The sequence below is a fragment of the Phalacrocorax carbo genome, chromosome 9 (assembly GCF_963921805.1).
Source record: "Phalacrocorax carbo chromosome 9, bPhaCar2.1, whole genome shotgun sequence".
In the NCBI taxonomy this organism is placed as follows: domain Eukaryota; kingdom Metazoa; phylum Chordata; class Aves; order Suliformes; family Phalacrocoracidae; genus Phalacrocorax; species Phalacrocorax carbo.
Window position 1 is genome coordinate 20565274 of NC_087521.1, and position 144179 is coordinate 20709452.

A 144179-nucleotide genomic window follows, 5' to 3' on the forward strand; every position below is an offset into this window, starting at 1 on the left:
GGATCTAGCAGGTACATACTGAATCCCAAACAGCTTAAACCTATGCCCACTGAACTGCATCTGCTGTAAGACAAAACTGCCCCAGGTATAGCTCCTTTAGCGAGATCAAGTTTGATGTTCATGATTGCCTGTTTAGCTGTAGTGTTTACTAGGAAGGTCTAGGAAGGCTGCCGGAGGCAAAAAAGAGTAATATTCTTGGAAGAATGCTTCAGTATGGTTCAGGATTTTTTTCCCCCAATGAAAGTAAGGTAAGCAAACAAACTAAAAGCTTTTTATAACTTTCCTAGGAAAGACAAAGAGTCTTTCACATCATTTTTGGTGCGTGTGACAACTCTCAGCAGGTCTCTTCATATTGGTATTCATTTGCAACAGTATACAACATTCTTCTTGATTTTTCAATCTTTAAATGACTGGCATTTATGCTTTTAAAACTGTTTTCCTGTAGAAATTGTATAGAACATCATCCTGTAACTAAAGACAAAATATCTCTTTGAGAACTCACAGCTCCCCCTTGAGTTGTTGTGAATATCCGAGAACATGGTGCCCCAGCCACTGTTAATACTTTTTTTTCTGTTGAATCTCTTCCTTGAGAACAGCCTGGTAACTGCAGTTCACATTTTTCCTGAAACTAAACAGACATTTTATTTTGTTTTTGTTTATTTATGAGACTAACATGTACATATGCTAGGCTGTGGTCTTTTCTCCTCTGCATTTTTGTCAAATGGTCTAGACAGCATGGTTGAAAACGATGTTCTTTTATCTTGCGACAAGATGCTTACCAGCCCTCTTTACTAATAAGCGTAAATCCTTTATGGCCAGTTTCAGCTGAGAATGACCTTCCATAATTAAAGACCTAAAACTCTTAATACTTCTGGACCAAGACTACAGTCTGTTTCACTATTTGAGCAAGCCAACATACAGTCTTTGCAAGTGCCTGTGATACATAAACCATTGGTCTCCAATTATGACCAGACAGTTAGAAGTATGTATAAAACCTCCCTTAGAAATATTCAGGACTGATTTATTTTATGCTTAAATGACTTAAGACAGCAGTGTCTTTTGTAGTTTCTCAAGTTCTTTACTAACTTATGCTCCACACTGCACACATCTGGCACAACAGCATCAGGCAGCATGTTACAGCAGCTGACTGGAGACCGTAGTTCACCCTTCCAAGTTAACCTGGCCGTGCTCCCTGTCTGCTGAGGCATGTGTGCTAGTAAGACATCAGCTTCACCTGTGCTTCCTCCTCTCCCACATCTCCCAGGTACTTTATTTCCATCGTATGGAATTTACATTTGTGTGAGTTTTTTTCAGATTTAGTTGAGGATCCTTTCTCTTTTTTCTTTTTCTTGTTTTTTAGATTTCTTTTAGTCTGCTTAGGCAATTCACTTTGTTTTTATCCAGAGCAAAAGACTACCCTCAGTAGCATCGAAAATGTTCTACAGTTTCCATTAAAACACTTCAGGTTCTGCGCAAACCCAAACAAGTCTGTGGAAATGCCATCTCTCAAGGGGGATGTTTGACTATTCACAAGTATGTGCACTATTTTTGTAACGGCACCTGCCAGAGCCCTGCTGATGAATCCAGAGTAGAAAAATATTTGACGTCAGCCCTCTCTTCCAGAGCTTCTCTCTTTCCAAGTGGTGAAAAACATTCCCTTTCTAAACATGTTTCACTCTTACAGGTGCACATATAAGCAAGGACTTCTGGTTTCTTTTCCCAATAAAGCAATCAGCAAAGATGCCCACATTTTTTGATCTTTTCTGTATCTTATGATTGTATGGTTGTATGTGAGACAAATATAGGAGTGGCAGAAAGTTTCCAGATGAGGAGAGGGATAATTTTGACTGATTTGTATGTATGCAACTGCTTTCCTAACCCCAGAAGACATTTATAAACTTTTCTTCAATTTAAAAACTGCTACACTTAATTTACTTATTCCTGGAGGAGGGATTACACCATTTCACAATTTACCTGTTTACTTTTGGGGTGCTGTAAGTTAACTATGTTGTTTGGAAAAAGATTGGCTATGAAACTGAGTGATAAAAATTATGTGTGTTGTCTCTTTGTTTTCAGACTCATTATTCACTGCTCTGCAGCAATGAGGGCTGCTATAAGGAAGTGATTAAGAATGCCATAGACAGCAATTCCACTGGGCAGGGGATGTACTCCTGTTTGCTAGTCTACTGTACGCACACTGCAGTGCTTATGAAGTCTTGCAAAAGGATGCAGTTTACAGCACAGATTATTTCTTTCTTTTTTTTAATCTGACGGTCTTTGCTTTGACTTGTGCTGGTTGTCACAGCACAAGGAGCTCAGCGGTACCAAGAGTTCCCCCTGCACAAAGTAGCCTGGCTGTTCCCAGGGGCTCCAGTCCGTTCAGGTGCTGTGGGTACCAGAACCTCAAGCAGCCATGTCAAAAGTCAGTGGAACTGGACCCTTCTCCCACCAGAGGCACTTGTACTGCTAACTGAGCTCATAGCTGGAGTCTGATCAAACAATCAGGCCCCATTTTGTCCACTGTTTCAGAGCAAAATTCAAGAAGCTGAAGTTGTGCCTGATGTAGAAAATAGAAAGGAACAAAAACTCTGACAGGTTAAATCTAAAAACAGAATAGCAGGCCAAGAAAGTTGGAGAAACAAACCATAAGAGGCATAAAAGCTAATAATAAATTCTTTTTCAGACACACCAAGAGCAGGAAAGCTGCCAAACAGTCTGCAAAGCCAACAGATGAACAAGGTACAAAAACAGTGCTTAGAAAAGATAAAATCACAGTAGAAAGTTAAGTGATTCTTCTTCATCTGCATTTGCTAGAGAAGCTTCAAGATGTTCCCATAGTGAAATTTTTTAGAAAAAAAGAAAGTAAACCCAAAAAAAGGTCATACTTGGGAGTATCTGCCTAAAATTGAAGTGCCAGCAGAGGAGGCTGTAGAACAAATCAAGAAAATGAAGAGCAACAATTCATCAGAACTCACGTGACATTTAGAAATCAAGTGTTGTTACTGAATTAAATATGAAGGTATGTAACAGCTGTATTATTTATCATAAGGGTAACCTCTCACAAAATTGCCTTAATGCTAGAAGAACAGAAGGTACCAAATAAATACTTTGTTTCCATAGAATGCTTAATAAAATACAGAACAGTAAATCCAATATATCAGGCAAATCAGTAGCACAGCACAGGAAACTTAGTGTTGATCTTTTAAGCATAGATTTTCTTGGAGATTAGCCTTAACAACTATGTATCTCAGAAAACGGACCCATGGTATATGGATTTATTTTTACATTTACTCTGTTACTGCATACAGCAGAAACTGGCTCCAGCCAACTCCTAACTGGCACCTGTAAATAGCAAACATGAACTTTTCCCAGCAAAACTTGGGAATTTGGGTATAATAGTTGCTGGTTCTTTCCAAGTCTAGGATTTCATCTACAGCCTTTGTAGCCACCCTTGGTAGCCCATGAAAGGGACCAGGGAGTGGGCACTGAAGCTGCGTTAGATGTGGCTATGACTCCCAGTGGTCTCAGCACTGGAACCTGCCATTAGGAGGTCTGCTGAGATACCTTTAGAAGACAGGGAGGAGGGAAAGAGGGAAGGACCCAAGAAAGTACGTCCAACTGTTTTTTGAAGCGGAACTTCTCAGCACTAAGCCCATCTCCTCTCCTCTACACTCTATTTTTTGGTAGCAGTCATAGATTCACCAGTACCCTGGGCAACTGGGGGATTTAGTGCCAAGCACTAAGTCAAGACCATGTCACTGTGACAGAGTACATACAACATTCTTCCTGTGAGTTACAGGCTCAATTCAGTCTCAGTTTGGCCTCTCAGAGTTTCATTTATACCTCCAGAACTGGAAGGTTGGCCCTTCAGGTTTTGATAAATTGCAATGATTTCTGATGTTCCCTATTCCAGTTTAGTTTCTAACGAAAATCCTTTCCTTCATGAATTAGATTTACTAGTCACATTTGACCAGGGCAGTGCAGGCTTCAGGCTGCCTGCAAAGCATCTGACTATTAAAAGTACCAGTACAAGAAAGTTTGAGCCTCTGGTTGAGTTCAGAAGAACATCGCGGCCAGAGTGCTGAGAGCTCCCTGAATAGGCAGGTTGTGGGCAGCACACCACAGTCATCGTTCTGTCGAGTCCAGTAAAGACAGAGGTACCACCTACAAGGGCTTTGCCTGCAGGTGGCACTCTGTAGGTCCTTGAGCCTGAGTACTCTGCAGACAGCGCGCTATTCAGTCTAGGTTTGGGTCTAGACAGATCTGGCAAGCCTAGTTATGACTCATTCGTTTTCTTTAGAATCCTGTGCTCCTCAAATTTTTGTAGTTTCATAATAAGCCTCCTCTAAGTTAGCTGAAAATTGTTAAACACATCTGTTCCTGCTCCTATTGTCAAAAATAAGGCAGTCTTCTGTTTGCCTTAATTTTTATTGGCACCCACTTCTTGATCATACAGGGCAAAAAGCAGCGTAAATATTTTCCAATTATAGTTCCAGAAAAAGTTTCCTGTTTTCAGTGCTCCAGTCTACCATTCAAGCCACTTTCTTTACTATATTTTTACCCCAGTACAATTTAGTATTGGATCCATAGTATGGCATGTAAATCAAAACATATGGATGAACCAGAATCAACTCAATGATTTTCTTGTAATTCTGAAAGCAATCTTTTATTACAAACAAAAGCATCACTCAAGTACTTTAATACCTTATAACAATAGAGAAAACTGCTGCAGGAGATGGGGAAACATTTTTTTACATAAAGGTTAATTTTGCAACCAACATTTCATGTGGCTGGCTCTCCCCATGACTAGCTGAACGCTGAATCCTTTCCCTTCCTGTATGCAGTTTCTCAGACACCTGCACCTGAAAGCGTTCAGGATCACTCTCATGGTCACTACTAACTCTCCCGAGAAGTAAAGTTTGCAGCTTTCATCTTTTATGCATGTTCCCATTTAGGAACTAACATTTTTATCCAGCTCCCCTTATTTCCTCAGAACTGCTACTACCTCTTACTGTTGCACTATTTACATCCAGTCGCTGCTCTCTTGCTTAGGCTAAATATATTTTTAGTGATAATACTATACTTGCTGTTCAGGAACCACATGGATTCAGGGTACCTTTATTTAGTTGTAAAAATCCACTTGCCTCTGCCAAACTTTTCATGGGCTTCTGTCTCTCTGGGCAGCATCGAAAGGCCAAATTCTCAAAACCTTAGCATGCCCTTAGCTCCCTAGTCCCTAATTTATAGAAGTTTAAATTTGAAGCTTTATAACTTTTGGCTTCCTGTTCTCAGAGGGCTGTGTTGAGCAGCGCTTCCCATTCCAGGGAGTCAGGAGATAGCACTGGTCTACTTCTACTAGGTCAAGATCAATCACCCGACTTTGCTCGCCTGATAGAATAGCCTTCGCAGAAAGCTACCAAATTATAAAATACACACCATTTTGAGTCTTATGTGCTTTTTTTTTGCCGACCCCTTGGACTATTAATTATTCTATCAGCAAACATTAGATAAAGTGGCTGTACTACAATGATGGCTAAGTTACTATTTCATAATGACATAAAAGAAATAGTTCCTAGCTGCCTCAAAGCTGTAAAACCTCTGTGGTCTGTGCCCCAAACCTGGTCATGTTGCAATTCAACCCATCTTGCAAGACCATCTTGAAATTCATTGGGGGGGGAAACACATGCAGCACCTGATGTCGCAAATGAAAACCACACAGCAGTACTGCCGGATTCTCCTTACCTTGATGATACTGGTTGATATTCAAACTGTATCCAGACAGCTCTCCAAAGTTAGGTTTCCTTTACACTAAGGGAGACAGAACAACATTCTAGGTTGTTGGTACAGCAAGGCTGCTCACTTTGTTAGCAAACACAAAAAATAGGCACAAGGAGTTTGTTTCCCTGATACCATTGATCTGTAGTCTGTCAGTGCTTGTTGAAATGCCACATGCAATCGCTTCTAAATTCTGTTCTGTCAAATCACTGACAAAAACCTCTAATAATAGTTGAACATAACTCAAATAAATTAATCTTTTTCCACTTTTCCCACAGACTAATACTTTCTAAATGGTTCTCTCATTAAAACAAATTGTTATTTGCAAGCATTTAAAACTCGATTGAGCTGTGGGCAAATATGATTTCTGGTCTATTCCCTGTCAAACACTGCATACAATTTCTTTCAGTCATTCATACAGTTCCTACCTGGTACACATGCAAAACTCTTTCCTGCTGGCAAGTTCAGCAGCCACGTGAAGGACCGAGACTAAACTGCACCACTGCTTTCTTGGTAACAAGAATGGTCTTTTCAAAGCCTGAGGCATATTGTCAGGGCTGTTAAAAAGCAAGTATTGAGTCTCCAGCTGTATTCCTCCGGGGACAAGCAGAAGACCACAGCCTGTCTCTCACACTTCAGCAGGAGCAAATGTACTGACAAAAGTGAAGCCAAGAAGGTTTTCATGCGAGACACACAAGAAATCCACTTTTATTACTATTACTACCGTTGTGGGAAGCTGTAGGAAGACAACTCTCATTGCACACACCGAATGATATTAGTTATTTTTGGTTTTGTCAGGATACTCACAAATAGCAAAGTACAATCAGAAAGACATTTTCTAGTCCTGGTGGCGAAGAACACCTCCTCTTTGGAAAAAAAAATTTACCTTCAAATTTTCTGCTGTCAGATGTACGTTTTAGTTAGACTTCAGTAAAAGAGTGTGGATGCTAGCAAACGTATTTCATCTTCTCATCCATTTGCAGGAAGTGCACACAATCTCCTTTTTTCAGCAGACTAGGTTAAAGTTCAACTCACACAATAAGCATACAAATTCTAAAAGACATATGTGATTGATCTGCTCAGACGTATGCCCTGTACAAACATTACAGCTGGGATTCGCTATTGTGTCTTCAATCAGGAAATCTGTTGTTCCACTCCTTCGCCAATTTGACTTGTTTTCACACCTTCATGAAATGTGTTAACTCCTTGTCCCTGACTCTGCATGTACTTGCCAGTTAAACCATAAAAATACCCAAGAGAATGTGGTGTTGATGTTCCTTCAGAGCAGGGGGTGTAAGTCCCAAGACAGGCTGAGTCTTGCCAAAGCAAAACTGAACTTCATTAAAATACACTATGCTGAAAGTAGATGACTGAGGACTCCTGTGTACACACAAGCTTCCTTCCTGGGTCTCTTCAGCTCACTGAAGATTAGAACCACAATCTGAGATTGTAAAGGTTTACACTCTTTCCTACACAATTCAAATGGTAAGATGTTTACTCCCAATATTTGACAGCAGATTGATGGTTTGATAAAGACTAGCTATGTGCAGTATGATCCAAAGTCTGACAGTCACTTAAGAAAATGGCAAGTTGTCTCTACCAGTATAAATCAAAACACAAGGATCCAAAGAATCCTCTCTCTGTGATCTCAGATAAGGAAACAAGCTCAGGCCATGCCTTCTGTTGTTGAAGAAGATGCAGCCAACTTTTCCTTTCCTTATCCATTTAGGGCAAAATTCCAGCAAAATGGAACACTGCTACAGAGCTTTGTGCAGCTACTACTGTTGGTGACTAGAAACTGCCCACTGAAAATGCGATTATCTGGGCTGCTGTTTCTGGGGCTCAGCTCAGTCCACATGTGGTTGAACAGTCCTGAAGGCATAACCTTAGCTGTGAAGTCTCCTCATTTGCGTATTCAGCAAGGTTCCTTCAAGCTTGAGATGATGTTGAGTCTGACCTTTTTTTAAATGTGGCAAAGCTCCAATCCCTACCAACAGACACTCTATCTTTAAAATAAGAATTATTTTTTCATCTTACAAGCATAATTAATGGATTTGACTTTGTCAGGGTAATCAATGTTAAATTTGATCGACATGTAAGTATACTAAGTTTATCAGATCAATTTATTCTTACTTCACTCAAAAACAAGTCTTCTAGGACCATGCTATTACATTCATGTGTTTTCCTTAACTGCCATGTTTTTCCAGTCCACCTAATAAATGACAACAGAAATACTGCAAGAGTGTGTCATCTATGATGTCCCATCCCCCTTTTTTTACCTTGAACTTTTGAGTTGGTCTGAAATATGCCTCTCCCTCCTAGCCATTTGAGATGTCACTCAATTTCTACATGCAAACATTCAGAAGACTTTCTTATCTCTAGTTAGGTGATCTAGTAGCATACACACGCAGCTTCTGCAACCGCAACAGCCATCCCAGCTGTGGTACTACAACAGGAGGAAATCTAAATAGCATATATTCACACTGGAAGAAAATATTGCTGTCATAACAGGAATAAACAAAATTGGCAGAAACAGACTTAAAAAAAAAAAGCAGCACTTTCTTTCTGGGTGTAACATTTCCTGAACAATCCAAAAAAGCCCCCCAAAACCTAACAACTCAAGGTGTAGAAGAACTCAAATCAAACTGACTACAAATAGAGAAAAAAAGGGGTGTTTTCAGTCTGCTTAAGATGTCTGGGAAATGTTTTTGGTGTTACTGTAGATATTTACAGTAATATTTATTAGATGACCATCACAGACCAAAAAAAGTTAACCATTCCAAAGGCAGTTTGGCACAGACTGCCAGACACTTGAGTGCAAGCAATACTGATTTTAAAATCTAATCTGTGAGAAGCTGTTTAATGGCTATCTTAACACAAGAGTAGAGGAAGATTAATTCACCATCAGTGCTCAAGGATGATGTACATCTGTGAACATTTTAAAAGAAATTAGACTTAACCAGCAATGCCACAAGCTCAATAAGAAGGCACAGAACAACTCCAGATTACTTAATATCACAGAATCACAGGTTGGAAGGGACCTCAGGGGTCATCTAGTCCAACCTTTCTAGGAAGAGCACAGTCTAGACAAGATGGCCCAGCACCCTGTCCAGGCGACTCTTGAAGGTGTCCAACGTGGCAGAGTCAACCCCTTCCCTGGGGAGATTATTCCAATGGTTGACTGTCCTCAGTGTGAAAAATTTCCCTCTCATGTCCAATCGGAATCTCCCCAAGAGCACCTTGTGCCCGTTCCCCCTTGTCCTCTCCATGGGACTCCGTGTAAAAAGGGAGTCTCCATCTTCTTTGTAGCTGCCCCTTAAGTACTGGTACATGGTGATGAGATCCCCTCTGAGCCTCCTTTTCTCAAGGCTGAACAAACCCAGCTCTCCCAGCCTATCCTCGTATGCCAGGCTTCCCACTCCTTGGATCATCTTGGTGGCCCTTCTCTGGGCCCCTTCCAGCCTGTCCACATCCCTTTTGTATAGCGGGGACCAGAACTGTACACAGTCCTCCAGGTGTGGCCTGACAAGCACTGAGTAAAGCAGGATGATGACTGCTTTATCTCTGCTGGGGATGCCCTTTTTGATGCAACCCAGCACCCTGTTGGCCTTCTTGGCTGCAGCAGCACACTGTTCGCTCATGTCGAGCTTTCTGTCCACCGGGACCCCCAGGTCCCTTTCCACAGAGCTGCTCTCCAGCCAGGTGGATCCCAGTCTGTGCTGCACTCCTGGATTATGTTTTCCCAGGTACATGACCTTACACTTCTGCTTGTTGAACTTCATAAGGTTCTTGCTGGCCCACTCTTCCAGCCTATCCAGATCAACCTGCAGAGCAGCTCTCCCTTCTTGGGTGCCTACTTCCCCATTCAACTTGGTGTCATCAGCAAACTTCATCAGGCTACACTTGATGCCGTTATCCAGATCACTTATAAAGATATTGAATAACATTGGGCCCAATATCGATCCCTGAGGGACTCCACTAGTGACAGGCTGCCAGTTTGAGAAAGAGCTATTTACCACCACCCTTTGGGTGCGGCCTGTCAGCCAGTTCCCCACCCACTGCACAGACCACTTGTCTAGGCCATAACACATTAATTTCTCCAGCAGGAGACTGTGGGGGACTGTATCAAAGGCCTTGGAGAAGTCTAGGTAGACAATGTCCACCACCTGCCCCACGTCAACCAGGCAAGTCACTTCGTCATAGAAGGCCACCAGGCTTGTCAAGCACGATCTGCCTTTAGTGAAGCCATGTTGGCTTTTCCCAATCACGTGCTTCATTTGAGTTGTGATGGCCCCCAGGAGGATTCGTTCCATAACTTTCCCAGGGACTGAAGTAAGGCTGATGGGCCTGTAGTTACCCAGATCCTCCCTCGGGCCCTTCTTGTAGATAGGGGTAACATTTGCCTTCCTCCAGTCCTCTGGGGCATCCCCCGTTCTCCATGACTTCTTGAAGATTATGGAGAGTGGCCTTGCAATGATGTCAGCCAGCTCTCTCAACACCCTCAGGTGGATGTCGTCAGCGCCCATTGATTTGTAGGGGTCAAGCTCCTATATACTCATATACTAACTCTTCCTTCACTGATGGTGGGTCAGTGTTTGGATCAATTGGCAATTTTGTTCCCAAAGCCTGGGACCCAACAGTGTTGGTAAAGACAGAGGTGAAGAAGGTGTTGAGGACCTCTGCCTTTTCGGCATCATTGGTGACTGACTCTCTCCTTTTCCATTTAGCAGCGGGCCTGTGTTTTCCTTCTTTCTCTGCTTATGGTTGACATACTTGAAGAAACCTTTCCTGTTATTTTTCACGTCTACAGCCAGTTTCAATTCAAATTGGGCTTTTGCTTTTCTGACTGCGTCTCTGCACACTCTGGCAATGTCCTTGTAGCTCTTGACGGATAATCCTCCACTTCTCCATCTCTGGTATGCCTCCCTTTTGGATTTGAGTAGACCCAGGAGGTCATGGCTGAGCCATGGGGGCCTCTTGCTCCACTTACTTCCCTTTCCTTTATAGGGGATAAATTGGCTTTGTGCTTCCAATAGAGTCTCCTTTAATAACTCCCAGCACTCACTAGCTCCTTTGTCTTCCATGGAAGCTTCCCATCAAATCCCTCCCAACTGAGCCCTGAGTGAACTGAAGTTTGCTCTTCTAAAATCCAAAACCCCTGTCTTAGAGGTGACCTTCAGCACACTCAGCAGGATCCCGAACTCCACAATATTGTGGTCACTGCAGCCAAGGCTATCACTAACTGAGATGTTACAAAGCAGGTTTTCTCAGTTTGTGAATAGCAGGTTCAGCTGTGCCTCATTCCTGGTTGGCACATCTAACATTTGTATCAGGAAACAGTCCTCTAAACATTCCAGGAACTTGGTGGATGACACACGAGCTGCTGTATTGTTCTTCCAGGATATGTCTGGGTAGTTGAAGTCACCCATCAGGACCAGGTTCTGTTGGCCAGAAGCTTGCTGTAGTGCCCCAAATATCACTTCGTTGTCATCGGCATCGTGGTTAGGAGGTCGATAGCAGATGCCCACTGTGAGGTCCTGCTTGGAGATGACCCCTTTGACTTTAACCCAGAGGCATTCGACAGAGCAGTCACAATCACCATAGTTGACTTCGATACATTCAAGGTTTTCCTTAATGTAGAGTGCAACTCCTCCACCTCTTCTACCCTGCCTGTCCTTACGAAAGAGCCTGTAACCGCCCATTGCGATCCCCCGGTCATCTGCATTGTCCCACCATGTTTCAGTTACTGCTATGATGTCATAACCTTCTGAGTGGGCACGGAGCTCCAGTTCCTCCTGTTTGTTACCTAGACTGTGTGCGTTTGTGTACATACACTTGAGGTGATTACTCTTTTGTTTCACCTCTTGGGAGACAGCTAATGAACCTTTACCACCACAATGCTTGGCCTGACTTACCCCCGTTGGATGTGCTGGTGTGAGAGTTTTCGCAACAGATCCCACCCCCCAGGTCCTTCAGTTTAAAGCCCGCCTCACCAAGTTAGCCAGCCTACTGCTAAAGATTCCTTTACCCCTTTTAGACAGATGGATTCCATCCCTCCCTAGGATGTCATAGTCATTGAAGAACACCCCATTGTCATAAAAACCAAACCCCTCATGGTGGCACCAGCCACATAGCCAGGAGTTGATATACATTATTCGCCTGTTTCTGGCTGCTCCCTTCCCTCGAACTGGCAAAATGGAAAAGAAGATCACCTGGGCGCCAATGTTTTTCACTTGCTCCGCCAGGGCTCGAAAGTCTTCCTTGATTTTACCCAGGTTACGGCTCTCAGTGTCGTTCATGCCTACATGAAATAGTGTTTTCCTGATGAGTTGTGGCAGCCTCTCAGCAACGTCTTGGACCTTTACTGAATGATAAATGTCCATTTTTAGGTATGAAAATTTAAGAGTTATCTTCCAACTGTTACTTCCTACAAGGAAAACAAGTCTTTACCCACTTGATACAATATATTTCTGCTTGGCGAAATGTTTGAGAGTTTTAGCAGCATGGCTGAACTCTTAGTTTGGAATAAAGTTGTCCGAATTAGCTTTTCAACACATCTAACAAAACCAGCAAACAACAGGCACGTTCCTGGCACACTTATGCTGATGATATACTTTAACGACTGCAAAATGTATTTCAGAGTTAGATACGTGATGCTTTCAGATACTGAAACTTAAAATATCATACTCTTCTGTAAGCTTGAGAAAAAACAGAATAGTCCAAGACTGTGTTGCTACCACTGTAAACAACATGCCATGTACAGATTATTTTTTCCTTAAAAAAAAAATGCCAGCAGCTGGCTATTCCTTCATTTTTTATTGAAGACTGGTTTCCATATTTAAGCTTTGCGGGGCTGCAAATAAATTAAGCAGTATATAATGGCACAACACAATAGAACAAAAATTATAGGCTGGTTATTTATATATATATTGTTTTCTAAGAAAGCTAATTAGAAGCCTTTCACATGAAAGACGACTACTCAAGGCAACAAAATACTAACTTTACTGGAAGGGGGAAAAAACCCCAAAATATAACTAATGTATACAATGTTTTTAATTCCTCAAGCCTTACTTCTACCACTGCCATATGTGTATATATACATATATGTATTTTATGTGGGGCTTTTTTTTTTTTTTAACATCATCAAAAGTATATTGACACAAAGACTACTTTGGTTTGAATGTCTAGATAAATCAAAAACTCATCTGTTTGAAAGAATGTATGAAGCTTTTAGCCCTGCTATTTCCATAGTATAAGAATGCCTCTCTATATTAAACAAATATTTGTATTTTTTCTTCAAGTAGCTGACAAAAAAAGAATTTAATTTTATGCTAGTTAACTCTACTCCCAAACTGGGGCTGCCTGGGAGGATGTGACATCAAGTTCACAAGTATGTCTACTTAAACAAGTTGAGAAAATTATTCTTGAACTTTTATAGGATAATGTGGCAACAAAGTAATCAAAACTGACAGTAAGAAGACAACAAGGCTTAAAATTGCAAAGTTTTCACAAGGTATGCAATAATGTGAAATACTTACAAGGCAAGCATCTTCCATTTGGCTTCTTCCCCTTTATTAATCATTCACTGCTATGTATATTCCTCCAGGTAGCCTGCCTTATTAGTAACTATTTATGCAAGATGGGTCAAGAACATGAATAAGAATCAATAATAAAATGCAGGCTGGGAACTGACATTTGGTAAAACAACTTCTTTCTGCACTGATCACTATAATGTGACAAATTATATGGCTGTGACTAAACGGCTTAATGCAGGAGTTTAACTAAAAAAAATTACCTTTGCATTCTTTTACAGTAACAATTAGGATGATCAACCAGTTACTTCCTTCTCTTTGCATTGAATGCAAGATGAGCAAAGAACAGCAAAAAATGAAATAGTCTAAAGAGGAGAACAGAAAATCCTAACCCTTATTTTGCCCCCTTATATCAACTTCGCAAAATAAATTCCTTACTAGAGTTCTGTTACCTTAATGATAACTGACAGCTTGTTAGACCAAAACTAGGACGACCGTACTCTTTTTTTCATTACAAAAGCAAGGTGAAAGAGAACAATTAAGTTAAATGAAGAATAAAAATTCTTAACTACTGCACCTGCCCATAAATTCCAGAGATATTTTTTCTCTCCCCTGCTGCTGTGTGAAAGACCCATATAATTAACAGGATAGACTACATGGGCCTCGTAAATACATGTGGGAAACTGGTATGGTAAATATATATGAAACAGTTATCAAGCACAAAGTAAACACAGACGAAAACTTAAAGAAAAAATAAAACCACTAATCTTTCCATGAAAACAAATCTTGAAGGTTTATCACAGTCTGAGAAATAGTCTAAGACAGACAAGAGAAAGAAGGCAATGAAGTTGTTCTACACTTTTCAGTGGGAAAGTACCGGCCAGAACACAGAGCACATTTGATTTCTAACAAGGCAACAAAACCCACCAATATAGTTGTGAATAAGCCCCAGAACAGAAACCTCTAAGCCATGAGGCTTTTCTCCACAGTTCAGCAGATCTGCTAGATTTAAGGACTGAAGCCTCTTATATCTCTCCAGTAGAGGATTTTCTTCTCTCCAAATTAGCTTAACAAGGAACTCAAGTTCTTCAATACCTTTGCTTGGTTTTAGATTTCCCTCCTCAAACTCATAGCTTACTGTGTAAATCAGCTCTATTTACAGCATGCAGAAATAAATGGTCTTTCATGTTTTATTTATTGGCATTTATAAAGCTTCCTGGAAAAGAAACAAGTACATATTAATTTCTGTGCAATTAAAGAAAAAATTTGCCCCCAAAATATCTGCTCAGTCAGTATATTCAGAGGATAGTCAGCAGCACGAGTCAATCTGTAATTTATAATATGTAAGTCATAATTTTTAAAAACTAAACTTTTCCTTGATTTGGCTCACCAAAAGGCAATTTTATTCTGAAGCAACTATATATCTTTAAAGACACATGACTACGAGAACAAGAGAGACTGCACAGAAGCCATCTGATTTCAGTTTTCTTTATATTTGTTACAGCCTAGTTTAAATGAATATGTACATTTGAAGTACCAAACTGAAATGTTCTCAGCCGAGGTAATTTCAAATTCTCAATACATTTATTATGTAATGCAGAATTTACTTTGGTATACTATGTGTGGCTGCTATCCTTTCAGAAATCAAACTGCCAAATTAATTATCTTGTGTATAATAGAGTAAAAAAATTGAAAATAAAAACTCAATATGGTCAATCCACTTCTAAATTTGCTTAAGTCTCCCATGAAACATTAACATACTGGAGAAAAGGGACTCAAGCAGTTCTGCAAGTAAATACAGTAATTAAAAAAAAAAACTTTGCTAGATTTCAAGGCAACAAAAGAAATCGACTATTTGACCCCTATATAAATAAATGCAAAGATTTCTTGCATTATTTTGGTTGATACTGTACAAGTTTCAGTAATTAATTTTATTTAAATATAACTCTTACAACAATTTCATCCAGGATCTTAATGAAAATGGGAAGTAAAGGTTGACAGTTCTAATATAGAACTTGCACAACAGTTCTTAACACTGACTAAACAAGGAATGGCATATAAAAAGATTTAGAAATTACACATTTTAAACTGAAGATGTTTTATCTCAGGTTCACTATGAAGATGACTTTTGCAAGAGGACTTTTATCCTTTAGTATGCAACTTCATTCTTTACCTGCCAAACAAAATGTACAAGTTATCACAGCAAAATTTACACCACAATTGACTTTGGCCTTGGTCTTACAAAGACCTATTTACACATTTGAGATAAGTAAGCATCTTCTTCCCTTTAAAGTCTATACATGTGTTCAAGCTTTAAGTCTGTATTTGGATCTACAAAATCCTGCAAGATAAAAGAGTCTCTCAAATGTACATCTTAGACCACTAGAGTACAGTGTCTTTATATAAGTGAACCTATCTTTCTTTTGCTATATTACCCACTCTTCATCACATGGACACCTCTAGCAAATGAAGCACTCCCAGTTAACTCCTTGGTGCCGATGGACTTGACTGCTGAAAGCAGCTATTAGTCTGTCGGTGGGGGGAATCAATTATGCAAAGAAGATATTAACATGTCTCAAATTGCCCCCAAATGTGACCAGTCCAGTAAATGAGAGATACATGTCCTAGTGTAGATGAAGTAAATGTCATAAATCATGTGGGAAGACTGCAAGTGCTCAATAATCACACTCCCATGTGCTGCCTTATTCTTTGGAGTTTGTGTCATTAATTGATCACTTCAACTAAGATCAATTTTGGCTGGAGATTCTTCCTGAGGTTTTTTGGGGCTTCTTCTTCCCCCCACCATGCTGGTTCTTGAAGATCTGCTATTGGCAGTGGGCCATTTTAATGGAAAAACAGATCGATACCGAAGAGTTAACACTGTCCATGCATAACCAAAACAACTCAGAGTATAACTGAAGTTTAAAAATCCTTCTGTTTGTCTTGTGACAATCTAGCAACAAGACAGATTTTTCTTTTTCCCTCAGTTTAAGATTCAACCCACACCCAAAATGAATGCTTACTATAACTGGTGGCAGCTATTCATGCCACCATTAGAATTTCCAAAGCACTGCTTAGTTCATAATTAGAAGAAAAGCAAAGTACAACTGCAAAAAAGTACACAACTTTTTACAGAAGGCCTCAGTGTGGTAAGTTATATACAGCATAGTGTCTTCGTTTTCCATAAAGTGCTACTATCATCATGTTGATACAAGATCATCTATTGTTTTAGGAGGTCTTTTAGTACAGCACCAGCACTGGCATCAGGGGACACTGGCAGCGGTGTAAAAGTAGGCAATGCATCAGAAATAGGTTTCATAAGCAGATGGCCAGAACTACCAGCAGGTGTTATGAGAGGCACTGCGGCAGATCGAGGTGCTAAAAATGGGTTTGTATCTGGTCTTCTGCTCATTCCCAAGACTGCAGAATCTGAAATGTAAAATAAATTAAAAAAAGGAAAAAAAAAACCAAACAACCCCAAACCAAAACCCCAAACCCCCCCAAAACAAAAACACACACCACAAAAAACCCAAACCAAAAACAAGAAAAAAACCCCAAACCCAACAAAAAAACCACTTTGTTAGAAAGCATTCATAAGCCCACCCAATTTTACAGCAATTGTTCACAAACACGTTCTACAATTGCCTGTTACTTCTGCAACATGAAAATCCTATCTTCTTGCTTCTTTGACTGTAGACTGTTAAAGACTTTCATTATCTTCTCTCATCTTGGATCTGATCTGACACTGCTTCTTTTGCTGAACAATTCTTATGTCTACACTTCAGGCCACCAGTTACAAGACTTGTGCTTGTTGGCAGCTCAAATTCAGTAACAGCTCAGGCTACCCCCCAAAAATCTATACATTTCTGTGACAGACAACATGAACACCCTTTGCCAAGGATCACTTCATGCCTGCAATGTCAGACATTAAATATTTGTCACGTTGACTCCAGCACTATGCAAAGGCATAGAGGTCTTGTGCATGCACTACAATGCAGCACATAGGTAGGTTTCCCACCCCATGGTGTATTGGCACAGCTTCCCCAGGGCCAGCCCCTAGAAAACCCCTGTAAACACTGCAGACAGTGGGTCACAATTTACTCCTGAGACAAAACTTAACATTTGCTTATTAGTCAAATTCTAACAGAATTTTAGTTCTGATAATGAAAAGTATTAATAAGCTTTTTTTTTAAAATCTAACAATCAACTTGCCCCTCCTCACCTTCTCCCATCAAATCCACGCTCAGCTCCAGATGTAACCTGTTCTCAAGGTTCCTACACTGGATGTAGAGCAGAAACTAAACTGACATTCCCATACCATACTAGTTATTTGGACAGCTGATTTTACTCAGATTTTTTTCATTTTAAAAAAGGTCTTTCATCCTGTAAACATCCTAATTCTCATAAATGCATTTCTGTAGATGATATACTGACACTCATGTCCAGCACTTAAAAAGTGCTGGAAGCACAGAATCATTGAAATCCCCTTGAAAATTCTACCTTTAGTTATGTTCTGTGTCAAGATTCAAATTTTCCTTCAAATGTTACCTTGTATTTGACTGTTGAATGGAGTACTGCTAGTGTTACCCGTTCCTGCTGCTCCTAAAGGTTTCATATCATGAACAGAGAGCTTGGGTGGAGGAAGGCTTGGGCAAGACTCTGTTTCGAGGAATTTCACAAACAATTCTGAAAAAGACTACAAGAGGCTACTAGTTATTTTAGTTTACTGATGCTCGGTTGAAAAGTAAGTTAAAAATACAGATATATAAAAAAAAAAAAAAGCTGTCAACAGCCTCCAAAGAATTTTGTACTGGTACTTGCTACTAAGTACTTAATACTTGCTACTAAGTACTTAATACTTGCTACTAAGTAGTCCTTAGTGAGTGACAATGAAATTTTCAAAACACATTTTTTCTTCTTGTGTCAGTAAGTGGTATTTATGTGAAACTGATAAACTCTAAAGATAACACACATAATTCCACCACAGTTCCATTATCGATTTAAGCCAATTGTTTCAAGAATCCCATGCTGCTACTGACATCGCAGTGTTTCCTGTGTGCTCAAGCAAATCACTCCTCCAGAAACACATAAAACTTAAATATTTCTCTTAAAACCTATTGCTTTCTTTATTTGACAAAAAGTCTTGAGTAAAGGAAGCATGGAATGATTAACATGTCAGTAGCATCACATGATAAAATTTTGCTTAGTAAAGCCTGTACTATACATACAAAAGCCTTAATTTTCCTCTTTTATGTCTGTAGTTAATCAGACCACAATCCTCTGGTGGCCTAAGTGTCTGCACTATTTTAGTGGGCAAAAAACAATCCCTACACTTCAAGGTAATTTACAGGAATCAATTCTCAACATATTTTTTTAGCTCAATGAGCAAAAACTCAAAGCTAATCCAAAAAGCCCAGTCCCTCACTGCTCTATCCTTGAATGCATTATTTTACTGGTCTGCAAAATTGAAAGTTCCATAGTTTAACTGCTCCCATGGACCATGCTATGAGAACTGTTGCTTTACAGTATTTGAAACTTAAATATCAACTTTATATGTTGTACATAAGAGGCACGAGCTACAGCAGCTAAGAAAGCTTTTAAAATGAAATTTAAAGGACATACGGGAACACAGTCATTAAAATACACTGTCATCATCTTTTACACTGCTGAATATTGTAGGATTCCAGACTCCCACATTTATTTAACTTCCAACACTACCAGTTTGCAAGAATAAAGTCCATACTGTAAGAAGTCAGTGATCCCACGAACCAGTGGAACAGTAATTGACTTTCTGTATTAGCCCAACACTTATTATTGTATAATTTTCATCAATGCATACATATTTATTTAGTGCAGAAAAGAACCTTATGCCAAAGCAGTTGCACATAAACAAATAATGCAAGATACGGTAGCATCGGTAAATGAAGCTCAATATACTGGTGAGCCAAACATGGCATTAATATGCAACTGCCCCACTTTTTCCACTCAAACGTAGAGAATGCACAATTAACTCTTACACTATTAAAAATATTCTGATGAGTTGGCCTCAAAGGTGTACTAGGGACACTCTTTGACCCAGCTCCTCCACCAAGCCAGCCAGTCACCCATCTTGTGACTCCTCTTTGGTCTTCAGACAATAACTAGAAAGCATTAAAAAAAAAAAGTTAGGAAACCAAAAATAAAGCAGCAGATAAAAGAAACTGCAACATTGTGCCAATTACAATTATTCGCCATAACTATGTGGGAATCCTACATAAACAAAAACTTTATTCACTGTCAAAACCTTATTCTCTGCCTCCCAAAGACTGGCAGGCTAAAAACCTGGCTCTTTATTTGACAATATAAGCCCCACATTCTTCACAATTCCTAGTGGCCTCTATAAAACTGGCTTACTTTTCTGTAACTCACATATTACAGCTATTATACACAACAGCACAAAGTTAAATCCCTTCCTTTCTGCATTAACATTCCTCAGCAAAATGAGATCCATTCTATTAAAATAACGTTATCAGAAGATTCCATTAAGATCAGCATGTCCCGCATAAACAATGAATTCAAAGGACAGAACAAAAAACCCATACTTTCTCCACAAGAAGTGCAGGGACAGTCACATTTAGTTTAGCAGCAAGTCATTCTATTTTCAAGTAGGGATATTGCAAATAAAAAAGGAATTCTGGTTTTCTGCAAAGTATTACCTGATCAAGTTCTTCCTTTTTTATTCCTAAAATACTTCCCATTAACCTTAACACCTCAGGACGTTTATTTTTTGGAGTATGAAAATGCCCAACAAAGAGATTTCTCATCAGGAGCCTGCAGAACAAAGGAAGCTTGTTATACAATCCACTCTTACAGTGATATTGATGCATTTATTCCTCAGAATCTTGTCTAATTTCCAATAATCCAAATAAATAAATAATCCAAATAAATCCAAATAATCTAATCTAAAAGGATACCTCACCAACTTCCTTCCCCTACAAGTTATAACACTTCTTATACAGTGTCGATTTGGACAGTATTAGAAATATTGTATGCAGTAAGGTGAAACTGAATTGTACATAAGCAAGTTTTGATGCAAGTACTACAATCAGGGAGAATGCTTATTTTAAGATCTTGACTCAAGACAGTGTTTAAACAGATACCTATGAACAGTCTCAAATCAAGATGTAAGGAAGGGGAACCCATTTGCCTATCCCTGCTTCAGTTCTAACAGGTAAAGAGAGGGGGGGAAAAAAACCACCACCACCAAAAACCAAGGAAGAGAGATATACACAACATCCAGGCGATACATGAAAGGGCTTGCTGTTCACACATTAGACATTGTAACAGATGTTCATTGAGAACTTTTATCTCCATTTGCAGAGCTCATACTACTGAGGTGCACTTTTACTTAAGAAACATATCACTAATCCAAATTTACATACATGTTAGTTTTACTAATCAAAATTACTATTTACAACAACTAAGCAATTAAAAAATGTCAAAATAATCAAAGTATAATTCCAAGATCATACACAGAAGCCCACTTCTGCACTACTCTTGCAACCGTGTCAGTAACATACCTGTACGCTGTGAGGAATGAAAACCAAAAACACACCCCAAGTCCTTCATTAAAGACTTACTTGTCCACTTTTCCTTCTGTGCTGTTCATAAGATTCATTAGTTTATTTTGTACATCTTCTAGCATTTCTCTTCTGATCTCACCTAGAAAATGTTATGTCACAGCAAATAAACAAAACTTGAAACTTTGTTGCAAAACTTATTAAAAATACAAACTTTAAAATAAAAATATGCTAATATTGTTATGGTGCTTTTTTAAAAAACAAACAAAATTGGCTGGATTTTTTATTAAAAAGTGTCAAGTTATTATTATTTGAAATCATAAGCTAAAATTTCTGGCATGATACTCAATGTTAAAGTACAGGAACACAGAAAATAAATCAATTGCAGAAGGTCTGATGAACTGCTCTGCTCCCCCTAGGTAATACAGAACTGGAAAGACACTCTTGATCAAAGTCTATAGTCCTGTGGTGGCAATCTTTTTCACATTCTAACCAAACTGCATGTTGGCATCAGGTTTTTTGACCTCAGTACTTAACCTCAAATATTTCCTAAACACAGCTATTCTGCATACTCTACTATCAGGTTGCTAAAGCCTTGAAGTACTAAGTAGTTCTCCAGTTTCCCAAGAGAATTACCAGCTAGCAAAGCAACATCAGTAATTTTTTGTGGGTCTCTTCTGTTAGGACCTTTCCCGCTCCTGTTAACAGATGCAAGCTCTTGAAACAGCATGCTGGGACACACTAATGCATCCTAGAACCAGCGCTGTGCTTCACGATTCAGTACACTGGCAAGAAAGGTTCTGCAGATATTTATGCAAGATTCCCTCTGGAAAACTTCTGGGCATACAAATATTCAGATAAAAATCGCAGAGATGAAATGCCACAGCTACCATGAACCAAAAGACAAAACTGAGAGGAAAATAGCAAACACTTTCAGTCAGGTATCATGTCCTGCAAATTAAGTGAATAGGCCAATATTGTAACTTTATTAATATGAGGTTGTCTAGGAGTGTGCTACAAGTCACTACACAGATTTTCTGCCTTTTTCTCCACGCCGACTCCAAGATCTGATATGGTCCTGTAGTGGCTGCAATGGAATCGATTCACCTAGGATATCACAACACTGACAATGACATTCTTGGCCTACACAAAGGACCCTATTTCTCCTCTTCACAAAGCTGAAACAGGAACTATTAGAAGAGTAAGAGAGTTTAGATTCTGCATTCACTAGTGCTATAAAACTTTTCAGCTTTCTGAAATTCCTGACCTTAACCAACGATTTGTCTACTACCTATGCACTCAAGCCTCACACCATCAGAGTGTCTAACAAAGGAGATACAAATTTCATTAAAAAGGAGTCATGGCATGATATTGCTATATTCACTCTTGTCCCAAAATTTCACAGCACCAACTTCTCTACAATTCCAAAATTCCACTAACATGAATTACTTGTTAGCTCAAATACAGAATATACCCAATTACCCCAATCATTCTTTGTCAGTAACTCAGGCTTTCTCTGACCTCCCACAAAATTCATAAAAATAAAGCTCATAATAAAAAAGTTCTCCTAAAAGTTTTATTTGCCGTAAATATTTTACAACAATCTGATTGTAAAGAAACATGGCACAAAGCTTTTTATAAAGAGAAACTCAGATATACTAGAAAACTGATAAAAGTATCTGATGTTCAGGTCTACACAAGTTTGTACAAACAAAACACAGCGTAAAAAGTGCTAGAAAAACTCATCTCACTTAAATCCCCAAACACAGGATTTAAGAACACTGGCAGTAAAAAGTTCTCAGACAAGAAAACAAATAAATACAAAGTACAAAGAATTCTTAGAAGTTAAACTACAAACAGCTCCACCTCAAGACAGCAAAAATACAATTTTTCACCAAATTGGTGTTCTGCTAGATACCACACCTTTGAAGTTACATTTTTTCCTAATGAAAGTACAAGTAAGTCTTAATTGCACACAAAGGCTTGAAAAATAGATTATAACATGGACTGTCCATGTGAAGACCAACTCTACCCTACAGTTATGTAGCAAAAATGATGAGCTTTTTCTCCTCTCCCTCTATACGGTTGAATGCTTATCCTCAAATCCTATGGAAAAACTGCTGATCACCTTAACTTCCCTACCATTTTAACACTTCTTGGGCTTATACTAATTAGAAGTGCTTCATAAAAAAAAAAAAAACCACAAACCAAAACCCACAAAAGATACAAGATAGATACAAGTGCAGTGTAATTAATTTCTAAAAAGCCTTAACATCTTTGGAAGAAAAGGGACTTTTATGAATTTTTTATACCCTTCAAATCATCTGGTATGCATGAAAAACATTCCACTCTAGTTTCCACATGACTTTCAATCTTCAATAAATGCATGCCATAACTACGTTGACACAACGTGGTTCTCAATTAACATGAATAACACCATGAGAACCAGCACAGAGTTTTCATATATACACACATCAAAGTTAGGCTGTGAAACAGATACAGCCTAATATGCTGTGTTCTCTTTTTTCCTGGCAGAAAGATTTTGTATCAAAGAGTATCAACTTATAAGGACAGCTACACAGCCATATTGTGTCCACAGTGACTATGCAACTCTATCATTAAACATATTTTTTAAATGGAATACTTCCTTCTAAAACAGAATCTTATAGTTGAAAAGGACTTGAACATGTACTTCATGTGCATGAAAAGACTGAATAACAAAAAAGACCTGAGCCAAAATTCAGCATGGACTGCTGTAAACCAGACATTTACAACAGTCTCCAATAATCTGTTAACCATTTATGGCAATCCAGAAAACTGCATCTGGTACATCTTACACTTTTCCCTTAAAATCACTTCTCCTGCCAAAAAAAATCCATAAAGAAATCCTTCAAAAGATTTGGCCAGCAAAGCTGTGTCTGGGAATGTATCTGGCCAATTTTCAATAAGACATTATAAGCTTTCTTGTGTAAATAGAAAAAAAGGAGTGGGTTTGTTGTTTTTTTTTCCAATAAAAGTTATGATTTATTCTACAACATTAAAATGCTGCTTCCTTTATGCAACAATCCCTTTTCAATTTTGTTAACAAGTAAACTACTTGCCAAAACAACATAGCCTGATAACACACTGGGATTCAGTTTCCTCTCAAAGTTCAAACTCTTCCTGCTTTCGTATGCAAAGGTTTGCATTCAAAATTAACCAGTAATGAAAAGCTCTCCATCTGAGAGTGCCATATTGGCCTATGCCAAAGTTAATTTCAATCCAGGGTGTTTGAAAACTTTTGCTGTGAATGTCTGTAGTGAGACAGAGATATACAGATCAGTCAATTCAAAAACAAATCAGTATTTACCTGTACTTTCATGAAGCAGCTTGAAATTGTATTTAGCTTGTAAAATTCATATGTGAACTCAGGGAGCACTCCTACGACACCCACCTGGATGCCAAATTGCACTTACACACAACCAAATTTAAATAAGTACACATTAAATTATGTAAGCGAAAAGTAATAACTTTTTTTGTAGAGTTCTTGCTGAAATTGTGAAGACTTTCAAATGACCTTTCATACCATCTGATCATAAGCAAGTATGCTTTAAGAAAGTATTGTTTCAAGAGTAAAACAGACTACAGTTTAAAAATTAATAGCAGTAATTAGTTGTGTATGTCCAGAGCAAGAGTTACCACTGCATCCAGCGGAGATGATGTTCAAGGTCTTCCACCAGCAAGCCTTAAAGACATTCATGCAAAAATTTCCCACCAACATAGGGGGAAAAAATTCAGAAAGTAAGAGCTGTTAAGTAACCACAGACACTGAGCAAACCTCTGCTCTTCAAGCTCTCTTTAGAGCTGCTTCTGGGACCAATCACAAATTTTCCTCTGATTTTAGATTTATCCCATGTGCTCAGTGAAAGCCTGGCCGTAACAGAGCATGCTGCAGTAACAGCAAAATATAGTGACCCACAGAAATAAAGAGGGAAAGAGAAAATAGGACTCAGCTGGGAAAACAGAGGAGGAAAAGACAGATGAAGACAATAAAAAAAAAAGCCTAATATTCCCTCAGCAGTCAGTACTGTTAGTAAGTTCACCCATATCAGAACTGTCATGCAACTAGACACAGAGAAGTAACTTTCCCTCTTGGCTCAACGAAACATTGCACACAAAATTACAAGTTAGGCCTGAGTTGTAAGTACAGAAATCCAGCAAGTCCTGCTTTAGCTAATGCTATGACCCCTTTCTCATGAAAACTAAAATTAATGAAGTAATGAAAAAAAAATCAACCTAAACCTTATGTTACTCATGTAGCTATTTTGTCACCCCCAAGTGAGTCTCCGAGCTTAAAAATCTTACTGATGTTTGCTATCCAAATACACTGTATAAAAGTTACCCTTTTTTTCCATTTGATTAGACTAAATAGTGTAAGGCCATAAAACAGACATACACTGAAATTATATCAGTTTTTGTAAAAGGTTATTCTACCTTTTTAGGCTTTTTTAGACTTTTAATGCTAAACGTGTTTACGAAAGAGACGGCTATGGACCTCTTACACAATTCATTTTTCAGTGATGTCAGGAAGGGGGGAAAAAAAACCCAACAACAAAACCAAACCAAACCACCCACCAAACAAAACCAAAACATGACAGAATCACAAAATCAAAGAAACATTTATGTTGGAAGGGACCTCTAGATCATCTAAGTCCAATGCCTCTGGGCAAGCAGGGTCATCTGCAGCAGGCTGTCCTAGAGAATGACCAGTTGGGTTTTGAGTATCTCCATGGATGGACAGTCCATGTCTCTGGGCAACCTATTCCAGTATTTGATCACCCTCACCGTAAATATTCTTCCTTTTCAAAACTGTTTCTTCTGGCAAATTCGTCTACCATCTGGACAAGTTTTGCCTTCAAATCCAAAGTAATGACATTCATCAAATATTAGAGTACTTAGTCTGAGAAGAATATGAAAGGCATCTCTCTAAATATGAACAATCAGGAAACTTATTTGAAATGAGATCTAAAAACGCAATCTGAAGACGTGTCCAAGACCTTCCACGTAATTTCTTCAGTCTCGCATCCGAGCAAGAGCTGCTCCTTCTCTTACCAACAGCACACCCTTTCTCTCGACCTCGCTGTATTCCTGTGTCTATGTCAAATACAGTAAGTAGTTACTTTGGAAAATCTGACAGTATTTGGTGTTTCACAAACCTTTTACTCAAGGGCTTTGGTATTTACAGGGGGGAAAACAACCCCGACTACTACAAGGCGTTCTTTTGGAAAAGATCCCTAACAGAGGTAAACTTACTTTTTCAAATTTGCTTTATAAACAAGAAAGTCCTCAAAAGGTGGCACAGAATTACTCTTCTCCTCAAAGGAGATGAATTTTGGTGAGTTTCTAGGAATACTACATTGTCTCCTTAGCTGCATGGAATGTTTTAAGCAGAGATTAAAAAAAAATTACTTACCTTCTTTCTTAAGCTCTTCGATCTGCTCCTCTTTGATGTCAAGCTGCTCGGTAAGCCTCGAGGCTGCATCCAGTGCAGCATTTGCTTCTCCTAAACTTTCCTGAGTAGAGGGCAGGAAAGGGACAAAAAGAGAAGCAAGGGAGTTCGCTATCACATATACATTAACACCATACAGATAAAACATAACAGATGCAGAGACTTCAATCACTTCTTTAGAATAACTGTAGACATCCTCAGAATATGGATGGTCAGCAGAGGAATGCTACTTTGCTGACCACCTTTTAGTGCTCCCCTCTCTTCTAGGGAAGAGAGAATAATTACATAACTTAATGTTTTCTTAGACAGTAACACTTAACACAGCAGTTAAAACCAAAAAATTCAGTCAAGAATTAGCATTCAGTTTCATTGGGTTCAACTTCATTATTCAGCCCACCTGCAGTGATACAACTTTTTCTTCTAAGCTTTCCGCTTTTTTCCTCCATTCTGCAGTCTGTTTTTGGTGTTTCTCCAGCTCTGCTGAATACATAGCTTTTTCTTCTGAAGGGTTGAATATACAAAAACAAAAAATCTTGATTCACAACACATAGCTCTCTTTGGGATTCGCAATTGCAAAACCTCAGCATTATCTAGTCTTCATGAGGTAGAGGTGGAATTCAAATTTCATAAATGGGATACTGACCATCAGTTTTCATGGGGCCAGAATTGTTTTTATGTCTTTTTTTTAAAGACAACAGGTTCCGAAATTCAAGCTATCAAAAACGAAACCAAGTAACTAATATTTAGAAAGTACCAAAATACCGTAACGCTGCCAGTTGATAAAGGCTTGTTGCAATCTTTGCTATTTTTTGACAAACTTACCCTGTTGGAATTGCTCTAGTACCATCTGCAGGTTGGCCAGTGACAATGCATACTGTTTCACTTGGTCCTGGGAGATGGTGAGCTGTAGCACAGTTTCATCTCGCTGCTTGGAAACCAGGTTTAGTTGCTCTTGCAAAGATTCAACCTGCAGACTGGCTTGGTGACTTCATGAAAATAAAATACATTATTGTCTTCATAAATAACAGAAGTCATCACAAAGAAAAATGAATCCCAGCAAAAAATAGCCTACCTTTAATTTTTCAGATCAATTTATAAAAATTAAGGCAATTTTTTTTCCTGATCCCTCTTTAAAAACAAATTAACAAACAACAAACAACCTAACAACAGATTTTAAATAAGTCTGTTAATAAAATTTTGGCAATAAAAAAAACCCCAAACAACAAAACAACCTACTTTTGTTTGAAGTGCATTAGAAAAAGAAAAACCTAATCTTTGTTGTTCATTATTGTAACAGTATCTTTACCAGAAAAAAAGAATTCACACTTTGCTAATTGTCTGCTTCAATAACTACATGAATCTATAGGTCTTTCTACTAATTTTTACTTTTAAAGCCAGTCTCCAGAAGCTCAGTATACCTTGCTCCATACTGACCACTGAACACCCCACTTAACTTCCCATTATGCAGAAATATTATGAACTGGATTTACTCCTATGCCAGTCTTTTCAAAGACTGCATATCAGGTGAGAAACTGGCAGCGCTTCTTGAAAGGTATTTGACAAGTTTGATGAAGAATTAAGAAACATCCTGATGAACAGTTTTTACAAAAATTTCTCTCAACTCTTCCATGTTCTCTGAAGATTTTCAGAACTAGTTCTGCTCAACTCAGAAATATCTGCTGAGGAAGAGCAGAAGCTATTTTTGGCACTTAAAGAAAAGACTGCACCTGCATACTTATTTTTTGATTCAAATACTTGTTCACATGACGAACTGTAATAAGATAAAAAAAGAATTCTTTTCCCAAAGTAACCAACTTTCCTTGAGTAACCAACAATATTAAAGCAGTCAAGATAGGCACTGAGTGATTTTAATACTTGGGTTTTCGTTGTTCTGGCTGAAAAATATGATTATGGCAGATAAATTTAAAAAATCACAACTGGCTCTAGCCTCCCAGATTCTGCTATCCATAAGAACTTCAGTGCATCTTGCTGTATATGTGTGTGTGTATATATATATTTTATATATATACACACACTAAAAAGAAAAAAGCTTACAGCAGTTTATGCTTTCCACAGTATCAGGTATGAAGTAAGGATGCATACTTGTCATGCTTTGTGAATTGCTTTTGAGACAAGTATGCACTGAAGCGTATAAAATAATACTCTTTCTAACTGAACGAAGCCTTCACTTAGAAGTAAGTTAAGTCCACCTTTTCTCATTTGACAGACAAGTAAATTGATGGGTTGAGGGATTTTTGTTGTTTCTAGTTCTAAGCACTGTCAAAGATGCGAGATTTCAATAACTGCTACTAAAAGTACAAATACTTTAAGTTCTCAACAGTAGCCAAGCGTATTTCAAATCACCTTCCTGACTTAGAGTAACAAAAGTTCCTATCTTTTTGTTTTCTCAAGTGCTTAGCATGTTATAGAATGGTAATTCAGTAAAATAAAGCCATCAGTACCAGTCTGTGATTTTTACAGCCAATACCATTGCTGTATAAATTAAAAGACTACCTGGCATTCTCCACTGCAGTAGATGAGGAGACAAGTTTTTCTTCCAAAATCAAAACTTTCTTTCTTAGCTTGACCTCTCTGTCTTCTGCAGCTAAAGCTTCTCGTGTGTAGGAGTCTTCCATTTCTAACAGGTGATTACGTAACCTCTCCAGTTCCTGATTTAGGCGCTGCTCTTTCTCACGCAAATGCTGTACCTGCATAGAACACACCTTAAGTTGCTCATACTACCATTTTTCATAAAAATAATTTAAGCAAACATAAAACATGTCAATTGAAGCACATTCGACGTGGATCCATTCTAAATGCTTTTTTACAAGTGATGGCTACCAAAAATGCAGAAAATACCACAGGTGCAATTTCTTATTCTCTTTAATTTATTGCCACTGTAAATTATTTGGTGGTGTACCTCACTCTGCAGGGCACTGCTCTCCATTTGCTTCTGTTTAAGTGCTACCATGACTTGGTCTCTCTCTTGCTGAAAAGTAACGGCCTTTTCCTGCATTGATTTAACTTCATTTAACAGTTGATTCAATTCTCCTGTCTTGCCCTGTTAAAGATGCAAACAAGCATTTCAAATGCGGCAAATAGTTTTACCAATGGAGACACAGTCCTTGCCCAGATGAGCATAAAGACAATGCTGGTCTAACAAGGAAAAGGGCAGGACACCCATGGCCCTACAGCACAGAAAAACATTCAGGGAAAATATTATTTTAAAGTTATTTCACTTACAAGTTACAAGACAAAGTAAAAGTTATTGCTAAAAGACGCTATATATATGCACAGTCTTAACTGGCTGCTATGAACAAAGAGAGAGTTGCCTATCTTTAGATGAGAGATAGGTATTAGGGACATAATGCCTCAGACACTTGTATTTTTGACAATTTAACTTCCCCCCCAGTGTTTGGAATCTATTCTCTGTGATATCCGTTTATTAGGCCATGCACATGTAAATCATCAGCCTAGGTAGGTCAACTTGTCTGAACTTAAAAACTAAACACATGAATACATCTTTCAAAACAAACCATACGGTGACCTCAGTGCCAAAGATTAGCCTTCAGTGAATCGCAGCAATGTCCATCACATTTTCAGAGGTCAAATTTCAATGCATAATGTTCCCACTTACATGCAATTTACTACAACTTTACACTAGCATATCAAGGAGAAGTGTATGTCAGTTACATGGAATTCACATGTACATGTGAATGCATTTTCAGTTATTTGAATCTCCTCAGTATGCTCTTCACCTTTTATCTCCTATGTTGTTGGAAAGCAGTTACTTTTATTGAATACGTTGGATAAAAGTAAATCAATCTTTGTTTTTATCACTAATACTTATTGTAGCTGTACGCTTCTGCGGGAGAACTTATCTTGGGCCGCATACCTCCGGGACACAGGGCTCTACCCGCCCTGGGGACAGTGATGCACAGACATCAATATGATGGATACAAAATGTCCGTTTATTTGGCTGCGTCACACGCTTATATAGCTCTTGCGGTTCCTGTTCCTGCCACTCCTATGGGGAGGAGTCTATCTTTCCGTCACATCCCGTAATCTTCCGGTCGCCGATCCCTGTCTATTCCCCTACAACTTATGACCTCCATTTATTTGTTTTTATTAATCAAATCAAATATAGTCTAATTCTTTTTGCAGTAGAACCATAAGCCTGCAGGCAAACCTTCTCTTTTTATGCCACGTTATCATCTGACACACACACAAAATACAACACTGTGTGAATACTATTTTTCCTAGTTCTCCATGGTGAACACAAAGTGTGTAACAAGAACTTCACAGAATCACAGAACGGTAGGGGTTGGAAGGGACCCCTGGAGATCATCTTGTCCAACCCCCCTACTTTAGCAGGCACACCTAGAGCAGGGGGCACAGGACCACATCCAGGTGGGTTTTGAGTATCTCCAGAGAAGGAGACTCCACAACCTCCCTGGGCAGCCTGTGCCACTGCCCTGGAACTTCCACTGCCCTGGAACTTCCACTGCCCTGGAACTTCCACTGCCCTGGAACTTCCACTGCCCTGGAACTTCCACTGCCCTGGAACTTCCACTGCCCTGGAACTTCCACTGCCCTGGAACTTCCACTGCCCTGGAACTTCCACTGCCCTGGAACTTCCACTGCCCTGGAACTTCCACTGCCCTGGAACTTCCACTGCCCTGGAACTTCCACTGCCCTGGAACTTCCACTGCCCTGGAACTTCCACTGCCCTGGAACTTCCACTGCCCTGGAACTTCCACTGCCCTGGAACTTCCACTGCCCTGGAACTTCCACTGCCCTGGAACTTCCACTGCCCTGGAACTTCCACTGCCCTGGAACTTCCACTGCCCTGGAACTTCCACTGCCCTGGAACTTCCACTGCCCTGGAACTTCCACTGCCCTGGAACTTCCGATTTTTGCAAGAAAAACGTCCAGACAAATGTTCCATGCTTGTGAAACTGAAAACCTAAGCCACCAGCAGTGAGTGGAAGTCTGCAGGCCAACGACATACAACATGGAGAACCTAGCCAGCCAATACAGATTTCCACAAGTTAGAATAAAAAAGAAAATAGTTGGAGGGTGAATTTGTGAAGTATTACCATATTTTATATGGGCCAGACTGATGAACGTAAGTCTCAGTAGTAATTCAAAGCTATTTTTCACAACATAACTGTACTTTGAGAAAATAAAACTTCTCATTGCAATTCTATAGTATTTCTTTAGAACAGGATAGGGAAACCTCTCTTATGAGCAAACAGAGCTAAACATCTGTCCTAAGTCAAGCGTCTCAAAAAAACCCAAACCCTAGTTTTTCTACATACATTATGTCCAAGTTGACATTCCCAAATAATAAATATGACACATATTGTTAAATGTAGTTCATATTTTGCTTTTCCAAATATATTACATTGCAGATTTAGTTGGCAGTTTGAAAATGCTTCAAATAGATGTGAGGGTGGTGAGAGACTGGAACAGGTTGCCTAGAGAAGTTGTGGATGCCCCATCACTGGAAGTGTTAAAGGTCAAGTTGGATGGGCCTTTGAACAGCCTGGTCTAGTGGAAGGTGTCCCTGCCCCTGGCAGGGGGGTTGGAACTAGAACCCAAACCATTCTATGATTCTAAGAATTTTTTTATTATTCTTATAGCAGGGGAAAAAATTAATGTGAAATTACTTAGCAATGGTTTGCATAAATACCACACTCTGATAACGGGCAATGCTCATAACTTTGGAAGATGAAAAGGGATGCTAAAGGCAAGAATAAGAACAGTACGCATGGAGGGGGACAACTACAAGAGAAGACTGAAGAATGGCAACCAGAACCACCAAGACGAAGAGAATGGGCTCATGGACAGTACAAGAAAAGGAAAGAAAATTATCTGTTTGGAATTAATTAACAGAAACGACTGCCCACTAGGATATATTCACTTTCAGAGCCTACAAAGCAAACCAAAAATATCTACAACCTGGAGTTCTGCTGTCAAGCGTTTGTCAAAACTACAGGCAATTCATACATTACTTTGGTAACTCCAGCAGCAGCAGTTCATACAACATGCTGTTGAGCTGCATATGAATGATGCCACATAATTCTTTGCTTTTTTAAAAGATTCTTCCTCTAATTAAATGGGCAATTATTAATAAGCCGCTGCAACTTTTACCTGAACATGCACTTTGAAAAAAGTATATATTTCTCCATATGTCAAATTGTAGAGAAGAAACTACTAATTTAGCTTGTCCTAGTGGTTTGTCCAGCCATAAAAGCAAGGTACTTAAACCCATTCATCTCACAGGGATGTTGTGAAGCAATCACATTGCAATGACAAACACTAGAGGAAAGCACACTGGAAATTTAGTCCTGCTGGCCAACTCCACAGAAGTTTGAGTACCATACAATAAAAATAATATAGGACACTTAATGAACAACAGGGCCAAAGCAAAATATTAAGCACCTTTTCAGTAAATGAGCAACTTCCAAACAAATGAAAAATGTAGTTTATGGCTGCATAATTAACAGGTCACATTGTAAACCACTCACGTGCTGACTTTTAATTTCTTAACTTTGCAGGGGGAGGATTTTTGCTGTAGGTAATGCAGTACGGAGTCACAAACAGATTTCAGACAAACACTTGATGGCTACATATATACATAAATGCATTACCATGTGACTAATTTTAAAAGATATTAATAAATACAAATACACATACCTGTTCCTTTTCTTTCAACAGCTTCTCAAAAGCAAAAGCTTTTTCCTTCATTGAGTGAGACTCAAATTCTTTCTCTTTCAGCATCATTGAAAATTGCATATTGGTCTCCTGAAGCGCTCGGAATTCTGTTTCTTTTTCCCTACAAGTTGCAACTATTTTTTCATTTTCTTCTTTCAGTTTTCGAATATCCATTTCTAAAATTAAATTTCTTTCTTTAAGATTAGTCACAGCTTGCTTCAAAAGTTCATTTTCATTTTCTTTGTTACTAAGATTTTCACTCACAGAAAGTAACTGATCACTTTTAGATTTAATTAATATGTCTTTTTCCCTAAGTGATTTCTGTAAGACATCATGTTTTTCTTTGATCTGCCTCATCTCTGATTCAGTCCCTTCTTGACTCTTCCTTTCTACCTCTGATGCTGTAGCCACAGAATCAGATAATCGTTGGTTGTTTTCCTGAAGAGTCCTAATAGTTGTATCTTTTTCTTGCAGTTTTTTTTTCAGTTGTTCCAACTCCTTCTGAAGGAGTTTAGATTCATCACTGAGTACTTCAGGAGCACTGCACTGAATGCCTGAAAACTGTGAAATGGTGGAAGCCGCTGCCACAGAGGGTGTTACCAAATCAAGTTTACTCAGGAGAAGATCCTTGGTGTTATGAAGCTGCCCTATGCTGTGTTGAACTTGTGCTAATTCCTGACTAAAACTTTTCAGCTTTTTCTCATTCTGTTCGTAACTCTGAATCAAGCCATTATAATCTACCTGCAACTTTGAATTACTATCACTTTCAACTGAAATTTGTGCTTGAAGCTTGTGTAACTCTTCTTGGAGGTGAACTGACTCATGCTGCATGTTCTGAACCGTGGTTATTACTTGTTGCTTCCACTCTTCCATCTTTTTTACTTGCTGTTTTAGTTTATCCCGTTCTTGTAGAAGTTCCTCAAACTGATTACTGTTAACACCTCCTGACCCGTTATCAGTACCTGTACTGGATGTCTGCAAGACAGTCAATAATGTTTGGCATTTTTGACTTAGAGCATCTATTTCAATATCTTTTTCTCGAATGATACGGGATAGATTCTGAATAGTTTCTCTAGACATGTCTTGACTGCTGTTTTCAGATCTGTTACATAGCTTTTGATTCTCCTCTTGCAACCTTACCAAAGCTGCTTCTTTAGCAGCGACCATATCCATGATATTACGATACTCTGTTTTTAACTGACTGTTTTCTCTTGTCTTTTCACTTAGAACTGCTAGTACTTGTTCTCTTTCCATAACATAAGCTTGCAGCTGCTGCTGAAGAGAAAGAACATCCTGCCTATAGGCAGCTGAGGAAACTCTAGCATTGAGAGCTTGTATTTCCAAATCCTTCTCTTGAATGATGCGAGTAAGCTTGCCAACTTCATCCTTGGACAACTGATCGATTTGCTGACTTAGTGAAACATTCTTTTCATTTAGAAGCTTAATCTCCATCTCCCTTTCTTTGATACCTTTTACCAGTCTCTCAATTTCAGCTTTAGATAGGTCATGTTTTTCATTTCCGTTTTCTCCATTAAGAGTCTGAACTTTGGTTTCCTGAAAAAGATCAGAGGAATCAGTCTGAATAATCTGTCTCTCTTTGTGCAACTGAGTTTTAATTTGTTCAATTGTCTTCTGCAAATTTTTTATTTCCTCATCTTTCTCTAAAGAAAGTCTTTCATGTGTGACATTCATTTGCTCACACTGAAATTTAGACTCATCTATTTCTTTTCTCTGCTCCTGCAAAGACTGCTGAAGTTGCGCTGTTGTTTGATTCTGATCTTCTATTGTTTTTTTGTGAACTTCTATTTCTTCTTCAAGATTATTCTTTATCACTTTTAACTGCGTTACCTCACTTTCAAGTTCAATAATAATATCTAAAGTTTTAGGCTCAACCATAGGCGTAGATCTACTTTGCTGATCCTTAAGGCGTTCAATTTCTTCTTTCAAATGATTATTTTCTTCCTTCATGACTGCAAGACTTCTGTCTTTTTCCTCCAAGTTCTGTTTTAAGACAGCCTGCTTTTTTGAAACTTCTATATATTCCTCAAGTTTCTGCTTCACCTGTAAGGCTTGATTTTTAAATTTTTCAATAAATAGCTCTTTTTCTTTTACGAGTTCTGTCAACTGCTTTTGTCCTCCTAAGCTAGTAGTCAACATCTCTTTTGTTTCTTGATGGTCAATTTCCATCTGCTCAATGCTCCTTTTAAGTTCAGCAATCTTAAAGTCTTTCTCTTGATTGAGTTTAACTAGGCGCTCATGTTCAAGCTGCAATGCAGTGGTATCCATACTACGAGCATTTGATAATTCCTCAATAGTTTGCTTGTACTTATGTGCTTGTTCCAAAAGCCTCTTTTCCATCTGGTTTAATTCACTCTCTAACTGTCTTTTTTCCATTTTCAAAGCCTCCAAAACAGTGTCTTTTTCCAAATAAACTTTACTTTTCTCAGAAATGGCATCACTTAACTCCTGCTTTAGTTTTTCAGTTGCTGCTATCAGCTTTCCATTTTCTGTTCTGAGATTAGACAGAGATTTCTCTAAGTCTTCATTTAGTTGTTTATTTTCTGAAATGTCATTCTGTAGTTTTGCAATTTCTACTTCTCTTTCTTTCAGAACTTGATCTTGACAAGTGTAGTTAGATTCCCGATTACTTTTTTCTGTTAACTTGCTCAAGGATACAGAAAGCTCCTCCTCTCTTTCTTTTAGCTTCTGCTGCAGTTCTCCAATTTCTTTTTTATTATGCAAATTACAGTCCCAGGCTTTCCTTAATTGTTCCTGAAGATCTTTAATATTATCTTGAAGCTGCTGCTTACTTATATGCAAATCATTAAGTGCATATGAACATTGGCTTAGTTTTTCGGTCTGACTATTTAATTCCTTAACAGTTTCCATCATCTCAGATTCCAATACTGACACTTTCTTTCTTTCAAAATCTATGTCACATTTCAGCTGTTTGATGATACTATCAGTTTCTGTGTTTTGTTTTGACAGCTGCTCTTTCAGTGTAATCATGTGCTGAAATGAACACAAACAATAATTCATTAGGAGAGGAGACCCAGACGAAAAATGCATTTCATTAATTTTTATCCTCTGGGCAATTAAAAAAAAATTAAGAGGAAACAAAAATGTTTCCTAGTTGCCAACGCAACTTGGCAAGTATATCACCTAGTCAATGCTGAATTAATTAAAACCAAGTGTCAAATAGGGATAGGTTTCTTTTCACTAAAAACAAGAATACCATCTTTCCCAAAAGAACCCTAACTACCTCAATCACGGAACAAGAAGAGAACTACCTCAGAACAATAACAACAACCACCATCCGTCAGAATTTGTCAGGGCAGTTGGAATGGGTATGCAGCAAACACCATTACTTAAAAAACAGGGAGGCACTAAATTTAAAATAACACATTACAGAAGTAAATGCATATCTGTATATTCTATTTTCAATTTTTTGTTTGAGCTTATTTTTTAAACACACTTGCTGGGACACATTTCATAGGAACACACTTTAAATGTTCAATTCCATAAAGTAAACTAATACTGCAAACACATGGCTGGCAACCATATGTTTACAGGTCAAATATATCAGAACAGTGACAAAAAGGTATCATTCCATTTTGATTACATATAATTGTTGACCTTTTTTGCTCCACACATGCTCCTATTGTGTAGAACTTGTAATAAAAGTAACTTAATTATTTAACATAATTAAAAATAATGAAAGGAGAAGAAATTATTAAAAAAAAATCATTCATGACAGCATGCATAACATAAGACAGAGGTCAAGATATTAGCGGGATAAAAATTGTCAAAAGTCTTGCAAGGAAAACTCAAGTAGTATTTAACAGGACTTCGGAAAATAACATCCTGTGTGGACAGCTGACATGCAATATTATTTCTTTGTTCACAACAAGTGGGTTTCCAGCACTTCAGAATTTCACGTTGAGATGGTAGATCTGGAGAAACACAGGTCCCAATATTGTTTTTAAGCCTCAGAGGATAACTTGTATTTCCCTGATATCTATGTTCAAAGATCAACTTAAAAGATAAAAAACACACACACAAATCTAAATGTTTTAGCAGTTCAATAATTAGTTGCAATATTTATTACCTGAGTAGCTTCTTGATTCTGCTTGTCTAGTTCTTCCAACTCTGCTATTAACGTTTCTCTTTCAGCAATACTTTCATTTAATTCATGTTCTTTCCTTTCCAAATCTTGCCTTAACTGACTTAATTCAGAATTCTGATCCTCAGTATATGCAGAAAGAATAGTCTCATTTTTATGTTGTGCACTTGTCATTTCCTTCTCAAGTCCCTCAAGTTAAAAAAAAATAATAATCTAAATATTAGACTTTATGTTGCTGAAATTTATGAACTCTTGATTTGAAATGGTTTTTCCCCATAACAATTAAAAGGAAAGCATGCATTTTTACATTAGAATCTCTAATTCTACATGAATATTAACACAGTTAAAAATTCATTGTTCTTTACAAGGACTAACTCAACCTTGCCAAAAATTAAAGGTGAAAGGTGTGTTCCAAAGAAACTGTACGTTATACTGCTTAACTTCATCTATAAGATGGAATGCAGTATTATTAGAGTACTATGAGGAAGAATAGAGATTATTTTACAACTGGTAAGTGTCAAAACTGAAATGTGACAAAGTAAAATTTGTCATTTTTAATTTATTCTAAAGTATCAGTAGTACATTCTTCAAATACGTACGTTACAGCAGCCTAAGTAGGAATGGGGTAGGTGGAACTCCAGTAGTTTTCTTTAACAGAGTATGCTCTTATGGGTCTTTTCCAACCTTACTGATTCTATGATTCTATGCTGTGGAGTTTCACAAATCAAAATATATTGTTTATATCAATTCCACACGTAATCACAGAATTAACCTTGTAATCAAGGAAATAACTATAGATTATCTATGTAGAAGTGTGGATGCTCAAAAAACCCATATAGTGCCAGAACATACATTTTCCATCAGTTACTATTGTTATTAACATTTTTGTTGGCTTAATTAAGAAATTGCTTTACCTGATTTAAACTTGAAAGTCTTGCTATTTCATTTCCTGCTTCTATAAAGGAAACAAACAAAAGAAACACCCCATGATTTTACTAGCTTCCAAACAACAATAAAACATTCTCTCACATTGTCCCAACAGAACTCTGCTGCTCAGAACAGAATAGTTTCACAGTATTGTATGATGATAAGCATCAGTGCTGTGAAAGATTCAAATGCACCACCACAAAGTAGAGTGCTACTTTTACAACTGAGTCCACATTAGGAGGACTTTGGTACTACAGTATATCAGTTATGCTATATTAAAAGATTTTCCTTAAAACAAATTCTGAGCATTAAAACTGAAAGCCTATAAAGATGTATTAAAAATAAAAGAAAAAAAAAAAAAAGAAAAATAATCTTTGTACCTAAGAGTGCTTGCTGTAGTCTGACGACGTCATCTGGTAGGGATGTTTTTGATTGGAGCTTCTCCTCCTGTTCTTTCAGGAAAGCACCTTGTTCTGCAACAGAACTCTGAAGCATACTGAAGTCAGATTTAAGACTTTCATATTCTTGCATTATTTGGATTTTTTCTAACTTTGCCAACTCTTGCTCTTTCAGGAGATTTTTGTTTTCTTCTTTGGCAGAAGACAATTTGTGATTTAATTTTCTTATTTCATCCTCTAGGTCATTTACAACCTGCAACTCTTCTACTTTTCCTCCTAGACTCTGGGCATTGTTTTTCTGTTCACTAATTTTAGAGTCATCCACGGCATCGGCACTCACACCATCTGAAAAGCAAAAAAGATTGTTTGCAATATTAACCAAAGCCAGCACTGCAGAACTTTTGCTTAAAAGTCTCTTCTTCCACCCCTTCTGACAGAGGGCGATAGTCTAAACCAAAGACATGATCGTCATCACAGAGAGCTTACTTAAATAGAATTAACATTTGATAACCAGCTTTTCAAATCCTTACACATCCCTGGCTCGAAATACTTTCAAAAGGTAAGCGTTTCAAGACATACATTGTTCACAATTTAATTAAAATATACTTGACGTCCATCTCTCTTGGTGAGGAGATGACAGAATCTAATTTGTCAGGATTTGGAATCCCTCAATTTTCTAAGAATAATTTATCAAACCCCATCTAATTCAGCCTGATACAAAATCCCTGTTTGTGATTTAATTAAAGTTTCAAAAGTTTGCTGAATGGTTGTTATAGAGAACAATTTACTACAAATTAGTAGATCATTGGCTAAATGATGTGCAGTTTTTCACCTAAAGATCTCATTTCCCAGTACTGATGTTTTTACAGATCCACCATACTATTATGACATTCATAGATCTGTACAATCCTCATAATGTAGTTTCCAGGTAAGTTACAGAGTATAAAAAGGCATGATCAAAAATGTACAGAAAAAATAATTAAATGAAAGCACACTGCTTGTGTGTCATCTCAGTGTAAGCTCAAACACTTCCCCCACCCCAGTCTGTATTGTTGTCAAACAAAACCAACAAAATAAAAATACAAAATACTGTAATTTTTCAAAAGCTGTGAGCAGTATTCATTTTACAGAAAACTTGTAATGCAAAAGATATGGGATTCCTGCCTCTGACTTCATTAAATTGGTCCTGCTGGCGTACATACGTGCAGTATATACAGTACCTGCAGTAAAAGACAGGCTACATCCTAATGAGCATCTGATTTCAAGAAATAAATTCCCTATCAGTACTACCTAGAAATTAAGAGTCTGTGAAAATATTTCCCTTCTTTCCAAGAAGAAGGTGGGTGTCTCTTTCCAAAAGGAGAGTATACACCCTTAAAGGTCGAGTTTTAACACATAATAAAATAGAGATTTACAGGCAAATTTTATATATTTGTGCAAAGAAGCCCCTAAAGGAAACCTAACTGACATGACAATTTTTATGGAATATGAAATACCTACAAGACAACTAAAAGCTCCTTCTGAGAACTACTGAGCTTCTCCTACAATCCAGTCATGCCACAGATTAAGGTGTGGTCCTTATGGCAATCTTTGAGCTTCTGCAAAGTGACCTAATTGGCACATAGTGCTTCTCACCAAAATTATTTTCGTGCTGAGATTTCCCTAACTTCAACTTTGTATGTCTTATCCACACCCATATTGAGTACAAGTTAAAAACCAGGAAGTGTAGAATTTAGAGCACATTTGATCTGTAAAGAAAATGACCCTCTAGACTGATACACATCAGCAGAGGAACTATCATTCTAGTGCTCAAGCCAACCACAGTGAATATAAGATACTAAGACAAGCATGTGTCTTAAACATGAAGCTGAACTAAAGTTGAAATTCAAATTCCTAAACATCATGTATTTGATATCTATTACACTGTTACATACATATTTGATGCTTTAACCAAAATTCACTGTACATTAACTAAAAAAAGAAAGCATGTGGTAATAAAGACCTTGCTGTAACCGATTCTCAAGTTCTTCAATTCTCTCTTCATATTCACTCAGCTCTTCTCGGTGTCGACGACTTATCTCTATTAGCTTTTGCCTGTGTGCATCTTGCAATACTGAAAGTTCATGTTGATGTTCATCTATTTCTTGACTTAAATTCTGTTTGAGCTCCTAAAAACCACCAACAGAGAAACAGAACGGTAAAATACAGAACAGAAGCTTAAGAAAGAAAAAAGTTTTCCCTAGTAAAATTAAAGGATTTATTGAAGGATTTCTCACAGGAAAGGTCAGGTTTCTTGCCTTTTGTTGGTTGGGGTTTTTTTAAACATGTCCAGAGACATTCCTTTTAAAAATGTTTACACAAACAGTATGCTCCACACAACAGCAAAGATTAAACCAATATAGAGAGACTGCAACTCTTCCATAGGAAGTGGATGCACTAGGACATATTTCTAGTAATTTTCAAGGATGACATGCAAATCTGTATTTTGCATCTTCAATGAAAAAAGGCAAGACATTTCTGAAAAGGGAGAAGTTATTTTGTGTGTCTAAAATTCAGTCTCATCAGTCATCAATGGCTTCTGAAAGTGATCTGCCCTCATAAATACTAATGTCATTCTTTTAAGCTTATGTACAATATTCATCAAATCATAAATACCCTTTCTCAGAATAACTGACTGATTTTCAATACAGCACAGCAACATTTCAGTCAGCAGTACAATTACATGCCCACATGCATTTTTATAAAGAAAATAAGCGCTAGCGTTGTAAATATTTTAACTACATTCACAAGTCATGTGGCTCTGTGCAAAACCACCAAGAATAAAGCATAAGAGAAGACTAGTTTGTCACAGTTGTCATCTTACCTTAACAATATTTTGCAGTTTGCATATTTCACTTTGTTCAGCATCGTTTGTCCCCTGCACTTTGGAAGACTGAGAAAAGAAAAATCACATAACCATGTGAAAATTGTGATAAATACGTGTATTTTTCATGCAAGTGCCTCCCCTATTGACACTCAGAAGTAGATAACAACAAAGCTAACATGAAGTAAAATTCAAATCTACAGTAATTTTGATCAAAGAAAGAAATTTTAATGGAAACACTTTAATTTTCTGTGGGTTTTTTTGTTATTACATGCAAATGTGTAAAAGTTCGGGGTGATGGGTTTTATTGCACCGAGTAAGATAACAGGGTGGCTTAATCTTACTTGAATATTTCCACATGGGAAAAGTATACCTCTGAAATCAGGTATTGAAAATGATGACTCAGATCAACAACAGCTTGGAAGTGTATATCCTTTCTTGTCTCAGCAGACCATGATCAAGGACTGAGAGGAGAGTAAGTAAAAATAGTATGCAAGTATCCAACTATCACTTTGAACAGTATTGTGCTGTCAATAAATAATCAATATCACAGCCAGGAAGGAGAAAAGTATTTTTTTGGCAGGCTGCACAAAAATGAAACCCTGAAGTAGTCTTTTAGGTGAATGTTTAGGAAACCCTTTTCCTAACTTGACAAATCATGCATAAAAGCATCATGAAAAAGCATTTGAAGTTAGTCACTGAATGTGTCTCCTAGTCACGCCACAACAAGAAAAATGACCAAGAGATCACTAGGTTTCAGCTTTTTCTAGAAGCAGCATGATTTGATGAAATTGTACAACATGAACTTTCAAAAGACCCACTCCAGAAACACCAAATGCAATGAAAACAGTAATTTGGAGGAGAAAGGGGAAGGTAAGATAGAGGGGAACCACTCACCAGAGCAATTTGCTTCCAGTGGTCAACCTCAGATTCAAGCCTAGAAACTTCATTGGACAACCTGTTTATTTCTTGTTGTGACCAGATTATATCTCCAAAATCCATGTCATCTCCTTCAAAACCTGAGGAGTGTCTAACCACTGGAACATAGGAAGCTGATGTAGAGGTTGGTGGCAAAACACCAGCTCCCAACTGCGCTGACTGAGCAGCCGCCTGTACTTTCCGCAGTTGCTCCTGTAGTGCATTCTGTCTAGCTTTTAGATGGCTGATTTCCACCTGAACATACAGAATACATTGTTTCAACAAGAAGAATATCAAAATACACTCTACTTTACCCCTTGTGGCCTTATGAAATGTGAACCAACCAAACAACTGCCCCCCATTACAAATTACTGGTCACTTGAACTAAAAAGAAAAGAAAAGAAAAAAAAGCCCAAACACTCTCCTTATGGAGAAATGCAGTATTAGTTGATGTTTTACCAAGTATCTCACACAAGGACACATATTACAAGTTTTAATAGTTTTCAGTTAAGTAAAACTTCATTAAAAGTGTTTATTGATTTTTTCAGCAGCCAAGGTACCTAAGTACTACAGCAAGATTCAGGCTAACAGGTTGTACAAAAAACTTAAATATTTCAGATATGAAAATTAAGCCATATACGATGCTCCCCCAGTTATTTATATTACATTTGATTTCTTTTAGACTTAACTTCTCAATGTATTCAAAATTTACTTTTTTACAGGGAACTGAATTTAGTTGCATGAAATTTTCGCATAACTCTTATTGTATTTAATAAGTAGAATTCTATACATCTCAAAATGCTGCTTCCTCAGTTGCCACATGCATTTACAAACAAAGCAGAAATAAAACTCTTTTTGTGTAATTCTAGGCATACTGGCGACTTTCTTCATTTAAAAGGCCATGAAATCTTACGTTACACAATAGGTTCTAAAGCTGATGTTTCCATCACAAAGAGACACTTCTCAAGTTATGAAAGCTAGTTCTGTTCCCTTTAATTATATACATTAAGATAAATAATTATGACATCTACAGACAATATAACTGCTTCAAATGAGAACTGGCTCCTGTTGCCTTCCTTAAAGATAACTGAATCAGAAATACAGAGCAGTTTAAGTGTCCTTTCTCACAGTGATTCCAGAAACACCAGGAATTCTGATATATGCATGACATGCCCAGAGAGTTTTCTCTTGTCTGAACTATCTCCTGGCAGCTCTGCTTATGTTATGTGATTCAATGAAATCTATGTCTTAGCCTCTCAGTGTCTACATTGATAAACTAAGAAACCATAACTGTGGCTAATACTTCCACTGAAAGAGCACAGACACTATAACAAAGAGATTACACAGCATAATACATAAGTTTTTTGAACATAATTACTCAGATATTTTACTCTGTATCCTACCTCCTTCTGTTGAAGCTGATTTCGGTACTCTATAGATAACTGCTTTATTTGAAGCTCTGCTGCTTCGTGCTTTTCTTCTAAATCACTACAAACTTTTTTCAGCCTCTCGTTCTAGCGAAATTGAGAAATTGACATTGGTAAATTTGGAACAGTTCTTACAGAATTAGAAAAGCTTAAGTCTGCTGAACAGTAAAGAAATAAATTAAATTGTACAGGTTTCTCATGTTATTTCACTCAAAGCACACACTAACAGTAACTTCCAAGTGTGGGCCCAAAATCAAGTTCATGTCCAAGCTTTCTCTTTTTGTATGGCATGAACTGTACCTCGCTTTCAGAAAAAGGTTTGTGGTGACCAGAGCTAAATGCCAAGAAAAATCCAGGGCTGAATTACATCTTAGCATGGTCCACAGGTGGAATTTAACAACAGCCACAGAGTACAAGTCAGAGCTAATATCCATCCAGTATTCTCTCTCTGACATTGGCCAATCGCAGAAACCAAAAGCCTAGAAAAAGGACAAGCAGGAACAGTTACTCCCCCAAAATGCTATCTTAACTTCTCAAAGCTCTTGAGGGCTGAAGACATACACGGAAGCTGTTGGTTTCCAGCTATAAATGAAGTTGCAAGACCAAGAAGTCCTTTGTAAAAGTACACAAAGTCACTTTCCACAAGGGAACACGGGATTTGTAAGCAGTTTTGGAAGAGCACGAGCATCTGCAGCTATGTCAAAATGACCGTACAGTAGGGCAACACAGACAGACGACTGCATCACGGAACACACACGCTCTATACTTTGAAGCTTGCTGCAAAAGGCATGCTGTCCAGCATAACTGGGCATTCTAGATCTGCTTTAATTTGCGGTCATATGCAAAATGCTATAAACCAATTTTAACTCTTTACTAGGTAAAATTTATGAAAACTTTACAGAGCCAAGTCTATTGCTGCAGTCCAAGTCCACATGATAGGTAGGACCAGTCGCAGGATGCAGCAGTTAGCAGAAGATGAAAACCTGTGCCACGTGCATACTCCAGTAAACAAATGTGACCCCCTAACTGCGATGCCGGTTTGTCACCAAAAAACAAGAGCCACATCCTAACACCACTGTCACCCTTGTTTCTAGAGCTACCCAGGACGAGCAACTTCAGTGCAACATTTCACCTTGACAAGAAACAAATGTTATTTATTGCTTTTAAAGTAGTGTTCCAAAATTTCTTACTTCAAGCTTTTGTGTGGCATTAATACTTTCTATTTCTCTGAGTCTTGAATTGGACACATGGAGTTCTGTTGCTGCATCTGAAAGAAAGTGAAAATCTTCATTTTTATTAAACTACTTTTAATCTGTTAAGTAGACATCAGTTAAGACCACAGTTATTAATAAGTATTTTACTTTAGACTGCTTCAATATTCATTCCTAGGTAAATATCAAAAGCTGCTTTTATCAGAACACTGTCAGAATTATTTTTCAGACCAGAGAGTCTTTCTGAACCTAACTTAACTCTCTCCCATCTAGGCTTTAAGTCACATCACAAAACTAACAGAAAAGTATGTATTTAAGCTTTAAAATAAGGGAAATTAGAAGTTTTTACTTGACTATTTCATGTCACTGAATCTGTTTTTCATTTAGGACTTTGCCCCTGACATGACAGTTGTGTGTTTCTCAGTAATCTCATGTGAAGTTTCAAAACAAGAATTAGTTCCATTACACATACAGAGCAGTGGCAATATTTGGCTAAAAAAAAAAAAAACCAACAACAAACCAACCACACAACAAAAAATCCCAAACAAAAAACCACACAAACACACACACACCCCCCCCAACAAAACCCACAAAACACCAACCCTCCCCCCCACATAAAGGCACAAAAACTCCTTAAGTGCCGCTTTAATTTACAAAGGTGACACAATCTACCATACTAGTTTATCTAATACAAAAAGCACATAATCCTGTCCCTGGGTACTCTTTCCTTTAATGATCAACCTTCCTGAAATAGGCTATGTTTACTCCTCCCATGTTCCACTTTTAATGGATAGAAATACTACATTTCCTTTTATTAATGAGAAATCATCCTGAATTCACTATAAAGCAACCTTAACAATTTTTCAAAATAGGAAATAAATGTAATTTTCAAGTAAATACTGTATTTCATCTTTTCATATGCGCCGTTTAAAACTGATGCAGCTCAAGAGCTGCAGAGGCAACCATCTACCCATGAAAACTGCTAAACTGAAGACATTAACATCTATAACCCACAAACACCATCTGCAGATGGCAGTCAACACAGTGAATGTAAGGGATAATATTAAAAATCAGGAAACTAAAGAAAGGAATGTAAGGAACTGCTTGAAAAGCATTCTTTAGGCCACATACTATTTAAACGACTTTATGGAAGAGTACTTAGGTGCCACTACATTTTTACACCTTCAAGGTCCCCATAAAAATGTACTACTCTGAAATCTTTAGGAAACAGAAGCTGTTCACAGCAGGATCTAGCAGTCAGGTACACCTGGAAGTAACTGCTGAACATCGGCACATCTCTCTTGCACAAACGGGTAAATCGGAATCTCAATTTATCTTTTCAAAAAGCAAAACACACTAGATGACCACACAGTTTAGCACTGTAAAAGAAGTCTCCAGACTAAACTAATATGGATTTTGGAATTTGAAACAATTTTAAGCAAGTCTTTCAGAAAAGTGAAAAAAGATAACTTTGCAGTTTGCAGAAACATTTAAGATGAGTATTCAGAAGTCTTAGTTGATCTTTGTGGTTGCTATTCTTAACACTCTTCTCAGAATGCTCATTTTCTTCAAGAAGTTCTAGTTTCAAGATGGTAAACAATGTTAGTAGTATTAACCTATTGATACTTATTACCATATTATACGATTGTTTTACTAGAAATTATTCAAAAACTTGTAACAAAAAGGCATTATTAAAAATGTAAAGACTATAGTCTAGAAAAAAATTACTATTACTTTATTGGAAATCTTACTCTGATGTCTCATCTTTTTTGTTTCAACTGTTTTAAATATAAAACATCCTAACTTCTCATCCCTATAAAACAAGGGCCACGCTCTCCTACGTGGCTGTAGGAGAACAGTAGAACCTGACAGGTTTCTCTGGGCCCAGCTGAAATATAAGTAGCAAAACCAACCGAAACACTGGACCTTTGCCTGTGTGACACGTCACACTTAGATCACACCAGTGCCAAGAAAACTCCATACTTCCACTACTCTGCAGTTTTATGAAACCACTCTAAAAGCAGCTAATCAAACGGGGTTTTAGACAAGCAAAGCAAACAGAATGGAAGAGCGTTGTTTGTGTGCTTTCGTTACTGATCAACACAGCGCTTCACGCCATTCAGAAACTTCCGAATAAACCTAGGACGGGTTTGCCTCCGCTGTTAACAGCCTCCGAATATGACTGTTTATTCTCCAGATCCCGAGGTCACAGGGGCGCGATAAAAACGAAGCCAGAGCCGACGGCTTCCCCGCAGGGCAGCAAGCCGCGGCCCAGCTCGCTGGCCGCCGGCCGGCAGGTGCGGGCAGGGTAGGCCCCGCCGCCGCCGCCCCCCGAGGAAGCCGGCGGCCGGGGGAAGGGCCCCCTCACCAAACCCGGCCTCTCCCAGGTCTGCGCGCCGAGCAGAGGCAGCCCCGGGGGCCCTGGCCCACCTTACCGCCCGGCCCCCCGCGCCGGCCCCCCTTACCGCCCACTTCCTCCGCGCCCTCCAGCAGGATGTCCTTGGTGAAGCTGGAGATCTGGCCGGTGAGCGAGGACAGGCTGCCGCCCACCTGCCCCAGGGACTGGCCTAGCCCCGAGCCCAGCCCGCCCAACCACGACGCCATCGTGGCCGCCCGGAGGGCCCCGGGCCTGGCTCGGCCCCGCGCCGGGCGGCCCCGCCGCTGGCAGCCGCCGCCTCCTCCTCCTCCCCCCCGCTAGGGAGGGCCCAGACTCCCGCCGCGGGCTCAGCAGACCGGTCTCGGCGACCCCTCCGCCAGCGCCGCGCGCATCCCCCGGCCGAGCCCGGCTCAGCCGCTCCTCCCGGCGGCTCCAGCCCCTGCCACCTCGGCGGTCGCCATGACACCCCCTTCCCCAAACACCACCGACAGCACCCGCAGCCGGCTGGCGCGCCCCTGCCGCGGCTGTGACGTGTGGGCGGCAGCGGAGGATGCCGGGATAGTGGTGGAGCGGCGGGGGGGAGTCCGGAGCGGGCGGGCAGGTGATTGACGCCCTGTCATTAACGCGAACTCGAGCCTTATGACATAGGCATACTCGGGCCATGCGTCATTAACAAAACATAGCGTGCAACTGCTGCAAGAAGAGACATTGCGTGTGTGAATGTGTGTTTTTACAAACTAGGCACGTTCCCGAAGCACTAGGCCGCTTCTGCTTTGGCTGCAGATGCGGTGGTGCGTGGCTGGATTTCCAGCCACAACCCCGACGCTGCGCCAGTTCCGAGCTGTTTTTGGTTTTGATCAAACGAGGTATTTAAAATTATTAGGGACTACAAGGGGTACTGCACTATTACAGCAGTATTAAAACATGAACAATACTGACAAATCGCTGATACTGGAAATAAAATAGCAGCTAGCACATTGCTAGTTTCAAATTAACTGCATAAAAAAGATTAAAGCACCAGATCAATGGTAAAATGAAGTTGAGAAGAAAGAGCATTTCACAGGAGAAATCTTAATATTTCTAGAGAGGAGCTGAGAATGCAGCAGGCAGAAGACACACGCTCTGGACTTGGAAGCTGTCAGACATGGCAGCTATGCAGAAATCAGCCTATTGCTTCCCAAACAGAACCATCCAGGGCCTTGCAAAGGGCTCAAGGCTGCCCTGCAGCGCTGCCCGGCCTTCTGGGCTTTGCTGCCCACTGTCACTCAGAGGCAGCTGAGGTTGGGCATAGGATGTAGTCCAGGAGTTCGGAAGTTAAAAGTAACTGAAATAGCTGCCAGGTTCGACTGTTTTCTAATAAAGATTGCTCTGCCTCTTCTTCAGTGAAGAATTTTATGACCAGGTTTATACATTACCAAATTTTATGTGTAATAGTGTATTTACCACCCTTACATTTATCCATAATAAAAACAACCATACACTACTTCAAATCTAGTTCAAGAAAACCACCCATGCACCAGAATTGTAGGAAGTATTAGTACTGTGATTTAGCATGAACCTTAATCAGTTGGGTTTAATGGAGATGAAAAGGTTACAGTGCTCAAAACACCCTATACCATAGTTTAACAAAACCATATGGGTCCTCAGGAGATAGAAGACGTGTCATCTTTTCCACTAGTGTTCAGTTAATTGATTTTTATGGGAAACTTGTCTTAACATTTTTCAAATAAGGTTGGGGTGCCCTCCAGACTTTTAAAAATGTTTAGAGATTTTGAAAATGTCTCCTATTATGGTTCATTTTATATTGCCAAGTAAGTCAAGAAGTCAATAAAGTAGCAGAAATGGCTTTTTTCCCCACTTTTTTTTCATTACTAGTCTTGAAAAACTAGAAACTGACTATTTCACATTGCAACTAATTTTTTAGCTGGCTGGCTTCATCTACAGTTGATAAAGGTACACAGAAACCATCTAGTAAACTCTCTGCATTGACTAAGCTACAAAACCAGTACATTGTTTCAGAAAAAGAATGTGTATTCTGGCAGCAAAACAGGAAACATAAGCTTATTTTAAAATTAGAAAGCATACAATTTTTAAAGATGTACCAGAAGTATAATCAGCACCAACTTTCTTCCTAACAGGGACGCCTTTACGTAAATGTTGAGTGCCAACAGATGAAAAGACATCAGAGATGATGAAATGCCAGTTATGAGCAACAGAAGATTACCCCACTGTTAATGTATATGCACAACATCTGGTGCAAAGCCCACTGATATTAAAGATGAAATTTTAATGTTTGATGACTCTGTTCCCAATCCACACATAAAGGAAAGCACATATGCAAATACTCGGGTCAAGAGAGAAACATTAGAAGCCATAATCATATTTATTTAAAAAAGGGATATCAAATACAACCATATATATTCGTGCTTATTTAGAGAGCATTTTCAAAATATCAAACAGCACTGCCATTTTCCAGTCAAAACAATTACAAAGCATTTCAGCTTTCCTTTTTAAAATCTTTTTAGTTTTATATACGCTTTATATACCCAAAATAGAAACAAAAATCGTACAGGAATCCAGAGCCAAAGACATGATGCTGAAAGCAGAGTCTCAAAGACAAAAAACCCCTATTACTGAAAATACACAATTATTAGGCAAGAGATGAAAATTATTCCCTTACAAAATCTATCTCTACACTGTTTTGTACACATGGGGTTTCATGTAGCAAAAAAAAAGAAAAAAAAATTATCAATGCTTGCATGCTTTAAACACAATATCAAGGTTTTTCTCCTTTTTTTGTGCAGTGGCATTTAAATATTACATCCCTTCTTGTTCAAACCCTTTCATAAGTTTCCCTTCCTGAATTCACAGTGGCTATACTGGAGAGTGGGGGTGAAAAAAAATGTAGGCATAGTAACAATTATTTGCTTTTCTTAACAAAGAAAATAAAGTAAAAACCTTTTGATCGCGTAAAAGCAGTTGGAAAGTCACATATACTCTAGCGTTCTGAAGAACTGTAATTGGGGAAGGAAGTGACTATGGCAGGTTAAATACTAAAGCACTCCCTCCATGTCTGAAATGCAAGGAAGGCAAAACGTGTGTATGCAAGTTAACATTTATTGCAAAACAGCTCATGCTTTTAAGGTGCAAACCTGGATACAACACAAAAAAGCTGCTAATTTGAAACTAAAGAATTGAATATTTGGACTGGGCCCTTTTGAATGTATTAAGTATTGTCCTTACTTGAACTGATTATGTGCATGTGGGGAATGGGTATTGGCTGTTAAACTTTTAATTATTTATGAAGATTTCCCAGGAGTTAAGTTTATTTTATGCAAAACAGTAATGGCTTACCAAGTGAGCAACATAATTTTATATCTAAGCCCTTAAAAACAGTTTTCCACTTCAATTTGTCTTTTCCTTGGGTTCTCTTTTCAATTCCTTCAAAAGTATGTGCTAGTAACATGAATTGTACAATAATACTTCTTTGTAAGTCTGAGTTCTAGAGTTCTACAATCCCCTTCCTGATGATATTTTGCAGTAAAAAGGTCACCATTTGTACATTTTCATCATTATTTGAAGCAATAACTAATTTCTAGAAAATTTCACATTTTAGAACTGTAACATGTTCTTGTTCATTTTTAAAAGCCTAATTGTCAGTTTTGTAATAAAACATCTTGCAAATGACATTTGTCTGAGATACAGAAATAGAATTGTTTACTAGACATGTGCAGAGGCCATTTTAGACTCCCCACCATTTTACTGATTTATAATAGAAGCAATAGTCCAACATTAAAACACATTGGAGATTTAACTTTGTATTGGTAATTTTTAAGTAGTCTGCAAAGTAGTTAAGTATGAAAATATAAGAGTACCTTTGCTGAAAATTACATTTAAACTTGCAGGAGTTGTCTGAAGGGCACAAGGAGCCCAAATGTTGGGAGAGTAAGACAGTATTGTATCAGCCGAGTTTCAAGCCCAGAAAAATGTGAGCATTCAAATAGCTTGTATTTATACCTGATGTGCCTAACAAGAATTGCATTCAAGCATGACTGCATTACACCACTTTCCTCCTGCCCTCATTACAAGACCATGAAAGGAGTTTACAGAATGATATTACAGAATAATATTGGAAGACCTTTAAGGTAAGTATCACTCATTCCCTTACCCCTTTGATTTCCATAGGCAGTAAAACACAAATTATGTCACATGGACAATTCACTGTGAGGAAGAGGGTAAAAATCTGTTGGATGAATGAAGTCTGAAATTCCCTCAAATATGATACTGTAATTAAAAATCAATTTCTGCTCTTTTACAGTGGACTTTGGCCTAAAGGTACAATAACACAGGGAAAAAAAAACTTCAGCCTGACAGAACAGATAACACTAGAAATAGGCTCTAAATTAGTAAACATGTTATGAGCGTAGTTCAGCCACGTTGAGAACTGTTTATCACTGAAAGAACGCACACCAAAAATGAGATCAGATTTTTATTGACAGCTTTTTGGCAGGTCCACACATTTTTAACTTTAGGGATGGGTTATAAAATATGTACTGTCAGCAGTTAGTATTAGTCTTTTCCCCTGGTGCAATTAACATACATATCTTAAATTGCTACCTCTTAACTGCTTGACTAGGCAGATACGCCTCCTTCATTAAACTTGACATTCCTCTGAAAATCAAAGCAGCATTTGTAGAGTGACAGTGTTTCTACACAGAAAGGAATATGGTTAGCCCTGTAATCATTGACAGGGTTGTGCTTTTCAGGCACTGTTACTTTATACTCCTTACATGGTAACACACTTGGGTGATGAAATAACTTACAAAGTGACATGAAAGTTCAAATGTAAACCTCCGTGCTTTAGGGATTATAAAAACATGTCACTGTCATGGGTTACAGTTAATGCAATTCAAGGGGCTTAGATTTTTTTTTAAGCATAGGGCTGCTACACTACATAACTATAGAAATAATACATTTTTATTATATTCTTATAATAGAGGATAAAAGATCCAAGTTCTAAGTACTGATATCAAGTTGCCAGCCAATACCTACTTATAAAAGTGAGTGTCTTATTTCACAATCAATTTATGGCACAACAGAAGAAGGGAAATTAAAGCTGTGGATAATCTACAGACAAGCGAAGAAATAATTCAGTGCTTTAGAGATCCCTCTCCTATTTTCAGTTTCATATAAATTTTAAACTGAAAGCAGAAATTTACATCCTGAAAAATACAGCATGTCAAAATGGCACATGCACACATGGACTTTTGAAGCCATTGTTTAGCTGTATTGAGATATTACAAGTATTAATTATAATGTACATGACAGGATTATTTAAAGACAAAATTAGTTTTTTAAAAGTAGTGCTGTCTCATGTCAAAATTCATATTGTCTTACACATACCAGTGGTTCTGGTAACATGGGTGGAAATTCAGCACACAGGTAACGAAAACAGAAGTTAGCCCAATTATGTAGAATATATCCTAAGCTATCAAGAAACCATTGCTGTAAACAAGTCTTTACTGAGAGGTAAGACTCCTTTCATGTGTAGTACTACCTGATGCTGAATGTGTATTTCCATCTAGCTACCATTCATTTCATACTAATTTTAACTGAATGTTACTATTGTGCAATGGTATCACTTCAGCATATTTTGATAAAGAAATTTGGGGTTATTTGGGACTAGACTCTTTTCATTAGTGCCCAATGACAGGACAAGGGGCAATGGGCACAAGTTGGAACACAGGGAGTTCCAGCTAAACATGAGAAAAAACTTTCCTGTGTGGGTGCCAGAGCAGGGGCACAGGCTGCCCAGGGAGGCTGTGGAGGCTCCTTCCCTGGAGACATTCAAAACCCACCTGGACGCATTCCTGTGCCCCCTGCTCTAGGTGTGCCTGCTCAAGCAGTGGGGTTGGACAAGATGATTTCCAGAGGTCCCTTCCAACCCCCACCATTCTGTGATTCTGTGATTGTTATCTTCAAAAGATTCGTAGAATGCCTGTGCTGTTAAATGCATCAAGTGGACTACAACTTACATAGTCTATGTACAACATATTTCTATATAATTTAAATGTAAACAGAATTTGAATTTCAAGCACCATTTAGGAAAATGAAACAGATCTTAATTGTTTCACTAAAGTTGAAAGTCAGGTTTGGTCACCCTGTTATACATTCATCCTGGATATCAAAGCAAATGTCTAATACCATAACCTATCTCACAAACTTTGCTCCCCAATTTTTCTCAGGATCAGAAACAGCATAATAAAAATATTTTAAGGTGCGTGAATAAAGGCCATTCCTGAAAAAGCTGCAATATTCTGACAGACAATCATAAAAAGCATTTTTGAAAGAACATCCACACAGACATAAATATTCATTCTTAAAAGAACTATTTGTGCAGGGGTCATTTCAGACTGCAGGAATGCACCTTTGTGTGTGGCACTGACTTTATGGCACCTAAATCCCCTCCTCCTTTCTCCTAGACTCAGTTACAGCTCTTTCATACTGAAAGGCCAGAATGAAGGGTTGAGCTTGAAGAGGAAAAAAGACTGCAGAAGAGGTAGAAAAGAAAACCTGTTTAACCCAACCAATTATATGCTACTTTTATAGTAAGGACAGTGGCATAACTACAAAGAGCATAAGAAAACAAACAAAAAACCAAACCAAAGAAGGCAAGTTATCTGCCAAAAGACAATAGGGCAATGCAAAAATCCTACTTAAAACATGGATCTGAAAATTTTACAGGTGGAACTGAAAGTAAAGCCAGAAAGTGTTAGAAGGTCAGAATTCACTGAAAGATTCAGGAGTAACATCACAATCAACAATACACTGAAGATTTTCTCTTGAATTGCAAAGTATGAAATTTATGGATTCATGTTTCTCCTGTAGAATGGGTCACTTCAAAAGTGGACAGCAGGATCAAAAAGGTGACATTAAGTCATTAAGAATAAACAATCACAAAATAAATTATCTAATATAAAGAGATTTTAATTTTTTCCCATTTTAAGTTATTTCTTACAGAGAACTTAATTAATGAGCACAACTTACTACTTGTATCTATTTTTCCGTAAGTACTGAAGGAAATCAGTTGAAAATGGTTTTCAGCACCTTTTGTACTTTCTATAGAATTCTTCAAAACAAACTTGCTTTTTAAGTGCAAGCTACAGCTGCTACACGTTTAACTTTGTTCATCTGAATAGTTTAAGTAATTTTAATACAGCTAATCTTATGAACAGATGTTCTGTAGTAGGAGTGCTACAGTTTTCTAAGTTAGTGCAATTTTTTTGTATTTGCAGATTCCCTCTACACTGACCTCGCACCCCCTTTCATTCCTGCTTCCAGAACTCTGAAATGAACCCTGCTTGTGCAACATCCACACAGTAAAATTATAATGGAGACTTAGTGTTTTGACAATAAAGGGAAAAAAGAGTTATATCATTTCTCCTCTTCTGTATTCAAGTGGTTTCTAACAGATTCCAGAGACATATTCATGGCTGCTTGAAGCATGTCTTCTTCACTCATATCACCTCCTAAAGAAAATAAATGCATGCAAGTAGTAATAAGTGCACAGAGCTAGTTCTCAGCTGTAGTTAAATGCTTTCATTGTTCCTTTTGTCTATACCTACCTGTTTCCACACACACCCCCCCCCCAACTGGTTTTGGTTTTTTGGATGTTTTTTTTGTTGTTGGTTTTTTGTTTTTCTTTTTAACCATTGAATATTTTACACTTAGCTCTCCATCCACAACAGTCAGTCTGTAACAGGTAATACACATTAATTTGGGATCACCAATACCTAATATGGTAAAGCCTACATACTGGAACCAGTTTTCAGCAGAACATAGTAATTTTGTCAGATATTACTCCAAGTTTATTGCATTGTCATAAAAATTTTAAGAGTTATTTAGAAAGCAAATTGTTGGCACAAATGCCATCAAAGATTGTAATTTGTAATGCTCAAGACAAGCAAAACAACAAAAAGCAAACCCAGAACTCAAATGATCTAATAGTTACACTCTTCACTTTGAAACAGGATATTGACATTCAAAGCAGAACAGGCTTTTCAAGACAGTGATCCTTTCCTGCCAAGAAGAGCAATGGCTGTGATACACAGTCTGAATGGCTGCTGGAGTGAGGAAGTAGACAGACAAGGAAAGTTAGGGAACGGTGCACACACAAAGGTGAAAAAGACATAAATACTTCAGTGTTAGAAAGAAGTTTAACAAACAATACCTGGGTCAGCTTCTGGAGTGCTTGAGCTTAGAGTTGGCTTATAATGTAGGCTTGGGGTCTGATCTTGCTGCTGTAGCTGTTGTTGCTGCCTGGAAGTGTTATAAATTTTTAAGAGGATAAGATTAATATCAGTATAAGACCTGTACCAGGTCTACTTCATTGTAAGAAAGGTGAAGAGTGAGAAGTAGAAGCTGTTTGGTACAATAACACCCTAAAATAACACCCTGCACCTAAAATATCTTCAATTTTTGCACCCTGCTAACCTTCAGACACCTATCTTCCCAATATTATAAGCCACATTACTATTTTCCCAGAATTTGTATGTTCTGCATCTTACTCTCTCATGCAAGGTCAAACTCCTCCCATTCATAACATTTCTCCCTGGTCTTTATTTCATCCATCACTAGGAGATGGAAATAAGGAAAAGCTACCACAATACCCCAAACTGGGTATGAAGAAGGTCCTCCAGAACAGCAACATAAAATATCATCTAGGATGCTTTCATGTGATGCACATTAGAAGCATCATTACCAGAAGCAAAGTCTTAGCGAAAGAATACTTTTCAGGAAGATAATTACAGAAATTTACAGGGTTTTATTTAAAATACTTCTAACACATGTATGTTTTCTTTCTTCACAAGACTGATGTTTCATTACTAACAGATCCCCTCTTTTTTACAGGTTTCTTTTCTTCATAGGAACCACCTGGGAATAGCAAAGTTCAGGTACTGTTAAGAAAACATGTAAGGAGAGAGAAGTTAAGCTGGACCTCAGACAGAAACCCATGCACGCCCCAAAAGCACTAAAAAATATGACGTGTACTTCTACATGCAGTTTTCTCTCAACTACTTTACTTTTCAAAATACGCTTGTCTTCTCTTTCGCAGCTCTTCGGAAGAAAGGGAGCCTGTCTGACTGGTGCGAGGCGACTGAGGAACATTCTGTGGTAATGAGACCGAGAACTCGCTTCGACGACTACCTAAAACAGAACATGCCATATCCTTCTAATTACAGTAAAATAAAGTTAGTAAATTAAATATAGTTTAAGAGAATGTCTTCAAAACTTGAGACGAAGAAAGAGACTTGGAGAAAGAATAAGCACATAGGCAAACTTCACTTCATCCTATCTCTCCTCCTCACCTTAGGACTGTTCCCCTTCCCTCCTGCCACCTTTGCTTTTTTGTTCTTGCTTCCTAATGATCAATGTTAAGATGAAAGTTAAAATTTTTCAAAAAGCAGAAAGAAGATAGCTACAGGAAATTCTGGATTGTTCTTTCATGCCTCAAAGCTAGTCTTTTCAGAGATCTTGATACATACTGGAAAAAGTGGCTGACTGAAACTGATTTCAGCAGCTGCCTAAAGCATAAGCAACACAAACACTGTAAGAGAGAAACTTAGATGAGCACTGTACCTTGCATGCTGAGTTGAATGGCTCTGCGAAGATCAGCTTCTTCATCCTCCATATCAATTTCCTGCCTACTTAGAGCCAGGGCTCTCTGAAAATTCTCTTCATCTTCATCTAACATGCCTGTTCCATCAAAAGGATGGTTAACTTCTATTGCTTGGTCCACATCACTTCTGGGTAGCCTGGGAAATTGATACAATTATGGCAGAATTCAGACAGAAATTATATTAACTTTTACTGTGAGATTTAAAGTAAATATTTTCTGCTGATTTAACTCTACTTTTTTTAACTTTGGAAAATACTTTTCTATTATGAAGATCTATTATATAAACAAATATTTTCATTTCTACATGAAAAAGCACTGCAACTCTGAACTCATGCACACACTGACAAGAATCTGTTCGATAGGATAAAATTCAAAAACAATAAGCCTACAAAAAGCAATAAGACATGTTATCTGAACCTATTGCTATCTAAACAGTTACACCAGCAGCAAATACTGCATGTGGTCTCCTCCTCAGGAAGCTCTGATGACCATGCTAGAGCAACAGATCCTCTGTAAACTACACACACTTTCCATGTTACTGCCAAGTAGTTTGTGTTTATTCCATCAATTTACAACACCAGTTTACCTTTACTAAGTGGAAGAAATACTGTATTAATTCATCTGAAAAGCCTTAAGCCTTTCTATCAGTACACAATTTAGTCACTATGAAAAGGTGATAAAATTATTGCAGAAGTAGTACTTTATATGCTTGCAAGGATGTTTTATATTAGCAGCATGCATCACAACAGAGCAGCACCATAACGTTTACAGTGAAGTTATTCCAAAAGGGAATGCTGTATGATTTATATGATGTGGAATTCAGATATGGGTTTCTTGTTCTTTTCTACTTATGACAGAATGCATAAGCCAGTCTTAATTATAGATTACTATTAATGTAAGATTTGCTAACGCATTTTACTATAATTGGAAACATATTGTAATCATGAAGTTAAAAGTCTGCACTATACAACACTTACACATATAGAAAGATTGAGGCCTTATTAAGGTAGTTTTTGCCAACTTAAAAATACACCATTTGCATTCTACCAGCTTGCTTTTACTGTGTGCAACAGTAGTAAGCGTATTGCACTAAAGGTCCTTCTAGTTACTTCTTAATGTCTCCATGTAGGCATTAATCATGGAAGTCGATCATACCGCACATTATTAAAATGAAATCCCTGTTTACCTTACCTCTGATCTCTTGACTGTGCTGTCTCTTCTCCAATGAGTTTTGGTCGCTGCATCTGTTGTACCCGAATCATCTGCAATAGCTGATCAGCCTCACAGTCTGGCAGGTCACCTTTTACTACAAATATGGAATAACCTGAGAAAAATAAATCGTAAGTCTACAGCATTAAGGTGCATGCATAAACTCTCTAAAATACATACTATATCAACACAGTGTGCAATTTATTACAATGTAAGGCTCTACCTTTCATTATAAGGACTTGGGTTATTTCACTATTTCAATCATAAAACTAAGGGTAGTTAACTGAATACATAAGTTCTAATAAATAATGATTATTACCTACTTTTAATTAATGAGATTTAACATCTGCAAGTTACTATTACCTTCCTGTTGTAATTGAGCCAAGAAAAGTGCAAGATATGTATCTGATATTAGTTCTGGACCCATCAAGAGAGAGTTCAAGTTAAACCACTGTAATTAAGAAAAAAAAGGTTTGAGAGAACAAATTAGCATAAAGATTACTTGGTAATCCATTTCTGTACATTGTGGTCATTTTCTATGATGGAATATCCAAATAAATCTAGTAAAATAAAGTATCAAATTAGAAGTCTTTTGATGCACAATACCTATACTGCTAAAGGTTACCCTTCAGAAAGCCTTCAGCTAACAGGAGATCTGAATGGGGAAATACTGCATGCTCTCTCCCATTACTCAACACTGTTACCAGGCAAACAGATTAAAACAGATAAATCGAAATATAATGGCATAAGAATTATTTCAGACATCGTTCTAAAAATCTGCTTAATCCTAGTTTTAAATATGTTCAGAGACTAATGAAGGAACAAACCCTTTCAAACTTAATGCTGTATCTTAAGAAATTAATAGATACAGGAAACAGAAGCTGAATTCTTTCCATGAAATACTTTCATTAGAAATTCTGCCTTTAATAGCTGGTGATGCTGAAAACTAATGTTTACTTCTGAAATAATTTTTAAATGTAAAAATTAAGAAAAACTTGAATTTAATATGCTGATGGTACAGCGTAATATTACAATAGAGGACACTTGAGATAAATATACACAGATCATTTCTAGATCCCTGAAGAAGGCAACTGTCATTCTTCTTTTAGAAAGAAGATATATTCAACACTGCCAACAAAATAGTCTACCTTTAAAACCCCATGTATATTGCAGTCGATCTGAAGAACCTTTTTTATACTATGCTCATTCGATATTATCCAATTTTAACCAGAAAGCACCATTTCAGATAGTAGGAGAATTCTATCTCCATTCTCACAGAAATGCATTCATCTACCCAAACTTCCGTATACGCAGTCATACACTTGCCGTCAGGCCCATACTATAATTCACCTGGAATACAGGTAAGTGACTATCTACCATTCTGACATCCAGTCACTTAATTTGTCAAAAACACCCTCTGCCACCAGGAAAGACTAAAACGACCAACAGTGTAGGAATGGGGAATAAAAAGTTATGTAAACGAATATAATGGACAGATTACAGACAAACTTTTAAAAGGCAATATGGAAGAGGAAGATTTGGTGAATTAATTTTGCTTTAACTGTAACAGAAGGGAAGCAGGTCAAATCCAAGTCGACCTGTTTCGTCTATCTTTTCTCATTAGTCTCTAGATAACAGACACCTAGTGTTGTCTTCGTGGGGTTATAAGCCGCATGTATAAGCAAAAGACATCCCCCCTCCACCTTAAGACTTAAGACATTTTGGGCTAGCATACTATCTCACAAAACTCCACCCAACATGGTTGTACATATCATAAGGAACATTCCTGTACTTTTAAGAGATCGTTCAGCCTTTTTGATATCAAATATATAAAAATACCCTGTAAACATTAGCTATGCTTTTAAACTAAAGCAGAACAACAGAGTTTGTTTACTCACAGGTGAAATTAAAAAAAAAATCCAAACAAAATTTAATTTGGATGACAACATAGGTAGCCACCACTTGCAAAATGAACCAAATGGGTAAAGAGACTCTTGTCCGCTACTGTCGGCTCTAAAAGCTTATTTCATGAACATTCTATGACAAAAAAAAAAACAAACCTGAAAAAAACAAACACCAAACCAGTTTATCTTGTATAAAGCTTATGTAGTATGATCCAGAACAATGATTGGCTACTGAAATAAAACACTGCATTGGTGTTACAAGGGACACAGATATGACTTGAGTTATCATGTATGTACCGTATATTTGTATGGCCATCCCTTACCTTTCCTATTTCCTGCTTTTAACGCAACTATTTCAGAAAGTCTTCTAAAATAGTGCAAAGTTGTGATTCTACTTTCCCCAACCTTATACTGATGGATAATCATAAACATTAATACATTTGGAATTTGAACTTTTTCTTATACCTACTGTCCATTTGGATGAGCAAAATTATTTTTACAATGTCAATAATTTAGTGCATTAAAATAAGTTTGCCTTCCATAGGAATCCTAATCATTGTCTAGGAGTCCTCCCTCCCCACCCCCCATACAATTTTTCTGCTATTTTTCATGCAGAAAAGAAAGAAAAGAGCTTAAGACATCACAGAGACTCTACCAGAGCTGCAACTTGCTAGAGGACAGGTTTACTGGGGAATTGATTCTAGGGTCTTTTCCCAGGCTAACATTTATAAAAAGCTGTGTGGCATTTTTGTGTTATAACAAACATTTACTGGTTTTTTTTGTTTTTGTTGTTGTTTTTTTTTTGTTTTTTTTTTGTTTTTTTTTTTAAATATGGCATACTATTAAAGCAAACTGCAGCAGAAGCTTGTAAAGGCCAACACATGGTCTACTCGCAACCACTTTTCCACCCCCAGTCTGAAGTCAACTTTTAAATAAAAAGAGACAATGTCACCTGTTTTCCTAACTTTCGAACTGTAAACCAGTGTTCCTTATAATTACAAATAAATGATTTTTCATTTCTGTAAAAAGAAAAACAAAAGGTATAGATAAAATTAAATACTCTAATATCGGAATGCATATTAATGTTTAACTTCTTTGCTACCACTAATTTAAACTTCTATAATAAAATTTCAGTAATACAACTGTTGATGTTAAAGAGTACTCAAACTGCTTTTATAACATTTACGAAATTGTCAACAACACTGAAATCTCCATATACCTGTGATGCCACAGATACTGAGATACCATGAAGGCACAGAGGACAGATGCTTATATACACCCCCAAAAGAAAAAAATTAAAGACAGAGGAGATAATAAAAACACCAGAATGCAACGGAGCCTGAAATAATATATTAAAGAAAGATTTAAATCATAGATTAAGACTACTATTTTTCTGTAAAATGAAAGAGCAGGGTGCTAAGAAAAAAAGATGTCTTACATAGGGTCGATCCCAAGCCTCTGATACTCTGGACTGTTGAAGAGGATTAGTTCTAAACCCCAAACTTTCAAGGCATTGCTTATAACCTGTCAAAAAATAGCACTTTCCGTGAGTCAAACCAGTCAAATCCAAACTTAAGCAATGCAACCATCTTAGCTGCTATGAACAATTATACTGTTCTCATAAAACTTAGTTTTCAAAACATTGCTAGGAAACCTGGGAATCACATTATTCAAAACATAACTGTCATGACTCTACATGCAAACATAACACACATACTACATCTAAGGGGAAATAACAAAACTAGGATTTAACTGAAACGTGTTAATAAGCTTACTCCCCCAGACAACACTGCAACGTCTCTCACAAACGCTTCATAACTTGTCATCTCTCTGCTCTCATTGTGCTGCTCTGCCCTCCCTCTCCCCCCAACATCATCATCCTTCCCCACAGTAACCACAGGAAATTTTGCACCACTGGTTTGTCACAGGATCAGCCAGGTACATTAGCACAAACCCTTTTACAATAACTCTTTAAAGCTATCTGAAATAATGCTGTGAGACATCTTCCTTGCAGCAAGCCAACTATGTAGCAAGCAAGCAAAGCAATGACAGGGCAAAAAAGGTAGGATATGAGGAAGCATTTTTTCCAGCTTCAATACTGAAGCAGCACAATGAAGAATGCAAGAAATGCCAAATTGTTAATGGTTTTTTCATTTAATAGAAAAACAGCCCTGTCCCACCATAAGGAAGAGAGATTCCAAAAGGATTCTGGAACATTGAAAAGCACCTCTGAAAGCCCGGGAGACAGCCAAAGGTGCAAAACATTGCCTACAGCTCTAGTCTAGACGCAAGCCTCAGTTTGGTGTTTAATACCTTTTTTGTTGTTGTTCTGGTTTAAATATTTCTTATTAATTACTTTTCCATTATGGTCCTTTTTAAAAAAAAAAAAAAAAAAAAGAAAAGAAAAAACCCAGCTCTAAAGTGTCTGGAGCATGTTATAAAAACTGGAATGCAGGTATTGCAGCTCTTTCCATTCTGTAAGTGACTGTGATAACCCTGTAGCCATAGCCAAGGGCTCTACAGCCTATAATTTGAGAAAACAATCTCAAGGCTGCTTTTTCACCTGTAGTCTATGGAAGCCAAGGTCTACACCTGAAGTACCTATAAGCAGCAACTTGGAAATCAAGCTTATTGCCAGCAGGTGTCACTTCACAGCTCAGGAGTCCATGCTTCTACTGTGTTTTTAAGGGCCCTTGAACTGAAGAACTGCAAGTCACTGCTCTTAATGGAAAACAGTCTGAAGAGTTAGAAGTTCAGCACTTAATCCCATTAAGCCTATAGACTGGAAACTAGATGAAAAAGCTCAGTGCCATTTAAATTATATGAAAGAACATATACTGCATAAGTAAATTCTGTCAGTACAGAGCCATGCTTACTTGAATTGAGAAGAATCCACTATCATCCATGTTTACAGAAGGCTGCTGCTCAGTGTGAGGTTGGGAAGGAAAAGAGGGGAAAACGGTATAAGCATAAAAGGTTGGAAATAATTCAGTTTTGAGAATAAATATAACTGCACATAATTAAAGCAACAATTAAATACGTCCTAGTCTGTAAGGCTGTTTACAATACCCAAATAAGCTTATTAATTAAAAACTCAAACCTTTCAATTAGAAATGCTCAGTGCTTGAAGGACAGATGGACACGGGAACTCCTGTCCCTATCTCTCCCACTGGCTTACAAAAACAAAAGGCAAAACACCAATCTTCCTCCTCACCATGCCTGACCTTCCTACCTGTAAGATGATGTAGCTTTTTGTAGAATTATTGTAAAACTGTACTACTAACATTTGAAAATGCCAGATTTAAGATGCATGAATGAAAAGGCCTATAAATTTAGGAAGTTCTAGCACTAGGAAATTAACCTTCTTTAGCTATGCAAGAATAGCAGGTCTGCACTACACAGTGTTAGATTTTAGGCAAATATCAAGCAACCTCAAATTAAGAAGATTTTACCTGTAAAAATGTTCTGTATTCTTCACTAGACACTCCTCCTTCTGCCATTCGCATTCTTTCTTCCTCATCCAACTGCTGTGCAATAGATGATAACTCAACAGGACTAAAATATTCCCCTTGTAGCAAATTATTCAGGCAGTGCTGAGCACACAACGAGCCTTCTTGCTAACATTGGAAGAGAAAAAAATACCAAAGACAACAACAGAAAAAATCACATTAAGTTTTTTACTCTAAAATGACTCAACCATTTCAAACTTCCTGCCCTCCCCACTCACCCAGAATGCCATATATTCTTTGGATGTCTTACACTGCAAACTATAGAATACAACCCTCCCATCAATTTGATGGGGAAAAAAAACCAACACGTGTACTATGTTATTTCTTCAAATGAAATAAATTTCATGTTATTCAAAAATGTTACTTTTGAAAACACTGTAAAAATTGCCAAAGGCCTGACCAAATCACACAAGAACTCTGCAGCCATCAGGACAATGGATTCTGTCCTCTTCCAAATTACCACCACGGTGAAAATGAAATGGTTTAGATATCTACTTCCTAGTAACAAGTGTTTTCTGCAACAGATGCTTTCATTCTCTTTAAACTTTTCTTCCCTTCTAGGTGTGGCTGTTGGCAGTCTGGTCTCCACATGTAGCTAATGAAAAGCAGATTTTTAGGACTTTGGAGAGATTGAGAAGTATACATCTGCAGAATTTATTACCTTCATTTCAGGCTACTCACCCAGTTCAGGTTATAACCAATTTGTTTATTGCTGAGAAAGTGATTAGGAGCTGGAGGAGCAGTAAAGCTCATTTTCCACATGAAATCTATGCATAGGAGCTAGATAAAAGAAGCTAATACTACTGTTTCTAAAATCTTGATGGTGATGATGAGGTGACAAGAAAAATAATGAAATTCAGCATATTCAACAACAAAAATATTTTTTTGTTGATAATCCATTTAAATGGAAGACACTTGAAATATGTTGTTATACATCCAGCACACCGGAGAACATTTTTAGACTGTCAACCCGAATTAAAAATGAGTATATTAGAAATGTCAGTCATGACTTTGTAGCACAAATTAAAAAATATCTAATTGGAATGAATGCATATCAAGCTCCATCATTTTCATAAGTGCAGATAAAATACTGCCTGTGTTAAAAAAAACAAAACCAAAACAACCAGCTTCCCATGAAAAGCAATCTTTCTTTACAAACAACCAAACTACAAGATTAAAAGCAGTTTTTAAATCCTGCTTTTTTCTTGTTTTAATCAGTCCCCATTTTTATTTACATTAAGAACTCTAATGTGCATGCACTCTATTGAAAACAAACTAAAACTCCTCAACAAAAAAAAAAATCAAGACTGTCCCTCCCTCCTGCCAAACCCACAGAAACTAAGAATACAAGAGCATGCCTTGCAGGAATATTCTTCAAACTTCCATGAAAGCCTCATACAGATTATATGCAGAAATCTCCCATGATCTCCCTTACAGCAGGAATCTCGAAAATTCCAGGGTCCAACAGAATCCAGAAACAACCTCCAGCTCATGTCCTATCCACAACAAGAAATTCAAGACTAAATGACAACTCCTGTCCCTTCGGGACCACATCCCTACCACTGGTCATATGATAAAACTATAGCAGAAGAACCTGCTCAAGAATCACAGGTCTCTCCACCAGAATTATATGAAACCAATTTAGGAACAAAGAGGTATTAAAATACCTTTGAAAATGAGCTGTAGTGCAGGCTCAAATCTTAATTTCACTAAAAGGACCTTCCTGTATTTGTACAGTTTTATCTTAAAGTAATAAACATCACTTTTCCTATGTACCATCAGTATATATTAAGTGCAAAATGCAGAAGAGAAAACTGATCTTACAGTTTTTAACAGACATTAACTTCAGGGTTTTTTTTCTGCAGAGAACACTGCATCCTTCCATAATCTGAAATCCCCCATTGAAACCTATCTTGATGTAAACTGCTGCCCTGCTTTCAGTGTTTTAACCACTTTTATAAGATACAAGAAAGGGCCAAATTCTAAGATACAGGCTCCGTAAGCCCTGCTTTCTGCAACTGGCATTTCCCTGTTAAAAACTGGACATTGCTTAGGTTTTTGTTTTGTTGATCTCCTTTACAAATACCATGTTTTTCATGCGTTTTCATTGGAACATCTGAGGTGTGCAGATTCCAGTGGACAGTGTGCCTGTACATGCAACGCTTGAAATATTTTGACAGGAAGTGAGAAAAAAGAGGTTCAGTTAGGTTTTCACTAAAATAATAGTATAACGAGATAAAAATATTTGGTACTCCAATTTAAAACAGGCATTCAGGTGTAACTTTTTAAATGCATAACTAAGCAGGAAAAACTTATGTTTCACATGTAAGATACCCAGGTCTATTAACCCCACCCAAAACCTGTAACAACTACAAATTACAATCAGCTTATAACTTTGAACGTATTATGCTCTGTCAGTTCAATTTCAACAGAGTTTTGTCATTAAACTATAAAGCAACTTAGTCATTAAAAAGTTATCATTTCATTATGCGATCGGCTACACCACATAAGAGAAAAGTACACTTGTTCTGAACTCATTTTCAAATCTAGATTAAACTGAGGGTCACTGTAGCACAGGCCATAATAACTGAAATCCAACGCTCACCCTCTGAACAGCAGCTGTTTAACACCATGATGCTTGTCAAGTTTTGCTACCCAAACCTAGTTTGAGAGACACTCCTCAGGTTCTGTGGATTTCAGAACAGTAATTTTATTTCTTTACGGAATTTATACAGCTCTCTTGCTTTATTTGCTAAGTCAACCAACCATTATGCATAAGAATAGGGTATAAAAACTAGTATTAAACTTAACACATAAAGGCGCAGAGATGTTGGCAAAGAACATGGAAAAATAGAATTATATTTTAATAGTTTGTATCTGTGAACCTGGCTAAATCACAGCAGTTCATACAAGCATTTGTCCTCCAAAACAGGAAGGACTGCTCAGCACACAGAAGCACAGTACGCGAATTAGCATTTCCTTAACAGCTCTCCTTCGCTCTGCCTCTTACACAACCCCAACCACGCCAGGCGAGACGAGGCGAAGAGATGCGTCCGAGAGTGCAGGAGCTGCCCTGCACGCTCATTTCTCAGCCACGCGAGTTCTCTTTCAAGAGCCAGAGGCAGGCGCAGCCTGCACCTTCCCATGCCTCGGGTATGTTCCTGAGGACCCCGGAAGAGCTGTCACCGTGCGAGGGAACGCCGAGGCTCAGCCCTGAGCCTCTCCGGTCTCCAGTAACAGCACTTCCCCGTCCCGCGGAGCCGGCAGGCCAGGCCGGGCCATGGGTCCCTGCTCTCCCCCGGGAGAGGGAACCGAGCCGCCGCCTACGGCCCGCCGCCGGGAGGGCGCCGGGGAGGGGAGGGGCAGCGCAGCGCGGCCCGGCTCGGCCCGAGAGGGCAGGGGCCAAGCGCACCCCGCGGCAACAGAGGACTGCCCTGGGGGGAGACCAGGTCGCCGCCCCGAGGAGCTCCTCAGAGAAAGCACCCCTAGCCCGGCCGGCCCCCACAGAGAGGAGGCGGGAGGAAGGGAGGGAGCAGGACCCACCCAGCACTCACCCGCTCGTGGAAGATCGACTCCATGTTTATTGTCAACGGCCAGCAGCCTCCGCCTCACGTGACCTCCCCAGCCAATCAAGCCGCCCCCTACTCGATGGCCCGTTGCAGCCAATCCGCGCAGGGTCGCCTGTGGGCGAGGCCGGCGCGCGGCCTGGCGGCACCCCCTGGCGATACGGAGGCCGCCAAAGGGGCCCGTGCAGCCCCTCCCGCAACGTCCCCTGCCCAGGGAAGGAGGGCTTTCCCCACAGCACCGGGTTTAGCCAAAGCTCGGCAGCGCCGCCTCCCCTCTTCTCCCCAGCTGCCCCCCCGGCAGCCGTGCCGACTGGGGAAATCGGGAAAGAAACTTGTGCAGATTCAGTTAAAAAAAAAACCCAACCAACCATCGACCACATTTCCTGGTCTATGTTAAGCATTCCTTCGAAGGCTAGTTCATAAACTGGGTATAAATACGTGAATTCCACACTGTACATATCAACACCAATCAGTTTTGCATAGTTTTTCTTTATTACATAATTTTTCCCCTGCTCCAGAGTATGACTCCTGGGGACAAAAGTTTCTCAGCACTTATGTACTAATGGAATTCCTGGACACAGAGTAGTCATGTAATTAAATAATTTTCCAAAAAGTAAGGTTGGAAATTAAACTGGTGCCCATGAATTGCAGGTGGCCTTTTCTGGAGCTTTACATATTCTCTCAAGATTAAAACCGTAATCCTATTCTTTCAACATGTGAGCTAAGATGATGAACCAAACAAATATATTTCCCATTTCAGCAGCAGCCTTTATTTCCATGTAGCTTCTTCACCGGGCTTCAACTCTCTGTGTGGAAAGAAAAATAAAATAGAGGAAAGACACTAAAATTTGAATATGTTTTGTAAAATAATTACTGATAGAATTAATCATTATACAATACTTTGAGTTATGTATAAATTTAACTTTCCTTACAATCCTCATCAGTTAAAAGTCTTTCAGTACTGATAAGCTTCCTCTTTTCTTTCCAAAGCTTCAAAGGACTGAGTCCTCTTAACTCCTGTTCATTTAAATGGAAGCACAGAACAGATGGCCTCTGAGGAGTTAACAGACTTCTTAGATAATGGGCTCCAAAAGGAAAAATTCTACTTCTTTGAAACACGATAACTCATTACTTTAGTGGGAAGAGAACTAGGTGTGAAAGCAGAGGGATTTTTGCAATATGCTGAAATGCCAGCCCAACTTCACCAGCGACTGCAGTAAGAAAAGCACCCATGTAACGGTGGAGTGGGTTTTGTCATAAGGTTACTTTCTTACTCAGAACTAACTTAGTGAGACAAGAGTATTATCAGTTTGCATCCACCTGCAAACTGATAACTGATAATAACATTCCTACTATTAGTCTCTGCTATGCAGGGTGGGTTTTTTTTTCCCTGTTGTTTCATAAGCTCTGTGGTCTAATATAGAATTAGGAGAATTGACAGAATGCGTTATCTGAATTCTCCCTGAGAAGCCAGCCCGTAAGCCCAAACGGATCAATGTGTATCATCACATCCTTCAGTGAAGATACAGCAGTTGCCAACATAAAGGTTGTGTTCATTTTCAAAAACTTAGTTATTTTTAAATAACACAATTATAAAAATATTTAGTTAAAAAGTGCTGTGATGATTTTAAATTTATGACTGAAGTTTGCTATAATCCACTGAAAAGTTGAAAACTAAAATTCAAGCACTGAAGTTTTAGAGAGACACAAAATAATGGTTTCCACATTTCATGACTAAAAACTTGACAGCAGTTAATGACCCTTTCTTTCATGACTAAGATGGCTCCTAAAGCCCCAATTTTCAGAAGGCATTAGTGACCTAAGTCCCTTGATGAATGGTTGCTGAAATTTTTAGGGCTTTCTTCCCTTTAATATTTTGACAGCATCACTGATTTTTTTTTATACTTAAGGACTCTCAAAACAAACAGAGAAGTACTTTGCAAAATAACAACATATTTATGTAAGAAGGTAAGCAGACCTTCTATATAACAAACTCTTGTTTCTGAAGGCAGACAGTTTTTCATCATTCTTTCTGTCCAAATAGCATCCAATCACAAATCCTAAGGGAACAAGGATGTGAACCCAGTGGTCACGCACAGCTTGGGCGAAATTCACCATGACTGCTAAAAACAAAAGCATAAAAGACAAGAGTTACTGATAAATATGTACATGGAAACTGTTGTACATCTGGCACCTTTAACCTCACTTACTAGGACCCTACAGCAGCGTAACAAACATGAGGGCCATCAAACGCTTCCTATGAGACACATGTGGTTCTCAAAACCACAAACAGGTTTCTTAGTTAGGATTAATTCTAACTCTTGGCCCTGGGAAATAGAATTTTGTCCTAAAATGGGAAAGAAATAGAACATCTCTTTAAGATATCCCATGTGAAATAGTTTCATTTAAATGTTGTAGGGCAATTTACCCATTAAAGTAACTCTAACAATTCTGAAGTTTGTGTTGTAAAACATTACGGATGCATTTATAACCTAAACCACTGCAGACGGACTCTTTATTATCAGTAACAAGGCCGAAAGGTAAGCTGCACGTTAAGCGGGGAACTGGCAGATAAGAAAGGATATTGCTAAAGCCCACCGTGCATTTTCCAACCTAACAAAACCCCTCCGGGTTACCGCCTGCCTGGGAGTTACAAGAGGCGCCAGGGAAGCCACACAGCGCCGCTGCCCTCCCAGCCGCCGCGGCCGGCGGCGCACCGGGCACCCGGGGCGGTCCGGGGGCTCACGGCGGCAGGTTCTGCCCTCCCCAGGCCGGCGCCCCCGGTACTGGCCCGCGGGAGGGCCCTGCCGGCCTTCCGCCTCCACCGGGCACGGACAGACCCTGCCCCCGACCTTGCCCGGGAACGCGCCGCCCGCCGGAGCCCGCGGGGGCAGGCGCGCCGCCGCCCGCCCCGCCGCGTCCCGGCCGCAGGGGTGGGGGAGAGGGGGCAGCTGCCGCCGGTACCATGGGAAGCCCCCTAACCCGCCCCAGCCATTGCCATTACCGGTCCCCGCCGCCACCAGGCCCGCGCCGCCTCACGCCAAGGGCAACAACGGGCGGTGCCAGCGGGCCGGACGCGCCCACCAGCTGCGCAGGAAGAGGGGGAGCAGGGCTCTCCCCCGCTGGCGGCCGGGCGGTGGTGCCGTCCGGTACCCTTCCACCTCCCCTCCTCCTTCTCCCCGCCTCTCGCAAGATGGCGGAGGGAGCCGCGCGGGGGAGAGGCAGCGGCAGCGGCAGCGGCGGCGGGCGCGTGCTCCGGTGGGCTTGAGGGAGGCCGGCGCGTGGGCGGCCTGCGAGGCAGGTAACGGCAACCGCCGGCGGCGGGGGGAGTAGTGCCTGCTGCCGAACGCCCCTCTCCTCCCTGCGGGAGCCGGGCTCGGCCCGGTCCTGAGGCGTCAACTGCTCGGCTGGCCCTCTCCGGGATCGCCCTTCTCTTCCTGCTCTTCCTCCTTCTCTTGCTCCTGGGACTGGAGCGGGCGGAGGGCTCGCCCCGTTAGTGCTGGGCCCGGCCGGCGAGGATCACCCACCCCATTAGGGCCGGCCGGCGGGGCCCGACTGGGCGCCGGAGCCGCCGTGGGGAGCCCCCGGCCCGCCCCGCCCTGGGTCCCTCTCGGGCAGCCGCTGGGCTTGGGGGCCCTCAGCGCGGGGTGCGCTGTGTCTGGGTGCCCCGTCCGGCCCCTGGAGGGGGGGAGTTGCTGTTACCTGCGCCGCTCCTAGTCATCCGTGTTGTTAAAAAAAATCTCTAATAACAAAAGACCTGCAACGGTCACGTTTATCCAGTTTAATATCTGAGACTTAATTGATATCTGGGAGCTATCTTTAACAACATTCACAGTTGTACTCTCAGAAATACATGAAGTTCCATCTAAATAAATAGGCTTTTCCTTCGGATTAGTCAGTGAAACACTTTTCCCCCATTCAGGTTAGTTCTTTTGGAGATTAAACACTTGGAGAGGAAAATGACTTCGATTATCAAGTTGACAACGCTTTCAGGGGTGCAGGAGGAATCTGCCCTTTGCTATCTGTTGCAAGTAGATGAATTTCGTTTTCTTTTGGACTGTGGCTGGGATGAAAACTTTTCTATGGATATTATTGATTCTCTGAGGAAGTAAGTAGTTTAGTTCATACACTTTTTTTTTTTAATAGGTCTTGTCCTTTTCTGAAAGTTTTCAAAATATATCCCCATACATGTACCATTGCATGGTTAAATAAATTTTTTTTTTCTTTTTTTATTTGAGTATATTCTACATGAAAGGAATTATGGTGCTGAATATTTTCCATTAAAAGCTTGTTTTTTCTCTTGTGAGTCTAATGAGTTACATCTATTAACTGTAATTCTCAAACTGTTTTGAGTTTGTTTTGGCTTGAATGTTTTGGGTTTTTGTAAACATGACACAGAGCAGAGTTTATAGGAGACTGACCTTGGCTCTAAACTAATTCAGAATGGTTAACTGAGTTTTAAATGAAAGAGTACTTAGTGTATGTAGGCTGAATACAAAGTGGTTCAACTCTCGCCTCTTGTTTCAAGTTGAATAGACTGTGTCAGTCAGGAAAACAGCTTCTGTTAGTTATCCTAGCCCTGCAAAGAAATAAACCTGTCTAGATGTTAATACTGAACTTCTGCAGATTTACAGCAAGGAGATGGGCTGATGCAAGCTTTGATTACAAGGTTAGGATGGAAACATGTAAATTCCTGAAAGAAACTGAGCTTTGTGATGCTGTTTTTATAGATTCATTTCTCTAGCGTTGACACACCTGTGTGTTTGAAGTCTTTTAACTGAGGATTATTATGTACTAAGGATAATTTGTAAAACCTCTGGAGTGTCTTATCTGAGAAGCAGTTAGATAAAATCCCCTTTTTGATAACAGCCATCAAGAAGAACGTGTGTGCCCCAGTTACTGTGTAAGGGAGGGAAAAAAAGCTTTCAGCCCAACTTGTATTTTTACTTGTTGCGTATGTTTTATGCCCTCAAGTTTTTAGATTATGACAGGTAGGAAGTTTTCAGTCTGAACAACTTCACAAGAAGAAAAAAAAAATCTTCCTTTTTTAAAATTAATAAAACCCCAAAAATATATGTGCCATTTTTCTTAAATTAATGTATTCGATATTTTCTGTTTTTAAAGAAATATATTTTTATTTGATCCTTACCAGTTTAAGGATTGTTGTGTCTTTGGTCCTGTTACTTGGCCTTTCTCATCAGAAGAAAAGATGTAGTCTGTTTTAGGTTTTTAGATGTCTAAACAATTTGTAGCATGTCTGCACTGATAATATTTTTGGCCCTTCAGTTAATGTACTTTCTGGTGTCCAGGTATATATTAAGGTCTCTTCTAATCAAGAACTTTATGTGAAACTTATGTCTTCCAGATCTTGAAATTATTTTTCATAAGTCACTTGCATTTTTAACTACTTGAATGTTTGCAAATACCTGTAACTTTTAATTAAGATTTTAAAGACTTTGTTCTAAACCTGGAAGGATTTAAGTTTTCTTCTTTGGCATTCAGACTGTGTATGTATTCTTGAAATAGCCATAATAGGGAGTATATATCCTCATACAGAGTTCTTTTCACCAACTTTTGTTGTCACTCTTTTTGTAGACATGTACACCAGGTTGATGCTGTTCTTCTTTCTCATCCTGACCCTCTACACCTTGGTGCTCTTCCATATGCAGTTGGAAAAATGGGGTTGAATTGTGCCATTTATGCAACTATTCCTGTATATAAAATGGGACAGATGTTTATGTATGATCTGTACCAGGTATATTTAAGTTGATACTTTCATACACAACATCTTTGATGTGGTAGAGTGCTCAGGTTCTTAAATGCCCTATACTTCTTATTTGTTTTAGTCCCGCCATAATACTGAAGATTTCACGCTCTTTACATTGGATGATGTAGATGCAGCCTTTGATAAGATACAACAGCTGAAGTTTTCTCAGATTGTGAATTTGAAAGGTAAAGTTGTCACCAAAGTTCCAATAAATGACTTCTACTGAAAGGCATCGGAGTCATTAAAAGTAACTTTTTTTAAAGGGATTAAGTTTTGAAATGTGCCTTTTGCAGGTCTGAACTTGGAACTCTTCAGTAACCAGTAACACAAAGGAAAGGTCTCTAGAGAATGAATAGGTTGCAGAGATTAAGTTACAGCATGCGGATGATTGAATGAGGAGGTCGTCATTGACTCTGAATGATACTCAGTGTAGCTTATTGCTAGAAACCATGGCATCTGGGGAATCAGGAGGTTCTCACTCCTGTTGAATTCAAAGACCAGAATGAAATGGAAACCCTGTTCTTGAAGAAAAACATATAGAAGCTGACACCAGAAGCTTGTCTCTAAGATGCAGTATCTCCCAGTTCTTGAATGATGCTTGCCAAAATACTTGCCCTGTAGTTTGGAAAATAGAAATGGGATGCCATCCTTGAAAGGCTGCTGACCCTTTTTTACGGTATTTGTAGCAAGGCTATGTCTGTGCTGCCAACTTTTACATCTTGGAAGTAATTTTAGTGAACAACTTTTCAAAACACCGTTCTTCTATCATATTTAATGAAGTGATTCAAAAGGACTTGATGGATGCATCTAAGAAAATGTATGTTTTCATTATTATCAAAGCTGTGCACTTCAGTTCAACTTGTGGAATGCAGCAAAGTCAGTGAGTAATGGTCATGGGTCATCTAGTTTTACTCTGACAAAGATGCAGGCTAGCACCAATGACAAGGACCAACAGTGCATTAAAAATAAAGGCATCAGGTGCTGAAAAGATCTGTCATGCCTGACTGCAGCACGTGAACTTAGAGTTTGTGTAATTTGTATGTGTTTTTGTAAGGTCCTAGACAGGGAATGATACAGTAAACATTTTCTGTTGCCGCAGAGAGGGGTCTGCTTTTCACCAGTGTAACTGCTTTCATGTGGTATGTTTGTAATATAACTTACTGTTGTTTAGGTCTGTAGTTATATCAGTGCCTCTGAGTACCAGTGGGAGGCAGAGGGAAGACGTGATCTTCAATTTCTTTTTCTGGAGGCAAAAAAGAAGTGAATTGCAAAGAATTTTTAAGTTACTCGTTACATGGGAAGGACAGATATGTTACTGATTTTTTCATAGTTTATTTGACTTTTTTCCCCAGTAATAATGCTGGTGTTCAGTTGTTTAAAATTACTGTCTTTTTTTTTTCAGAGTTTCAGAGATTTTAATACATGTAATGTGCCTAAAATATTGAAAACTTTTGTAGGGAAAGGACATGGTTTATCAATCACACCATTGCCAGCTGGCCACATGATAGGAGGCACGATTTGGAAGATTGTCAAGGATGGAGAGGAAGAAATTGTTTATGCAGTTGATTTCAACCACAAGAGGGAGATGTAAGTTCAACTTAGCCTTATATATTTCTTAGACTTTGTGTTCTGTGTGCATCATTCAGTGTGGGATAAACAGGTATGGAAACAGCAGTGCCTTTCCCACTCTAAGACCACTGATTTATCTTGCATTCAGATTAATCAGTTTGAAACAAGCATTAGCTCTGGGTTTCCTCATTCCACTCAGTTTTATTTATTTGTAAGTTTGAAGCAGGAAACATTCAGCTACTGAGGAGTTTGTTTGCTGTACATGCAGACATCTGGAAGCTAGCTGTCTTATTTTGCAGAATGCAAAAGTGAGATTTTTACCTTTTTTTCTGCAGCCATCTGAATGGATGTTCCTTGGAAATGTTGAGCAGGCCTTCATTGCTTATTACAGATTCATTTAATGCTACTTATGTACAACCCAGGAGGAAGCAAAGGGATGAACAGCTACTGAGTATGTATTCTCTTTGGGCTTCAAAGTAGCAGTAATGGGCTTTATTAGCCACCACAAATCGTTTTTCTATGAGAAATTGATCAACATCCAAACTAAGAACCTTTATTAAAATTTAATAAATTTTGAGTTATCTTTTCTGATGGTACTGTTCCTGTGGGTTAATAATTTTCCTGAAAACAATGAACTGTATTTGGAAAGAGTGTATTTTAACCAGTATCAATCTCTTAAGGGATTTTTAAGTGATGGTCCTCAGCACATTTGTTTTTAACCTTCATCTTACTGTTGTGTTTTTGGCGTTGTGGTTTTTTTTTGTAAAGAAGTAGTAGTTTGAAGGCAGTGAGACCTCCAGAGCTACCAAGAAAACTCCAGCTCCCTTTAATTTTGGTGGAACTGTGGTTTTGGATCTCTTTTGAAGCTTATTTTATTTGTGTTTAGTTTGCTTTTGATTATGATTGCTAGTGTGATATAACAAATAAAAACACCCGAGCCACAAACATTCTAATTTTGGTTCAAAGTGTAAGTAGGGTTTTTTTTTGTTTTTAATTCTTCTTAGCAAACGTTTTGGAAACATTACGAGGTGATGGAAACGTATTAATAGCTGTGGATACAGCAGGCAGAGTTCTGGAACTTGCTCAACTTCTTGATCAGATCTGGAGAACAAAAGATGCAGGATTAGGAGTCTACTCTCTAGCACTTTTGAATAACGTCAGCTACAATGTAGTGGAGTTCTCTAAATCACAGGTTTGTTTTGACTGTAAAATAAGATTATGAAGAGGATAACGGAACATGTATGCAAAAGCATCTTGGTTTTCTTTCTAACAGTAAAAAATGGTGAAATACTAGGTGTGGTCCTTATTCTAGAGCACATGTTTGTGCCTCAGATCTTTCAATCAAGTCACAAAGTCCAGTCATGGCTATGGGCATGTTTGTTGGTACTCATGTCTGGTTTTATAGCAAGACTTGTTAGCATAGTTTGTAGCTGTTAAAAAAGAGGACTTAAAATACTTGTTTCTGTGTTGCTTACACTCAGCACTCTTTCTACACTTGCTGAGAAACATTGATGTAATCATGTGCATATTGCATCCTGTACTTCATAGAAGGTTTGTACATTATTGTTGAACTTGTATTCTTGTAGATAACTTTTTCTTAATACGTGTTTTAGGTTGAATGGATGAGTGACAAGTTGATGAGGTGCTTTGAAGATAAAAGAAACAATCCTTTTCAGTTCCGCCATCTGTCCTTATGTCATAGTCTGTCTGATCTGGCTCGAGTGCCTAGTCCGAAAGTTGTTCTTGCCAGTCAGCCTGACTTAGAGTGTGGGTTTTCTAGAGATCTTTTCATTCAATGGTGCCAGGATTCCAAAAACTCTATAATTTTAACTTATCGCACTACACCTGGAACATTAGCACGATTCCTGATTGATAATCCTTCTGAAAAAGTTATAGATATCGAGGTAAGAATTGTCTGTATAACTCAAAGGTTTTTATTGTGGGCTATTTGGGGGAATATGAGGAAAACAGATCTTTTTGATCTACTGAAAATGCTTCTAGTGGCAGAGAGAAATCTGAAGTCTGTGTGTTGCATGTTTAACCAATTGTGGATAAACATATAAAAATAGCTCTCACTAGGAACTGCAAAATGCTTTTTGGTGGTGTGGCAAAATTAATACTTAATAGAGATGAGCATGAAGTTACTTTTAAATATTTATCTTTAGACAACACTTTGTGGGGTTTTTTTTGTAATAGAAAAAATTCTGCTTGCAGTTGACATGCAGATCACTCTATATGGTGGATTCTTGATGGAAAATACTCTGGTTTTGGATGAGGGGAGAATCAAGTCAAATTCTAATTCTAGTGGAATATATTATATTAAAGTTTAGCAAAATATATTTAATTTAATATTTATTCATACTTTCAAATTATTTTCAATAATTTATATATCTGTGTCTACTTCTCTCTGGTAAACATCGTTGATTTATGGGAGTCCCCTGTGATTGCAGTGATATATTTTCAATCCTGACGATGCAGCTTTATTTTAGTTTTCAATTGGATTGAAAGCGTTGAATTACAGTATTAGACTCTTCTTAGAATTCAGTATTATTCAGTGACTTATACTCCAGTGATTTTCAGAAAACAAGAAACAAAACTTGGCATCATTTTGTCTGCTATTATGACTTTACCAGGTTCTTCTGGTTCGATGTTAGTGACAAAAAAGTTAAAACAACACTGCTCGTCTCAGAATATTTGTATTCACTTATTGGAGGGATATTTCCTGGAGATGTTTTAAGAACTTTTTGTAAAGCTAATGGATTTTAAAATTTTTAGAAATGCTTTTCTGTTAAGATAGACTTTAGTGACTCATAATGTTGTCATGATCTGGCCATGCCAAGGTGCCGCATGTTTGCGTAATGCTGCCTTGTATGTGACATACAAGGTGTACTTGTCCTTGGGACTTATATAAAACTATTCTTGTCAGCAGCATGTAGGAAAAGTATTAAAATCATGTCAGCTACTCACAGTAATACTAATTTTAATTATATCTGAAGTTGAGAAAGCGTGTCAAGTTGGAAGGAAAAGAACTTGAAGAATACTTAGAAAAGGAGAAACTAAAGAAAGAAGCAGCTAAGAAGTTAGAACAGTCTAAGGAGTAAGTATATTGGCTGTTCTTGCATTCTGCTGTCATGGTCAGAGCTGAGATTTCTGTTTGATCATTCTGCTACTTCAAAAATTTACAGGGATAAATGAAAATCATAGTTTTGATAGACTTGTCTGAGGGCACTGTGGAATTGGGAGTGGTTGTCTTTAATCTGTTGTTATGACAGACCCGTTTCATCTGCTGTTTGACTGTGAGCTCTTTCTCAGAAACATAAACTGCCCTTGTCATTGATTAGTGTTATGTCAACTGTTATTTTCCACACAGTGGGTATAGGTACTTTTAAACCTGAAGAGAAAAAGTACTAGGGTTTTTTTGTTTTTGTTTTTCTGGAATGTCATTTCAGGGCAGATATTGATTCCAGTGATGAGAGTGATGCTGAAGAGGATATTGATCAACCAACTGTACATAAGACCAAACATGATTTGATGATGAAAGGTGAAGGCAGCCGGAAAGGAAGCTTCTTCAAACAGGCAAAGAAATCTTATCCAATGTTTCCAGCCCCTGAAGAAAGAATTAAATGGGATGAATATGGCGAGATTATCAAGTAGGTGGTGGTAATGCATACTAACATGTAGTAGCTATGAAATAATTTAAAAATAGAAGTAATAAAAATAATAATTTTGTTTCTTTTGCAGCACTGTTACGTGCTTTTCAGCCACAGTAACTTTTTGAACAGTTGGGATAGTCTGTGCTAAGTCTCACATGAAGCTTATGATAGGATTAAAGCTGCAGAGTGCTGATCCTTGGCCTGTGTTCACAGCTCTTAGGATATGGTTGTTTGGTTTGGTTTGGTTTTTTTCTTTATCTTACAACATAGAAGATTTAATTTTACTTAACCTGACATTTTTCTGCTTTAGGTTATAAATTTATCCAAATTATGTGTAATGAGAGGAAAGAACATTGTTCATCCTAGAAAAATCTAGTGATACTTGTTCTATTTGCATAAGGAATACTTGCTAGAAAACCTCAACTTGCTAGTATTTCCCAAGATACCAAAGTTGTTTTTTAAGATAGGAAGGTGATATTTTCCAAGTGAATTCTGTTCAAAGATGGAAATATCGAAGGCAAGTGTAATGAAATTACTGGCAATAGCAATTATAAAACAACTCAGTAGTAATAGTCAGCATTGATTATATTATGTAGTGCTTTGGTTTTACTATAAGACTACTAAAAGCAAAATGCCTTTCATCCCTTAGACCTGAGGATTTTCTAGTTCCAGAACTTCAAGCAACAGAAGAAGAAAAAAGCAAATTAGAATCTGGTTTGACAAATGGAGAAGAGCCTATGGACCAGGATTTATCAGATGTTCCTACCAAATGTATTTCTGCAACAGAATCCATGGAAATCAAGTGAGTGGCTTTGTTCTTGTCAGCTCTGCTGGAGTGGTGGCATGGGTACAGTGCAAATTGGGTAAAAGGCTGGCTTGGAATTAAGAAAGTGGGAAAGGGCCTGCTTTTTGGGTTTTCTTTCTTCCCCCAAGCTAAGTTAGTTTTTTGCTAGTTTTGTGGGAGCACAGTACAGAGTCTTATGACTCCCCACTCTTAAGAATTTCGCAGTTTGTTTCCTGTCTGATGGAGACAAGTGAAAGAGGAAGAAAAAATTATACAGTAGTGTGTTAGCATAGATACTCAAATGTATATATCTTTTGTTAAAAGAACTTATGCAAATATGCTTATCTCATGTTTTGCGTAATGATGTAGGTGAATTTTGGGAATTTATAATGTTAAATACGCATACAAGATGATATTTGACAAATCTGTATTTTACTGATCCATAATATACCTTGTGGTGACAGCTTTTGCTGAGGTAGAATAATTTCAAAATATCTTCCTTTTTTTAAATGACACATTTTGGAGCACTCGAAGGTTTAATCTTTTAAACTAAAAAAATGTTATTCTTGGGTTTTTAATTCAAACTAGAGCCAGAGTTACATACATTGACTATGAAGGACGCTCAGATGGGGACTCAATTAAAAAAATTATTAACCAAATGAAACCAAGACAATTGATCATTGTCCATGGACCACCTGAGGCCAGTCAGGACCTTGCAGAATGTTGCAGAGCTTTTGGTGGCAAAGACATCAAAGTTTATATGCCTAAACTGCATGAAACTGTAGATGCAACCAGTGAAACTCACATTTACCAGGTAAGGGACTGGAATTTGTTAGGTGTGTAACTACTGTGACCAGTAGTAGAGCTGTACTGGCAGACTTTTAATTTGGCCCTCCACTCCTTGGGAGAGATGGTACTTCTATGTGTACGCTTGGTTTTGTGTGATCAAGACATTAGTAGCCTTTTTCTATCTTCCAGGTAAGCATTCCCCTACTCCTTATTATTCATAAGAAGTGTTTAAAGGCTTAAACATGAGATGAGGGTGTTTTTACCTGTAGTGCAACAGGCAAGGTTTGTGTCTGTGGGTACATCAGTTTGCTTTACTCAAGTCTTAATAGATTTATAATGTCTATATTTAGAGCACCTCTGTGGACTACTTGCAATTCAGGATTCTTTTTGGAATCTGAAGGGGAGCCTTAGAGTGCAAAGAGAAAAAAAAAATCCTTTGTATGTAATAGTACCGAAGAATAGATATGTAAAGTTAGGAGCAAGTTAATGTCGAAAATAAATAAGACACCTCTGCCCCCTGCCCCTGAAAAAATTGTTAATTTGATGGTTCTTGAGAAGTGAGGTTATACTAGTGTGTTGCACTGTGTTAATATATTGCATTTAATTTTCATGGTTAAGCTCTAAATAAGAAAACTTGGATAATTTGTGTGGAGTATGTGAAAATTGTGTATGGTCTGATTCAACTTTTGAAGTTGTTTAGAGGAAATTCTCTCACATGCACTTTAGGCATTAGTCCTTTATTCCTTCTGTCCTTTTGAAGTAGATAGGAAAACATCAGTAGAACTGTTGAAAGAGGTGCTTCTGCTTCTCTCCAGAGAAAAATCTTATACTGTAGGAAGTGGAAAGTTCCAGTTATTCAAAATTACCCAGTTCTGACAGTCTTAAAACAGTGTTTTTTTGTTTGGTTTCTTGCTTTTTGTTTTTGTGTTGGGTTTTTTTTGTGGGTTTGGGTTTTTTTGAGCTATGGGGATTGCTAGTGTGTAAGAAATGACACAATTGTGACTTTTCACAAAATATCTGAATAGAATTGTGATTTCAGGGATTTTTATATGAAGGGGAAGTTCAATCTTCTGTATAGCTTTAGTTTGTTTTTTTCTCTTGGAAGCTTTCTGAACAGATGAAGTACACAAGAGACTTTGAATTAGAAAATAATAGATGTAAGTGGGGCATCAGAATTCCACTGTCTCTTGAGTTGACTGTGCTGCAGGTGGATAGTTAGTTGCAGTGTGCTTCTTACAATTGCAGCCTTGATTCCACTGTGGGGATCATGTACAATGTGGATAAGTCTTTCAGAGTAAGGCTCTATTTAATGGGTTAAAGCCCTGGAATGCAAGAGGAATCAGCGTAATGTGATGTGTGGTTACTTTAAAATCTGATATTTACAACTTCCCTTCTTACAATAAAATGTTAATTATAATTTTTTTGGAGGGTTGAAATTTGAAAGTGCTGTTCAGTAACCTAAATGCATCTATAGAAACTTTCCTTAAATTTGCTATGGCCATCAGAGGAACTTCTTGGCTGCAAAAATGTTTCTGATGTTTTAAAACTATTTTATTGCTCTTGCCCTAAGTTTAACTTAGGTTGCAGTCACATAGTGGGTTGTTTGGGGTTGTTTGTTTTTTTTGTTGTTGGTTTGGTTTGGTTTTCTTTAACCAAAGTAAAAAAAGTATTGATCTCCACTGCTTTTTAAGTTGAGTAGTGACATGAGGGTTTTACAAAATATATTTTGAAAGTATAGAACATCTTGCCTTGGTGATACCAGTTCCCCCCTTTCCCTCCCCAAAAGAGTATGAATGGAGCCTATGTGGAGAAACAATGCAAGGAAAACTGCTAATTTTTAAAGCTCGAAGTAAGAACTCTCTGTTTTCCGTCCAACTAATAGTACTTTTATTTTTGTGCAACCCAGGTCAGATTAAAAGATTCTCTTGTCAGCTCTCTTCAGTTCTGTAAAGCCAAGGATGCTGAGTTGGCTTGGATAGATGGTGTTCTGGACATGCGGGTTTCGAAAGTGGATACTGGAGTTATTTTGGAAGAGGGAGAGCTGAGGGAGGATGAAGACTTAGAGATGCAAGTGGATATGCCTTCTTCAGACTCTAGCGTCATTGCACAACAGAAGGCCATGAAAAGCCTCTTTGGTGATGATGACAAGGAGATGTGTGAAGAGAGCGAGATCATTCCTACTTTGGAACCTCTGCCACCTCATGAGGTACAGAAATTGTGCTGACCTGGACTTCTTTTTTGAAGAGTTCTGTATTCATTTGGTTTTTTCTAGTGCTTCGAGGTTGATGCTGTGATCTTCCTCGAATGAAACCCTAACTGAAACTGGGTTTTCATGTTTGGTTTTCTCTTTGTTAAACCCGGTACTGTTCTTTGTTCATATTTTATGCTTTTCGGCAAGGATGATCTCTTGCATCCACTAACAGTGCCTAGCATACAGTACCATCTATTTCTGAAGATTTTAGTTAGCATGTTTCATATTTGTAATTAGTATTTGCAGATTTTGAAATTAGTTGGCCTTTAGCCACCCTTGGATTTTACTGTGTTTTGTTGATTCTATGGAAAATACTTCATATACTTGAGATACAGACCTTTAAAATTCATATGTCTCTGCTTCTATAGTAGTGATTTGAGAGTTTGTGAAATTAATCTTTTCTGTAAATTTACTCTTAAAATACTTCACATGTGAGTAGATATTTTTTCTTTTCATTGAATGATTACAATGCCTTCTAATCCTTGAATTGCTTTTTAAGATACTGTTGCACAGTCCTAAATGTTGCCTGCTCTAGGAGCTAGATAAATGTGGAGACAACTGTTCAGATTCATGACAACTGTAATAGAAGTGTGTACTGCTGATCAGTACAGCTTACTGCAGCTCTGTCCCTAGCATAATGTGGCTTAGAAGAGGGATCTTCACTGACAGCTTTCCCTTTGTCTTCAGTATGTGAGCAAAGAAAGGAACTTCTCCTTTACTTGATGGATAACTTCTAAGGCCTTCCTGTCCTGGAAAAGTCTTGCTGCAGGTGAACAGAAATAGAATCAATTTTCTCACTCACAGTCCTGTAGTCTAGGCCACACTGCTGGCCACGCAGTGATGAGATCTCTGGAAAACTGGCAGGTATTAAGTAGCAGAAATATTAAGACTGTGCATGTTGTTTAAAGGTTCTTGGACATCAGTCTGTGTTTATGAATGAGCCAAGACTGTCTGACTTCAAGCAAGTTCTCTTGCGAGAAGGTATACAAGCCGAATTTGTAGGAGGAGTGCTTGTGTGCAACAATCTGGTGGCTGTTCGCAGGGTAGGTGTTCTGTGCCTTAAACTCTTTGGTAAATAATATTCTAAATGAAAACTAAGTTTCTGATTAGTTAAAGATAATAAAATGAAACATGTCTTTTGTTTCAGACTGAAACAGGGCGCATTGGATTGGAAGGCTGTCTCTGTCAGGACTTCTATAGGATAAGAGACCTTTTATACGAGCAATACGCTATTGTCTGAGGAAGGTGCTGCAAAGATATTTTTACTTGAACTTTTAAAGACAATGGAGAATTCTCTCAATTTTGACTTCTTGTAGTTTTCTAATTCATACAGGGGAAACCTAACTCACAAAGATCAGTTAACTACCCTGAACATGTAAATAACTACTACTGTCATTCTTCATAAATCTGTTGGTACATTCCATGTTGTTGACTTTCAAACTGTTATGACTTGCTGTCTCCCACATAACACATTATAAACGAGTTTATGACTATGAACCCTTCTCAGGTAAGGTTCAATTTGTCAGGACATGTTTTTGTTTCATAGATGCCTTGCCAAAGAGTACAAAATACATATAAATCATTCTTCGGTTCTAAAATAAGATTAGGTGGGGAACTGTGGGTTTCTTTGCTTTTGTTCTCTTTTGGTTCTGTTTGTTTTTGGTTTTGTTTTTTTTTCTTCAATAATTTGATTTAGGGAACAGTCTTGTGGGGTTTTTTTTGGGGGGGTGGTGGTTTTCTTTTTTTTTTAAATGGAGGTTAGTTAATGTACATTTTTAATAGCCCACTTAAAGCTAGACTACCTAAACTTTCCCCTGGTGTTAATCTGGCTGCATCTTAATGTTGTATCTGCTCCATCTTACTGATTTGTTCCAGAACAGCATTTCATATTCTATATAAAGTATCAATCTGCAGGATCAAAAAATTATTTTGGACAGGTACTCTAAAAAGACAGGATAATATTGTCAGGCAGTTTAAAATCCAGTAATTGTGTGCTTCAGAATAACTTCTGTACAAACTTATAGAATTTGTAACTTCTAGGTTTTGCAAAATTATGCCAACTATAAAGTCTTTTTTAAGTTCTGATCTTAATGTTTTCAGAGCCTTTATCGATGCACCACAGTTGGTTCAGAGTGCCATGAGTTGAGTTCAGGAAGATCCTTTATCTTGAAATCTGAGTTCATGCGATGTATTTAATGCTTTTGTGCCATGTTTTGTTCTAGTTGCATGTTCTGTGCCATTTTTCATTCTAGTTGACAGTGGGACTTACTGTAGTTGCTGATGCTAGGAATTGACCTTAAGTTCTAGGTGAAGATGAGCACAGTTTAGGGCGCCTTAATTTCTCAGAAATTAATTTATGCAAACAAATGGCCTCTTGAGAGTTTTAATCCATTTTTCCCCTGTCCACATGTGAACCACCAGCTTCAGCAGTGGAGGGTTGCTTGCTTGTTTTTACATACAACAGCAATGTAATATGTGCTCTCTGTGTGTATGTTTAAATAAAATCTTTGAAAAAGTGGCAAAAAATAGCCCTGTGGGCTATCAATGGAAAGATAATTTACTTGGCAATTCATTCTTGACAAATAGTTTTCTATCTGATGTACAGATTATTTATTACATTTACAATAGTAACTTAAAACTGAAGACCATGTTAAAAAAAAGTAACACAAAACCAAAAAAACGAAACCAAACCTGCTAGAACTATATACTAAAAATGTAAAAACTTGAAAATTTAATGGTGAGAGAGAATGTATTTTGTTACATAAAGAAAATCTTGGCTAGGAATGACTGAATGGCTCAATGCTTTTTTTTTTTTTTTTTAAACAGTGTAGAAGAATTTTTGTTTTCCATTATATTGACAGCCAGAACTTCATAGAAATGTTCTGGTTTTGTACCTGTTTTGTAGCAATGCTATGTAAATTTATATGATACTGGATGCCTGTTGGTGAATACTGTTGTATTACTATTGTTGCTGATATTAATGAACTTTTATAAAGTGAGTTACTTTGTACATTATCATATTGGCCCTAGGAATTCTAACTAGAGGGCTTAGGGTGGGCAGAGATTGCACATGCCTATATGGAATATGCTAATAAAGGAAATACCCCTTAGGAAATGAAACTAAAAATATTGCTGCTTTTAAGAAAGGGATAAAGACAAGACAGTGTGATCATAAACTTTTCTGTCAGTTTTGTTTGGGTTTTTAAACTGTTGATTCAAATCCAGCTAAGTTTAACCAAAGTTTAATGCTATCAGTCACTAAATTCCCATGTGTTCTGGTAAGGAGGTGAGAACCCCAAATTAGTGCCATTGCTAAGGAAAAGGCTCAAGTATGAAGAAAACAGTGACTGTTCTAGTCGATTCAGCATGAGTGTGGCTTGAAATGAGACCTGGAAAGCTGATATGCAAGGTGATAGTCATCTGAATGCTGGGACTGAGGAAAGCTGGGTTTGTGGACAATTCTGGTGGTGAGAGGGATGAAGGGGAATACAAGGCATCTATAGTAAATTTAGGACAGGCTGCAGTCGAGCTGTGGAGCAGGTGTGATCCTCAGCTATGCATTGATTACTTGTAAACAGTGTGGAACTGAAGCAAATATCCATGACTCTTCCGTAGTCTGCTATCAGTTCTCTGATAGATTATTATAATTGTTTTGTTGTTGTTCTTAACTGATAGGCTTTATACAATAACAGAACTTCTCTGTGTAAGTTTCAGAGTTACTAATGTGGTTCTTGTTTGTATTGGAAATTAAAGATTCATTTCCCCTTACCTCCACAGAATGTCAGTGCTGCCATGGACTGTAAGCTGTATTTTCTGACTTCTGTATTTTCTTCATTAGCAGTAAAAGTTTGATAAAGGAACATTTTTTACTCTTTGCTTTGTTGCTCTTGAGGGCCAGAATATTAACTTCAAATCAAACCTAGGTTTGGTACTTACTGACCATTTAAAAATATTTCCTTCCAAGGGTCTTGGATAATTCAGATTCCTCAGCTAAGAAGATCCAAGAGGGTTTGGAGACACAGGAAGGGCAGAAGCTTGCCTTCTCCCATCCCCAAAGTCTGTAGTATTTGTGGATAAATCCCAGCTTTTGTATTCTCTTCTTCCCGTGCCTATGTAGTAGAATATGAAGACGTATTTCAAAAGATTCAAGGAATGTAGAAGCAGATCTCTTGAATAATAATTAAAAAATAGCTCTAGAATTAATTGTTAAGCTGTTCACATTGTCTAAACATAGTTTTACCCTGAAGTTATTTAACTTTATGTGGGTGATAGTCTCATTTATAATCATTTTACTTCAACAGTATGTACTGGAGGTGAGGTGAAGCTGAAAATCTTTCTTTTTCCCTGAACAATATTTAGACTTAACCAGATCCACTTCTCAAAATATGCTGTTAATGGAAAGGTAGCATGCCTTGCATTCAGTCAGAGTAACAGTCTCATGAGACCATTTGAGATCTATTTGCTAGTAAAACGTGCTTGGAAAGGTAGGAATTCTCCTCTATCTGTACTAGCTTTTAATGGCAGTCAAACACTATTTGTTTGAAATAAACAAGCAGAACCACCTTACCAACACCCCCCAACCCCCTCCCCCAAATATAAATAATTGTTATAGGGGGTTGTACCCTAAAACACTTATGTTGTGCAGAAGCAAGATTTCTTTGATAAGGTATGACATGTATTAATATATTTCAGTTAGAAAAGGGCAGTGTATTGCCTGGGGAAAAGACATAAACCACTAAAATTTTTTGACACTTTGGCAAAATAGATCTTACAGTAAGGATCTGAACATTGCATAATATTCTGTTCCATGGCTATTACAGATGATTTCATAGTTTTAAAAAGGTGGTGTTGGGGAAGATGATCTTGCGGTCAAATCTGATAAAGAAATGTGTCCAGTAAACAGAATTTAAGTCTTGATCTGAAAACTGTATAAGGAACCGATGGTAGCTCAAGATAAAGAAGTGAGATCAAAAGAATCTTCAAAATTGCTTATTGAAATTTATTTTTTAAACTATTTTAAACAGTCTTAAGTCTCCTCTTCCTGAGACTCAGATTGGAAAAGAGGCGTGACACAAAGATCAAATTTGCATCACTAAGACTTATTTTGCAAATGGGAGGCGGTTGCATGGGTTTCCTGCAAGTACAGAACAGGGTAGTTAGCTGAGGCTCTTGTAAGCAGTGTTAATCATAGAGTATTTTTACTCCTTCCACTGAAGTAGAAAGCTATCATTATCATAACACAAGCTTTTGTAGAAAATCATCCTTCACAAAGTTTGCCAGCAGGGCAAATATTTCGCTGAATGCTTTGGATGGTCTTAAATGGCATCCTCCCTCCATGATAAGCAGTATATGTTGTGAACCATTAGTGTACCTCACACTGCTTGACCAGTATTAACCAAGGGATGAAAGAGTGCATTGTTTCAGATTGATCTAAATTACTTTAATTACATTAGTAAAATTCTTCATTCCTTGTCCTAAAAGGTATCTTATTGTTTCTGGCAGAGAAATTCTGAGAAGTGGTTGCAGTTCTGTGGTAAGTGAACTGAATGCTCCCTTCAGCTTAGTAACGCTTGGTCACAGTGGTAGAAGGGGAATATGTGTTCTCTTGTGTAGCGAGTGTGGAAGTTTGATAAATATTATTTTACAAATATGGGAGATATAAAGATATGGGAGAACTAGAATGTTTAATGCAGTACACTTTAAATTTAACTCGCTTGATAGATTATATATTATTGCTGTGACAAAAAGTAAAAAAACCATGACTCCATTTTTGAGTCAAACTTCCAATAAGTCATGTAGCTGGTTTCCTGGAAAAGAAGGATCCATAGAAACTCAAAACATTATGAGGACACAAGTTTGGTATATGACCTTTAAGCAGTAATAACCTGCCTGTTGTTGCATAATCCTCTTAGGTGATGTAAGGTGGATCTGTGGTTCAGCAGATGAATAATAATGACCTAAGCATCTGCCGAAAAGTAGAGTTTGTAACTGCACTCTGGTATTTGCAAATTTTGGTAACGAGCAAATACATTATTTCAGTTGTATAGGCTTTGCTTAAATGTCATTTTCGGTGAAGTTTTTCTGAAGTGCTAACAACTTCTCTAAAAGGTATTTTTAACAAACGGTTCTAAAGAAATTTGCAGTGATGGTAATTTCAGTTAAAAAAGAAAAGAAACCCAAACCACAAACTCTCTGTCCAACTTAGCTGAAGGTTGATAGCAGTTTTTGTAAAATTAACTTTGGAAAATTACATAGGGAGATCTATGGACAGAGTTCATTGTGCGGTAGTGGCTATGGTGCCCTTGCGGGTATTTAAGATGTAGAAAATAAAGCATAATATTTAATGTCAAGTAACAACATTGGAACTTTTGCAGCTAAGTAACTATTCCATCTCCAATGTGTTAAAGGATTTTTTTAGATACAACCAAATATATTTTTTCCTTTGTAGCTAATCAGTTTATAGGAATATTTAGGTGTCTATTATGAAGAATAAACTCAGCAACACAATTGTTAAGCAACAGCACTTGGAGTGATCAGTTTCTCAAGCCGATGGTTTCATCGGTACCTTCTTAAAATTGTCACTTAACTGCTGCCTTGTCTGCAAGGAGTCTGGTTTAGTTGTCTCACCAGTTCTTGTGACAGAGAGCACAGTCATTTTCTAGGCTGCTTTACAGCAAAGTAAATCAGAACAAGAGCTCTAATTTAGAGTGATCCTGCTTAGATCACTGAGATCCTGTGAAGAAAAAATTAATAGCTTAGAAGTTGGAAGCTTTTATTGGGGTTTGTTTGAAGTTGTAGTTGTATGTAAAAAAAAATTGCAGTTAATCTAATCTGGAGAAACTACTGCTTCTTCTCCAGTTCTGTACACTGTTGCAGAAGAACAACTGGCTTCAGAAGTGACTGGGTATTGGTGATAATACTTGCCTTAAGGTATATTTTACAGTAATTGCTTCAGAGTTAGTCTTTTTTTTCCTCTTTTAAGTCAATGTGGGTAAGTTTTATAGTGTGCTGATCTTGGCTGTTACTACCAGTGTTTCTCAGAAATAATTCTGAAGGGGGTAGGTAATACGCCTTTATCAGTATTGTATAGAAAAATTGTACAAGAGGATTTTTCTAAGATCCTTGACGGAAAAAAACCTGAATGCAGATAGAACTTAGTCATTGCTAAAACTCAGTAGAACTGCTAGCCATTTAATTTCTGTATCTGCTAGTACTCAGTGCTAGAAACAGGCTTTTAAGGAATACTTTGTGATGGCATTGTGCAATGAACTATTCAAGTAAAAAAAAAATTACCCACATTTAGCTAACTGGCCTGTTGTATATGCTTCAAGATGTGAACCTGAAAAAGTTTTCATGGTGTAAATTACGTATCAAAAAGCAGGAGATGAGACATATAATAACATTGCCACCTATTTTGCAGATTTACCACATGCCTGGGGCAACAGTTGTAGCTTATCCAAGTAATTATTTGTATGAGGACATAATTGTTATGTCTTCTGTTGTTTTCAGGGAACTTGTTTAGCTGCTTTGGAGGAAAAACCCTGAGCGTGATGTGATCCGTTATAAATTATTGGCAGGTATTCTGCAAGCCATAATAATGAACTATCCTTAAAAATCATCAGGGAATTATTTTTTTGCCATTTTGCAGCTCCTGAAGGAGTTGCACAGCTGGCAGAGCATATTGCCCGTCACCATGCCAGACTTGGCATTTGAAAGCCTGACAGACTGCTTTGTGCTGGGGCGCTAGCCATGGATCAGCAGTGTGCAACAGTATGAAGATAGTAAGCGTTTTATTTTTTGCCCTTTGTAGGATCACACGAGTTAATGCTTCATTTATAAAGAGGCCAAACTGTTTTCTGAACCTACCACGGACTTGTGTCACATCACGTGGGCAGGTTAGCCCCCATGCTGCAGGACTCTATAGAGGAATTATGTTCTTGATGTATTCTGGTAAAATTGTCTTAGTATCAAAGTTTGGAGTCACTCTGTATAGCCTGCTTTTCATGTTTTATGTAATTTTATTAAGCTTCAGTATTTCTTTCATAATCTCCCTGATTTTACTAATGCACAATATTGCAAATGCAGTATAAAACTAGTCAACAGACTTTAAATCATTTGTGTATCTCTAAACCTCTTACGCTGATTAAAAGTGTTAAAGCTATTAGTATTTTTTATGTAACTGGATCTAAATTTAGTTTCTGTTGCAGTCAAAAAACTCTCCAGTGTTGCAAACCATGATCCTAATCTGCTTCCTCTTGGAGTCGATGGCAAGAGTTCTTCAGCGCAGCTTTTGTGTTTCTGTGTGTGGATGACTTGAATAGTTAACACCATGTTTATCATAGAAATTCAGTAACAACTCTTCATAGTTCTGACTTCTCTTCCAGAAGTGTCAAAATACTACTTTTGTTCTTGTGTGAAATAGGATTTCAATTACTTTTGGGCATTGTTTTCATTAATTCTTGGCTTATTTTAAAATGGGATAGCCCATTGGCTCCCTTGGTTGGGAGGAGGGGACAGTTGATATTTTCCCTTATGTTAAATTCTTCTGGCTCTTGTATGGGGAAGCAAAAAGAAAAATAAATGTTAAATTGGGAAAAGTAGAAATCATGTATGTAGTCCATACCTTCCAAACTGAATAGCTGTAAAATACTTGCATGACAGCCTTATCCTGCAAAACTGCACCTCTTTGTTCATTCTGTGTAGCCTGTTCTCACTGTTTTAACAACTTAATTATTATGGAAAAGCCATAAAGTCATTAATATATGATGGTATGACTTTATTTCCTGCAATATTGTGTATTGCCGTTGGTCAGTCAAGATGCGTGGTCTTCATTTCACATGTGCACAAGTTTGTCATAGCTGACAGCTTGCTGTAAAGAGCCATCTTATTAAAAAAAAAAACCAAACCAAACAAACCCTAAGCATTGGTAATTGAAGTATTAGATTATATAGTGAAGGAATTCATCAGCTTTGTATTCAAGGAACCCGTTGGAAGGATTGAACATTTGACTAGTAGCCTTGCTGCTGTTTATATATAGAAAAGAGTGCTTTTAAGATGATGTACAGAAATGGGTAATTTGCATGATTTTTTTAATACAAAATTGAAGGTTATTTTTCTAGTGCGTGTGTGCATGATCTCAAAACCAGCTAGAGACTGCATTGCGTTAGCTCTATGTACAAGAGTCAATAATTATATACCTAAGAGTACAGAACTTGACTGCTTCACACTTCTGGTAATTTTACTCCTACATTTGCAGGACTATTCAGCTGATGGTTTTCGAAGAAAGAAATAGCTTCCAAATTATACAGTTATTTGTTTGATCTGTGAATGGAATTTTCCTTTGCTTGTCAGAACATGTGCTCTAATATTTTTGAAATTGTTCTAAAATAAACCTTCTAGCTATGGGGGAGAATACTTTAAAGAAAAAGTTAGGCTGCCTAAAGAAACTAACCATCTCCTTGAGACTGGGGAAGGATATCTGCCTTGGTGTTCTTGGTTTGGAAATAAGGTACAGATGGAGTGAAGAAAGAGCTTTAGACAATGTGGAAGGTAAGAAGAAATAACCAAAACAGTGATGACTTTTCTAGGAAGATATTTTGCTTTGCTTGAGAGGGTTATGGATGTCTTGTGAACTGTTCCCCATAGAATTTGGCACGAGTTTAAGATTTGGGAGGGGAACTGGAGAGTTTTACTGGCAGATCTTTCAGTGTCTGTAAGCCTGTTGTGTCAGATAAAAAGAACGGTATATGTTTTTCTCCAGGACAAGATTAGGTTAGGATTATGAACAGCATCAGAGTGAGACTTATTCATGGACCACACAGCAGGGTCTGCAAGTCTAGGTTTGATGGCTGCAAGTGGTTTATGAAATATTCTGTGCTGGGTGGTTTGTTTTATTTGATTTACAGTTTAGGTTATGGCTAAGGACAAGGTTAGGGACACCATGGTTGCAAATCTAAATTTTGTAGAGCTAGACTGAGGCTTGGTATTGATAATACAAACGGGGTAGAGCACTGAAGGCAAATCATGGGTATTCTTGGCAGCTTGCACCTTATCAGTTGACACTGGGTTGACACCAACAACAAGGGGTTACAAGACTCTTGTCTATTCATAAACTTACATGTGACACTCCATTCACTGTCACTGGGCGAAGCATTGCTCTGTAAGGTTTTGAATACACAGCTTTGTGTAACTTGTTGGACTAAATGATATTTACTTCTGCTTTTTGTTTCATTGCATTGATCATACCATTCTGCTGCTTAATAATTCATTAGATAGAATTACGTTGCATATGATTAAACTATGAAATCCAGAATTAAAGGCAGTTTTTATAGTTGGGCTCCTAAATACTGAAAAATCTTCCTACTATTCAAGGACTTTTCATGATAATATTGACTTTTTTTTTAATTCCTTGAGCTTTCTAAAATTGCGTTTGGCTTCTTATTGCAAGTGCTCTGCCACATCTATGTACTGTGGCTCTAAAAGGGCAGATACACGGAAGTCTCTGAGCAGGGTATTGGACTTCGAAAGTCTGCTGCTTACTGATGTTTGTACAAGTGTAAAATCTATCAGCATTGCAGCACGCTTCTTACTGCACAGAGCATTGACTTCTTTTGTGTGACTGAGAACTGCTGAAGCACAGCATTTTATTTTTACGTTATTTTGAAAACTGTCAAGTCAACTGCTTGGTTTTGACTCCAAGGTCTCTTTTCATTGTCTAGCAAATTTGTAGCCCTGGAGTTGGTGGCTAGCTTATGACTCTATACAGGCAGCTGAGACTTAGCTAGCAAGGTACCTTTAATGTCTAGGCTGGTTGGACATCTCTCTATGCTGACAAAATGGGATGCTTTACGGAAGACAAGGGGGAAAAGATGGAAATGGTGAAGACAGGCAGATTCCTACTTGGTTGTCTAATACTTCTGTGGAATATGCCTAACCTAAGAATGACTTTCTAGATCATCAGCTTCACCCGCTTTCTGATTTATAATACTCTGCTTTAGCATAACTATGTCCTCAAGCACAGCTCCTTTTTTCTACGTTGGATTGTACAAGTTGTCCACTGTTTGATGTGCTACAGTGTGTGGGGAGAAGAGCAGTTACTCTTAGTAACACCAGGTATGTCATTTAAGTGAATAGGAGCCTACTGTTGCCATGCTGCCTATGGAGGAAGTGATTCAGAACATTAGAACCTGAGGTCTTCCCTTGGTATCAGCTGGGTTTCTGCACAGGTCTCCTGAGTTATTTGTGTATTTCTTCCCCTTAGGAGTGTCTGTTCACGCATGGATGCAGTGGACGGATGGTTGTCTTAAATGCTTTCTTTTTCAGTGGGGGGACTAAGCTCGAGAGAAGAGTACATTGAAAGCAGCATACTTTAATTTCTTACTCCATTTTACAGTTCCATACATTTTTCATACATACTTTTTCAGATTTTCCTTTGGGATGTTCAGCAGCTCTGCTTTTTGTCTTTTCTGTGAACTCTTTTACTAAACCGAAAATGCTTTGTTGTTTCCACTTTTCTAGGCTTTTCAGCTTGTGGGAGTGGCAGTTCTGAAATGAAGCCTAAATCAGCATGTAGAGTCTCAGTAGCTCAGAAAGCTTGAGGGGTTATCTCTTTAACACTCTGGCACATTGACTGCTTACTGAGAGAGGAGCTGCCGTTCTTTGGGGATGTATGGATGCCTGTATGGGGCAAGGCTGTTCTCAATTTGAATTCTTCAGTGAAGAAATGGGACATTAGGCTAATGGAAGTTGTCTGCCTCTGAATTGCTGCTAGTTCTTTAACCTTGCTGTCTGACTAAATCAAACTGGAGCAATTCATGGGATAAACATCCCAATAATCTAATCACAAAATCTGTAAAAGTTATAAAGCCTCTGTCATGCAGTGTTTGAAGCATGAAGTCTTTACTCCTAGGAAAAAACATAACTGAGAAAAAATAGTCTTGTTTTCCATGACTTCTGGTGAAATTTGATGTGCAGAACTGTTAAAACCAACACCGTCTTTTCAGAACATTGCATTCCTTATGATAATGTGGAATCTTCTTTTGCCATCTTGAATGATAAAGTATCAAGGAGGCCCTAGATTTTTTGAGTGCTCTTCATCATATCCAATAGCTGTAGAAATGAGTTATTTCAGAATCCTCTTTGCTAGTTGCTGCTAGCCACATCATTAAAGAATATGGTAGAAGGCACTGTAGTTCAGAGATGAAAAGTACATTCTCTTGTTACAGTCAGATAAAAGTAACCGAAGAATATCAGTGCAAACATCTCCTCTGTGCCTTCCCTAGGTTTGAAAAGAAATCCCAATATAAATGACTGCAAGTGCAAGTAATTTGATTTTTAAAAAGAAAAAAAGGCAGTTGTGATACCAACCCTGCAGTTGGCCAGAAATAAAAAATGGTGTGGCTAACGTTAGTGAAGACCAATCCTGTCATACAAACACAATTAATTTGTCTGTACGTCACGTCTGGGTGTGATGTGTTGCCTACCACCTTCATCTCCTCAGTTTCAGGTTCTGTGCTGCAGTACATGCAGCGCTGTGACGCAGAGCCTGTGCTTGTGGGCTCAGGGCATGCCTTGTCTCTCAGCAGTGGTCTGGGGCTGGAGCTTTGAAGGCCAAGGTGGGACATCGATGGTTCAGCTCTGTGTGGTCATAAAGAAGCTTCTTTGGAAAAGCAGGATGTATGTGTGTCTCTGTGCCCAAAATAAAGTCTCTCTTTGGGAAAGTGCACAATTAGAACCAGAGATACTTTTGTGTTTGAAATTGCATTCTGCATCTGAGCAAACTCCTCTGTTACAATCTTCAAGTAATTTAAGAAGCCTTACTTCTGATACCCCACTTAAAAGGGTAATTTTTTCTTTTTTATTTGTTTGTACAGATATTTGAAACCTCCTGCAGAAAATATTAATTTGTTTTCAGTATGTGGGGTTTTTTTAAAGCATGAGTTCCTTAGCAAGTTATGCGATCCTTTGCAACAAAAGCGGCTATAAAAAGAAATCTGAATGAAAAAAATTGCGTAGTAATAGCAGCCCAGTTCTGGTATATATACTAAAACAAATGGAAATCCACAGGAGGAAAAAAAAATCACAAATCTAGAACAGATAAGCAAATCCAAAGTAAATCAAAAGAGGGTTTTCCACAATTTCATGTCAAAGACTGCTGAAGTATTAGTGCTGTTCTACTTTAACATTTGGGGTGGGTGACCCTGGCTGGATGCCAGGTGCCCACCAAAGCTGCTCTATCACTCCCCTCCTCAGCTGGACAGGGGAGAGAAAATAGAGCAAGCTCATGGGTTGAGATAAAGACAGGGAGAGATCATTCACCAATTACCATCACAGGCAAAACAGGCTTGACCTGGGGAAATTAGTTTGTTTAATTACCAGTCAAATCAGAGTAGGGGTAAGGAGAAAATAAAAAGCAAATCTTAAAACACCTTCACCCCACCCCTCCCTTCTTCCCGGGTTGAACTTCACTCCTGGTTTTCTCTACCTCCTCCTCCACAAGTGGTACAGGGAGGTGGAGAACAGGAGTTGCAGAGAGTTCATCACATGTCTCTGCTGCTCATTCCTCCTCAGGGGAGGACTCCTATCACTCTTCCCCTGCTCCAGTGTGGGGTCCCTCCCATGGGAGACAGTCCTCCGTGAATTTCTCCGATGTGAGTCCTCCCCACAGGCTGCAGTTCTTCAGACTGCTGCAGCATGGGGTCCTCCACGGGGTGCAGGTGGATATCTGCCCCACTGTTAACCTCCATGGGCTGCAGGGGGACAGCCTGCCTCACCGTGGTCTTCACCACAGGCTGCAGGGGAATCTCTGCTCTGGTGCCTGGAGCACCTCCTCCCCCTCCTTTGTCACTGACCTCAGTGTCTGCAGGATTGTTTCTCTCACATCTTCTCACTCTTCTGACTGCTGCTGAGACACAAAGATGTGGAGTGGCAATGGAAAACCAGTAAGAAGGAAAGAGCAGCAGGCGAGACTGGTGCCACACCACCCTGAGCGCCTGCCTCATCCATCGCTTTGATGGGGAGGTGGGATGCGCTGACTGTTAACTGGCTGTTGGCCCAGCAGAAATTGAGCCTAGAAAGGGGGAGGAGAGCTCCTCATGGGTGTGTTTATGTTCTGCCCCTGCCCCAGTACTCAGATCAGTGATCAGAAGCTGGTATTAACTGGCCATAAACTACACTAAGAAAACAGCCCCAAGTCCCCAGGCTGTTCTGCCTGGGGCTGCCCACCCGGAGAGGGCCCCTTCAGGCCCGCTGACCCAGCGAGCCAGAGGGTTGATTACAGGCTTGTGTAAATGTTCAAAATTGTGTCAGCCATTAGTGATTGATTAGCAACGTTACAAACCTTATCAAACATCCCATTTGTTATGGACACCCTTAAGAGGCTTATGTAGTGTATGACTTTTTTGCCAGATAAGTAAATTACATGTAACATAGCGTCTCTTGGATCCAGACTGCTGTTGGGTGAGTCGTGTTGCTTGCGGTGTGGTTAGGCGGGCATGAGCCGGCTAGCATCAAAGCAACAGATAAACTTGTCATTTAGGAACAGACACTAACAAAGTGTGAGCTGCAGCCATATGTGGAGCAAATATCTTTACAGTGTCAGTCGTGACTTTCCCTTTGCTCTTGTCAAGCTGAGCACTGTGGTGCACTGTGTGCTCCACAGGAGGCACATGGAGAGATACTGGCTGGGGTAAGTGGTTCCAACACAGCACTGAAAGTTGAGATTTTACACTGAAGTTTTGGGAGACGTGGGATTTCTGACAGACTTGCAAGAAAAAGTTGGGGTTTTTTTCAGCTAGTACTTAGAGTCTCAGCTGTAAGGGGTCCACTCGAATTTCTGTATGCCTAAATTTGGATTACAGCATCTTACTGACTTTTTAGGATTGCATTGCCTACCGTATTGTTAAACAACAGAATACATTTAGCTACACATCTCTTGCATCTTTCATGATACTGGTGCTTCTCTTTGGTGGTGTTATACCTTTTGCGGTTGTGCTACTATTAAACCTGTTGGACAAAGACCTAATGGTTTCGTAGGGTGGTGGATAGGAGAGACAGAATGTTTATGTCAGGTGGGAGGTGTTAAGGTGGCTGCTGGAAAGCCAGAACCTGTCCCAGGCAGACTGCAAGGTGAGATGGTGCTGGCTGTAACAAAGTCCCCCCACCCCTGGTCTGAACAAAATTAATCTTTTACATTTTCTGACAGCAGAGCTGTCATGTCAGCTCTAGCAGTTTGCTGACCTGGTCAGGGAGAGAAAAGAGGGCAAGGCCCACTGTCAGGCCTACTAGCTTCTGTCTGTATTGGCATCCTAGCTAGGGGGAACAGTGTCACTTTTTGGACAAGGTAATACAGAAATTTAGATACTGTAATATAGTACTAAGCTTATCATTATGATATCATGTATGCTTAGGCTTGATGTAAGTCTAGTCGATTGTTGCCTGTTGGTTGTGAGCTACATGTTCTGATTAATTGCCTGATGAGAATCTACAGATGTTTTTCTCTGTTGCTGCAGTTGATGTTTTAAACTAGCCAGTCTGGCAGGCCACGGCTCGATCCTCTGGCCAAATATTTACCCAGCTTTTTGGATGCATTTTCCAACCTCTGCTGAGTTTTGTGTTCTGCATTAAAATTCTGACTTGGATAGAAGGTAACTATTTTTAAGACTAGTTGGCTGCAGTCATAAAGGTAACAACTAGCGATGGTCCATGCTGCTGTGAGTACTAATGTGGTCAGCTGTCAGTCACTGGATATGTCCCACCATGACACTAAAGCTGGGTATGATCAAGATGCATGGGTGAATGTCAGCTTTAATGTAGGCAAACTGGACAGGAACTGCAGACTTGTGGTGGGTTATTGATAAAGTAAATGGGTTGTATTGACAGAAAGGGACTGCTTGCTGCTGCATTTTACGTTGGCAGGACAGGGATGAAATATGTGTCAAATGATTTAATCTAGCTTTCACAGTCTGGAGCTGTTCAACTTCATTTTTATCTTGGGATATAATCTGGGCTCATATGGCCCTGGGTTGGTGGAAGTGTAAAGGTAGCTTTAAGTGCTAGATGGGCCAAGAAATGGGGCCTGGACTGAGGAGAGAGCAGCATTTTCTGTTTGTTTGGTGTTTTTTATCTACTTTGGTTTTCTTTCATTTTATTAAATGTACACAGACATGCTTGCAGCTCTGAAGTGACTTCTGGGATAGGTACTAAATTTAGTTGGATAGAAATGGGGGAAATAGGAGTTAGTAGAAGAGTTCCACATAACCCTTTACTTCCTTGATTGACTCTCACATAAATCAAACATGAATAAGAGATGCTGTCATACAAGATGTGATTTCTAGCAACTCTTTAAATCTTCCCAGCATGTCAGGTGTTCCACGAGTCTTCTGACATGAGCTGTCCTAATATTCATCTGCCTTGGACTCAAGTGGTGAGTGAGATACAGGTACTCATGCATTAATGTAGGGCATATGGAAAAACTCTGGATTTTTAGACTGTATTAAATTGTCTAGTCATGGCCTTTGTAAATGACCTTCAGAAATCAACAATTGGATAGCGCAGCATAAATATAACTGCTTATAATGATCAGAGGAACATTTTAGATAATGAAAATTAGCCTGATCAAAGTGATTATAGTGAAGAGATACAAGTGTATTTTTTATTTTTTAGCATGTAGGTAGACTGTTTTCTCTCTTACTTTTTTTTGCTTACTTTTGTTTCCACAAGACTTTAAAATCAGATATTCATTCTGATGGAGCAAGTTATCAAGCCTCATTACGGTGACTATGTAGTGAATCATTCACTGGGAACCCATGTGGATGAGTTACAGTAAGGTTAGAGTATAACTGTTGTCCCTGATTCCTCCTGTCATAGCAAGGAATTAAAATTAGGTTTGATGAGTAAGTTCAAAGGGATAGCCTCTGACAAAGCAGGCACCTCACTGCGACTTGTAGCTAGGGCCAAACAATTAGATGAGATGAACAGTCATAAGAACTGAACGGAGAACATGAGCCCTTTCCCCAATAAATTGTTATGGTATTAGTGATACCACTTCAGTTACATGTTGATGTGTGAAACAATTTTTTGCAGATGAGCCTGAATTTTAAAGTGGTAGGAGATAACTTCTAAAGCGAAAAAAAGTCAGCTGGTGAAACCTCCCTCAGCTTTGCAATCAGAGGCTTTAAAACTAGGATGGCTGTACAGGGGCACTGATGTCAGAGCATTTCCTCAGCAGAAAGCAAACACTTGTCCATTCAACCCTAGGGGATAAGGAAAATCATTAGGAAAAAAGAAATCATGAAAAATTGAAAAACAAGGCCATGCAGTGTGCAGGGAGTGGACTTAATTGGTTGCATTGGGAAATCATCAAGAAAAGACCCTTCCTTTGATTTGACTCACTCCAGACTGTCTTTCTCAAGTTGTCACTTGCCTCTGTGTGTCGTGGATTAAATGGCATCTGTTTCATTTTGCTGTAGAAGTATGCATGAACATATGAAGTGTTTCGTTGATCACATTTATTTTTTTTCCTAGTACATGGTCTCCAGGGTTCATCCAATAAAATCTGGAAAGTGCTAATGCTAGAAATAAAAGCAGAGCCCTCGAAATCAAATGAAGCTTACATGTAATTATAAAACCCACACAGACATAGAAAACCAAAGCCAATTAGCACATGTTATCATTTGCGTCTCTCTGGGATTTTAGCTTACAGTCTCCACTCCTTGTTAATACCAAACGTGAATGTGGATTTTATTGTCCGTTATGCTGTACCATTTTGCCTAAAGAAATAAGATACTGTGTGCTTCCGGGTGCCTATTTCAGAGACAGAAGTTTTCCAGATCCTGGTGTGGTGGGTTGACCCCAGCCAGCAGTTAAGCACCCACACAGCTGCGTGCTCACCACCTCCCCCAGTGGGGGGAGGGGAAGAGAATAGGAAGAACAAAAGCAAGAAAATGCCTTGGTCAAAGTAAAGACAGTTTAAAAGTAGGGGGAAGGTGCTGCAAAGGTGCACTCGACGTCTCTCATGATCAGATCAGCCAGTCCTTGCACAATGACTATGCTGGAGGATATTTCACCCCCTACCCCAAGTGTTTTATCACTCAGCATGATGTCATATGGTATGGAATATCCCTTTGGCTGCTTTGGGTTAGCTGTCCCAGCTGTGTTCCCTCCCAAATCCCTCCCCACCCCTGGCCTGCTTGCTTGGGTAGGCAGAGTGACAAGCAAGAAAGCTTTGATGCTGTGCAAGCACTGTTCAGCAATAGCCAAAACCACCAGTGTGTTATCAACACTGTTTTAGTCACAGATCCAAAACACAGCAGGGCATGGTCTGCTACAAAGAAAGTGAACTCCATTCCAGCCAGATGTGATGCACCACTTTTGGATACCATCTTTCAAAATGAAGCAGTCCTTCCTTTTTGGGTGAATTAGGTGCTGCAGGTCTGATGACTGATGAGGAGGTTATTAACATTTCTGGCTATCTGAAGCAAGGTAAAATAAGGATAGTCTGGAAATGGGTGAAGTACGAAAAAAAGGACGCAAAAAGGTAAACCTTGACCTAAACTTAGGTTAAAAGTTTCACTTATTTTTTTCTTTTTTGTTTTTTTTTGTTCTCAAATGCTTAACAATTTTGTGGAAAAAGCTTACAAATGGGTCTTAATCAAATGTCATGATGATTAATAGACTTTCTGATACATTTCCGAGGATAAACTCCAAAGAGATGAGGTAACATGTGAGCACTGAGAAGAGGGAAGGACTCTTTCTCTCTTTATTGCTTAAAAGTTAAAGTTGAGTGAGAGGCAAAAGGAAAAAAGAAGGTGAGAGAGAGAAGGAAAAAAGGCTTTTCTGATTAAAACTTATTAAACTTTCTGAACGTGTGACAAAATATCTAATCAAAAAACAGTGTCTGTAGGGAACTGAAGATCAGATTGACTGAGAGATCTAATACTAATTTTCATCCAAAGGTGGCACTAGTCTTTTGCAGTTGGAGTTTTCGTTGAGAGATGGGAAATGCAGATACCAAGAAGCCTTCAACTAATCCAACGCTTACCATTAATCCCAAACAAACCATCATTAGTATCTGGTTTTATCCTGCTTAGTCCTTGCTGGATAGTGAATTTATGTAACCTTTGTTTTATTAACGTTTAATGGAAGCTTATTATCAGTTACCTCCAAAAAATGGGAGGGGGAAAAAATGTACATTTGCTGCTTTGCATTCTTTATTGTTTGTTTGAGGGATTTTTAAGGACTTCTTAAAGAAGTGAGTGAGTGGATACTTCATCATAATTCCATAAATAAACTAGCTTAAAACTTACCGAGCACATTGCTTGGCAAAAAGCAGCTGTTTGAAAAATTACATTGCCCTCTTCTACTTAACTAGCAGATGATGTTGATAAACATAACTTAGAAAAGGACTACAAAAACTTAACTTTATGGTACAAGAGAATTTGATCTGATATTCAGGTGCAAAACCAGATACTTTAAAGTCTTTTCAATGAATGCCTGTCCTTGTGTACTCATACGTTGTTGCAGGTTGGTTTTAGTAGGTAGTTGCATCAGAGTAAATGCTGACGTAAAAGGAGGAAAAAAGGTTTGTAACCCATGATGGAAACGTGGACGCTGAGCAGCAGATACTCTGTGTGATTTGCGCACATATAATGCATGATAAGAGAATGTGTTTAATTCCATTTGCAGGTGTTTACTTTCAATCTCTCGCTCATTTTTCCCAAATGGTAATGGTTCATTATTAATTTATCAATACTGAGAACATGTTGACAAAGCTCTAGAGATGGGAGAAGTCACAGCAGTCAATGTACTTAACTATTTCATGCCCACACTGAAAGAGATGCAATAACAGAGACTCTACTATGGCAAGTGTTGTTGCAGTGGTCTCACTGAAACCATAAGCTGGACAGTCCTGACTTGATGTGAAACCTGTGGAAGCTTGTTGAAGATCTCACTCAAATGCACTTTCAGCTGTTGTCATTTGTGTCCTTTTGAGCTTACACAGCAGTTTAGCTTCTGCAAAAAGCAGATTTTAATTGTTGGAACAAAATCCAAAAAGCCCTTTTGCGGTGTATGAGATGTTTCTTCAAAGCTGTACCTGCTGTTGATTGCCACATCTGAGATTATCACCTGACACACTTTGATAAAGCTTAAATGCCTTTCCAAAAGTGACAGACTAATCAGAAGGAAGTTAATTTTTAAAGCTCTTCTTGGGATATTTCATGCTTGAGTTGTTTTTTTTTTAGTTTTTTTTTTTTTAATAAAAAAAGCCAGTCATTCCACTCACATGGTAAATGGCTGACATCTTGAGTGCTGATGAAAGAGCACTACAACTGTAAATAATAATTCCTAATATTGAGTCAAACTTACAGCCTGTATCTTCTAGGAATCATAACAATTTGAGACTAGTGTAAGGTTAGAGGAACTTCCATACAATTTTGAAGGCAAAGTTTGATGTGAAGAGAGGTAGAAAAGCTCTGAGGAATATGTTTGCAACTACCTTTCTGTTTTACTACTGCAAAGAAGTTTTGTGACATTTGAATGAACTAAAACCGACTCAAGATATTTCAAAAATTTGGTAGAAATAGAGCAGCTCTTATTAGATTAAGTGAAGTCTTTTGAAAATGCAAACTTTTTTTCATAAATACATATTTTTTTCTAAAAATATTCTGCTTTTACCAACAAATTTTACCTCTGATGTTGTTAGACCATCATACCTACTGCAGTGGTATATAGCCACGAGAAACACTTTGAATCATACAGAATGCAAATGAAGGTGTTTTGATGGTATCTTCAGAAAGTACAAGTTTAATCTATTGCAAAAAAAGCATACTAGGAGAATCAAACCACCAAATTATTGGGAAAAATGCCAGCAATTTCATGACCTAAGTAACACAGCATTACATGAACTTTCCTGTGCCTGCTTTTATCTGCGAACATTAAGTGTTCATTTAGTTTATTTTGAAAAGCTCAGACCAAAACAAAAAGTAGGTGTTTTCCAGATACTGCCAATGATTGAATGTGCTTGATTTCAGCAAATATATTGTAGGGCACCTAGAGAACTGTGGATTTAGCACACTGGATGACTTTAAAAACCCTGGTGTTACTGCTGATTCTCAGATCAGATGAATCAAAGAATTGTTTCTGCAAATAATTAATTTTGATTTGACCATAATATGCAGTAAAACTCATAATCAACATTTCTTATCCTTTGAATCACAAGATACCTTTGTATTAGTTCATCTGAGTGAACGCTTTCCTAGCTGTTTAAAATATTGTTTTTATAATGCATATATTCTTCTACCATCTTGCACTCTGTATGCTCATAATTTCCAACACATACCAGGTTGTTGTGTAGGGAGAGAAGCAGAAATGTTGCTTTGTTCTTAGGAGAAAGTAGTGTAAGAGACAGAGGTTTGAGTATCAAGATCCTGCAAGGCGTGCTTGACTCTGCTATTTTCTTGTTTAGATTTCAGCCATATCCCTTCTTCCTCTTTATCAATTGGAAAATAGGAATGCAGGAGTGATAAAAATATGGTTAGCTTAAAGGGAAGGTTAAGTGATAATTTATTCAGCTGAACATCCACGTTGTGACACTTCTACCTAATAGCATGTGCTTTGCTTGGCAGCCTAAGGGACAATAATAGCCCATCATCTCTTAGAAATGAAATTACACTGGAGGTAAGATGCAAAACGTTAGCAGTGACAGCAGTTAACAATTGAGTGCAATAGCAGTTGACAGGGTGGTTTCCCCACTGGGTAGAATTCCAAATTGAAGCTGAATATCATGTGAAGGCTTGCTTCAACTCAAAGTTCTGAGCCTTATAAATAGTGGACTCAGAACTGGAACAACCACGTGAAATCCTGTGCGCTGAGTACTTGTATGGAAGATGATGGTAATGTGGGTCTCAGCATCCCTTAATAGGGAATTGTGAACATGAATTATTATGCCTAATGCTTATAGTGTGTTCCAGGAGCCTTGGCCGAGTGATAAAATAATCGCAATGAGTTATTATTTCTATCTACTTTATATCAAACTAGATAAACTACATCAGTTTGAATTGATTCTGTCTTTACGATTATCGAAAAAACTGAGAGTGTAGGGTAAACTTTCTACTTTTGATTATTTTTCGGTTTTCTGATATACATGGATAAAGGGGTGAATTATAAAGAACCTGGACAGAGTTAAACTGTTGCATTACTAGAACAAGGATTCACTTCTGATCCATTAATTCAGAAAGATTCAAAACCTTAAAGTGCCAGGAACTCATTGATTCTGGGGGTAATATTGAGAAATCACCAAGGATGTTAGCAGAGTCAAGTTCTCTAATATAGCAACTGCATTCAGAAAACTTGAATTCAGCAGGGATGTTAGGTTGTTTCCTGCAGGTGGAGTTGGTGCCAGCAGCATGTTGAAATGGCAGTGTGCTTGGAGTGGCTGGCAGTATGCAGTACTCTTTGGGTATGGGTGAAAACAGTGTCATCTTATGCCAAATCTTACAAAGGTCTGTGTGTGCCAATGTTCTGACATCCCAAAAATGTGGAGGATTGTTTTGATTTTAAATAATTCAACAAGTTCCCAGCAGCAGAAGTGCTAAAATATGGGGTTTATTCCTGCTCTCCCCACATCCCTTCTTTACTATAGGAATTACAGTAATGGAGACAGATGTTCTATAGAATTCAGAATCCTCTGTCAGTGGTTTTGACCCTGCAGTGAAATGCAGGAGACACTTTGTTGCTGGTATGGACTTCCAGACAGAGGTTCAGCAAAAGAAACCCACTCTCATGTAACTTGTATGAATAGTCAAATAACTTTCTACAGATGTTAGTAGAGGTGACACTTATGGAACCTTCTGTTTTAGGGAGTTGTGCCATACTCTCTTACTTTATTTCCTAAACATCAGGTATCCTCTGCCCCAGATTTGACAACACGTTGGAATAATGTTGGAACTGGAGAGAGTCCCAAGGTAAAATACTCAGGCACAGCAGAGAGCAAGGACTTCTTCACTAGCACCAGTTATATGCATAGACTGTGCTAGGTAGTGTGGAAAAGCTAAGTGTGCAGCCCACTGCAGCTGCTATTAACAGGATGGGTGACTCTATTAAGAGATCCGCACTAAGCAACAAATGCACGTGAAGTAGCAGGTGGTTGTCTGAGCCAAGTTAAGAAAGATGTGCCTAGGCACATTAAATCCAGCTCGAATAATCTTCATCAGTGAGGACAGCAGATTTATGTTCCTATGAACAGGCTGTGTCTGAAATAGCGGACACGGCTCCCAGAAGGGATTTTCACAGGCTTTGGCAGGCAGCCTCCGGAGGGATTTTCACTGGGTGGGTGTTCCCAGAACAGATCGTGCGCATTTTTTTAAGGGAAAGTTAAGAAATGAAAGCATTTTCCCTCTACTCAAACAATTGGCCAGGATTGAAACCCTTCCTTGTCAGGTTCCCGCTCTGCTGACCTGGCTGCAATATGCCTGACAAGCGCATGTGGCTGGAAAATGTTCTTGCAGTTTAATGCTGGCTGTCCTTGTGTTAAGTGTCCACGGACTGTGCTGCTTCTGTATGCCTGTGATAGGGTCAGTAAAGCTGAATGGAGGGAACTGGATGATGCTGGAGGAATGGGAGAGTGCTTTGTCCCTCCTGCCACAAACTAGGTGTGCTACCCTACCGTAAGTGTGTACAGTCAGCTATCTTGAGAGTGTCTGTGAGAGCACTGAACAGTGACTATTTTCTAAGCCCACCAGCACAATCACATGGTAGCTGAGCAGAGGGGGAAGCAAGCTGGCAGCAGCACCGAGCACAGAAGCAGCAGAAAGGGAAAGCGTCTGTCCAAAGGCCACAGCCTCCCTCCTCTGCCCTAAACACATGGGAAACTTTCTTTGCCAGTAGCTGCTTCCCATGGCTCTGTCCCTAGTTGCAAACCATTCATTATGTTGACTACCGAGAAAGCAGCTCCCAGTTGGTTTCACTACGTGTCCTCCCCACCACACACGATGTTCCCATCGTAGCTGTGTGCCTTCAGGCCAGCCTGGGCTCTGCATCATTACTGTGCAAAATTGGATCTTGCCCTCGTAAGTTAATGCGATTGATCTGGCACATGATTTTCAGGATCAGTTCTGATAATGCCAGGTAGGTGAGGCAGTGCAGACTGTGGGAAGCCAGCAGTGTTTAGGAGTTACAGGGTTTTTTTTTTCCCAGGGCCTGGGGAAATTTGGGAAAAATTCATTCAGCCTAAATCTGATTGCTTCTTAATTCACTCTTTCTTGTCTATACAGTAAATACGAACAACCTCCAAACCAAGCAGTCCCCATGTCTGCTGGTATCCTGCAAGTGCAGTGGCTGGTGCATGGCCACCGTGTCTGTAGCTCCCAACAGACAGTGCAGCTGACTCCCACTGCAGCACTGCTCTGAGACACAGCGCCCGGGAGAGCTGTGTCAGCTCTGAGTGGTACAAGGCGTCATTTTGTTATAGCTTCAGGAAACCTTAGTTTCAGGAAAAAGCAAAAGTGTTTTGTTTTGTTTTTGTAAGGACTCTTGCTGTGCCATCTGCTGCCTTTTATTCTTGAACCTGTTGAGTGCCATGTAGGTAACCAACAACTTGGCTGCTTGCTTTCTTGGTAGCGGTGAGGCCCTGCAGCTGCACGCTGTGGTCCTGAGGCTTGTGCCCTGGAGTAGCACTAGCAGGACTCCCTTGCTTCCTGGGAAAGGTGGCCAGGTTTTTTCCATGCTGTGTGATCCATACGTGTGTCATTTTACTCACCTGTACTTTGAGGGTCTGGCACATTCATTCATGCTTAAAAAGATAGTGTGCCTCAGCACCCTGCTAATGTAAACAGGCTTGAGTCCCTCGGCATTCGAGAAAGCTGGTTTACACTGACTGGCAAAAAGGTGTGTAGTGTTTAAGACATCGATAGCCACAGGCAAAGATGTTTTACATTCTCTGTGATCTGTAGAATTAAGATGAGAGGGTTTGTCCCACTCTTGTGCTCATTTTACCTACATTCAGTCACTGGTTGTGGTAGGACTATCCCAGGTTTGTAAGTGCATGTGAGCAGACATGGAGGCTTCCATTCTGCCTCACGTTACTCAGCGACATTTGCACCTTACTTTCACCCATTTAAATCCTGACCAGAAACTGGGAAAGCAATGGCAGACCATTGCACTATACTGCCCACTGGTGTGGTTTCTCACGTAGTTTTATGCCCCGTTCATTTTAGGACATAGTTAACTGCTATTTAAGCGAGATTAGTTTTGAACGCACCGCTGCTTGGAGAACACCTCAGGATAATCAGGTAAAAAAAAATCTGTCATACTTCTGAGAACTGACTGAAAGTATCTCCTAAGAGTGGCTTTCCAATTTAGCCAACTGGAAATATCAGAAAGCCTCTGCACTCCTTCATAAATGGTACTCAAGTTTTGAATTCGTTTCAACAGTTGCCTTCATGTGTAGTAGTATTCTTGGCTATTTTGATCTAGTATTTGTTGACTTGAATCTCCCAACAACTCTGTGGCCTAAGGAAAGTCCACAGACAGCAATGACACAGAAAATTGACCTTATGGTCTATTGTCTATACTAGAAAACTCTTCTTGAAGGTATCCGTGCCAGGTGTTTCTGTCAAAAATCATAAATCAGGCCTGGCAAATACATGTTTTGTGTTCTTTTTTATCTGCGTTTCGGCTTCTGAACATCCTTCCCAGGGAGGTTGTGCGATCTCGAAATTTGGAGGCTTTCAAGCCCCAGCTAGACAAAGCCATGGCTGACCTGTTCCAGTGTGGGAAACAGTCCTCCTTTGAGTGAGAGATTAGACAAGAGCTGTCTGGGGTCCCTTCCAATGGGCATTTCTGTTATTTTGAATCTGAATTACATTTATCAGCTTTTCTGCAGTCATGAAAACTTGCAATTAACTTTTACAATTACATGAAGTCATGAAAGCATAAAGGAAACCTTCTAATATATTGAGACTTGAAATAAGAAGCATGGCAATGCCAAAGGACAGTGGTGCCTGAGATTCACTTGAACGCAGCCTCAGCAAGTTTCCAATTTGACCTTGAGAGCTAGCCTAAAAAAAGACACTTTGGAACCTTATTTTAGGAACATTGGACTTGACAAAGCGACTGTCTGTCTTGAACATATCCAGTGCAATAATGAAGATCAGCCCCAGCTGCATAACCTTAGGACTCTGTCCAGCGGGGATTCAGGAAGAATAACTCCCTGAGTAACATGGAGTTCCTATGAATACAAAGACCTTCCTCTTTATAGAAGTATGTGGGAAAGTAAGGCTCTTGGCTATATAATGTGCTGCGGAATCACCAGCATAACAATTCTGATCAAAGCTGACACCTCCCATCTGTTTCTATATGCAGTCTGTTCAGCATAAATCATAAACAGATGGTGTCATGGTGTCAGTGTCTCACAAGTCATGCTGCAGTCACTGGGTGTTAGCTAGGGCTCAGTTGATGCCTAACTTTGCCACTTTACCCTTAATTGTTGAGTGTGTTTCATCCATAAAAATAACCTTTTATCTACCCGAAGCCAACTGCTTGCTGGTTTCCATGGTGTGGGTGGCCAGAGAACAGGTTTTTCCACCAGCCAAGCTGTTCATCTTCCAAAGCTGCCTGGCTGCAGTACCATTGTCAACAAGTTTTGCAGAGGATCAGGGGCTGGTAATGCATACTGACTCCCTCCAACCCATTTTCCATCTCTTTACCACCCACATAGATAGTTAGCCTGATTCTCAGAGCAACACATGCTTTCACTCTCATCCCTCTAACTCATTAGCTGGGGTAGCTAGTCATCTTGCTTTACTCCACTTGATCTTGCAAGCTAGGCAGAGTGTTGGAAGAATAGCCTACCCTCACATAAAAAGCCTCCCATCCGTCAAGGATTTTGAAGGATTGGATAATGGTGATGTCGGGCTTAACTCTTATTATTTGTGACTACTATTGAACATCTGTCACTTTAATGGGAGTTGCTTCTGGCTCAAAATCCAGTCAGCTAAATTCTTCCTCTCTGATTTCTTCCTGAAGTTGCAGCTGAGCATATTCAACTGCATTTGAATGACTGAAATTAATTTTCTCCTTTGTGGTTTCCTCTTTGGCCATATCAAGGATTGAGTTTGAAATTCATCTCTCTGTTGCTCTGATACAGAGCCCAATCAGCAAAGATAGAGCAAACTCCAAAGTTTCTTAGTTCTTGATATTATTGAGATCCAGAGTCCTGGCTATGTCCTGTTGGAGGTTGTTGCTTCGAAGTTTGGATATAAGTCTGGGCCCAATGAGCTCGAATGGCTGAAAATCATCTGTGCCTTAGTTTAACTGATACATCTATCAGACTACTGGGCAACCACTTCTAGGAATGCAGCTGCAACTCCGTGATGTGACATTTGCTGTTGACAGCTCTGTACCAGAGCCAGTGGCATGGGATGGACTTTGTCCAAAGTGGAACGAGCCTTCATGTGCAGAGACGAAGCTCCAGGAAATTAATTCCTCACCTCAGCAGCAGCTTCAGCTCTACTTGGATTTCCCCAAAGCCTATGAGAAAACCACCCTGTTAGTGTCAACAACACCTGAATGTCTTGCAAATCAGAACAGCCAAAGTTCAGCTGCTGTCCTTTTGCTTTGACATGCCTGTCTGTGTTCAGAAGTGAGGCACCACATCAGTGGTATATTTCAAATAAAGTAACAGCAGACAAATCTCCAAAGCAATTTTCAGCCTAAGTAATCACTGCAAATTTGCTCCAGATGTTGAACAGATGGAATCTGTATATGACTTCTCTGAGTATAAACACAGGCACCCTGTCATATTTCAATTGCTGATGTAACAACACAGTGTGGTTCTTTCTAAAGGGAAAGTACATTAATTTGGGGGTCTGATTATTTGTTTTCTCAGTGCAGTAAAAGATCTGGTGTATTCAATTGCAAATAACACATAAAAATTGCCAATTGGTTCCACTCCATTCAAATATTTGCTCGGCAAAGTGGTAGTATGAGTTCTTTGCAAAAGGTATATCCTTGATGTCAAAACCAATTTATGCTTAATTTGGCTCTGCTATTGCGACATTTGTCACTTCTGATAGGCAAACCGGCGTGAGAACAGAAGTGGAAGAGAGGGGGTCTTCTTGAGTTGTGGCCTCCTGTCTGGTTGAAGAGGAAGGAGGCCTGGCAGTCCCCAAACAGGGCTCTCCTACTGTCTCCTCACTTGCTCTCTGGCTTTAGGAAAGTTTCTTATCAGTTCATGCCTGTATCTGTGAACTGAGAATAGGTGGTTATTTTCCTTCCATAAATTATTTTGAGATCTGTTGATGAAAAATACAAGTTAATATTCTTATTGTTATGGCTTAAGATGGGGATTTCAAATGGGGAGAGTGAGGCTCTGTTCTACCTCTGCTGCTGTTGTTTGTGACCCTGCATCATCACTGTAGTAGCAAAGGAGGAACGGGGTAAGATGCTCCCCTACTCAAAAGAATGACTGCAGGCCCCACAGGCTTCTGGTAGGTTGTCTGGGACAGGTTGTCCTGACCCTTCATGGTTGTTCCCCAGAAGGGACCTGTGCCCTCCTCCCCAGTGCCTCCATAGGTGACTGGGATCACAGTTTCCCTATGAATGTGTGGACACTGTTGCTCTTCCCTCCCTTGATGCTTGGCTTTACTCTCTGTGTTTTCCTTCTGCTCCGAAGAAAGAGCTGGGATATTCCTCCTACCTTCTTCCCTTCCACTGCGGTGGGTTTCCTCATGCTGTTTTCACCTCCTGAACACCTGGGATCGCTACCCCTTTCTTTCTTCCCCCTCTGCCAGCTCCAGACCTGTGAGTGATGGGAGGCATCCCAGTACCACCCCCTTTGATGTATCACCAGTGAGCAGGACTCTTCCTTCAGAAAACTTAGGCTGCTGCAGACAAGTCCCCTTAGCTTTTCCTGCCACCTTTTCCCAGTTGCATAAATTCATTACATCCGAAACATATCCTGAATGGAAGAGGGGTCAAGCAGCCAGATGACTGCTGTAGCTGATTGCAGTGTCTGCTAGAGCCTCACTAGTATTTTAGCTCTTGGACGTAGACTAGGTTTGTATATAGTTGTGGAATAGATTTGCTAGTTTCATTTGCTTCCAGCAAAAGCTGCTTTAGGCTTACACAAGTGAGGCCGAGTACCCTGAGGGAGGATTTAACATGGCAGGCCTATGTGTTAATGTTTTACATAATGTTTAATAAGAAAACCAGCTGTCATTTGCTCTTAGTCGTTTGACTGGATCTTCAGCAGTTTCCAATACTTATGGCAAACTTCTTTCCTGCTGGAGATGCTAAAGTTGTCAAAACCTTACACATAGTAAAATGTTTGGGAAGGTGCGATATTCTGAAATGTGCGCAGGAATTTCCAGCTTCCGCTCTTTCTTTTTAGATCCTGCTAATATCATCTATATAAATACACAGACATGCAAATTTTCACACCTCAGACTTCCTTTTACTTCTCTGTTAGCATCCTCCTCTTCTTTTTAAGAGATGTCTTAAAACTCTTCACTGTCGGCAGGTTCTCATCACCAGCCTCCACTCTAGATCCAGTTATATCTGCCTGACTTTTTTTTTTTTTTACTCTTTTCCACCTTTTTCCCTCCACTAGAAAAAGAGAGGAGGGGAAGGAAGGTTAGAGCAGCATTACCAGTACAGATCTCCCAAGGGACCTCTCCTCTTGTGCCTGTGGAAATAAGTTGCTGGAATCTCTCAGCTCTGCCATTGCTGTCACAAAGTGCAGAAGTTGGTCTGTGAGCTTCCTGTAGTATCACTTGCTGGCTTGTTTGTGAGTTCTAGCTGGTCTGATATTTATGACAGGGGCTTGCTGTCTCCCCTTTGAAATCTATCATACTGAAGAGCTGTCAAAATATTTATCAATAATATTGGTAACTGAGAAGCGTGTAGTCTAGGAGCTAAGTAGCAGTTTGCAATTTTGTTTTTTCACCTCTGCTATTCCAAGTCTGTCCTCTGTGTGTGTGTCCCCTTTGACGTGTGAGCAATTACCTTCACACATACAGATTCAGTCAGATTTTTGTTGCTCTGAATTACTTTTTGCTGTTTTTCAGTGATGGGTGGTGTGTCATGGCTTACCAGTCACAGGATGGCCTCCTGATTCTCACATGATCAAGTAAAGGAAATTTATTTTAGTGCCCCAAAGCTGCTGCTGGTCCCTGCTTGCTATATACCTTTTTCAGTTACATTCTGAGTGGCTGCATAAGCCTTTTCAGGCCATGTCATTGCTGAGCCTCAACATCCTTTAACTGGAACCTCATCACACTAAATGCGCTTTGATCTTTGCTGGCTTCTTTCCATTTGACATTCTGCTGCTGTGAATTGGGAACTGCTGAGTTTCATCCCACTGTTGCTATTGGGTAGATTTAATAATACTTTGCAACCTGATACAGCAGTTTCCCAATGCTAAGCTAGGTAAATCTTCTAGTAGTGCTATGTATGAGAATTAAATGACAGTACGTTCAAAGATACAGCCATCTTCTAAGTGACAGAAAAGGATAGTCTTGTTTTTCACTCCACTCTGTGACAGAGAAAGCCACAACTGAAAAAAATGCAGACTTTAGAAAATCAGAGTGATAAAATCTTGTCGAAAATATGTTCAGGGCCAAGTTTGTCTTGGACCTTTTGTAATGAATTCTGTGGGGAAGGTAGTAGCAAATGTTACTGCTCTGATGCTGTATTTTAGAGCTTTATCCCTCCTCAATATCGCTGCCCGGGGTAGTCTCCAATACCACGGATCTAACTCATACTGCTTACAAAAGGGCCAGGCTTTAACCCTGCATGTCTTTTAACCTGCTCCTGAGGGAGGGGTCTTGGCTTGTAGGATTGATCTGGTTTAATTTTTCAAGACCCAGGTCATAAGCAAATATTTTTCCTCTTCACTAGTGCCACTGAGAAAGCATTCACTTTTTCTTTTACAGCTTGGTATCAGATGGAAGATACTTTACTGAAGAGCAAGGAAGGGCATGCCCCTGGGGACCTGACCTCTGTCAGGGTGTGATACTGCAGATGTTGCTGAAAGAGAGACTGACCACTTGAAAGATCATGAGATCTGTGTGATGCTTCATAAGCTATCTGCTTGTTCAGCCATGTGAAGCATAGGTAAAAAGGTCATATTGTATTGCTCTTCCAAATTCAGAGTGTAGTTTTCTAAACTATGTAAGTTTCTCTGCATGCGTTTTGTCATCTGAACAATATTTAGCCCCACTGGCACTTCTTAACTTTCTTCGTATTTTAAACTGCTGCAGATTTTTAAATCCTTCCTCCTTCATATAGCTTTCACTGTTGAATCCTTGAAAAAAACTTGAAGTTCCCTTTACTTACACTTTTGAGAGATGAAGGTGTGCCAGAATGCCTTCACAGATCCTAAAAATGGTGATTAAAGAAATGGAAGTTTCATGTATGCACCAGGAACCTGGGGAGCCACAATGTTTCTAGCTGCAAATAGATTAATGGCCTAGGAAAAAATAGCGTGGTGACGTGATAACAGAGAGGCATATATAAGAAATGTGGACCAAAGCAAGTACTTTTCTTTCTTTTTCTGTTGTTATTGCTATTTTCATTATTACTTTTGGTCACACATGGCTTCTCAGAGGAAAGCCCCCATTCAAGTCTCTTACTGGTTTCTACTCTCTACAAGTTTATGTGACAATCTTAGCTATGGAAGGAGGGGAGAAAGAAGGGCTATAGTGGGGAGAACAGGACCAGAAGGCTGCTAGATAAATGAATGCCAACTTAGACATGGTGAGCTCCATGGAAAATGGTAATTAAAAATAAAATTCGTTAAAATCAGTGTTGGTTTTTTTTTTTTCAGTCTTAGCAACTGAACTCCAGGAAACTGCCAGTTTTTCACCTTAGTCAAGTTTATCTATATTTTGGCTTTCCAAATATTTTTTTTTTTTTTAAAGAGCTTTACTCCAAAAAGTATTTGGCTGAAACATGCTCTAGTTTCTCTTCAGATCATATAAATCTTTCACATAAATTGTATATTGTCTGTTGAAAAAAAGTTTTGAAATAAGATTTCTGGCCAACCTCAGTCTTTGTACTCAGCACTGCAGCTGGTCTGAGGCCTCGAATCAGACTGAACATAGATTGCAGTCATGCTGCAAATAACCTTTGTCCACCATTTCTGAAGGTTGCTGTTTCTTCACTGAATATTTTTGTCCTGGTAGCTCCTAGCATGTGGCAGCTTTGCATGTTACCAAAGCATGTCTCCTGTGCTGTATACAGCTAGCACTGCAAGTGCTGTAGCTCTAAAGGGAAGAAAGCAGGCTGCCTAGGAGGATGAAAACCTAATGCCTGGGCATCAGGGCCAAGTTGTACTCAATAGAGGAACCTGACATGCATAAAGAGGGCCTAACACAGCTTTTGCTATGCCCAGGGTCTTGATGTTCTCCTAACAAGTGTTAAAACAGCCTCAGTGCTGCTCTGGCTTGGCCAGGCTCGTGATCATTCACAGCAACATGCTGGTTAGATCTCTCCAGGGCCCTTCTGCAAGCACTTTCTCCCTCTAGGATGTGTACCCTGGGCATTAACAGCACACAGAGCTTATCATGTCTTCTGAACACTACCTAAAGATTTCTCCATGCAGAGACAATGCGTACCTGCTTCTTGGAACAGGTTTACAGCTTCTTTGTGTTCCTGGAGCTATGTACAGGTGCTGCTTTGACAGCCAGGATCCACTCCAGAGGAACTCAGTAAGACAGCCATGAGATCAGCTTCTCTCTTCAGTGAGGAATTTATATTAATGTTTGTATTTTCATCAAATATGTGACTTAGAGTGAAAGGACACATTTAACTTATGGTGTCTAGAAACACAATCCTGTCTTTGTTGAGTTGTGATGTCACTGGTGATGAAGGTCTTGCATCATTAATCTTAAACAAGGACATTTTCTGCAGCTAATCTTTGAATGGATGAGCAGATCCTCTAACATACACCCTGAAAACATTTCCGTATACTCTGAAACAAATTTAGTAGTTTGATATTTTCCCTAACAAATGATGAATTATTTATGATAATTAAAGTAATTGTTTTATTCTTCTTCCCCCATCATCTTGTTGTAACTAATTTCTTTAATCTATCACACATCTGTTGAAATCATTTGGAGAAAAAGAAAAACCTAAAAAGCCATTGCACCCAAAACGCTGCTCTGCCTCACTGATTGTTCTCACAGCCATCTGAGAGAGCGACTGTGAGGCTTCTCAGTGCCCCAGTTCAGTGGAGATGGCCTCTGAAAAGATTTCTGTTGTTTTCTAGAAACCTTTTTGTAAGAACAGTATCAAAAAGATGACAGAGAACATCCACGTATATTACTGACTGTTAATACCAATACCCTCTTTTGGTCTTTTCATAAGCGATACCAGTTGAAGAAATCTGTGACGGCCTGCAACAGAGCAACCTACTTAGCTCTGCTTTGAGGTGGGCCTGTTCTTAAGTAAAGGACAGCTCAAAACTTTGTCGAACACTATTCAGTAGCTTTTTTTTAATCACAGAGACAGCACTGGGTTTTGTAAATACTTCCCATACCTGCAATTGCTAATAATTTTTCAGATTATGGAAAATGGGATTGTGTAAGAAACTTTCACATGTGTTTCTCTGATTGCCTTTTACAATTTGCCTACAAAAAACTCTGATCTATTGTTTTAATTTTTAAAAATAGCCCCTCTGCTGCCTGTTTCCTTTGCAGGGCCATATACACTGGCACATTCGCACATAGCATGCTGCTGGCTCTGCATCATTCAGCTGTGACCCTTCTAAGAAAAACAACCTGAAAAGATAATTCCAATTGCAGAAAATTGCACTTCTAGATTCATCCTTCTCCACTGTAGATAACTAACCTAACAGGGGTTTTATGTGGATCTTACAAAGTTGTGCCTCATTTCTCTCCATTAGCAGTAGAAGCCAGGGGTGACTGATCTCCTAACTTGTTTGACTGAAGTGACATGTCTGAAGTGTGGTGGCATGAATTCAGGTTACTGCTTCATGCCCTTTGTCCATCTGTAGTGGAGTTAAAAACAGCATCACACAGCACAGGACCCAGTCTTGTGCGTTGGAGGCTGCTTTTGTTATTCACAGTAGCGTTTGCAAAAGTACTTCCTGTGTGCTCTTTCAGTCCCCTCTGAAAGCAGAACTAGTGTTTTCTGGGCAGGCTTTTTCCGGGTGCTTATTGCCCTCTCCAAGCTCTGTGGACTGCAGTGAACTGATTGCCCCATTTCTGGTTTGCTATTATCTTCTTTTTGCTGATAGGAAATCGAGGGAGGAGAAAGTAATGGCAAAATATCCATGAGATTTGAGCTCTTGGGGTAGCAAGGTTATCTGTACTTTAAGGGCTAGTCCCTCTCTTGCTAAGATACAGCCCTTTTCTGGGAAAGTGTTCGGGTATAAGACTCTGTGTCCATATAGCTAAATAAAATAACATCCAGTAGTGAGCTTAAGCACTGGACAGTAATTATCAATATCACTTAGTTGGCAGGTTACTCCTGCCATGGCAGGGCTATGCCAGTTGGCAGTCAGCGTGACTAAGCAAAGATGATAATCTGGAGACCATCCCTCATAGGCAGGATGAAGACACTGTGCAGCATCTGACTCCCTCCTCAGTCCCCTGACACGCTCCAGCAAGCCTTGCTTCCTCAAACACTCCTGTATGCCCTATGCCATGCTGCATGGCACGTGTATTTCACAAGCGCTTGCTATAAAATTATCACTCTGCTGAAATCACCTGATGTGTTTAGGACATGTGATTTCAGGCATTTTGAATTAAACACCATCTCCTGTCCCAATAATGTTGTAAGGCACAAAACTTAACATGAGCCCCAGAGGCAGTGCACGGCCATGTCTATGCAGTGTGACTGTGACTCACTGTGGGTCACTTGGCCTCAGTCTTGGTCCTGTTGTTATTTAGCAGTATGGATATAGGCAGAGAGGCTGGAGGTCTGGAGCCAGGTACCTCTGTGGGGAAAGGGCAGGTGATGGAGGTGCACCTGTAGGACTTGGAGCTGAGGGAGCTCCTGGTGTTTAGGACAAATGGAGAAGAGCTGTTTGCACCACAGAGACACTGGCAAAAGGCTCTTCTCTGAGCAAACAGTAATGTCATTTTGGGATTTATGCAAGCTGATGGTGCAGCCAGAAAGCAATGCCCTATAGGGAAGGTGAAAACAGCCGTTGCCTGTTGGGATCTCTGTGCTAGTTGTCCAGTTCTCCAGCTCCTAGTCTAGGGCAAAAGTCACATCATTCATATGTACTACTTTAGGTGTCTAAAAGATCTTTAGATCTTAGTGAAGTGAAGCACACCCTGAAATCAGGTAGACAACTACCCTTGGATGAATGGCTCTCCTCTTTCTGTTGGGAATTCTGGCGAAAGTTGACAGGCTGAGCCTGTTGTGCCCCCCGGCTCTCCCCCTCCCCCTCCCCCCCCCTCCCCCCCGCTATTTGGTACCAGAGCTAAATGCAGCAGAAGTTGCGCCCATTTCTTCTGCACATTTGACACTTTGAGCTCTGGCACTGACAGCTAGAACAAAGCTAGGATGAATGAATGTGATCATAGATGTGAGCATCTGCTTCTATCAGAACACCCCAAAAAAGGCAGTTATTTCTGACAATTTTCCTTCATGCAAGTCTGCAAAGCTTTTCCCCCACAGAAATAGAAAATGGGAGGTACTTTTTGGTCAGACATGTCCTCTGTAAATTCTGTGGTTTGTACTCCTTACAACTGTAGTTACTGACTAGCAACAAGTGGTCACTGTTTTTGAAGCCAGCTACTGAAGTCAGTAGCTCATGCACCAAGGTCTGGTATATCTGGTAATATTGGCAGGAGTTGGGTATATATGTCTGCAATGCACAGAATTAACAGCAAATCTCAGGTGGCAGTCTTGCAAATAAACCAGATGTGACATCTGTAGATCACAACCTGTACCAAAACCCAGTGGCTGTATTTTGTAAGGCTCACTAGGAGTCATAAGTCTGAAATTTTCAGTGGTAGCCACTAGCCTTAGGCTCTAACAGCTGGAAATTATTGAGACTGTTATCAACTAATGAATGCAGAGGTAGGCCGTGTCAACAGATCACTGAATGCTAAAACTTTACTCCTGGCTCTGCCTTTGCAATGCTGGGCAGTGGGAAAGGTCCTTTTGTAACTAATTTAACTTTTGTAACTCCATTTCCTTGTCTGCAAAATAGGACAGTGGCTGATCTTGTTTGTGGAAAAGATCCACTGATGAGAAGACCTAGATTACCACTTGGGTGTATGGTTGTCTGCCCACATGCTGTGCAAGCCTTTTCTTTGTTCTTGCTTTGTAAGGGCTTGCTTGTCCTTTCCTTCACCTTGCATGTGGCATTCCTCTAAAGGGAACCTCTAAGGCGGGAAGGGCCAGATGAGACAGCCTCAAATGCACCTGAGTATTATCTGTTAGCTGACTCTAGAAGGGTTTCCACCCAAACAAGTGACAGGCTCAGCAAATCACTCTTTGGATGTGTCTTGCTCTTTTCATTGACTAAATACAGCATCAGTTCTTTCCCTCTGAATACTGTCTATAATGTGAAAGCAAAAGCCAATACCCTTATTTTGCTTGTTTCATGAAAGCTGAGTGAGAATAATGTTTATGTGGCTTTCATTTGGAATCTGAATTCCACCAGGTTCACTCAAATGTTTAATCAGCATTGCTCAAATGTTTTAGCAACTTCCTACTGAACCTCAAGACTATAATAAAACCTGAAACTGAGCAATTTATTTGCAAGCCTTTAAGACAATTCAGAAAATCATCTTCTTTTCAGAAATGCATCCTCCAGGAGCACAGAAAGTAATAGTTTTCCATTTCACTTGCAAAGAATAATTAAATTTCATTTTTAGTTAGACTTTTGCACGCTCAAATCCTTCCTCACTGCTAATAGTGACAAAGCTTTTCAAGCTCCCAGAAGGAAGCCAGAAAGGACTGTGAGGAGCAGATGTTTCCATACGACATCAAGGTTACCCACGTAATGCAGACATGGCCCATCTGTAGCTCAAACATTGTACCAAAGCCTCCTGCTCCAACAGTGCAGCCTGCCAGTGCAGAGGCCCTGGGGAGGACCAGGGTGCTCTGGTTCCCTTCCACCAGTGCAGCATGCACCAGATGAAGCTGAGCAAAACTCACTTTCCCTCCTCAGTTCTGCCACCATTTTTGAGCCTTACCTGCAAGAACCTCTGCCTTAACCTTTGCTGGGCTAGCAAATGCCACTGCCTGTTGTTTTATTGCATTTATACAAATATCCACTAACGACTAAGCACTCCATCTACAGAGTAATATAAGACCAAGACACAGAAAGGACTAAGGCTGAACTTTGGTGCTCAGTTCCCAATCTGCAGGAGTGAGGTTCATCTCTGCTTCCTCTCCCTGTCAATTCCTTCCTAACTTTGGAAGTTTCTAACCTCCATAGGTATCTGCTTCTGTTACTACGATGTTCTGCAGATACCTTCAAGTTACTTTTGGCAGGGCCAAGCAGGAAAACTGCTTTGCATATGTGACAGGCTGTACTGGGTCTGGCTGGGATGGAGTTAATTTTCTTCATAGCAGCCTGTATGGTGCTGTTATGAAAACCAGATTGCTCAGAGGCTTGTTCTGGTGGTGTATTTTGTGTATATGGCAAGGTTTTGATACTAGGGGGCGGGAATGCAGGAGTGGCCTCTGTGAGCAGAGGCTAGGGATGCTCCTGTGCTCAATGCAGCTTGTTCCAGCCAGCCCCACAATGGACCCACAGCAGGACCCAACTGAGTTCACCAGCCAAGCTGGCAGCACCTCTGGGAAAGCATATTTAAGGCAAAAAATGCCACAGAGAGGAGGAGGGAACAAAAGGAGTGAGAAACTGCAACAGGAACACCAAAGTTAGAGAAGGGGGCGAGGGGGCAGGTGCTCCACAGTGCCAGAGCAGATATCCACCACTGTAGCCCAGGGAGGACCCAAGACAGAGCAGGGGAAAAGTGTGACAAGGAAGAAGCAGCAGAGAGAAACTCCGCTGTGCCACTTGGGGTGAGGGGAAGAGTCTGGAGTGGAGTAAAGTTGAGCCTGGGAAAGGGGACAAGAAAGGTGTTGGTTTAATGTCTGTGTCCTTGTTTCTCACTACCTAAATTAGTAATTAAATATCTATTTTAACTGGCAACAAATTAAGTTAATTTAGAATCACAGAACCATAGAATCAGAGTCACAGAATGGTTTGGGTTGGAATGGACCTTTAAAGATCATCTAGTCCAACTCCTGTGCCATGAGCAGGGACATCTTTCTAGATCAGTTTGCTCAAAGCCCTGTCCAAACTGACCTTGAACAACTCCAGGGATGGGGCATCCACAACCTCTCTCTGGGCAACATGTCCTGGTGTCTCACCATCCTCATAATGAAAAATTTATTCCTAATATCCAATCTAAATCTACCTTCTTTTAGCCCCTTGTCCTGTCACTGCAGGCCCTGCTAACAAGCCTTTCTCCATTTTTCTTATAAGCCCCCTTTATATATTGAAAGGCTGCAATAAGGTCTCCCTGGAGCCTTTTCTTCTCCAGGCTGAACAATCCCAACTCTGTCAGCCTTTATTCATTGGAGAGGTGTTCCAGCCCTCTGACCATTTTTGTTCCTGTTTTCCCTTTCTTACCCCAAATCAAATCTGTTTTGCCCATGACAGTAATTGCTAAGTGATCTCCCTGTCTTTATCTCAATGCATGAGCTTTCTTGTTTCTGTTTTGTTTCCTATTTTCTGCCACTGGGGCAATGACAGTGTAGAGTGAGCAGCTGGGTGGGAGTTTGACTGTTGGCCAAGGCTAACCCAACAGATGTAGCATCTTTGGAGCACATTTAAAACAGAACCATAGAACAGGTTTCAGCCAAAGTGGCTCCTCTTGTGGCTGGAGTGTTTGCTTGTGGCATACATTCAGTCTCTTCCTCTGCTTAAAAGGAGTCAAGTTCTTACCATCCTGCTCTGTTGGCTATGTCCAGGTCTGGCTTTCTGCCTTGTCTGTTAAAGTTGTGATTTAAAAAACAAGATTAAATGTTGGCTGGACCAGAGGTGGTAGGGAAGAGTAAGTGGTGCACTGACTTGGCAGGTTGATGCTGGCTACTGTCTCAATCATTTCATGTGGACAAGTCATTGAAGGAAATATATAAACAGTCCATGGAGCAGAGATCAGGATCTGGGGGATCCCCTCATGCACCTGTGCAACGGATCTGCTCAGCAGGCCGAAGAGTTGAACTCCCTTTTTGTCTCTTGGGGGATTCAAGGATGTCAGTGTTTGGTTTGAGAGCTAGTAATGCAGGGAAATTATTTGGTGAAAAAAGATTCTGTCTTCTAGGGACTAGAATTTCCTAAAGTGTCTTTGGTATGCAGCAAGTCTACTGAGCTCAAAGAGGTCATGCAGGCTTGCATCATGCAGTTCAAGTCCTTGCTCCAAATCAGCCAAAAGTGGTTATTTGAAATTATCTAATTATTAGCTGGACTTGTTTCTGGCTTTAAATACCCGGTCTTGGAAATGGGCTCACAGCTGACATTTCTAAGCCGACAGAACTACATGTTCTTCTTAGAGGCCTTCCTTGTTGCCTAGGCTCAGACAGCACTTTGTTTGGTTTGCCCATTTCCAGTGAAGCCAGCTCCATTTTCTGCTGCTCCATGACATTACTTGGGGAGCCCTAAACACCCTACCCAGAACTGCAAGATCTCTCCAGTTCTAATTCAGTTTCCCTCTGGATCTAGCCCTTATGTCAAAGTATAAAATTTATCTTCCTTGTGATTGATCCTAGCTTTAAAAACAGGACTCTAGAAAGGTGAAACTTTAGTCCATTGTACTCTCTAACTTTGCACATTGCACAGGGGCAGGTTGAAGACTGCAGCCTCTGAGATAAACAATTCTGAGACAAACTTTTGCAGAGACCTAAAAGCATTCTCAGAGTTCCCCCCTGAGTCCTCTCTTCCTGTGCTAATTCAAACAGTCTTTTAAAAAGTCAGGAGGCTTGTACTCCTCTTAATCCCAGCAAGACTCTGCTAACCATGCTGCATTTCAGTACTCTGGGCGGTATCTGATCAATTGCATTCTCATGGAGAAAGGGCAGATTTTTCTTGTGTTACCATCACTTCTGGAAAATAAAGCATGGAATAGACTAGACTAGAATAGGCTGTTTCAGTTGGAAGAGACCTACAGTGATCATCTTGTCCAACTGCACGACCAATTCAGGGCTGACCAAATTAAAGCATGTTATTAAGGGCACTGTCCAAATGCCTCTTAAACACTGACAGGCTTGGAGAATTGACCACCTCTCTAGGAAGCCTGTTCCACTGTTTGACCACCCTCTCAGTAAAGAAATGCTTCCTAATGTCCAGTCTAAACCTCCCCTGGAGACAAGGTATGCCGATAAACTACTTTTGCCATGCCTGTAGCGTGAAATAGCTTTACTTAATTAGCTCAATGGATGACAACATTTACTCACAATCACAAATAGTGGCACACTTGGGTTTGGGAAAAGGCTATGTTGTATGTGGAAGGGTTAAACTGAATCAGTTCTTCCTGCAGAGTAACCAGATGTGGTGTTTTCCTCTCCGGGCAGAGAAGCACAGCAATAGCCATATGAGGATATAAATCACTGTGAAGACTTTCTGTGAAACTCAGCAGTGTGGGCTGATATGATCCCCGTTTCATCCTTGATCAGCTGTGAAGGCAAATCAGGCAAGGATATGGTCTTGTGCTACTTGCAGGATTGTTTGGGTTTTTTGGGTGATTTTTAACTTCTTCATGTCTTAGTTCCAAGTTCCCAAGTCTTGTTTAGCTGTTGACTATGGATCACTAGTTGAAGTAGTGTCTGCTTTCTGTGAGTTTCCTCTGAGTCATAAAGAGTTGGACAGTAAAGCAGCTAGCACTGGAAGAAATAACCAGAGTCCAAGGTGCTACTTATAGCTTCTTTGGATTAGTTTTTGTAGTTGTCTTTTTAGAAATTATCAATTATTCAGACACTAGCAAAAGCCATAAAGTACATTTTAAAGAATTGAGTTTTCTGTTCTTTCAGCAGCAATGGCTTTCTGTATATAAAAACCCAGAGAGATCGGGTGAAAACCAGTGCAAACAACAACATTACTTTTCAGCCCCTGGTGACTGATCAGATGAGCACAAGCAGTTGGCCCATCTCTGCTGCCACTCTTTCTCAGCAGTAATGTATCTGACTAAAAACTTTGTTCTCAGGTTTTGTGTATGGCTTGAGTCCCTCTCTCTGGGAATGTGCAGCACCGAGCCTTGCAGCTAATTTTTTCCAATTAATCCAGTCATATTTCCTAGATCCTAAACTGTCCTGATGGCATATGTGCCTGTTCTGGCGTCATCATACCCTTTTGCTTGACTCTGATCAGGCATATATGTGCTGCTTCATAAAGATCAGCAAACACACCCCTTCTGGACTATTAGCTCAAACCTGTGTTCTGTTCTCTTCTAATTTTGGAATTTGGGAGAAAAGAACCCCAACTCCTGTGACATTAACTTGGTGAACACTTTTGTTAAAGCTGAATTATCTTGAAAGGCAGAAGTAGGTTGGAACTGAAACTTCACAGCTGAATTACTTCGATTATATATATTTTGTTGGGCTGTATTTTGTTGGTCTAAGTTGAAGGTAACTTAGACCCACTGCATCTTTAGTTAATACTCAGAGAGTTAGAGTTACACCTATCTTGTGGAAACACAGATTTGATTCATATACTAGTAATATTTCTCTTCCATCTCTCCATCTCGCTTTGTTGAAAACTTCTGTTATTGGTCTGCATGTGCCACTTAATAGAAAATTTCTTTGGCACATCCACATGAAGCTTGTGGATGACATTTACTGCTCCTCAGGCTGTAACAGTGGTTATACACCAAATGGCAGAGTGAAGCCTCTGGAGATCGGAATTTCCTCTAAAGTATGAAGCCTGTGACAATGCTGACAACCTTCTAACCATGTACTAATTACATATGAATACATAAACTTCTCTCTAGTTTTATTTATATGATAAAAAGATCATTTGTATTAAATCTTGTTCTGATTTAAGCATTAGTTCTTAAATGCTATCTTTGGAAGTCAATTATTTAATTCTCACCACACAAGGAAATGCTTTTACCCCAAAGTACAGATGGGAAAACTGTGAGAAAGACTTCCTATGTGGTTGCCAATAGGGAGGACTTGGTGAATAAGAGGCAGAGGAAGGCCATGTGGGTGTACGGCTGTGCTGGAATCCGGTCTACCCAAGCAGAGCTAATGGGTTTTGAACTGAGGTGGGGGAATCATTGCTTCTCATACTGCTTACTACAGAGGAAACAAGGGGCCCTCACTCTGCTGTAAACACAACTTGAGGGCCTGGACAGTGCAGAGCCAGGATGATTTAAATTAATTATTTAAATAGATACTGTGAGTATCTTATTGAATCTCCATGAACTGTTTATGTGTGAACCTCTGTTTGAAATGTTACTCCTAATCAAACACCAGGAGAAAAGAAGCGTTTACCTTTTTGTTGAGCTCCAATGTTTCATTTTATCTCATAATAACAGTTTCTCTATTTTATTTCCTTTGTATTGAGCCTAAGGTCAAAGCAATAACTTTGTTAAAAAGCAATCAATTTTAATCAATTCAATAATCAGCAAAGGAATTGCTTTGACTAAATGAAAAGCTTTTAGCCAAGTCTCTGTGGCTATCAGACTGTGCTTGCTGGCACTGCTCTGTGCTGCATGTCTCAGCTTCCCTTGGTCCCTGTCCCATTCAGTCCCTGGGCAGTACAGGGCCTGCATCGCAGCGCTGCAGGTATCTGCGTGCTTTTCCCACTCTGGGATTTTAAGCAGCTTTAATCTATTCAGCTCACACAAGAAAGGCCTGAAGAATTACACCTTGGAGACTTTCCTGGAGCAGAGGGTAAACAGCAGGCAAGCTGAATTTTATTCACTTCTCATCTAAGCAGAATGTACCCAGCTCTTGGTATCCAACATGGAACATTTCAGTTCATTACTTTTTTCACTTGCCACTGTCCAGTCCAAAACCAAGCAGTAAGTTGGTGCATGTGCGCAGGTCATTTACTTCCTGGGGATTCACATACCAGGGCCACATTTCTGGAATTCCTCCTATTCTTTAAACCATAAAGCTCCAGTTACCTGCAAGCTTCTGGTGTTAACTATGTTCCAGGCACCAAACTTTACCTTTTTGCGGAGCAGTTAGGACAAGATACTGCTCCTTCAGAGTAAGCTGCTGTGAGCAAGGTAGACCACAGTTCAACAACTTAATTTACTGTTCAAATTGTGCAGCTGATCTGGAATGCCAGGCAAGAAGGCAATGACTGACACTTGCATTAGCCTTAGCTTCAAGATGGGAAGCAGCTTTTGCTGACTGGTTCTGCCTATTAGCTCCCAAAGGCTATTTCTGACATGCACAAGCCTGCAAAGAGAAGCAGGGTAGAAAAAGAGGGAAGAGCAAAATAAATACATAAGACAAAGGCTGAAGCATCTGAAGACCATCATCTGCTGTAGCCACAATTCGGATTAGCTAGTCATGCAGGAGACTCTGGCAGTGCTGTGGAGAGATGCACTCTTTGCTGCAGCCAGCGCAAATTTTGCACTAATGTATATATCCTGGTTACATAGGTGAAAATTTTTGTAAAAACAATGAGCATTTTTATTGCATGGCCTCAGAATTGCCTGCAGAAAAGCACCCCCAAAACCCTTTCAGGCTTCAAATCTGACTAATTACTGACCTCAGCAGTGACTTAAAAGACAAGAAGAAAACTTTTATTTTGGCCTCTTTTAAATTAGAACAGTATTTATCAGGCCTCAGATATCTTTGGTGCAAAAGCACTATTTTAATAGTTTTAAAATGATAAAATCTGACAAAACCTGGTAGAAAATGTCCTTATTATGTATTCACACATGATTTTGGGAGGACATTTGAGAATTATTATAATGATCTATGGAGCTTGTACTCAAACTTAAAGGCAATAAATGCCAGCATTGCATCCTCAAAGGAGGCCAGAGAGTGTTTTAAATGCTGTCAGTGGGAGTTTTAAACCCACTCAGGAGTTTGCTAGTGTTTGCATATTTTGTAAGACATTCAGATACTACTAAAGTGATGAGCAGCAAGATAAAACCACAAAGCAGTCGTAGTAATAGCTGTAGCTGGGTCAAGGGCAGCCTAAGTCCATTTGTCAGAAGTACACTGTTAAGAGTTTACACTCACCTGGACTTATTTGATCTAATAGACTTCTGTGGTGAGTTGCCAGTAAGGTTAGCTCTCAGAAATTGAATGTTAATGCAGAGTCTACGGATTGCGTTGCCAATGAGATATAAGTCCCATCTGCTTCATGTTATCAGTAGGGGTTTCAGAAAAGCTTATCATGACCTGTATATGTTTCAATTGCACAAACAGATCTCAGACCCACACAAGAAGCAAGTGCCTTGTAAAATGAGATTTTTGGTCATTACTTTCAAAAAAGTATATAAATAACCCACAGAATTCAATCCCATTGAAGGTATATATCTTAAAGATCCTATTCCTACCTCTTGGACCTGATGTTACAGTCTCCAAAACACTTCTTATTTAAGAGCTATCCCCTACCCCCAAGGTGAATTAGGGGTAACCATGCTTTAAGGGTTGCCTAATTACTTATTTTACTGTGAGGCCAGAGCCCTTCCATCTCTTGGGTGATAAACCTGCCTAAAATACATATTGATCCAAGATACAACCTCTTAAGTAAATGAAAGCTCAGAAATTTTCTCATTAGATACCTGCCATTGAAACTAGAGTAGCTCACAGGGGTCTTGTGGAGAACATTGCAACGGCATGGAAGATTTTACAACAGAACTGAATGCAAGAAAAGGAAATGTCTTTAACAAAGGGTCTGATGCAGCTATACTTAATGAAGGAATGTGTCTTGCCAATGCTTTTGAAAGAAAATTGAATTGAGCTTGGATAAGATTGGAGAAGTTGCTGATGGATTCTGATGCTGCTGTTATAGTTTTTAATCCCATAGTTAGGCTGCTCTGACAAGAAGGTGATCAGGAGCAGTCAGCATGGCTTCACCAAAGGGAAGTCATGCTTGAGCAACCTGATAACCTGATAACCTTCTACTTGAGTGTCTTGGTAGTCAGGGGCAGGTCTTATCAATGCATGTAAATACCTAAAGAGGAGGGAGCCAGGCTCTTTTCAGTGGTGCCCAGTGACAGTACCAGAGGCAATGGGCACAAGCTGAAACACAGGAGGTTCCCTCTGAACATCAGGAAACAATTTTTTGCTGTGAGGGTAACTGAGCACTGGCATGGGTTGCACAGAGAGGCTGTGAAGTCTCCCTCCTTGGAGATAATCAAAAGGCATCTAGACATGGTCCCGGGTAACTGGCTCTAGGTGGCCCTCCTTGATCGGGGGGTTGGACCAGATGACATCCAGAGGTTCTTCCTCAATCATTCTGTGACCTTTCCCTGTAATGGACTGTGAAGGCAGACGATGAATTTATAATTTGATTCAAATTTAATACTGAGCATCTTTGCTTTAGCTAACTTTATATAAGAGAACAATTTATGGGTGTAATTCTTTTTCCACATCAAATAGTTTGAACTGAAGTGTACTAAAGGAATCATTTACCTGAGACCTTTGAGAAACACCCATAGGAAGAAGAATGCCTAAAAATAGACGTGGCAGACAAACATGAGCATTTCTGGGTGCCAGATTACATGTTATATAATCATGCTCATTCTTTGCTACCTGCAACTTCCTCTGGATGCACACCTTGGCTTGGGCAACATAAGAACAGCATTGGGGATGTTACGTCTTTCTTCTTCGAATGTAAAAGGTGTGGAGCAATTCAGCCAAAGGTTCATCTCAGACAGCTGATGACTGGGCAGGCCCAGGTGCAACAGGATACTGTGAGGCAGCCTTACAGAGGGCAGAGCTGTACACAGACACTAAGTAGTTCTTTACATTGTTAAAGGTCTCATGACATGGCACTTGGACTGGGATTTTCAAAGTATGCTCTGCATAATTGTATTTTTCATTGAAAAACTATATAGAGCTTTAGTACAAGACTGTAATCAATCACTGCTGTGTTTTCTGATGTTTGCTAATGATCAGCCGTGAGATGCTATTTAATATGAAAGCAGCGTCTGCATCATTTTGACTCTAGACTGACACTGAATAACCTGGCAAACATATTAACCTGTTCATTTGACTTTAGTTCATCTAAATGCTTCAATCTAGGCTGTGAATTCTTTTACTCAGAAAGCATTTATCTCTTTTAAAATAGAGGACCCTGCTTGACTTCCTTTCTAAATACTTACACTATAAAACAGTTGCAAACACTGAAGGCAAACTAGCAAGACATTGTGAGAATCATCAGGTGAATACTATTATTTTAAATTTACTTTCAGGTACTTTTCCTCACATATCAGGTATATATTTCTTGTATTTGATAATGCACATCTTGCTGATAAGCCAGGTACTAATTAACACACCCTGCATTTAAGATTCCCTAGTGACAATCAAAGAACAAAGGCCTTGGGAATGATTAACAATCAAAGCTAAAGATAACAGTTGACTTCAGATCAATCTGATCTTCACCAGAATGCATTTGGCTACAAAGACATGAAGTAACCCCTGTAATCCTTTAAGTGAGGTTACTCCAATCATAAAGAGGCCATAAAAATAGCACTTGAAATTTAAGAGGTTTACAGTGGTCAGCGCCCTAAACTAGTTGTTCTGAAGAAACATCAAAGGAAAATATTCATTCCTCATAAAGCCTGCCTAGGCTCGGGAGGCCATTTAACACCTAGAGCACAGCTTTCAAGCTGGGGAAAATGCACTTTTTTCCTATCCTCTACACAACCGGTTAACTCTCAATTCTGTTTCTTCCTCTGCCCCCTCATCTTCAATAAATACAAGAGATCTTCTCTTATACAACATTTAGATTACTTTATTTCTTTAGAGTGTGCTGTTATACTCCACTGTAAATATGATCAACTCTTTGCTTTTTCACCTGAACGTTCTACTTTAACTATGCTGAATCCTAAAGCATATTCTATTTTGGGAACACCCTAGCCTTTGGCATGCCTATATATCAAGTCCTCAGCAACCTGAAACTAGAGTGATGGTTAGAGTGCAAGGCTGCAAATCAGCTTAGCTTGGCTGCTGATAGATATGACAGAAACATGTGTCTGCAACTAGTAATTTTCTCTTGCCAGGATGTTTTCAGGAGGAAAAGGAAGATTTTAACACATCCAATTGAAAATCTCTCTCAGACACTTTATCTACACCTTCTTAACATACTGTTCTGGGGCTGTTAGTGTAGAAAGATCAGGAAGAACAATTTAAACCTTACTGAAATCGAGCAAATTGGATTGTGGTGGCTAAGTTCAAGTGAAAGCTTCTTGTATATGAAGAGCTTACAACTATTTGGCTGGCAGAAAGCCATGCGATCTTATTCTTATAATTAGAAGGAGACTTCTAGATGGTGACAATTCCTGCTGCTCCACTGGCTGCACACGTGCAGGTGCAGAATCAGAGGTACTAAGATGAATAGTGAGGGATGAACAGCAAGAAAGGAAGTCAGGATGCCACTGCTCTGTTGAAAGTGCTGTCACTTGCTCTCCCTGTTACGATTCTGTTACTGTAATTTCCACTCTTATTTATCACCTTAATGCCAAAGACTTGGGAATGATGGACTCGGTTCCCAGTGTGGCAGGTGCTCTGCAAATACAGAACAAAAAGGCAATTTCTGCCTCTGTGCCCAAGCTTGCAGTCTAAGAATAAGATATGGTCCAGCAGGATGCAGACAGCTAAATGGGAATAATTGGGATCCAATGGAGACATTATGCTTAGTGTCGGAGGCAGGAGGCTCCAGGTATCAGTAGCCTAGCCAGCTGGTAGCATTTTGGTGACATCATGGCAAAAGAGAATTTAAGAAATATTTGAGGGTGCACATAAGCATGTCTGTGGAACTTCATAGGCTGCCTATCCTGTTTGAGAAACAAGAAAAAGAGAGATGATGCATGTTAGAGCTTCAGATAAGTGGCTCCTGACACACATTCTGATTAGAAGCACGTTTTGATCCCTCTGAGAATGACTACAAGACAAGAGCTAAGATAGGGTGGAGGGTTCAAGAGCTGGAAGTGAAAAGATGAGAAAGAAAAGGCATTCATGCAATTCAAGAAGAGGAGAAAGTGAAGGATCCAGGCAGCAGTATGAGAAAATTATTTTCTAGAAGGATTTTGAATGAGAGAAGTAGATAGCAGGGATACTGGTAAAAACCTGCCAGGCTGAGATGTTGCCTGGAATGGGGGCAGGAGATGAGACATAGAATGGCAGGGCTGAGAAGATGGCAGTGTTATCCCAACTGAGCTAGAGAAAAGGAAGGAGATATGGTGGGACAGACTGTAGTCCTGTTGACTTTGTGTTAGAGATCACATATGTATAAGGAAGTACGGGAGAGAGACAGATTTGCATGCAAATGAAAGGCAAGCCCAGATGGAATAAAGCAACAGATCTGTCAAATACCTACACACAGACAGAAATTGTATCAGCTTGACTAGTAACTGGTGAGATTACCAGGGAACAATTATTGATGGAGAGCAGACAATCAAGAATGCAGCTCTGGGAAGGGTGCCCAGGTGACTGCTGCTGCAGAGGATGCAAAGGAGGAGCAATTAGGGAGGGAGGGGAGAATCAGAAGTCACTGAAGCAAAGCTATGAAGAAATGTGTGTTCAGCAGGAACTGGCAGGTTGTAGTGGAGGAGGCTGGTTCACAACTTCTCCTTGAGCTGTGCTTTGAACCAGGCTGTTAGACATCCCAGTGAATACAGTGCTGCCATGTTTTGTCTTCCACCACCCTCTCTTTCCTGGCACACCAAGTTCTGCTGGGTATGTTTCAGCAGGAACAGGCATCTGGTAAGGCCTTATTTCATGCAGAGCAGAGGTGCTGTCCTAAGGGCATGAGCTTGGCCAGCCACAGTAGACAGCAGAAGTTTTGTCAGAATTGTCAAGTGAAGCCCTTGCACTTCCCTGCCACTGCCAGCACCTGTTATCCCTTTCTTTTCTTCTCCAGCTGACTACTGAACGAGCCAGTGGAATAACAGAGGGATCAGCCTGGAGAAGAGAAGACTGAGAGGGGATGTCATCAATATTTATAAATATCTAAAGGGTGGGTGTCAGGATGATGGGACTGGACTCTTTTCAGTGGTGACCAATGACAGGACAAGGGGCAACGGGCACGAATTGGAACACAGGAAGTTCCAGCTAAACATGAGGAAAAGCTTCTTTCCTGTGAGGGTGCCAGAGCAGTGGAACAGGCAGTCCAGAGAGGTTGTGGAGTCTCCTTCTCTGGCAATATTCAAAACCCACCTGGATGTGGTCCTGTGCCCCCTGCTCTAGGTGTGCCTGCTCAAGCAGAGGGGTTGGACAAGATGATCTCCAGAGGTCCCTTCCAACCCCTACCCTTCTGTGATTCTGTGATCAGACACAGAGTTTGCCCAAAGCAGAGCTGCTTCCTGGAAAGTTTACCCACAGAAAGTGACTGTGTTGAGTAGGACCAAGGTGGGAGAGAAGTGTTTGTGGAGAAGTGCTACTGAAGTGCTACAGAAAGAGGGCAGCATTTTTATTGACGGAGGGCCAGGAGGAGAGGTAGAGGAATTCTGGTTTTAGTCCAAGTGCAGTTCATGGTGTGAGTTTGAGTGAATGTCCTACCCTCCTCTACCCTCCCTGTCATTCAGCTACCTGTATAAGGTAAGGTTAATTGGATGGTATGAGGTTTAACTGATACCTGTGCAGTGCTTAGAAACCTCTGCACGATCCTGTTCTCAAACTGCAAAATATTATTTACCCCAATCTTGAATATATATTCTTTCCACTTTTCACAAGTTGTTTTGGCAACTAGATTCTTCCACTTCCAGACACTTGTTGTTGTTTCATTGCAGGTAGAAAAAAAACCTGAACCACCAACTAACTCCATGAATTTCAATAATCTTTGCTTGTCTAAAGGACCAGTCTGAAGACCATGAGGTTGCGGGAGATGAAGATCGCTTCAGTTTTCTTTCTGTAAGACACCTTAATCTAGCCAAACTTCTCACATGCATTAAGCCAACAGACTTCCAGTGGTTTCCCAGGTTACAGTTCATTAGTGTCTGTATCGCAGAGAACGAGGAAGCACGCTAAAATAAGGACACTGCAGATATTGTTGCGTGGTGCTAACAGAGAACTTGCTTCTCATACATATGATCAGACAGGCCATGGTACTTCAAGTATTTTTAACTTGTGATCTGATGAGAGTTTTAGAAATAGGAGAGCTGGCATAAAGGATTACACATAAATCCACAGCTCAGAGCATAAGGTGGTGCTCTTCCAAGCTTATGGCATGTAACAGCCACTGTAATATCAATTATACCCACGTGTGGGGAGGATTAGTTTGCCAAACACTCTGCTGGACTCCTCTTTCTAGAACCTGCATGCTGGCAGGTTTTCTGGCTACAGGAGGGATGGCTTGAGGCCTGGGGAACTGCTGGAAAACTGGCACTGTGGGCTAAGGCACCTACTCAGGTGTGTGGTCACAGAAAATAAACACCTTTAGCACTCTCTCCACTCCACTCCAAGGAAATAGCTCCTTCAGCTACATGACAAACAATGTGCCATTTAAAGGTCACGGGGAGACTGGGGAGATTTTCTGCATGTTTGTGCATTCAGAGGACCCAGTCTTGAAAGGTGTTTCCTGCGGGAAGACCACAGTGTCTGCACAGGGCTCCAGCAGCCTCAGTGGCCACCTTGTAGATGCAGTGATCCAGGCACACAGAGCACCTTCCAAGGAACAGGGCCATCAGTAATCAGTCTAGGAGCTGGGACTGCTGATCTGCTAGAACCAGTGTTTGTCATACTGCCTAGTGCTGCTTCCTTGGTCCCTGTACTCTGCTCCCTGGGTGTATCTCACTGGCTGTCTTGTTCTAGCCCCTAGGGGCATGCAGCTTTGATTAAAAGTGTTTAATAGTGCCCAACACCACGGGCTCCAGCACAGTATTGCCACAGAGCAACAGCAGGAACAGAAACAGGCAGGAGGGGACATTGCACCTTTTGTGCTTGATGCTGTTTCAAAAGAACTGCACAGCAACATACACTAAATAGCCAGAATCTGACTTCAGAGACATTAAAAACTAAGCTTCATAGTGCTACTTCAAAAGCTTCTGAAGGACAAGATGAGTCTGGAAAGAGAAAACAGGCTTCCTCAATCCTTCTTCCAACTGTCCCGCGAAGGAGGAAAAGGAATCTGGTAGAAACTCGCTAAGAGTATATTCCACCCCCAGTTACTTTCCTGTGATGGATGGCACAGCTCACTGCAGAGGTTATTGGTACATTCAGACATCAGTTTTGTAAGCCTATTATTACTGGAATCTGTGGGCTAATTACTGCTTGCATGAGAAGTTAATGAAGGACAAAGATTCTTTACTGCTGATGGTCTCAGTGAAACAACTGTCTGGAACATATGAAAAAGCTATTGTCAGTAGCAAATTACGATCAGAGAACCACATGACTATAAGTCTCTCAGAAAAGGTGACATGCTCTTCATTTTGTGGCTCTTATTCTAATAGTGGCCCTACGGTCCGTGTGCAGTATTTCCCTGATGCACCCATTTGGCTTCTTGGTGGGTGTCTGTACAGTTCAATGTCTCATCATTCTGCAGTTCTGGCAGAGTCCATTTTACCTGCCACCTGAGACTTACTCTTCTGTCTAAAAACTCCTCATCTTTTCTCAGTCTGATTTAACTGTGTCATGACTCATATGATCCCTGAGCCAAACCCCTGAATTCAATGCCAGCATTTTAAGCAAATTAATGTAATTGTGTGTCACTGAGCAAACAAATGTCATGTGCCCTTCACCTGTGCAAGGTACTTCTCTACAGTGTTGCTAACTTTAGCTTTCATTTGGGTGGTAGCTTTATGTTTCTAGTGGATACAGGCCAGCAAATCCTTGGACATGGACTTGGAGGTACTTCGACTCCTATCTGGTAAACCAGACTGGATGGGAGTGTGCATTAGAGCACAAATCCTGCTTGAATCCAGGCAAACTAAGAGTAACAGGACACAGAAATATAGGTCTGGCTAACAGTGTTAACATCATCTTCAGATGGGATTGTGTTTGCTACTCAGTTTAAAAGAAATGGGACATACAAGCTAGGTATCACTGAAAGCTACTACATTTTCAGTTCCTTTTTTCCTCTCTTGCACATTTAAGAAAATATTATGTAAAACAGAATTGCTTTTCCTTCCAAGAAGAAAATTATAATTTCTGCTGAGTTCTACTTAGCTGGTTGATGAAATTACTTTCCATGTAGGTCATGATTATCTGGCTGGGTATGAGCCTCACCCCATCAGGCTGTGATTATTCTGAGGTTGCTACAAATCCCATAAAAGTCCATAAACTCTGAGTTTTACCATGAGATTTAAGTTAGCTTAAAGATATGTAAAGCTGCCAGGGGAAAGGGAGCTCCTTGTTCATTTGATTGCTTGGGAAGTTCTTGTACATTGTTTATCCCTCCTGGTATGTGAAACAGCTTGCAAAGACAAATTGGTGCAGGGTTTTACTTAAGTTGTCTGTGTGTTGCTCAGGGTTAAACCCTGAAAATGCATACTAGCCAGGGAATATGCCTTTAATGTGGCCAGTCAAGCTCTTTCACATAAAACTAAGCCTACAATAGAGAAAACTGGCTCATCCCACAAAAATTGTCATGTACTTGAGGCTATAGGTGACCCTATAAGAATCCTCCTCATTCTGTTTTGGGAGGGCAGTTCATGTGTAGACCTGCATTCTGGATCAAACATTTACAGTGTCACTTTTCTTGGTCATTCTTCATTGATCTTCCTAAGACAGGAGCCCATACCTTGTTTGCAGAGAGGTTACTTGTATGTAATTACTTCACAGTGGTTACAGTTAAGGGAAAAAGTGTTTTACTGAAGAGGAAGGGAAGGGCTGCAATGCTTCTGTTAGCATCTTCAGCCAGGTAAGGGCACACAATGTGCCCACACAATCCCATCTGTATATTTTTTATATATATACTATTTTATATATACACACAGGGACTGTATCCAAGACAGGTTGAAGTTTTATTGAAAGCTTATTTTGAAAGTATCTTTAATGTAATAGAAAGCAAAACTGGCTTGAACTCTGCGTAGCCTTGAGAAGGAGGAAGGGAAACAATGGGAAGATTTTTTTCTGTCCTGTAATGGATCTGATTCAGCTTGAGGGGCAAGATACTGGTGACTCCTGCTGCAAACTTTCTTGGCTTCGCTGTGCATCTGTATCACTATGGAGCAGTCCTTTTTGGCATAAATACCACAATTAAATATTTAGTCATCTTGGTACAAACAGGATGAGTGACTCATCAAAGGTCATGCAGGTAGTATAATGCTGAGCAGGGCACTGACCTGTGGTTTTCAATGGGCACTACCCCATATAGGAGAAGCTGTTGAACGATTATACCTCAGAGTCCAGGGAATTCTACTTTCAGGAAGTGCTAGATGTAACAGAGTAATTGGAGAAAGGACTAGCCCGTTGCATGGCCTGGGATGTCTTTCGTAATACTGAATAGCACAAAGGGAAAGAAGTAAAACTAGTAAAGAAGTAAAGTAGGAAAGAAGTAAAAAAAAAAAAAAAGAAACCTGATTATAGCAACACCGTTGATTTTCTACCCCTGCAGGGCTGGGCTTAAGGGAGGATCAGTTTAGTAGCACTAGTATGTAGATATAATGCAAATCAGAGTAAGCTCAGCCACACCATCAGCCGCAATTGGTAAAAACTGCTACATGTGTTAGCAGGTGCATCGAACCAAGACAAACTATGTAAAATCCTAGTGATGCTTTTAAAACCATTTAATCTTTCAAAAGATGTTATAAATAAAAGGTTTCTTTGTGAGAAAAGATCTGGAGAAACAATAGACCAGCATATTACAAAATAGTCAGCTCCTGGATTGTCACTTCTTAAAAGGTGAATGTGTCAGAAATGATAGGGACAAGACGAATGAGCTTGACTAAGACTGTTCAGGTAGCTCACATTAACTTTACTAGGAGCCATAGTCATGTACACGTGAACACATTCATCTGCAAGTGCAGAGCATAAGCAGTGAAGAGAATAAGGTAATTAGTTTGCTCCTGAAAAACAAGGAAAATACACCAATATTTGTGCAAATGCAAAAGGCAGAGAAAACAGACTGAATATAAAGGAAAATATGATGATATGATGAAGGGGAAAATGCTAGTGGAAAACGTCATGTTCAATAATTATTGCAGAGTTTACAAATAAAATAGTAAAATAAAAAATAAAAAAGCACCCTACTAAGACAAAAAGCAGGAACACCAAACATGAGATTTGATATGTATATGAAATGATGGAAGGTAAATAATTTTCAAACATCTGATTGACCTTAACTGCAGAGGTCAGGCAGTGATACACTAGCAAAAGTAGCACAGCATCAAAAAAGAGTAAACAGTTTCTTTAAGATCAAGAGGAGAAATGGGAATTATCACCTAGCAAAAATGAGTCATGTAATGGAGAGAACAGAGTGACACAGATTTTCAGCCACAGAGAGGATGGGTAGCTTTCACATCAAAGTCAAGTAAAAGCTTTCTATTAGGAATGCTCAGAAAACTTGTGTGAACTCAGCAGAGAGCTGTAGACATCGGGTTCTGTATTGCCAACAGAGTAAAACTACCCTTGACATGATGGAGGGTATCCCGCCATAGTGTATTTCCATGTTAGACTTACAAATCTAAGGACAGGGAGCAATTCAAAGCACTTCAGTGTTACCACAAGGAACCCAAAATATTTTTTGAGAATGCTATTGGAACTGCAAATCTGCTCTACATTACAAGAAAGGGAAAGATGGGAACAGACAGGCAACTGTTGTCTTATCTAGAGCAGCCTTCTATTATGAAAAGACCTCAACAGAAAATGAACTATGCAAACAATACAGGCACCACTATCTTGTGAAATGACAATGAACCAGCAAGAAGAACACAGTATCTGTACAAAGCTAACTGACTCTTCATACCCAGATATTCTTTCAGGTATACCTCCAAATCACTCAAACATTGATACTTGGAAAATGAGCTATCAGTTTTCCAGGTACATTGGTACATTGGTACCTGGAAAACAGGAAAGGTCTTTACTGAAGCAAGATGAGCAAAGATAGTGGAAATCTAATGAACTAAGGTATGGATATCTGGCAAAATATTAAGGTGTTTTTAATTGCAAAAGGTTAAGCAGCAAAAATACCTCATATTTCCAAAGCAACAATGTTGACTCAAGAATGGGCAAAGCTGACCAGGCAGATAAAATTGCTAAGATTTTTAGAGAGTGCTGCAAAAAGCAAAGAAAAGGGGCAATAAGCTACTCCCACACAGGGGAACATTTTGAATAAATATCAGTAAAAGTAACCCAGCGCAATGGCTGATACTGTAGCTGGGACTACAGTACCAGCGCTACTCCAGCTCACGAAGATGGAAGAGAGAAACTTGCCAATCAGTAAACTAAAGCACTGTGAGAACAGTGGGGTCATGTAAGGATCTATTTTGGCGAAAAAGGATAGACTTATATTTCAAGGGGTCATGAGTATGTATAGTCACTACAAACACGAGGCAAAAACATGGCGATGGAAGATGGTGAAGTATTAATTGTCTTGAGATTTAAGCATCAGCTCTTAGAAAAGACGTAGGCCAAATAGCAGCTCTTGTAGGGAGCACTCAAACCAGAACTGCAGAGGCAGGACCAAGTGCCAGGGATTTCCTGCAGTTCCTAGAACCACACAGTCTTGCCACAAGTAACTTATTGGGAAAACTATATAGTAATAAAGCATGAAAGAGCTACTGTTCTAAACTGAGAGGAAAATATTCTCTGTTGCTAAGGGAAGTCAAGGCTTGTTAACTCATCACATTTTTCATAGTGGATACACATGTATATGGATACAGAATACACCTCATGATACACATTCAGGGAATGATCGCTACATGAATTTATCAACTCCTTTAGTATATAACTCCTTTCATAGACATGATCTTCATGTTAATTTTGCTAGTTATATTCTAGTAACTGCCATTCTTGACTACAGTGCATGGAGACATTCCTTTGCTAGCTTTGGGCACTGGATGCTCTTAGCAACGCAGCTTATAGTTTGGTGCCAGCTGATCTGGGTATTTACCTGGCTTCTTATGCATGTGATATTTAGCCACTGGGCTGTTCTTCTTACTGATGTCCCTTCTTTAACTCAATTTTCATTGAGACAGACAAGAATTCTCCTTCTGCATTTTGCATTTTGCAAATATGCCAATTTTAGGTAACAATTCAGCTCTTTCTGGGATAAAGAAGTATCATCTGGTGTAGTGAAAAGTCCGAACCACAGGTACAGTGACAACTCTCCAAATTTTTTTGGCTACTAGCCTTCGACTTTCACTCCCAGGCAATATCTGCACCCTAATATAACTACAATGTAACAGCAGCACTTCCCTTCTGCCTTCTTGATACTGAGGAGTCTGAGGCTTAAAATAGTGATGTGCTTGCTGCATGATAGTATTAGACAGACAGATGGTATGCTGTTCTCTCTTTGTAACCATACAACCGATATTTCACATGGACCTATATGCAGAGAAATGCGTATCAGCTACTGCCTGGTAGTCAGCATGTGAATACAAAAGGTTAACTTGCTAGGTGTGCCCTGGTAATTAGAGAATTGTCAAGTGTTTTCTGCACTGCCAAGCACATTGGTGCGTGCTGATGGTTTTGTAGGGTTTTAAAAATATATATTTCTCTTTCTTTTAATAATTCCTGCTGGAATGGAGAAATGTAACAGAAACTGATGTGCACACAAAAGAGATCTCCTTCTCCCTTACTGTTTGCAACTTGGAAAGTCATGTTCCCCTCATGCATTGTAGTTGCTAAGTTAATTAGTGGCATATCCTATAAATGAGGTCTAGTTTTCAGGGGAATTGTTACATTTCCTTTGAGGCTCCATCTAACACATAGACTCATGTCCTAGTCCATTCTTTGTTACTCTTTTTGCATTAAAAATTTCAATCCATTTTGTAAGTAATTTTCAATAGCAGCAATATCACTGTTTGGTTTAAGCACCTTTTTAACTTTGCCGGGATTATACGACTTGCTTTCCCAACTGTGTAAGCTCTGTAGCAGTTGTTTTTGTCCCTTTATTTGTAGCTAAGCTTATCTCAATGTGATTTCTTTTTCTTCATTTCTGAAATGTTACCTTTATTAAACTTTTGCTTTCTTAGATAAAATATGAAACAAGCATTGCAGAGGTGCATAGGGAGATCTATTGTATTAACAAGCAGTATCTTTTTCTGCAGATATGGAAAAACTCTTTGTTTAGGGAATTCCTTAGATATACAAAGGGAATGAAACTCTGAAGTTTCTCTCCACACACACTCTATTGGTTTTGCTGGGGTTTCTCCAAATAAAACCTCAAATTTTAGTACTGGGTTACTACCCAGAAATGTGTTGCCAGGGCTTTGCAGAAAAGTTTTCCTTAATTCCCACTTCTCTGAAATAGTCTTGTTATACAAGCCTCAAAAATGCTCAAACAGAGCACTGGGAAAACTTGGTGAGGCATATTATCTTTGATTTTTTTATGTTGCCCGGTGTACAAGTTTATCTAATCAGATGGTGATTTCACAAGCACGGATCCATCACAGTTGTTAACATCAACTGAGGTTTGCTGAGTCCTTCCTTTCATCTCTTTCAGCTTGTCCACAGACAGCAGCTTCCAAATTGATCCAAAGCAGCTATTCTTCCTGGAATGACTGTAAGAAATAGTTGGATAATGATGATTGGGCAGAATTAATTTATTACTCTTATTCTTTTCTGCATTGTCCTCTCTTTTCTATGTCTTGCTATGGTGTAAGGAAAAGCTCTGACTCCTGTTCAGAAAAAAAAATCCCATTGATTTCTGTAGGTGCTGATTCAGGTTCTGTGCCCCATTTTAGTCATAACCTTGTCAGGGTCCTGATTGCAACAATCGGTGCGTTGAACAATGCAAATAGTGTTCTAATGCTGAGAGCTGGAACAGTTGCTGAACTGACAAATGAATCCTCACTTTTTATGTTCTTCAAAAATTTTGTAATATAGGGCTAGGAGCCATTCAAAGTTTCAATGTTTTGCTGGCTAATGAGAGCTTTTTATGGCTATATGGTTGTGTGTATGTGATGGTATGGACCAAGGAAAGATATCAGCCATGTAAGAGACGCTGAGTCCCATCTGTATTCTGCAGCACACAGCTCTTGTTCCCTATGTATCTTTTGTAGGAAAGTATTTTAATTCCTACTGGAATTCCTACTGTGAAATCACTTTTGGAGAAGCAGAGAAACTGAATCTGCTGCAGAGACTAATGCATCTGCCTTGAGGCTATTCTTTGTTTTTCTTTTTTTAGCACAGCCAGCCTAGCCCAGCAAAGGGAAATATGATGTTAGAAAAGGTAAATGGTTTGTTCACACCTTGCTTTTATAAACACAGAGGTCTCCCTCTTATGTGAATTACTGAATAATGCTTTTTCCTGTGACTAGTTTAAAGACACCTGCTAATATCTCTAATCTCTAACTAGTGAACCCATGGGAAAGAGAGTGATTTATGTGGTGCTTCTTGAAACCGAAGGGCACTCACTGGGTTCATCTGGGGTTGCTTCCATCAGCCTCTATGTAATTAATCCTCATCAATACCTATGTGAAATCAAAATCAGCCCCCCCCCCCCTTGTTATAGTAAAGGGGCATTCCAGATACTCTTAACTTGGGAGATATGTAGGAAGTGATTAAGTTTCTTAGTGGAATACAATAGCAGGAACTATGGGAGGCATTGCATGAAGACAGATGTGCATGACTGGTCAAAAATTAGTGTTTGCCTGGGGACTGACTGTGAATATAGACACTCTCTGTGAGAGCAGAAGAAAGAAGGAGTAAAATCATGTGGAGAGGATGAGAAAAATGAAGAAATGGCTTGCCAGAGGGCATGAAGAGTCACACCGAGAAAGACTTTGGAGGTAGAAGGCTAACCAGACAGGCGAGTGTCTGTTGCAGAAGGAACCAGCCGCCTGTGGCTTGGGGTTCTGATGTGATCAGCAGGCCAGAATTTCACATAGTTTTTAAAGTAAATCTAAAAAACCTCAAATGTGGATGAATGGCTGCAGACAGAGAGTTTGGAAGAAAAAAAAGACAATGTACAACAGGAATAGATACTATGTTTTAATAAAAATGCAGCATTTTGTAAAATATTCTCAATAGCTTTTCCAGTAGATAAAGAAGCTACAATATTTGAAGAATCTGAAGTTAGCAGTAGACTCGGGTCCAAAAAAAACTTCTGAAATGTTTGTGAATATGCACATTTGGCTTACTACTGGTCAAAACACATTAGGCTAAAGTCCAGTGACATGGACTTTGTGAATGTCCGGTGACACCACCAGGATGTCATCCGAAGAGACCTGGGCAAGCTGGAGAGGTGGGCCTGTGAGAACCTCATGAGGTTCAACAAGGCCAAGTGCAAGGTCCTGCACCTGGGTTGGGGCACCCACCCCCCATATCAATACAGGCTGGGGGATGAAAGGACTGAGAGAAGCCCTGCAGAGAACGGCTTGAGGGTACTGAGGGATGAAAAGCTGGACATGAGCCAACATGTGCGCTCGCAGCCCAGAAGGCCAACTGTATCCTGAGCTGCATCAAAAGAAGCATGGCCAGCACGTTGAGGGAGGTGATTCTGCCCCTCTATTCCACTCTGGTGAGACCCCACGTGCAGTGCTGCATCCAGCTCTGGAGCCCTCAGCACAGGAAGGACATGGAACTGTTGGAGTGGGTCCAGAAGCAGGACACAAAAATGATCCGAGGGCTGGAGCACCTCTCCTACGAGGACAAGCTGAGGGAGTTGGGGTTGTTCAGCCTGGAGAAGAGAAGGCTGTGGGGAGACCTTATTGAGGCCTTTCAGTACTTAAAGTGGGACTATAGGAAGGATCCGGACAATCTCTTTAGCAAGGCCTGTTGTGGACAGGACAAGAGGCAATGGTTTTAAACTAAAGGAGGGTAGATTTAGACTGGATACAGGGAAAAAATTTTTTACAGTTTTTTACAATGACGGTGAGGAAGTGCTGGAATGGGTTACGCAGAGAGGTTGTGGAGGCCCCATCCCTAGAGACATTCAAGGTCAGGCTGGATGGGGCTCTGAGCAACCTGATCTAGTTAAAGATGTCCCTGCCCATGGCAGAGGAGTTGGACTACGTGACCTCTAAATGTCCCTTCCAACCCAAACTATTCTGTGATTTTATGATTCTATGACATCAGCAAAGCAAGGTTTGGTAAGATCAGGATTCTAGAGACAAATGCATTTGAATGTAGTTTGTGTACTGAAATGGAAAATTACAGAATTAAAATGTGTAATTGCAAGGGTAATAAGATAAGAAAGGAGACTTCCAAGAGTAGAAAGAGGTAGATATATATATATATATTCCTCCCCCAACTTTCTCTCCCCTACTGGCATTGACAAATGCATCCCTGAACCCATGTTTTTTACTCTTGCTCACAGGGCAGGGTCACAAAGACCCAGAATACATTCCTCTGCACTCCAACCCTCATCCGCCCTCTCCAAACCACAGACATGTGCTCAGTGATGACTTCTAAGTGCCTATTTCTCTTTTTCAGTTATGGTGAAAATGAAGTGACTAATTAGGACAATGCAAAATACAAGAATCACTTGGTTGCTTATATCAATGCTTTAGTGAAAAACACATTTCACCTCCCACTGGATCAAAAATACTAATCCAGTCTATGATACATCAACCTCTGCTACTACAGCACTGTGTGAGGCTCAGGGATGATATGGTCAACAGAAGTGCATATTCTGCCATCTTTGGCAGTCTGTTAAACTAATACTTCAACTCCCTTCTGAGAAGACATGTAATGGTGAGGAAATGTCCAGCAGATCATGCAAGAAATCAGCCTTTCCAAATTTGTCTGAGGAGATGCCATCCTGGAGAAGAAGGCTGGAGCTTCCTAGAAACAAGCAATGGACGAACCTTGGTTTTCCTAACATCCAGTGTTTTCTCTGACTTTGCATTTGGCTCCCTCTACTTCCCTGTCTTCTTCACCCTCCACTTGGACTGCACTCTATTCTGCCCCATTACGTGCACAGAAAGCTCCACTCTAAGGCACATGCAAATCCAGACCAAACATGAATGCTCCCTTGACAGCATGGGACATGTGCTGGGTCTCCGTGGAGCAAGAGGAGGTGTGCTAGGCAGGGAGTTACTGCTCCCAAGCTCTCATTGAATCACAAGACTGCAAAGTTCACTCAGGTGGGTTTCCAGAGTCTTCATGAATAGCATATAGTGGAATTACCACTTCTCTAGTTCCCAGTTTTGGATTTCCTTCTGCCCTGCACTGTTCTTTTGCATATTCCCGTGTGAAAGAGTACGTATCTTTCTGCATACAGATTTTAAAAATAAAACCCACAAAACCCAGAAAACTACTGAAGGATCAAACTCCTCCAAGTTTCAGGATTTAAACTAACCTCCAGCTACCTGGCATTAAAAACAAGACTTCTTATTAAGACTCAATTTCTTCAACTATCTTTTGCAATCTCCAATACTAATTGGTGCTCAAGATACATGCTGGACTAGATGGATTTTTTTCCACCTGCAAAGCCTCTCCCTATCTTTAACACATTACATTCTTCAGTCCTTTGCATGGATGGATGATCATTAATACTGATTTTTACTAAACCTCTACATACACACACACACACACACGTATTTACAATGCGTGAATTACTTTCATTTTACTTGATCAAGTTACAGAGTGATCTATTGAGACATTACAGTGTGTGCATGTTGTAAATAATTCAAGAGTGCAAGAAGCTGCATGAGCCTTCAGAATAAATATCGCACATCACCTAAAATCAGACATTTGATTTCAGTTTCTTAAAATTCCTCAAGTAGCAAAATAAATGTGATTGAGAAGTTAGAAGTACAGTTTAGCTACAGCTAAAACATTCTATTTCCCTCCCCTCTAAGCCCGCTTCTCAGAGAAGTCTGAGACTGTAAAATGTTTTACTTGCTAAATAGCACTAGATTTTTAAAAGTGTGATGATGCCTGAATACCTTTGAGTTCACCAGAGAAATCATGAACATTCTTACCAGGCAGATATTTTATCAAGGCAAAGAA

At 39.6% G+C, this 144179-nt stretch overlaps 4 protein-coding genes across 12 annotated transcripts; 1 reads left to right on the forward strand and 3 right to left on the reverse strand.

The window, feature by feature from the left end:
* Positions 1–14483: 14483 nt before the first annotated feature.
* Positions 14484–47844, reverse strand: TRIP11 (thyroid hormone receptor interactor 11). 2 transcript variants are annotated; one of them, XM_064460592.1, is made up of 20 exons: positions 47407–47844; positions 44921–44997; positions 43707–43817; positions 42283–42558; positions 41386–41454; positions 40525–40690; positions 38505–38867; positions 38112–38152; positions 37183–37386; positions 33057–36086; positions 29275–29415; positions 28869–29062; positions 27177–27340; positions 26752–26855; positions 26319–26418; positions 20927–21008; positions 20003–20117; positions 19325–19447; positions 17856–18003; positions 14484–16736 (listed from the first exon to the last, which is right to left on the reverse strand). In XM_064460592.1, exons 1-20 carry the CDS (start codon positions 47543–47545, stop codon positions 16528–16530), a joined length of 5856 nt encoding a protein of 1951 aa, XP_064316662.1. In that variant the 5' UTR covers positions 47546–47844; the 3' UTR covers positions 14484–16527. The 2 variants fall into 2 exon arrangements, with proteins under 2 accessions (XP_064316662.1, XP_064316663.1); XM_064460593.1 differs by lacking the exon at positions 37183–37386.
* Positions 47845–49682: 1838 nt separating this feature from the next.
* On the reverse strand, positions 49683–67272 carry ATXN3 (ataxin 3). 2 transcript variants are annotated; one of them, XM_064460601.1, is made up of 11 exons: positions 67174–67272; positions 63563–63727; positions 62987–63031; positions 61549–61634; positions 61063–61129; positions 58570–58657; positions 58189–58303; positions 56958–57133; positions 56402–56525; positions 55549–55637; positions 49683–54847 (listed from the first exon to the last, which is right to left on the reverse strand). In XM_064460601.1, the coding sequence occupies exons 1-11, from the start codon at positions 67195–67197 to the stop codon at positions 54753–54755; spliced, it is 1074 nt and encodes a 357-aa protein (XP_064316671.1). In that variant the 5' UTR covers positions 67198–67272; the 3' UTR covers positions 49683–54752. The 2 variants fall into 2 exon arrangements, with proteins under 2 accessions (XP_064316671.1, XP_064316670.1); XM_064460600.1 differs by having other exon boundaries at positions 58189–58321.
* A 382-nt stretch (positions 67273–67654) lies between these two features.
* NDUFB1 (NADH:ubiquinone oxidoreductase subunit B1) lies at positions 67655–70299 on the reverse strand. 2 transcript variants are annotated; one of them, XM_064460602.1, is made up of 3 exons: positions 70190–70299; positions 69164–69308; positions 67655–67991 (listed from the first exon to the last, which is right to left on the reverse strand). In XM_064460602.1, the coding sequence occupies exons 2-3, from the start codon at positions 69301–69303 to the stop codon at positions 67955–67957; spliced, it is 177 nt and encodes a 58-aa protein (XP_064316672.1). In that variant the 5' UTR covers positions 69304–69308; positions 70190–70299; the 3' UTR covers positions 67655–67954. The 2 variants fall into 2 exon arrangements, with proteins under 2 accessions (XP_064316672.1, XP_064316673.1); XM_064460603.1 differs by having other exon boundaries at positions 69164–69305; positions 70190–70288.
* Positions 70300–70355: 56 nt separating this feature from the next.
* CPSF2 (cleavage and polyadenylation specific factor 2) lies at positions 70356–113795 on the forward strand. 6 transcript variants are annotated; one of them, XR_010374460.1, is made up of 17 exons: positions 70357–70486; positions 71108–71293; positions 72781–72940; positions 73032–73137; positions 74410–74539; positions 74857–74972; positions 75526–75713; positions 76135–76425; positions 77518–77618; positions 77971–78171; positions 78824–78976; positions 79547–79772; positions 81654–81953; positions 82907–83041; positions 83146–83243; positions 112061–112122; positions 112928–113795. XR_010374460.1 is itself a non-coding variant. In XM_064460595.1 (16 exons), the coding sequence occupies exons 2-15, from the start codon at positions 71145–71147 to the stop codon at positions 83236–83238; spliced, it is 2349 nt and encodes a 782-aa protein (XP_064316665.1). In that variant the 5' UTR covers positions 70357–70486; positions 71108–71144; the 3' UTR covers positions 83239–83243; positions 112928–113795. The 6 variants fall into 6 exon arrangements, 5 of the variants coding, with proteins under 5 accessions (XP_064316668.1, XP_064316665.1, XP_064316664.1 ...); XM_064460595.1 differs by lacking the exon at positions 112061–112122; XM_064460594.1 differs by lacking the exons at positions 112061–112122; positions 112928–113795 and having other exon boundaries at positions 83146–90431.
* Positions 113796–144179: the final 30384 nt, after the last annotated feature.

What these genes read in the sequence shown, in the direction of transcription:
- ATXN3 (XM_064460600.1), bottom strand. Translation starts at nt 67,197, where the DNA reads ATGGAGTCGATCTTCCACGAGCGG. An exon ending in AGTCGATCTTCCACGAGCGG is followed by an intron (nt 63,728 to 67,173) that starts GTGAGTGCTGGG and finishes TTCCAATGTTAG; the next exon opens with CAAGAAGGCTCGTTGTGTGC. An exon ending in CATTCAACTCAGCATGCAAG is followed by an intron (nt 56,526 to 56,957) that starts GTACAGTGCTCA and finishes GTTCTGTTTTAG; the next exon opens with GTAGTCGTCGAAGCGAGTTC.
- CPSF2 (XM_064460595.1), top strand. Translation starts at nt 71,145, where the DNA reads ATGACTTCGATTATCAAGTTGACAACGCTTTCAGGGGTGCAGGAGGAA. An exon ending in AAAAAGTTATAGATATCGAG is followed by an intron (nt 76,426 to 77,517) that starts GTAAGAATTGTC and finishes TTATATCTGAAG; the next exon opens with TTGAGAAAGCGTGTCAAGTT. An exon ending in AAGTTAGAACAGTCTAAGGA is followed by an intron (nt 77,619 to 77,970) that starts GTAAGTATATTG and finishes ATGTCATTTCAG; the next exon opens with GGCAGATATTGATTCCAGTG.
- NDUFB1 (XM_064460602.1), bottom strand. Translation starts at nt 69,303, where the DNA reads ATGGTGAATTTCGCCCAAGCTGTGCGTGACCACTGGGTTCACATCCTT. An exon ending in AAGAGTTTGTTATATAGAAG is followed by an intron (nt 67,992 to 69,163) that starts GTCTGCTTACCT and finishes CTTTCCACACAG; the next exon opens with AGAGTTGAAGCCCGGTGAAG.
- TRIP11 (XM_064460592.1), bottom strand. Translation starts at nt 47,545, where the DNA reads ATGGCGTCGTGGTTGGGCGGGCTGGGCTCGGGGCTAGGCCAGTCCCTG. An exon ending in GGGCGCGGAGGAAGTGGGCG is followed by an intron (nt 44,998 to 47,406) that starts GTAAGGGGGGCC and finishes ACTTTCTTTCAG; the next exon opens with ATGCAGCAACAGAACTCCAT. An exon ending in ACTGGAAGCAAATTGCTCTG is followed by an intron (nt 41,455 to 42,282) that starts GTGAGTGGTTCC and finishes TTCTTTTCTCAG; the next exon opens with TCTTCCAAAGTGCAGGGGAC.